This window comes from Vanessa atalanta, chromosome 9 (genome assembly GCF_905147765.1).
Source record: "Vanessa atalanta chromosome 9, ilVanAtal1.2, whole genome shotgun sequence".
Taxonomy (NCBI): domain Eukaryota; kingdom Metazoa; phylum Arthropoda; class Insecta; order Lepidoptera; family Nymphalidae; genus Vanessa; species Vanessa atalanta.
Window position 1 is genome coordinate 10,835,935 of NC_061879.1, and position 122,239 is coordinate 10,958,173.

General features: G+C 31.5%; 4 protein-coding genes across 4 annotated transcripts; 3 read left to right on the forward strand and 1 right to left on the reverse strand.

Moving 5' to 3' along the window:
* Positions 1-36,447: 36,447 nt before the first annotated feature.
* Positions 36,448-95,915, forward strand: LOC125066439. The gene is made up of 8 exons (XM_047674509.1): positions 36,448-36,556; positions 62,910-63,115; positions 68,019-68,154; positions 69,867-70,000; positions 73,530-73,649; positions 82,178-82,343; positions 95,154-95,389; positions 95,754-95,915. The coding sequence occupies exons 1-8, from the start codon at positions 36,493-36,495 to the stop codon at positions 95,913-95,915; spliced, it is 1,224 nt and encodes a 407-aa protein (XP_047530465.1). The 5' UTR covers positions 36,448-36,492.
* A 2,431-nt stretch (positions 95,916-98,346) lies between these two features.
* On the forward strand, positions 98,347-100,617 carry LOC125066206 (hydrolethalus syndrome protein 1 homolog). The gene is made up of 4 exons (XM_047674184.1): positions 98,347-98,664; positions 98,995-99,324; positions 99,610-99,791; positions 100,466-100,617. The coding sequence occupies exons 1-4, from the start codon at positions 98,538-98,540 to the stop codon at positions 100,517-100,519; spliced, it is 693 nt and encodes a 230-aa protein (XP_047530140.1). The 5' UTR covers positions 98,347-98,537; the 3' UTR covers positions 100,520-100,617.
* LOC125066205 (39S ribosomal protein L4, mitochondrial) lies at positions 100,604-102,029 on the reverse strand. Its single transcript, XM_047674182.1, has 2 exons — positions 101,257-102,029; positions 100,604-100,861 (listed from the first exon to the last, which is right to left on the reverse strand). The coding sequence occupies exons 1-2, from the start codon at positions 101,904-101,906 to the stop codon at positions 100,645-100,647; spliced, it is 867 nt and encodes a 288-aa protein (XP_047530138.1). The 5' UTR covers positions 101,907-102,029; the 3' UTR covers positions 100,604-100,644.
* Positions 102,030-104,200: 2,171 nt separating this feature from the next.
* LOC125066204 (aminoacylase-1-like) lies at positions 104,201-119,161 on the forward strand. The gene is made up of 9 exons (XM_047674181.1): positions 104,201-104,546; positions 110,767-110,936; positions 111,945-112,116; positions 113,391-113,537; positions 114,002-114,072; positions 114,764-114,880; positions 116,672-116,767; positions 117,138-117,271; positions 118,817-119,161. Exons 1-9 carry the CDS (start codon positions 104,459-104,461, stop codon positions 119,019-119,021), a joined length of 1,200 nt encoding a protein of 399 aa, XP_047530137.1. The 5' UTR covers positions 104,201-104,458; the 3' UTR covers positions 119,022-119,161.
* The last annotated feature ends 3,078 nt before the right edge of the window (positions 119,162-122,239 follow it).

A 122,239-nucleotide genomic window follows, 5' to 3' on the forward strand; every position in this document is an offset into this window, starting at 1 on the left:
ATTCAAAAATACTTTTATTTTGAGCAGAACATCTAGTGAATACGATTATGTTACACAAAACACGTTTGACTACCATTCACACACAGATTTAATATTTGCCTAAATATAGAGATTTTTATTCAAATGATACAGAAAATATCATACAAAAAACTGGTATGATATTTTTATACTATTTCAAATACGACTCTATACTCAGTAAGAGAAAAAAAAACAAACTTTAGTAAACAAAGTATACTAAACACTCTGTTTATCCTACAACATGGAAAAACAAATGACTAAATCATGTTACAGCCCTTTTTTTCAGTTAACACAATTTATTCAAAGTATTTGTTTGCATATATTATACAAAAAGACATAATACCAAAAGGCTTCTCTCCCAGTCAACCATAGAATGGACAAAGAATTATAAAGCTAAAATAAAAACATATTTTTTTTTTTTCTTTAATTGAGGACTTTTATATTTTTTTTCCAGTATTTTCTGTATTGGGGACTTGGCTCAAATCATCTCTCTTCCCAGTTAAATAAATTATTTTATTTTCTTCCTTTAATAGATCAAAACATGTTTTTTATAATAATTTGTAGATGAAATCATAAATATAACAATCAGCTTAACAATCACCTTGTGGGATATTTGTATTCATTACATTACAATTGTATTAATGAATATGTTCAATTTTTTTCTCCTTGAGAATTTACCAATAAAAATTGATTCTCGATCTAACTTATTCGACTACGTATAATTTCAAGTTAACCATAATATCTGTAGATATTATTGTATATCCAAAGAAACTTGTAGTATGCATCTATGTATGTTGTCTATTAAAACGTTTTTAAATAGTCCAAGTTGATCGCATTAATTTTTACAAGAGTCAATCAGATTAAGCAGTCGTTCTTGCTTACCAAACCTCAGGCTGGCTAATTTACTTGGTACGTATACAGAAATTACCTTTTTTATTGTATTATATACAAACTTAATAACTTTTTAATGTATATCTTTAACTTTCTTAACCAAATTGACCATAGTCCATGAACTATTTGCAATATCTCAATAGACGGCAATCCGACACCACAGAGATACAAACATAGGACCACAACGACTTTACATGATTTCCGAGTTACGAGTGTAACTACTGAAACTCCTCAACCTCGGGCAGCTACTGAGATATTCTTACCAGGTGAACCAGGTTACCTGTGGTCGTCGTAAGCCAATTCACAACTGGAGATAGAAGTCTTCCAGTCTTCCAAGATGCGCCAAAGATTCTTTTCTTGTTCTTACCACTGATAACTAGTATAAATATATTTATCAGCACAAAAAGGCCTCTAATTTATCTGATAAAATATTATTTGCAAAAGCACTTCTAGGGCAGAAACCTAAGCTCTATCAAATACTCTTAACCCGTCCCGACATTTCGCCAGTAAAATAAGGATTATCTCGCGCTTTATGTACCCAAGTAAGTACTAATATTGTAAAAAGGAAAGTTTAGTGTGTTTGATTTTTTCTGGTTTCGCGCAAAAGCTACTATTTATTGATATATTGCTCAATATGCCGACGATACGTTGACGTGTATGACGAATGAGCTTTATTAAAAAAAACTTTTTTTACTGACGAGGGGTACTTTCTGCATAAGCATTCAATATATTGGTTTTTTTGATTAAATATGAACCAAAAACGATATACAAGCTAAAATAATATTGATGTTTCATTAAATTATGAATTTATTTTAGCGTAAAACTGGTAAAAAACACAGTTTGTATTAATTTATTTGATTGTTTTTTTTAAGCGGAATATATTTTTTATAAGTAATTATCAAAATCAAAATTAAAGTAGATTCTATCAAGAAGAACCGATAAGAGAATCAGCAGTTACAATGACAGGTAGGATAACTGATGATAAATTTTCACCATCGATCATAGACACTGGTGCTGTAAATATTAGCCAATCTTGATAGCTAAGATGCAAATAATATGTCGCTTGTGCCTGTAGTTACACTGGCTCACTCATCCTTCGAATCGAAACAAAACAATGCTTAGTATTGCTAAGTTTGGGTGTAAAATATCTGTATAAGATTTTAAATTAACATGGTTATTTTTATTACTAACAGTATTTAAAACGGGATATTTACCATGTTTTTTATTTTTATTTGGTGGAACTCGATATTTCGACATTATCTACGAATGTCTTGTTCACGAGACTGACGTTGGCGGGTAGATGTTGACGGCATTAAAAGTCCATATCGGACTACCTCCTTTCTCGTACGTTTGCTGCGTAAACACAAAAACAAAACAACAAACATAACAACAAACACGGGATCGAGTTTTTATTGATCTATATTAAATGTATAATATATATAGGTATTTGTGGGCTATCCCTAATAGATAGACATACACCATAACGGATTTTTTTGAAGATCTTATTAAGGTGTACAAAACTGTAGTTCATTGTTTTGATCTATCTCTTAAGGTTCAGCCAGCGTTTGCATAGTAACAGAAAAAAAAATGTTTATTTACGACATCACTTCAGAAACCTCTAAAATTGTCAGTGTTTTTATGCATGTATCAGACATATAAACCTTCCGATGGAACCAATCTATCTATTAAAAAACACCGCATCAAAATCCGTTGTGTAATTTTAAAGATCTAAGCATACATAGGGACAGCTAGGCTTTGTTTTATACTATGTAATGGTGATGATATAGACATAATACTGATCCTATTTCTTCTGTTCACTGTTCACTGTTTCTTCTGTATACTGGTAGACGCTAGTACTGCACCGTAAATGTCCGATAAATCTCGTGGTCTAAGATGTTATATCTCTTGGGCCTAAAATTATACGATGTGTAAATGTGTGTGGTGTGTTTATTGTGTGTGTGTGTGTGTTTTCTAATCATTTCTTAGTAAGTGTTAGTGTCAACGCCAATACCGACATCGGTATCGTTTCATATTACTTTTCTTTATATTATGTATGTAATCTCAAAGACATATATTATGACAACATTATTTGTCATGATGTGATGGAAAGTATGACGTCATGATAAATATTTGTGAACTATATTCGCGTGTGAATAAACACGTAATGTATACGTAACGTTAGATCGTAAAAATAATATATTTTTTCTCTAATCTATATGAAACTAACAGATACCCTGATAAGGTTATCAGGGTATCTGTTAGTTGTTATCGCTGAGGTCAGCGATCCTTAAAAATTAATTGGTTAATTAAAATAATTAGTTCGCTGATAATTTTTGCAATAAAAATACTACATTTATTTAACATTATTATTTCAGCCTTTATTTTTTATTTGATAAATGACGGACATCCATTCAGACGTTTATCCTTTATTTAACCTTTTTCCGTTAACATTTTTTAAAAGGCTCTATTAAATATATTTTGCTTGAAACAGAAGATGAAATACTTATTTCCATATACATTACATAAAAAATTGCGAACTTCTATACAAACTTTCATCATAATATTATGTTGTAACAGTGGAAAAACTTGCAAGTAAATAAACTTGAACGTTATTCAGGGATGTACATTTTCAGATTTGTATTATTTTATCCTTCATAGCTCCATGTAGTACCATGGATTATTTATTATTTATAAAAAAAAAGAAAAATAAATTTTAATACATTTAATCAGTAATATAATTTGCTATAAATCAAGATTATTTTAACATAAGTCAATAGAGCCCTGCCAGACTGAGGCATGCATAAAATCTTAAGACTGATTACCGCCAGCAGAGACGCTTGAGAATTACATGTCATTTTCATGTGATTGGTGGCAAACGAGCAGGAGGCTCATCTGATGGAAAGTGACTTCCACCGCCCATGAACATCTGCAACACTGGGTGGCTGGCAGGTACGTTGCGTCGCAAGTCTTTTTATCAAAGGTATCCTGAGTAGAATTAGAATTCGACAAATGTTTTTGATACTTTGTGATTTCAACATAATTTTTAAGTTGAAACTCAGTACATATAAGTTTTGTTGTATTTTTCGTTGCAGATTCAGCGCTTTTGAACTAAATGTGTTGTAACAATTAATCAAATCAAATTCGTTCATTTGATATAGAAGAATTCCACTTACTTATTGATTGTCAAATTAAACACTACCACCATTACGGAAAAGAAAATACCGTGACCTGAGAAGAACCGACAAAAGAAACAGCAAGTCTATATTTTTACCAATTTTATTATTTATTCTAGTTGTCGCCCGCGGCTTCACTCACGTTTTAGTGGTAGCCTATATCATTTCTTGGAGTTCAAGTTTCGTTCGTATCAAATTTCATCAAATTCGGTTCATTGGTTTGGTAGTGAAAGAGCCACAGACGGATAGACAGACAGAGTTACTTTCGCATTTATAATATTAAGTATAAATGAAACGAAAAAGCCAGGAGGCGTTCGTTTCATTCCCATATGCTATCAACCATAAATTCACCAGTTGTATAAAATTGACAAACCTTTGACACGCGAGCGTTATTTTTTTTTTAAATATATCTACAGAGGCATTTTGGACGCTTTCTGGGATTTTGTAGAACCGTATACATTACCCCACAGAGAAGAGAGACTGAGACAGAAGAGTTACTGACTCTATCCATTCGACTAACAGGAGTAACAAGTTTGTGTTCGTTTCTTGTACCAATGCTATGAGTATCACATTTTCTCATAAAATCATTAATATTTTTCCGTACATACGTATAACATTACAGAATATATGTATATTGAGAAGCAACAGTTAATATCTTGATTTCTTTAAATTCATATCTCAATGATTCTTTAGGTCCTAGGATAATAATTTTCTGGTCACACAATGGAAGTCGCCATTGTGAAGATGTTATTTATGATATGATGAAAATATCCCCTTACAGACAAGCGACCGTCAATACCAAAGAACCCTCGTGCGGATGTATTAAATTAAAGCAATTTATAAATCTAGTTCCCTCACCCTTCAAACAAGCCCGCAATGTGTATTATGAAGATTTTTGGTTTATCGGTAATATTAACAAAAGTAATGTCTTGGCACAAAATGTTATATTCAAAGGACCATAATAGTTATATGACATATACACATACAATAGGACATTCGCAGGCCGATTATAAATTAGCAATTTCGGAAGAAATATATGTTGGTTTTTAGTGAGTATTCCGGTGTACTCTAGCGCGCCCAAGGCACCAGCAAGTCCCATATATCAGACCCCTTTCCCCTAACACTTCAAGTTAGGAAAAGGTCATACGATTTTCCAGCGAAATTAAAAAGGTATGTCAATTTAATAGTATAAAATTATATATAAATCATTAAATTACGTATGAAACAAAAACGATTTCTTAATTCGAACAAATAATCCCAAATCAATCTTCAGATATAATTGTATACATAAAATAAAAGTAAATACTAAAACGAAAATTCAAGATGGTCTTATATAAGGAACACGTGGATCTTAACGGACGAATACGGGTCAATTCCGGTCAAGCACCACTGTGTACTCATTTTGTTCAGTTTGTGTTTATAAGTTATCTCGTGTGTGGCAGTTACGGAAGACATCGTGAGGAAATCGGCACGTGTACGATGATATGGCGTGAGATGTTTTCATTTCATCAACCTTTGAAATTAGTTCAAAATCTTGGACTGTGACTTATTTTATTTGGTTATATGTTGAATTCAACACCATATATTTTTCAAATGTTGCATACGTGTTTTTATTTATAGAGTCTAACATTAAATGTGTCGTTTCCTGTTTTTACAGGACTGCACAAAAATAAATACAATGTTATCAGGATTCATGTGTGTATATATTTATTTATTCTAACATAACAGATTTGGTTGTACATCATTAGAACCCTTATATATTGTGTATCATATATCTTCAATATATTAAAAAAAAAATTTAAACGTTTACTAACATACTGCAGAAACAGGCTATTCGTGCAATTTATGACCTGGATAAGGAAATAAAAGTTTTGACTGTCGCTTAATAATACAAGGATCAAATATAAACTAGCTAGTCCTGTTACCCGGTGACACAGTTAGTAATTCTTTCTTGGGGCATTGTATACGCTTTCACAACAGGATCTTAGAGAAGATACCCTAGTAATGAAACGATCGCCTTCAGAATGCTTCAAAAATAAATAATTTACGATAGCAATCAAGCTGATATATTTATTCCGAAGCGGTAGTAGAGTGTTGTACAATCAATAAGAAAGTATAATACTTCTATGTTAAATAAAGATATTTGATAGTTTAAATTCAAAATTTGTGAGAGTTGTGCCTTATATTGATATCAAGAAAAGTAACGGCATATGTTTTAGCAAGGTAATTATTTCTCTTTGAGATATTCATGAATTCTGAGAATCAATCATAATCTGTACAATGGTATTACAGTCAATAATATACTTGTTAAATGTAACATACGCGTAGGAAATCTGTATAGATTAGTATATGAGCAATACATGTATATCACATTACGTATCCACCACATCTACATGAACTTCAAAGATACTTGAAATAATTTTGTAGTACATTAAGTACATCAAATTTCATAGAGAATTATACTTTTATAGTAAAACGTGAAGAATACTTGGTGGTAGGGCTTTGTGCAAGTCTGGGTAGGTACCAACCACTTATCAGATATTCTGTCGCCAAGCAGCAATACTTGGTATTGTTGGGGTCCGGTTTGAAGGGTGTGAGAGCCAGTGTATTTATATATTAATATTTCTAACAGCGCCAATTTCTGTGGGCTATTGCTACCATTTGCTAGTCCGCTCACGTATATGATAAAAAAACAAAACAATCAACAATGATCTGTATCCACCGCGTACGGTTTATGTTACTGTGGTCGGTAATCCCTACCGTTATCGTGTGCTCATACCGACTTATCGGTTGTCGTTCTAGCAGATTGCACTGTAAAATGACCTCATAATCATATATTTACCATCTGACCCAATTCTAACTGTTTCTTATATTATATTCGATGAAAAAAAAATTGTGTCGACTAAGAATGCCTTTTATTTTAGACCTAACTCAACCGTCACAAAATTCGCGCTAAGATAACATTCATGATAGTTGATCATTTATAAATTGTCTTGGATTAACTTTTTTTATGTTTAAACGATGATTGCGGGTTCTGAACTGAATTTTCATGTGCTTAACTTGTGTATATCAGTGTACATCTCGTGCTCGGCGATGAAGGAAAAAATCGTGAGGAAACCTGCATATATGATTTTGACGGAATTCTTCCACATGTATATCCACCAACCCGCATTGGATACGCTCAAAACCTTCTATTCAAAGGAATATGGCTTAGCCCCGCAGTGGGAGATTTACAAGCTGTAGAATTACCATTGAATGTAATGTTAGAACTTAATACGGCTAATTTCTGTTCTCTTTATTATGTAAGTGGTATAGGCAGCTATTATCTTTAATTGTTATATAAGTGCCCGGAATAAGGCTGTGCATAAATATTAAGATAGTTGTCTATCGCTACGTTCGTTTATAAATCTACATTGTATTATTTATGTGTGTTAATTATTACACTGGGACTTTTTTTAACTTAATAACCTGAATCTGAAGATTATTTCAACAATCTAACTTTGTTATATTATTATAAGTTCAAAATCTTCTGCTTAAGAATAGAGACCTAAAAGAACACTACTAAGTTTTCTTATATAATTTATCTTCTTAAATAATAATTATCAGTAATGTTTTATTCAATACGCAGGTAAAAATGTGTATCCGAGAATCAATTTTCCCGCCATGGCGAGTATCTGTCAATGTTTTTTTTTTACCAGATTAAAAAAATAATTTTATAATTCTTAAGAGACAGATAGTTGTCAGTTATATACAGATAATAATAATTCATATAATATTGATTACAAGATGTGCCCGCGACTTCGTGCGCGTTTGAATTTTACAAAAATAGTTATTGTTGAGTTCGCAGATTTAATATAACTTATTAATTCTCTATTAGGAGGCTTTTGTGACATTAAGTCATTGGTAGGAGGCAGCCGACGTGACGGCGGAGTGATGGTGTGCGCTAGGACTGCGCATGGTACTGGACAGTATTTGGACATTGCAGCGTGACTTTATTATTATTTTATGAATAATTCTAAAATAAAAATAGAATAAGCTACTCCTTATTACATCATCTATCGGCCAGTGAAAGTCCTGTCACATTCGGTCCAGCCATTCCAGAGATTAGCCGGAACAAACAGACAAATTTAATAAATGTTAATTTGGTATACCGTGCATACATGCATATGCAGGTAGTAAAAAGCGGTTATTTTAATATTACAAAGAGACTCCAATTTTATTATATGTGACGGCGTAATCTTCTACAAAGGTGATCTCTCGCCTTTATATGTAGAGGTATAAATAGATAAAGTACTACATTATAATTGAATCACACATATCAGAATATGCTGTTGTGACATGCTCCAAATTAAATTCTTAATTATTTATCATTGGCTTGCCTTTTTCTTTTCTATATTGAGGTCCAAGCTGTATATTCTGACGCTACAAGAAAACGAATTTGGCAGACTTAAAAGTGTAGTCAAGCAGCAGCTTCTGAAGCTAGCCCTTCAAATCCTAGCATGTTTTTGGTTTTTCGCCACCATTGTTAATATTGATGGATGCGTACCTTTAATATAAAAATTGTATTAATCAGATCTTACGACACGCACGAATACAGATCGAATACAGATCAGGGGCTTTATCCTACTCTGTCTGAAACGACCGGCAATTTATTTTTATGTTATATATGTTATGTTATATGTAAGCAAGTAGCATCAAAGTAATATCGGCGTTCCATATCCAGTGCCAATTGACAGTTACGCCGAGCTACCCTTTATTGAACGCCCCACCCCACCGGCCTTTTTCCTTTTGCGTTTTTTCTATCGCTCACGCACACTTATTTATCGAAACTGTTAAATGTGATATCACTAAAGATTAATTTTAAAGGACTCATCCTCTAAAAGCCTGATGTGACGAATACACTGGTTTGCCGAAATGCAAATTCTAGGGGAAATTCTGTAAGTTCTTTAGTCATCGTTCTACAGTCAAAGTTTTTAGATCAATGAAATTTTGATTCTTATTGTTAGTTTTGTGTTCTGTCATTTAAAATCCCATTTATCAATTATTATTTTTATGTAATAAAAAGGCGGTGGGATAAATAGAGCAACTGACTGTATGTGATTACCACCGCCTAAAGACTTACTGCTGTAAGAAATATTGAACATTCCTTACATCACACCATACGCCTTGAGAGCTAAGACTTTATATCTCTTCTGCCTGCAGTTACTCTTTAAACCGGATCACAATATTACTAAGTATTGCTGTTTAGCGGTAGAATATCTAATGATCAAGATAAATACGTATCATGTTTCATAATAAACTACATTTATTATATTATTTGTATGAACATTACATTCGCTGGCAAGAAAGTCTAGAAAAGTCGATATTAAACTGCGAAGCGCAGTCAACTATATGACGAAATTATATAATATTAAAACCTTCTTCGAAACACACATTTTTTGGTTTTATGTATCTTAGCTTTTTTTTCAGACAAGATTTAAAAAAAAAAAAATGTCTCTATACTTAGTTATAGTTACAGATTTGTAAAATACTTAATCAAACATGTAAATTGAAAAACGTGTTGCGCTCAAAATTTTGAAGGAAATAACGACGTGAAGTTCATGATATCGAAAGATGTTGAATAGTAAAACATTTTTGCTAATTGAAAGGGCATATAGAATACTAATTGGATACGCGGAGAACTGTTGCATCAGAACGTAATCAACTTAAAAGCACCGCGCGCCGCGAGAACGCCGATCCCTCTAAAACATCCATATTATCAACAGTGCTCGTGTAAGTGTAGAGTTAGTAAAGTTAGTCAATAGACAATTCTTTATCTGTGAAAATATATTTAGTAAATAATAAAGTGTTTACGAATTATAAAAATAAACGTTTAAAACAAAATAACTGCGTTTGCCCTTATTTAGGTATATATAATATACTAGCAATACCGGGCAAATTAAATGACCCGGTACTTATATAACATAATATATACATATATAAGTTACATATAAGCGAAATACCACTCATCAGAGAATCTCTTAAAGTATATTATTTTAAATTTAACATAGTTATATATATAATATTTTATTTATTAGCAACCTCGCTTTGACTTGACTAAGATGTTAAGCGAGCTTGATCATTATGATATATTTTATCTTCACTAAAATTATCAATGCAAAAGTAACTCTGTCTGTTTGTCTGTTACACTTTCGTAGGCATAACACTGAATCAAATTTGATAAAATTTAGCATGGAGCAAGCTTGAACTCCAAGGAAATTATTTACTGACTACGGTTATTTTATTAACTTCACTCTAGCAGAGACTATTAACATTCGTACAAAATGCAAATTATATAAAATCAGATGCACGCTTACATATCCCACTACTAAATTAATATTATGTAATATAAGACCACTTGAAATAAACTACAGTTACTGCAATTTGTAACAATAATTACGTACGTAACTACTGCTTTATGTGTTCGGTAATTTTTTCTCGCTAACAAGGAGATTGTAAACTACCGAATGATAAATCTATTTTTCGTCTGTGTTAACAAGAAAAAACATTCATATTGGAAAATTTGCATTTGAAACAAATATTCACGTTGAGCGTTCTACTATTCCTTTTATTGCTGGTAAAGAATAAATCACTTATATCGTTTTCAGAGTTCCATAACGTTACGAAACGTTAACAACCAAGCAACAAAACCTTTATAGTAGAATCAATCTCACTCGTCAAAAGAGATTAAAACTTCGTGATCCCATAGAACTGATCACAGATTTATGACATAAATAAGCAAAGTATTATTTTGGACGTTCATTTTGAGACATAATTGAGAATCAATTTTTCAAGATACATATATGTATCCATCCCATTGGTTACACGACTAGTAATAAAATAAATAGGCTATTATATATAATTTTTATATTTATATATATATACGGCATACAAAAGATTTATATATCAAAGGCAGCTGACTGACTGATTAATGAACGCTCAGATTAAACTAAGAGACAAAGAGACTCCAAATGTGGAGGAAAATCGTTTCTCAATGAAGACTAGCACAGAAAAATTATGTTCTGAAATATTATTTATAGCATCGCTGCACTACCTAATCCCTCCAACCAATCGCCCCATTAAAAAATATATAAATTTTGGACAACATCACAGACATTACTCTGATCCCAATGTAAAAAGCTAAAGCACTTGTGTTATAGAAAATCAAAAATAACGACGGTACCACAAGCATCCAGACCCAAGACAACATATAAAACTAATGAACTTTTACTCCATCGACTCGGCCGGGAATCGAACCCGGGACCTCGGAGTGGCGTACCCATGAAAACCGGTGTACAACTACTCGACCACGGAGTCCGTCAATAGTGTTATTTACTTAAGCACATCCAGGAAAATAAATATCATAGTTTACATTTATGAAATAAAACCAAACAGCACTTAAAACGCTATTTTGATATATATATTGTTATCGGCACCGGCGAAACCGCCCGAAGTATTTTCTACTTAAGCATAAGACTTATGACTTGCCAAAATAGCTTCAGCCATCATCAATTCTTACAATGACGAATAATTTATTCCTTCCCAAATTCATGAGCCGTGAAGAATAGGCCAACAAGGACTACATATAAAGTAGGACATTCATCGCTATGTAATATATATATTACAGTATATATCTTTACATATAGGTATATATAATAATAACAGAATGACAGAAAGCTGCAATACTGAACACATGTAAAATAGTTCGTAAATTTATGCAGTCGGATAAAGATAGAATTACACTGCCAAAAGATCACACTAATTAAAATTTTAGATTAGGACCCAGATGATGCTCACTCGAGTTCGGTCCGTGATCATTAGTAACCGGTGTACACCGAGATTTGCAAAATTTAAACAAAATAATAATGATAATAATAAATGGGTCACCCATACCGCAATATACGGAATATTTTGAAAACTTGTTGCTAATAAAAAAAAAAGAATTAAAGAATGGCTAACGGACTTTGATTTAAAGGAAACTGAACAGTTGTTGACTATTATAATTCAAAGAGCTGAAATAAAGCTTAAATAATTGTTGCATATATACACATATTACTAAACCCTCTCATAGCACGCAACATAATACATAAATACACATATACAGATACACACTTACACATACTTTATTATTATTTTTACTATTATTTTTTCATTTACTTTTATAACAAGAAACAAATTTATAACCTAACATCTGGGAAGGAACTGATTTCCAAAACACAGCGAAAGCTAATTCGGAATTCAGGGCTCACATCAAAAAATGTAAGCAAAACTTGTGTAAACAAATAAATAAATACTTTAAAATCGTGTGGTTCCCACAGAGTGTAAAAGAACCGCCTCATATGTACTAGTGAACAGAAATGTCGTAAGAGCCGACTAAGGTAATTTTACTAAGCGAATTTATAAATTGAAAATATATAACCGGCACATGAAACCGTATGTTCGCGAAACCGGCAATGAATTATTTTCATTTCGTACAATTTACAGACTTACTTGGTTGTACCCACCCATTAGATATTCTACCACTAAACAGCATTACTTAGTATTATCCTGTTCCAGTTTTAAGTTGATTGAGCAAGTGTAACTACAGACACAAGGGACATAACATCTTACTTTCCAAGCTTGGTTGCGAATTGGTCATGTAAGGAATGGTTCATGTTTCTTACAGCGCCAATGTCTATGGGCGTTGGTGACCACTTACCATCAGCTGTCCGATTTGCCCATCCTTATAATTATATCATTAAAATATAAAAAAGCGAATTGAATGTACGACCTTAACAAAATATTTTTTATTACTTGATTTGACTTAAGAAATATTTCATTACTTGCTGAAAAGGCATACAAAACAGGGTGAATCCAAAAATAGTTGAAATATGAAAAAAATCTGATCAGAATCAAAGTACGAACACCTAATATTACGTACGCACATCATAACAACACACAAACACATCTGGCAAGACTATCTACTAATGGTAGATAGTCAATATTAAAAATCCTAATTTAAATGACATAGAAAGACAAAAGCGAGCATACTCCATGCGAGTAAAATTAATACAAAGTTACCCCTCTATCAAACCCATTAAAGTTGCGTCGCAAAAGCAATAACTACTAAATTTCAAGTCAATCGGATCTATGGTTTCGGAAATCTCGATATATGAGTGAGTCAGTGTAATTTCGCTTCTAAATGTATTGTGTTAAATATTTTATACATTATACAGCGTTATATTTAAGTTTTGTTCAAATTCAAAAATATTTTGTATTACAGAACACCTACTTAAAAGTTCTCTCGTATTCAAAATGTGAACTATTAGCCTGCCTATGACGTTCGTAATATGAATGAATGCTATTCATGAAGTCTCAATATTTTTTTTACATTACATTACATTAGCAGCATGTAAATTTCCCACTGCTGGGCTAAGGCCTCCACTCCCTTTGAGGAGAAGTTTTGGAGCATATTCAACCACGCTGCTCCAATGCGGGTTAGTGAAATATACATGTGGCAGAATTTCGTTAGTAGTTTGTAAGCCTCGAAAACATAGTGTGGTTCTCTCTTTAGAGTGTGCCGTTGAAGTATCCTGTGTATAATATCAAAAGTACTGGATAGTTTGCTTATACGGCCCTATTTTTTGGAAGTTCTTTTACGCGGATTACTGTAGAGTGAATGATTGAATTTGTCACGTAAGGGAAAAGGGAAAATTATTTTTTAATGTCGGTGGGCGGACGATCAAATGGGCCACCTGATGGTAAGTGGTCACCACCGCCCATAGACAATGGCGTTGTAAGAAATATTAGCCATTCCTTACATCATCTTGGTAACTAAAATGATACGTCCCTTGTGCCTGTAGTTACACTGGCTCACTCACCTTCAAACCGGAACACAACAATACTGAGTACTGCTATTTGGCGGTAGAATATCTGATGAGTGAGTGGTTAGGTACCACCCACTCATTAGACCAAATCAACCAAATCAACTTGACGATATTTTACCGATAAATATTTAGATGTTTTTTTTTTTTAATTGACATATTTTTATCATTTATGAACCGATTAAAAAAAATAAACGCTATATGTTACCCCAAGGTTACTACATTACACCAGTTAAAACCGTATTCAAATCTGTTAAGACGTTTCTACGAACAAACAAAAACAAACAGACAAAAATTCAAATAATCATAATTATGTGATGTAATAGATAAAGATTTTAGTTTATTATATTAATTAATTATAATATTTCATTATGATCAATTTAATTGTCTAACTTTCCTAACCGAGTTCTATGACACGTCAAAAACTTTCCTTGCTACTAATTAATGTCAGGCGTTTGTACAGTTTAGTGAATTCTGATTTAAACAACAATTCGTGTAACCTATTAGGGCTTGAATATATTATCAAGGTAACTTCGTACGTACGTGCTAAAGGAAAACAAAACAAGTCTCTTACAATTAATGTATATCATTTCATTAATAACATTAATTAATCGTCTACTGTAATTAGAAAACGATCTAAATAAGTAATTATTAGGGTTAGTATTTATTGTTAAATCTTGCGTTTACTAAAAACTACATTATTTATATGTCATGATGACAGTGACAGCACTTGTCAATTCAAAAGTTCTTGCTTATTTTAAAAAGGATTTGCTTATTTTTGCTATTCTTCTCCATTGCACGTGACATTGGCGAAATAATCTGTGCCCTCTTGGCAAAAAAAAAGTATTTTGCTATAAATAATACGTTATCTGTGAAGGTATTTTCTCCGATTCATTTTTAATCCTTATTCATATAAATCCGACAGTACCATCATTCATTTAAAATAGATAGTCTATCACACTATACCGTTTAATAAAAATAATTTAGAAAATATAATTTCCAAATTATGGGCACCCAAAAAATTGTAACAATAAAATGTTAATTTAATTGCCGTGTCCTATTCTGATCTATTTCTCAATAAAATTATGATTCGAACAATTTTTTTATATTTATAATTATATTTTCTAATTGATATCACACTTATTTACGATATAAGCAGCAAACAAATAGATATAGTTACTTTCACATATCATATTAGTATATAATAAGTGAAAGTAACTCTTTATCTTTTTTCTATACTAATAGATTATATAAACTATTTTTTTTTTAATTCACATGGGATTTTAATTTAATATTTTGTCATTTTCTTTAATAAAAAAATTCTTAAGAGTCTTCAATTTATTATTGTGTCATTTATTTAATAAATAATATAGTATGACGAAACAAACTTCGTTCATGTAAATGGAGCGTGCTATATAGAGACGAACTAAGGACAGATTTTCGTCTTTGTGATATATCATAATTTATCTATATGATATTTATCTTTATTAAATTTGCCAAACGCCACGCATAAAACGTATAAATAAATTCTGTTATCATCACAAAGTTAAACTAAGAGTAAAAAATATTTATTCAATATGGAAGATCTACACTTGCTTATTGTTTGACAAAAATCTAAACGGCGAAATTAACTCTGGGTTTTTTTCTGTTTTAAATGTCCTACTTTCCAATTATAGTTTTCATACAATAATACAAAATATATTTCCGTTATTTGAGATATCCTGGATGCGATCATCTCATTCCCAAGGTGTGCAATAAACTAAGAAGTCTTTAGTTTTTTTAATATCCTTTAGCGTAGACACGTATTTTAACGATTTTTTACAATTGCATATTCCTCAAGGTCTTCTGGGCGCTTGTTGTAAATACTTATAGTTCCACATAAGAGTGTTCAATAGCTGTGTAATTGGGTAATTGAAATTAAAAATTAATGCGTATTTCTATTGTTAACAGCATAATCAGACCAACTGATCTTTTTAAGCTGTGGTGATATTTTTTTTAAAAGAAGGACCAGTACTTGTTCTTACCACTGGTCCTTCTCGGCAGTGGTTACTCATGTGCTCGGCGGTTAGAGGTAATATCGTGAAGAATATGTGTTGAATGAAACTACGTATTGAGTATGTGGAATAATCTCCATATCGTCCTCTCGACAGCAGATCTTTGCCAAGCGGAGGAATATTAAGGTTTTATTTTACATTTCTATTTCATTTTACGTATGATTCCTTAATTGGCATAGAAACCATAAACTCACGACCAAATAATGTTCGTTGTAAATATTTTTTGCATTGTGAGCAGTGTTACTTTTAAATGTATTATTTTTGTCTTTGTGAATACTTTTTCATTGAATTAAATATTACATTTACTGGATAGACATTTACAAATCTAAATTTATGTTATTTGAAATTTTTTAACGGAATCGCGCCAAGCCCAGCCAGTTTATCTAGAACTAATTACAGCTTACCGTACACCGACCGAGAAATTCTTTAAATACTTCCATTCAAACATATTTAATACACGAACTACTTCTCGATTTTTATTTACTTTGGTAAAGATTATATTATATTTGAAAAGAAGAACTGAAATTTAAAATAAAGCGTTATTTAATAATTACAATGATTTCTTGTATTATCTGTTAAACGACATTAAATCCTTTTTGGAGATTTTAAAATATTTATAATTTTAATTCCTGAAAACAAAAGGATTGATGCTTACGTAGAGTGTAATTATAGGTTGTTTTTTTTTAACTTAAAACTTATATTAATTGCTTAAACGGAGACCTAAAAAAATACAACTAAGACGGTTAGCTGCCATTTTCAAGTGACGCTTATGTTCCGAGTTTATCCTAAGCAAAAAAATTATGTTTAGATTTAAGAAATTCACTTTTGTTTTTATTTAATTCGTAACCATATGTTTCTTTATCACAAAATTCGAGCACCGCGCATTGGCGCCTTGTAAAGTCTTTGACCATCAGTGACGCGCCCCCTCAGTGGCACCCGGTGCTTAAGACGGGGCTGAGAGCGTTATTACGTCATTTTTTAACTTCAATCATAAAATAATAGACTTCCAAAAATATTTTTCAACCATAAATTATTTTGTAATTTTAACATTTCTGCAGCAACTGTAACACGAACAGAGAAAAACGACTGAAAACAAAAATATCGTCTCTAAAACTGTGCAGAGTTTCAAAACCGATCAGTCACGGCTGTGCCAGTTCTATGCGTTATTAGTGAGCGATACGTGACAAAATAGCGTTTTTTTAAATGTCTTTTAGTTACAGACATTTTCACATTAAAATTCTCATATAACCAGACTTTATGTATATGTATACGTAATAATTAAATAGTAACATCATGTAAATCCCACCTCTAGGATAAGGTCTTCTCTTACTTAGAGGTTATTCCACCACGCTGGTCCAATGCGTGTTGGTAGATATAAATGTGGCAGAATTTCGTTGAAATTGAACACCTACAGGTCTCCTCACAATGTTTTCCTTAACCGTCAAGAACGAAATGAATTATATTCTGCACTGGAATACCTCATCTCGTCGTCAAACTCATCGTTTAAAATGCACGCGTTTAAACACATGGCAATCTCGGCTCAGTATTTTTATAAATACTATCTATTTTTTCATTTAAATATTTATAGCCATATAAATAATTTACATTAATAGAATTAGGTACTTAGCATGTTAACTTGAGCTTTAATAACTAATATTCTGTTAAACTATTACCGGATTCATATGTTTTAAAATATTCACTTCATGTAATAATAGCCTTTTCAAACAAACATTCTTTGATTATTGATTGATTTTATGAATTTTCATAAAATATGTCATTTCAATGTTAACTTTGTTCAGCTTAACACAATTAAAAATTTACGAAAAAGATTGTATTTAATATATAATTATAATTTAACCTTTTTCGTCATGTAATGTGTGATCCTAAGATCCTAAAATTGGAATGTATAAACTTGTTTAAAACTTTAATAATTAAAAAAAAAAAAAACATTACAAACTTTGTTGTACTTTATTCAAGAAAATTAAGACTTTGTTTTCTTCAACTCTTTGCGTAAAACCAATTGATCCTATTTAACCAGGTCTCTTTTTAATTTGTTCCACTTTATATATGTACCTTCGTCGATTATCCGACACGCTGGAATATGGAATATCGTCACGTACCATCTCCGCAATTCTACGAAATTTATATGGTGTCTTAATAAAGTGCGGCCTAGAATGTCTGACGCCCATATCAATAAGAGAACGTAGCATCTAATGAAATTCCTTTTAAAATTCTCCGGATATCAGCTGGGTAAGTCGTCATGACATTTTATTTTATACCTCACCTAACATAAAGTTATTTATTATTATTATCGTTAAATATTAGGAACTTCATGATTCAAAAAGTTTTCTTCAAAAAATATCTTATTTTTTTTTTTAATTAACATGGTAGTCTAATATGTTGATTATGTGAATTACAGCCGAAGGTTATAGCTTGGTGGTTTCAAAGAAACCTTTGAGGTTTTTTCTGATTTTAAGGTTTAATCGGCCAAAGTAAAACTAACTGCAGTTATTACTGCTCCAGTTGAATTCAAACTCAAACTCAAATTCCTTAATTCAACACAGAAGCATTACACTTTCTTATTGATGGTCAAATTAAACTCCACCACCGGTTCGGAAAAAGGAACACCCTGACCTGAGGAGAACCGGCGAAAGAAACTCAGCGGGTCTTTTTTTTGTCAAATTAATTACATACATAATTGTATATGAATAGAAACAGCCATGAGGCGATCGTTTCATTCCCAAGGTGTGCTATCAAACATAAATTCACTAATTGTATAGTGACTTTAGCACACAAGCGTTTCTTAACAATTTTTTTTTTTAATTTGGCAACAAAAGCATTTTGAACGCTTTCTGGGATCCTGTTGTAGAAGCGTATACATTGCCCCACAAAAGAGTTACTGACTCTATGCAGTCGAGTAACAGGAGTAACAAGATTGTGTTTGTTCGTTGTACGAATGTTATGAGAATCACATTTTTTTCATAAAAACATTAATATTTTTCCGTACATACAAAACATTACAGAATAAATATTGAGAAGTAACAGTTAATATCTTAATTTCTTTAAATTTATACCTTAATGATTCCTTGGCTCCTAGGTTATAGATTGCGCGAATAGCCCTCTTCTGCAGCACAAATATAGTATGGATAGCGGCTGCGTTGCCCCAAAGCATAATACCGTAGGACATTATACTGTGAAAGTAACTGAAATAAACTAAGCGAGCCGTATCAACATTGGTAAATAATCTAATTTTTTTGACCGCAAATGTCGCAGAACTCAGTCTACCCGCCAATCCGTTTATATGGGGGAGCCACTGTAACTTGGCATCAAAAGTAAGGCCAAGAAGTAAGGCTCGATTCCCCATTGATAAATATGATTGTGTAAATATGTTAATATTATTTTAAAACAATTAAAGCAATGCCCCATTTTAAGCAATTACTAATATTCCAATTAAGCTTAAAGTTTGTGCTAGGATTGGGGACATCAATAGCTTAAGAACAGGGTCAGGATCGAACCTGCGACTTTTTACGTCACTAGACGGCCAGTCAATCATTGCGATAGTACATTTATTTAATACATATTATATATTTTTACATTAAAATTAATGAGCAAAAGTGGCATAAGTCTTGTAGCAGTATATGTAATTTCTATGCAGGGGTAAAATTTTCCATAATGTAAATTGAAGATTTTTTTCAGTGGCAATATCCAAATGTATATTCAATTTATCTTAAGGGATTTTTTATTAAAGGATTCGTTTGGAACGCTGCGTCACAAGAATTTAAACGAAACATTAATATATTTGTTGCTGTTAGTCATATATTTATTCCGAGTTACTTGAATATTCTTACCAAAAAGGCAAGTGCAAATCGTAGTAGTAAGAAAAAGGCAATGGCAACACAAGTTTTCAATTTAAATAAATATTATGTATAAAGTTTAATAAATGTTTTAAAATTAATTATATTTTTATATTATATTAGAATTTCTTGAATAAATTTGTTATTAACTTCTTTACACAAGCGTGAAGCTTTTAAAGATTCGCTCATTAAATACTAAAGCATTAATGCTTGAAGATCAAAACATGATTATTAAAAAAATAATTAAAACAGAAGAAAATAATATAATATACTTGTAATGTAAAAAAAAAACTATCAAAAAAAAAAATACAAAAAAATTTAATTAAATGTGAAAAAAATATAAATAAATGAATAAAATCCTTTATATTATCATGACACTTATTCCAGAAAATCAACAGGATTTATATTTTTAGATTTTGTGAATGTGTACAGAATTTACGTGGCATTCGGCAAATGCGAGGCTTGGATGATAAAGGATTCATCGTATTCGATGCACAGTATTATAGACGATAGCTTTAATCCTAGCTCCAAAGCGCTTTAGTACTGACAAATTTCAAGAGGCTTCATTAAAAGTGTCTATTAGTACGTGGAGGTAGAATTGGAATATAAAGAACATGAGAGTGAAAAGAATATTTTATACGGGAGTCAGAAAGGGACTTCAAACCCCAGGTCGGGCCGATAAAAAAGTTATTGGGTTTTTCTATCGAAAAATTCATAGTCCGGAGTCTTACATTGATATCATGTAATAACTAGGTTTCACGTAGGTTTTATTTGCGTTTTGATTTATTGTCGAGCCATTATAAAAATCTATCTCAAAAATCCAATACAAATCTAAAAGATTTATTATCATCGGACATACAAACCAAAATGAACCTTGCTTATTATACTCAAAGCCGAGTTTCATTTGTTCTATTGAATTTCACAAATCGCCTTATAAATATATTTCAAACTTGCGGAAGTTGATAGTTTTGTTTTATTTTAGAAATATAGTTTTTTCAATGCAATCGCACATTGCGTCAACAATTCTACCGATATTATTCGTTTATTTAGTTAATAATTATAAATTAATATAATCCGATAATCAAGCGCACCGCGTTTTCTCAATGGCATTATCAATATAAAATCAGATATCAATGACAAATTATTTAATTATTTGTAATATACTTCATATATACTGTAATATATAATATATAAGTAGATGTACTTTTTTATATGATTGGTGGCAAACGAGCAGGAGGCTCACCTGATGGAAAGTGACATCTTCAACACCGGAGGCTTGCAGATGCGTTGCCGGCCTTTAAGGAAGGAGTACGCTCTTTTCTTGAAGGTTCCCACGTTGTATTGGTTCCGAAAAACCGCCGGCGAAAGCTGGTTCCAGAGACTTAAGAATCGCGCTGTTGTGGATTTGTTGTTGCTATCTAAAATCATCTTATCAATAATGTAATATATTGAATTTATTTCGACTTTTAATTTTTTATATGTGTTTTACTTTGGTGACAGTTGTTTCATGGCAATATTAAAGTTCAGCAGTGCGATTCTGTGTGAATCCGCTTCGTATCTCATTCGTGAATTGTTTACAACAGACTTATGGTGATACGCCATTTTGATACGTGTAGCTTATAAAGTTTATATTTATTATAGTCAATTTCTCATATCACTTTATGTCAATTTACGTTCGTATTCTGGAGTGAATTTCGAGTTTCTTACAGAAAAGCTCAACAGATCAAAACGAATCGAAAATACAAATGTCGCCACGGTCTTTAAGTTACAGCTCTTCACATTTGTAACATTAAAAAAGGTAGTAAATTATTCGCTTATGTCTGCCATTGAGAGTAATGGTCAATATCATCCTGAAAACAAAGAAAATTTGTGTAGATATCCTGGGCTCTGCATCATCAGACGTAGTTGTGATAATATAAAAAATAAGCAGCAGGAAGCCATTAGCTCATAGTTCTAGTTGCGTCATTCGATCCTTTATAACTTTCGAAATACGATTAAAAAATAACAAACTTTGCTCACCGTCATGAGCTACAGACGGCGAGTACAGAAATTATTATTTCCATGATTTTTAAACGTAGAATTTTACAAATGGTTGACGTTTGGAATATCATTTTTGAAGTACTGTAAATTAACAACGATTTTCGTCGTTTCCAGAAGTCATGTCAGAATGACAATCAGCATCAGACGTGACCAAATGTAATAAGATTCTTTTTTTACAAATTCAAAGTACTCTAAACCAACATTGAAGCAATACCTAGGCAGGAGGCCCTAATATTAGTTACTATTATCAATATTAATAATGTCTGTCACAGGAGCAAATCAGATAGAAATTTTTCTCGCAAGGATCCAAGCCTTAAAAGCTGTACGGCACAAAATGTAATTCATATTTAGTGAATGTTTCCAATATTAAATAATATACTGAACTAAGTCTTATAGTCCTACAGTCATGTCACAGTTATTATCAATGAGTAACCAACCGACTTCAAATAAGAGTATAGCTTGCATCGCAATACGAAATGTTCAGTAATGAGTATTGTACATGTTACAGTAAAAGCTCGAACTACGGTAAATATTAAGATGCTCCAGTAAAACCTAAGATTTACCGATTATGAATGGTAAATGTCCATAAAACTTTGGTTGCTTGTTTCGAACTTTTACCATCATTCACTTGGTAAATCTTAGGATTTACATGTTAGGTTAGGTTAGGTTGGAATGGTAAAAGTCCGAAAAAGTCGTCCCTTTATTATAAATACTTACATTTACCAACTCATGTCGATAAATCTTAGGTTTTACTGGAAAATCTTAAGATTTACCTTAGTTCGAGCTTTTACAGTAACATATGTCAACCAAAACATATAATTACCAGTATTAATTTACAAAAAAGGCAAAAATAAAAGCAAATGCACTAAAAAGTACAAAAGACTAATCTGGTCTGCTTAGAACCTAATTATATGTATTACCGAGAAATACACAGATTAATGAGATGAATAATAATTTAATTATCTAATTACGGGAAGTACAATCAAAGTCATTTAATCGGCTTATCGTTTTTAATACATTCCAAGAAATATACATTTCGCTAAAAGAACTCGTGCTAGGATGCCACGCTTAGGGAAATTTAGTGTAGGACACCCAGTATTGAGGTGGTTGGACGATTTAAAAAGGTGGCAGGTACGTTATAGATGCAGGCTGCCCCAGATCGGGATGGTTGGTGATCTGTGGAGGAGGCTTTTGTTCAGCAGTGGAACTACGTCAACCGTTCATCAAACATAATCACTGAAGAGTCCGGAGTTTGTGGTGAACATTCCTTATATGTTATTATTGTTATGTAAACTTGATAAGGTCAATACATGACAATATTGTTATTCAAATTTTAATTTATTAATTTTATTGAATCCGTTTACAGAACACGGCAAAGGATAGGCATTTGACGACCCCCGTGGTCGAGTAGTGTGTACAGCGGTTTTCATGGGTACGCCACTCCGAGGTCGATTCCGGCCGAGTCGATTTAAAAAAAAGTTCATTAGTTATCATAGGGATCAGAGTAATATATGTGATGCTGTCCAATATTTGTTAATTTATTTAAATGTCAACACCTTAAGGTAACTGACATTAGTTTAAAATCCGTAACCCTTGTCATTAAAGGTTAAATCGGTTCACTAGAACTAAAAATCTTATCTGTAATTGTCACATTAGTATAGGGAATATTTAATATTTACCATTTAACCTTGAGAACTAAGAGGTTTCTGTAATTACACTGGCTAGCTCTTGTTTATTAGATGTTTTTGCGCGAATAAATTCATTCACTAATGTAAGAAAAGGACGGCGATATGTTCATAGTGTACAGCAGTGCGTAAGATGATCTGTGCCAGCTACGGAATCGACGCGAATGCGGCCGACATCGTGGCGCCACTCACCCTTCAACGAACGGTTCCTTTCAGCGGGTGAAGCGCTTTAGATTTCGATATACATTCCCAGCTAGCTCAATAATAGATCCCATAACATAATACATAACTTATTTTCTTAAAATAAAGCAAGATATTTATTTAGTAATTGTTATGTGAATATTTAATAAGAAACGAAAATAAATAATAAATTAACACATTACAATGAGACCTGATATTCTGTACGAAATTAGTTCGAATGACGCGCGTTAGTTCGAATGTTTGGAACCGACTTACATTTTTACATTATTTCAATATTGGAATAATTATTTGTTCTTGCAGAATGTTTCAACGAGAGATGATATTTAAATTATATATTTCAAAAACCATTTTACAAACTCTAGAGAATCAGTGGCTTATATTTTTTTTAACTCTAAACATCACTGTAAGTCGAGACGGCTCAGAGGTGAAAACACACGTGCATCGCGTCGTTTGCGGGTTAACGCAAGATTTTTAATGTGTTTAATTTTTATTTATGATAAAACTAATGATTTTTTTGAATATACGCTATTCTCAGAGTACCTGTGTAATTGAACAAACAATATTGTTTATTAATATTATTTGGAATTTATTATTTTTTATCTAAGACTGTTTTTCACAAAAGTGAAAAACATAGACGAAACTAAACTAAAACAGTAATAAAAATTCTTCGTTTTTATTATTATGAATATTTTTTTTATAGATTAAATTAAATATAATTAATGTAACTACCTATAATATACGTATACTAATGCATGTATTGTTTTTTTTTTACCTTATAGATAGGCGAACGTGCAAATGTGTATGAGTAGGTATGGTATGAGTGAAAGACATTAGCAATGGCTGTAAAAAATATTAACCATTTTTCACATCCTTCATATGTTACGTCGATTGCACCTGGCGTTTGACTGGCTCACTAACCCTTTAACCAGTAACACACCAATTATTACTAATATCGACGCAAATAAATGTATTATTCCATTAATAATTCTCCATTCCACCAATAAGATTTAATAATAATTCTAAAATCTTATTGATAGTCAGAGTACTTTTACTTTATACCGGGTCGGAAAATAAAATACTCTGACCCGAGAACTCGTGAAAGAAACTCAGCGAGATGTTTTTATGTTGTTTTTTAATTGCTTACAATTCTCGATATAACAAAGAAATAGCCAGGAGGCAATCGTTTCATCCATTAACTTGCTAATTGTGTTATAACCTTTTGTACACTAACGTTACACTAAATTCTTTTTTCATTTGTTTATACAGACGGAGGCTTTACAGTTGGGTAATAAGAGGGACGAGTTTTGGAACGTTTCTATTACCAAAGTTATGTGTGTCACATTTTCTAGCAAAAACTTTAATATTCTTCCGCATTATTCTTTATGTATTGAGAAGCAACAGTCAATAATTTATTTACTTTAAATTGATGCATTTGTGATTATGGGTATCGGGTAATTTACCTCAAAGCATAATGCTGTAAGACATTAAAATAACGAAATATAATATGACTGCAATGAAACATAATAAAAAATATTATTGCTTTAAAACCCAAACCGAGGCCCAGTGGTTAGAATGCGTGCATCTTAACCGATGATTTCGGGTTCAAACCCAGGCAGGCACCACTGAATTTTCATGTGCTTAATGTGTGTCTGATTGCGTCGTGGTGGAATATGCTCCAAACCTTCTCCTCAAAGGGAGAGGAGGCCTTTATCCCAGCAGTGGGAAAATTTACAGGCTGTTAATACTAATGCTAAAACCCAAACATATATAAATAAATGAAATGCTGCTAGCATTCTTGCCACAATTCCACGCGGTCAGGATTTGTACAGTAACTGTTTTTAATTCATATTTTTATATATATTTAAGCACTTAATGTTATAAATTCTTATAATAACATATATACTAATATTATAATAACGAAAGTGACTTTGTTACCTCATGCTTAAACTGTTAAACAAAATTCTAAACAAAATTACATAAAAAAAAATAGTTTGAGACCCAGTAAAGGACATAAGCTACTCTCATCTCAAACCAACAAACAATTAGTTTTATTGATAAAGACATGAAAATTAAATTATATTTAATATTTTAATCTGGTCACACCATAAATATAATTTGCTAACAATATGATAGGAATATTTTATGGATATAAATATTTAATTCTATTTGATTAATAGCGAATTAATTTAGATGACATATAGATTACTACAAGAGAAGTCTGAGATGAACTTCCAAACATATCGTTACCTATAATTGATTTAACTAATAATCAATATATATATATAAATATGTCTGTACAAAACAAACAGAGAGAGCTACTTGTTATTTAAAAATATTTTATCCAATTAATACTGAATCGTAAAGCGAAAAGTTGCAGCGACTATTCCATTCCATACTTTCCACAGAAAGCGCTTGATTTGCTTTAATATAACATTTGTTCGGTATTGTTTGCTCTGTATGGAGAGGTCATTGCCTCTATCGTGCTGCGTTGTCTAGACTCGTGTTCACTGATATACTCGCTTTGTTTGCCAACTGATTCAGATTCCTCGATTTCCTGTATTATTAGTCAAAACAAAATATACTTTATTCAAGGAGGCTCTTACAAAACTTGGTTCGCACTAGAAAAAAACCAGCAATAAATTAATTATTTATTCTTTTAATCCCTTTAAATAAATAAGGTATGACAATTAAAATTATTTATCCGGTATAAAAATCAACGAGTACTAACCTCAATATTTATATAATCCATACAATCTTTGTACTAAGCAATACACCTAATTCATATTTTTTTTATAAACGTAACATTTTAATTAAATAATAACACATTTCTTCTTCTTTGAATTGGATCTTTGTGCAAGCCCGTCTGGGTAGGCACCACCCACTCATCAAATATACCACCAAAAAGTATACTTAGTATTATTGTGTTCCGGTTTAAGGAGTGAGTGAGGCGGCAAGTTTCAGGCACAAGGAAGCTAGTCACCCTTGTCACACACATCTTAGTCTACATCTTCCCAAGGTAGATAGCGCATTGGATAAGGAATATTTACAAATCATCAGGTTAAAGTATCATCATAAAAAAGTTGGCAAATCTAAAACTATTTATATACCTATTTATATTACAGAAACTAATATGAAAAAAGAAGTACTGACCTTGAGGAGGCAGAAACATGATGTTACAACTTTATCCTTAATCCGTATTTATGTTTTCCCTGTATCTTCTCAAAATCACAATAATCGTTGATGATATATATACATATATATATAGGTGTATATTTACTGTGACGTCATTCTGTGTATTCCTACTTTGTGATCACCTCGAAGCGGATGATATAAAAAGGGCCTTTAATTTTGACCCATTGTCAGACGTTACATGAATAGACAAGTGTTGGATTACTTTATTTAGATGTAACGATTTCACTAAGTCGATCTTTTTTTATATAATAATCTTTAAGTGCGAAATTCATTCAATCGAAAGTTTATATGATCCAATGGAATCATATTTCGTCATCCGTATAAATTATTTAACCTAATTTAATTGAAAATATATTTTACAAAATCTAACGCTAAAGCAATTCTCTACTACTCTACTCTACAACTCGAAAATATAAACAAAAAATCAGAAATCTTAGCGGAACTGCTTTAAAGTACCTAGATCTCACAAAAAAACGTGTTAGTTCACTATCAGGCAATATTTTGTATCAATTTGAATAATGTCAGCCGAGGCTTTTCTCCACAAAGACTAATCAACTGTGCAAGACATTTTAGTGCATAAGCTTGTAAAGCAAACCCAAGCGTACTCTCTATTCCTTTCCTCTCATGATCTAATGGAAAAGCAAATCTGACACGACCGGAAAGCAACAATATTTGTTCTTTTACTGAGCTAACATAGTGAGGGAACTGGTGAACAAAATTACTTCATGTTTTTTTTTTCATATGGCGGATAGAATTAAAATCTATCTTTTTTATAAAACTAATAAAAGAATGTGCATTAAATCCACCATCAATAGACTGTAAAAAAATAAAATAGCCAAACGATTTGCAAATACTTGCCTCCAAGGCCGATCATATAAATTTAATGAAATTTGTTTGACAACTTTGTTATTTAAATCTTAGAAAACAGTAACTACTGAGTTTGTTGACGGTTCTTCTACATTTCAAGACAGTGGTAACTTTACATTTAAAACAAATTCTGAGAGATTACGATTTAAAAAATTAAAAGCCTAGTCAAATCAAGTATATTTATATTTAGAATCCGTTTTTTATTTTTTGTTTAAAAACGTGTATGCACATGTGCGATGAAACTATCATTTCATTAAATTCAATGCGGAAAATGTAGCAGTTTTTTTTATGTATTCATACAAAAATGCCTTTTGAACATAGATTTCCAAATAAACTCAACAAGTCAGTTCAACAAAGAAAATCGATGAGGCAGACATCAAGGACAAAAATGATTATCAAATAATATTATTGTTACTACAAGTATATAAAACCGGATATTTACCATGTTTGTTATTTTTATATGGTGGAGCTCGATATTTCGACATTATCTACGAATGTTTTGTTCACGAGATTATATAAATAGATATTCCGTTTTAAATACTTGTAGTTATAAAAATAACCATGTTAATTAAAAATCTTATATTATTGTTACTGGTACATTTACATATTATAATTATTCGATAGTATCGGTCAATTATACATCTGAGTATATTTATTTTTATTTTATCAGTTCTTATTGTTGTTTTTAGTATCTTAAGCATCATTTGATTGGTAACAATTATTCTTTTATAAAAATCCAAAGAAATCAAAAGATAATAATAAAACATTGAGCGTGATGTTACGTTAAGCGATATTACTCGCTTACGTTAAATAAATTCTACGACTATTTTATTTGTTTGTATATTTTATATTGTAGTAACAATAACATATGTGTATGGGTGTGTGTGTGTGTGTGTTTTGTATCCCGGCGCCGATATTGGTTCTGATTATAATCCGGTTGTTGCTTCCCTTAGCTGTAACCTGAAAATTCTAAAACCTTTTCTTTTGTCCAAATAAAGATTTATTTGGTCCAAATAAAGACGTAGAAGACATGGACTAAATTAAAGAAAAATCTTGTAAATAATTGGTAAAACAATCCTCCAATCGTTGAAATCTGAAACAAAAAATCACTAGATCACATAAAAGGTTTAAGACTTGATGGAACAGCGTAAGGCACACGAAAAAATTGACAATCAACAATACAAAACCATACACGAGAAAATCTAAGCTACATACACTCTTGTTTGGATTTTCTCGTCGAATTTGAAACGAAAGAAAAATGGATAGCTGGACAATTTATTGCGATAGAAGAGCTTGACGTCAGATATGATTCTTTCAATATCCATAAGAATATCATAAAAATAACTAGTACTTTTAAGTCCCGAAACATATTACCAGATGATCAAGGAAATCTTGCCAAAACAATTGAAGACGAACTGAATATTTGGTAACAATACAAAAAAACATGATTCCATGACGTTAGACTGCTCTAGAATCAAGCTTATATAGAAGTAAATTAACTGGAGCACCTATTAGTAAAATAAATATTTAATAAAATTTCCAAGTCAAGAGAATCTGTAGGCGGAGATGAATTACCTGTAATAAAACCATAACGCTTTCTGTAAGCTTGAGTCACTAGTATGCAATAAAAAGCTGAACATCCAGCTACGAGCGAGATTAGCATGCTGTTATGTTTTCTCCATTATCTTATAAGGCGTTAAAGCATGGATCCTCGCATAAACGAGCTGTAAAAATATTGAAGCCTTCAAAATATGGATATACAGAAGAATGTTAAGGATATCCTGTAGAGTCAAAGTAGAAAACATAACCTTGCTAGATCGGGTTAAGAAAAAAGCAGAAGTTTAATGCGTTGTTAAGAAAATACTGCTTGAATATCTCGGCTATATAATAAGAAACCGAATATATGAGCCACTACAACTCATCACACCGAGGAAGATTCAAGGAAAACGTAGTGTTAGTCGAAGTAGGTTCTCTTGACTAAATAAGCTACGGCGATAGTATGAAAACCCGTTCATTATTTAGAAACGTGGATGATCGCTGACATTTCCTAATGGTCCTTAAGAAACTTGGGCCCAAGTTTAACCTATCGAATTTAGTAACAATTATATAATTATGTGCATTATATATATAATGAGCATCATGCATGCTTTACATGTATAGTGAGCGCTTTTCGGAATTTTATTCATTGCATTATATTTTCAATAATTCTTCATGTATTCAACCCATTCAATATCGGGACTACGTACCGTTCGTTATTTTTTGACTTACCGTAAGTATAAATTGAAACACTTGCCATAGTAAAATCCATTTTGTGTTTTTGAAGAAGTATATATAGCTAGCTAGCTTGCAATGATAGAAGTTTTTTATTTGATATTAAAATTACATTAGGAACAGTTGTTCAAATATCATTATGAAACGGTTTCTGGGTGATTATTTTGTAAAGCAATATGTATGTACGTTGGTAGATATTATTGGTCATACAGATTTATATTTAAAGGGGGAATCGTGTTACGATACTGGATTTGTTTATAAAGATTATTTTATGCTAATACTTCGAAAATCGAAAGATAAAAATCAGAGCTTCGTTCATTATATTTTTTCTGATATGTCTAATAAACTTATGTTAACAAACAAAATAATTTGTATTCGATATAACAGCATTAGCAGCCCGTAAATTTCCCACTGCTGGGCTAAAGACCTCCTCTCTCTTGAGGTAAAGGTCTGTAGCATATTCCACCATGGTGCTCCAATGCGGGTTGGTGGAATACACATGTGGCAGAATTTCGTTGAAATTAGACACATGCAGGTTTACTCACGATGTTTTCCTTCAACGCCGAGCACGAGATGAATTATAAACACAAATTAAGCACATGAAAATTCAGTGGTGCCTGCCTTTGGTTTGAACCCGAAATCATCGGTTAAGATGAACGTTCTAACCACTGAGCCATCTCGACTCCTTTCGATATAACGTACGTCAGCTATTCTGATATCAGCTATTTTGACTTTTATTTAATAAAAAAAAGGAATTATAGAGTTTTTGAAAATATATTATTGTAATCATATTTACGTAACATTTTATATAAACTAGTCGGGTATAAAGTTGATTATATATTTCATTTTGGGAAACTATCGGCATTCAACGCAGAACGTCTTTAATTATCGACGATCAAGCCGATCTGCTTAATCCTTTGCCTTTCGCGTAGAGATGTTGGATCACTCTGCATCTTCTACCGCATTTTTTACGGGAAATGTTCCGAGGAATTGCTTGGATAAATCCCGGCTGCTGAATTTCACCTTCGGACATCTCGTCAGATTTCCAAGGTCCATCCACGTCACCTGTACGTCAAATGTACGAAAATCCACAAAAGCCCGATTTTAAGGCAATTTCTGCCTCGCACAGCCACCCCGCGCAATAAAACTATGATTACTAAAATAATGACTGTAAATGCCTGTTTAAATTAAGAATATTTTTATTTTGATTATATGTTTTAATTGGATGGTATTATTAAGAAATGTTTCGACCCACAGTAACATTAATAAAATTATTTCATATTTAAATAGAAAACCATGTTGATCGTGACTTTTTAACGACGCAAAAGGAGAGAGGTTTAACGTGTCTGAGTATCTGTCTGTGGTATCGCAGCTCCGAAACGGATGAACCGCTTTTCGTTTAGTTTTTTCGTCATGTCATAGATAATTTAATCCCGAGTGTTCTTAGCCATGTTTCATGAAAAATTTTTCATTCATTAGATCGCTAATGCGTAACCAACCTTGGGAACTAAGGTGTTATGTCCCTTGTTCCTATAGTGACACTGTCTCGCTCACCTTTCAAACCGGAACACAACAATACTGAGTACTGCTGTTTGGCGCTAGAATATCTGATGAGTGGATGGTATCTACCTAGGCGGGCTTGCACAAAGCTCTACCACCAAGTAAAGTTCTGAAAGTATTTTTTTCAATGGGTGGGCAAAACCAAAACTGGCAAAATGAGATAAGTGTTTAATACAGGTAATCCGATGTAATTAATAAAGCACAGCTTGACTACTTTTTGTTAAACTTATATGAAATATTTGTTAAATTTGTTAAATGACACACAAAGGCCTTTATAACAATTCTACTTGAATTGAATATGTTTTCGTTTCATTTGTACCTCATGAATTTTTTAAATTCTTTCAACGATATTTTTTTAGTAAAGGAATTCGATTTAAAACCTTCGGCTGATGAAACTTCAAATAAGAGAGAATAGCATATCGATAACATAGATAATGCTGTCTATAGATATAGATGTGGTACAGACTGGACACCCCCTCCCGCTGATTCGATTTACCTCACCCACCGGGATTTCCATAGAGACACTGTTTTTAAGTAAAAGCGATATGCTTGAGAACGCAATATATCAAGTAACAGGAGTGATTCTTGGAAGAGATGTTCCATGTAATCATCGAAAAGTTAAGGATTACAACTTCCTTCATAAATGTTCGTAAATATAATAAACTACATGGAAACCCAGTTTCGCTCGGGTGAAATAAATAAAACAAAACAAATACGGGATATCATTTACTTTTCATATATCTTTTTTACAAACGTTATGATTATTAAACATCTATATTTTCTATTTAAGGTGAAAACTAACAACAATTATTCTTTACGCAGCTTTCTGAACGCACCCGTAACCGTCAAACATGGCCGCCTGTTGAACTATCATGTTATTTTCATGGATTTAATATAGAAATATCTCGAATTTTGCGTAAATATATGTTGTCGACTTAAAATCATTATATTTTAACGATTTTCAATTGTGAATAGTTTTCGATCGGGTTCATCGGAGACCTGTAAGAAGTTATTAATATAGATGGTACGATGATCGTACGATGGTTTTTACCCTAAAATAGTAGTAAATGCTTGATCAGACTCTTATTATTCTGCTGTTATCTAAGCCCGCCAGATCTTATTATCGGATATAAAACAATTTAAAAAACATTGGTCATCACCGTACAGACGGTTGCAATAAAATATTTTCTGATTAAATAAAAACAATTAATTAACATAAATTTCATATTATTAAGAATTCATATATATAATACTAACCTTATTACTGCTGGACCTGCAGTGATATTTAGTAAGAATTCACATCGTCTCTCAGTCGGGAATTTTTTACAATTACCGTGGTACGCCATTTTGGAACTTGTGTCCTATTATTTTTTTTATTATTATAGTCAATATAGCATATCATATTCTGTAATTATATTAATTCTTACAGAATAACTCTATATGGAAAAACTGATGTACGTATTGTATTTTTAGAATTAGCAGCCCGTAAATGTCCCACTGCTGGGATAAAGGCCTCCTCTCCTTTGAGGAGAAGGTTTGGAGCATATTCCACCACGCTGCTCAAATGCGGGTTAACGTATTGTATATAGGTATATATTGATGAGATATTATAATTTAAAAATTCGAGTGATATATTGTGACACTTATTTCAATTCACTCACACATTGATATTTTTTGTAAACACAACGCTACCGTTCACGTACACAAGCCTACGCTTGTGATTTATCTTACGAAACGGTCGTTTCAAACATGTATTTTATCAAGAGAGTTCGTGGTTTGCTTAATGCGTAAAACATGAAAATATTCCGTAATTGTATTTTTTTATACATCTAGCTTTGTCAAATTCCATGGAATTTTACGATTTTTTTTTTAATGTTTACAGACCATTAAATACTACTAATACTAAGCCTTATTATAGTCAAAAGGAAAACAGAAATGCTTAAAATTGAATAAATATATTAAAAATTGGTATTACAATTAAAGATTTTATTAGTGAGCCAAAAATTTGAAAACAATTTTTAGATATTTATTACTAAGAAAAGAACGTACATAATCTTATTTTTCATTATCAACTTCACTGAGATATTTCACCTGCTTTAAATGTTAGTACTTCGCCACGCGTACCATGACATTACATAGCTTATAAAACCAATACTTTTCCAATAAACGCGACATCTAACATAAAGATTTTTCCAAATCGATTAATGAATCAGGATATACATACATACATATAAATATACTCTAGCTTTATGTAATAGTACAGATAAAAATCATTTATATATATATTAGAAGCAATTCATTGTTAAGGTTTTATATAAGAATTAAAGATTTGTATCAGAGCTTCGACGCTATAGTAGCTAGATATAAGGTTACAGATACCGAGATTCTGGTTTCAAACCCCAGGTCGGAGCGATAAAAAGTTCTCAGTAACAACACAAACTTTGTAAGTATCAAACTTACATACATACGTATACTCCCGTGCACACTCCCCATCGGATTATGAGTGCGAAGGAATACAAAGTGCAATTATCTTATGCACTATAGTATTTCCTGCGTATTTGGATGGTTTCCCTTGAGATTGCCGTCTTGACCAAAATGGATTAGATTTGAATTAATACTTTAACCGTAAAAATTTGAAAGGATTTGTTGTTCTAAATAAACAATACTTCCTCTCAAACTTTTTACCAAAACTATTGCCTTACTTTAAGACGTTTTTCAAGATTCAATCAAACTAACACGATATATGTATGTATATATATATGTATGATCGTATTTTTGTCATCGTGTGGCAATCGCACTTGGACCCGGTCGATCGAATAAAGTTAAAGATTAGGAGGGTGCATCACGGCCCTCTAAATCAACATTCCGCAGAATTCATCCTTATTGAATCTGTACATCACGACACTAAATTCATTAAGCTAAATGTATAACTATAGATAAAATTAGCTAGAAAAAATAAAAAATGAGTCACTAATCGAGACACACAACTTGTAAATTAATGTCTAAAATAATTTATGTATATAATTTATTCTTATAAGAGACTGGTAGAGACCAGTAAAAATAAAAACAACATAATTACTACTAAAGTATAGGTAGGGTTATTTAAAAGATACATAAAAACAATAATGAAAATAAAAATAGATTTATTTAAGTACTTTTGAAACGTCATTTTACAGAACCACATCAAACGTAAAGCTAACATCGGTTCGGAATAAAAATGCTACCTAGAAGCACCGACACGAAACTCAATAGTTAATACGTAAAATACTTTTAAATATCTGATTTGTACGCATGCGTTTCATTGGGAACCTGGAGACTAGCTGGCGTCCCAATTCCCCAATCCACCCCATTGTAATCGCACTTAAAATCAAATATCTAGCAAAGAATACCAGAACAGATCTTTAATGGTTTCTTGGTTCTGGTTTACTTCAAGTTACATAGTCAGTTAAATCTTCACATAAGTAAGTTAAGCATTATAAAAAAGTTAAAAATACAACAGTATTTCCAAAAAAGTGTCTAGTTATAAATTAAACTTCTTATTTATCGAATAATCTTTGGACCATTTGAAAAGACATAGTAATTATAGTTAGATCAAATTTATTTTTAATATGTATATGCACATTAATGTTGTAAATTAAAGCTTCTAGTACTATGGCTTCACGCGCTAAATTAAGGTTCCACATAAATCGTATATATATATATATAATTTCATTGGTTCCTGGTCACCAGTGCCTTTAAATGTCGACGCCGTAAGAAATTTTAACCATACCTTACATTGCCAAATCGCCATCAACCTTGGGAGCTAAAATTTTATGTCCTTTGTGCCCTTAGTTATCCTGTCTTTAGTTATCAAGCTTGGCAACAGAATATTTGATAAATTTCAAACAACCAATATGAAAACATCGAAAGACCCTAATAAAAGTGTCTACAAGTAACAAGTAAGTAACTTCTAATAAGAATCTAATTTAAAATGGAGGAATAAAATCATTTGATAAGTCGTGGTGCGATAAACAAAAAAAATACTAAAAGTAAACAAAGACAAATATCAGCATACCCGATTCTTATATTAATATTTTTATACTACGAGCCCTTATTCGTCCACTGCTGGACATACGCCTTTTTCAAATTACGCTAAGCCCGATTTTCGACTCCTATCTTACAACCCCAACTATTTCGAAGACGCTGTCGCTCCCCTAGCCTGGCCTCACTTATATTTGCCAAAACGCAGTCACCTCTCAAGAACTCGTCTACCCAACATTTTATCTGTTCTACGGCAAATTTGTTAATCCACAGCCACTTGTTACTTATCTAGTTAATTATCTAGGTTATATCAATACATTTCGTTCTCATAATTATTGTTACAAATATACACAAAACAAAATGTTTCGATTACAAATTAAATTTATATTTAAATTATTATTTTGAAAAGTTATTGAATATATTATAACATTCAGTACTTTATAATTTAATTAATTAATCTTGTTCAGTATTGAGAATACACATATTACTTGCAAAGTTAAGACACAGCGCCTCCAGCGTTATGAGTCACGATTGCTCTGTCGGGCGCACCGTGGATCTCAGTCTATCGCTAACTGTCGTTACAGCGCCCGCTTGCTACGGTTGCTACGGTTGCTACGAACTACGTCACGCATCCGAAACATTTTTGTTTTACGTTTTTTATCCATAGTTAATAATTTATGTATCTTATTAAGTGGAAATATTAGTTATCAGTGGTGTGGAGTGATTGAATATATTCATTTATAAAAAGTTATATATCTATAAAAATGAGTTCCAAAAAATTACAACTCTTTATGGAGTTATTGCTGCCAGCACTGTTTCTATTACAAGGTATTTATATCCTATACATATTTTAGTTTTCTTTAATTTATTAACCTACTAATTCAGAAAATGTTTTATGATTATGCTATAAATAAACCGTCAACTTATAAAAGTATTCATTTCAATTAATAATTCACTCGTAATTTTTTCGTTTCCATTTCTGAATTTTTTGTTCGAAAATTGTTGTTTAACATCACGATTCAATGTTGTTAAATAGAGTTGTTAAACGAGTTCTAAGCCCAAAAGAACGCAAAGCTTTCATTTGCAAATTGAGGAATGTTGCTATGTTGTCTTCTACTAAAAATACATACAGATCAAACTTGTATTTTATAATAATGTTTATAAAGGAGATTTCACTTAAATTGACTTTATTTACTGTATTAATAATTTTCGAATATATAATTTAATTTGAGCCGTAATTGTCCACTGATTGTGAGTTTGCCCGAAGATCATGAGTTCAAACTGTGGCTAACTACCGCGACTTTTTACCTACTTAATTAATTTCGTAAGCGATAAATGAAAACGTTACAAGGAAACCTGTACATCTTGAATGACATGATTGCCAACCAATCCGCACTGAAGTAGCATGCTAAAGTAAGCTTTCAAGTATTCACCTACAGAGGCGAGAAAGGCTTAGCACAACAACGAGAAATATAAAAATTGATTTTTTTTAATTTATTCATCTTTTTATTATGAACTATAGAACAACGTATAAAATTACAATTATAATGTAGTTTAAATATCATCCAAAAAGAACAATGGCTGACATTATTTGTCCAAGACTTCCGCGAACTACGCGGTTTAACTGGTGAATTGATATCATTAAATAAAAAAAAAATCAATGATTTCTACTTTTAAAATAAATCATAAAAATTCAATGTATTCCTGGAATGCAAAAACGTTATGCAATACAATGAATAAAAATAAATATTTACTGATGTAAACTAAATAATATTCTCGTGCATATTCGTTTGTTATATCAGACCGTCAGAAGATAACATCGTTGTCAATATATTCATTGAAGCATTTTTGCGGAAATAAATAAGATAACGATAATAAATATGTATAATAAATAAATACGTATGAATATCGCCAAGGCGATCAATCTCAAAGGCTAGTCGACCACATATTATATAAATAATGTACACGTATAATCGCAAACAGAAGTACAATATTCCCACATACTAATCCTGTATTTCTGGGCTAGATACTCGAAATCTCGAGCTAGCTTCTATCAACGTACAGTAATAACATATAAAGCAATAAATACATAATACGATATATCATATGAATATAGAGCGGAAGATATATTATTATAATAAATTATTTAATAATATAATAATTAATAATAAATATTGTACAACATCACATACATTACTCTGATCCCAATGTAAGTAGCTAAAGCACTTGTGTTATGGTAAATCAAAAGTAACGACGGTACCACATACACCCAGACCCAAGACAACATAGAAAACTAATGAACTTTTTCTACATCGACTCGGCCGGGAATCGAACCCGGGACCTCGGAGTGGCGTACCCATGATAACCGGTGTACACACTACTCGACCATGGAGGTCGTCGAGTATTGAATTATTTATTAAAGGGATCAAGAGATTAAATTAAGTCTTGTGAAATGACTATTCAAGTATAATTTACTACGTGGTAGACGTAGTAGGTGGTAGGACGATTGACTTTGTGAAATCCCGTCTAGGTCGGTAGTACCTACTTATCATACATCCTATCAACAAACAGTAATACATATTAGTGTTCACAAAGGTTAGTTCCCAAAATCGGTTGAGCAACCGTGATATGAGAAATAGTTAATAGTTCTTACAATACCAATGTCAATGGGCAGTGGTGACAACATATCATCAGATGACTCACTGACAGTCTGCCTACCTATTTTATATATAATAAAAATAATATTAGCAAGAAAAGGAATAAGAAATATTTCCATGCAACAAATTAGTATAAAAATCGAGTTCCTATACTCGAAAAGCGTTTTGTCAACGACAATACAATATCTTTAATACTTCTACTAACTAGATTTAATTTATTAAAGCGCTTTTAGCATCATGCTGTATAAAGCTCAAATGAGAATATTTTCTAAATAATAAATTGCTTAAAATGGAGCCTTGCAATAGTCCTTACTTGCACAATCATATTTCATGTGATTTGTTAAATATTATTAGGTCCCTACATATGAAATTGGCGTTTTGTTCGGGAGCAAAATAAAGTCAATTTCTTTTTGTATAATATATTTAATTAATTTAATTATGTATCACCGTTGTTATCTATGCACTTTTGCCATCTCATAGCTAGTTCATTGATGCCTTTAAAAAAACCATGGGGGCGAGAATCAATAAACTCTTTGCAAGTGGTTTGAACTGCCGCATCGTAGTTGAATTTTTTTCCTCGTAATAAATTGTCCAAATTCCGGAAAAATGGTAATCTGTTGGAGCTAGGTCCGGGGAGTACGGTAAATATCGCAGACATTCCAATTGTAGCTTACCTAACTTAGTGGTTGTTTGTTGTGCAGTTTGTGGTCTTGCGTTATCGTGAAGTAACATTGGCCTAGAGCGATTGACAAATCTTGGCTGTTTAGCAGCTAGTTCTTCCTACATGGTTTGCAGTTGCTCATAATATATATCTGCCATAATCACTTAAAGAGTCGAGATGGCCCAGTGGTTAGAACGCGTGCATCTTAACCGATGATTTCGGGTTCAAACCCAGGCAGGCACCACTGAAATTTCATGTGCTTAATTTGTGTTTATAATTCATCTCGTGCTCGGCGGTGAAGGAAAACATCGTGAAGAAACCTGCATGTGTCTAATTTCAACGAAATTCTGCCACATGCCAACCCGCATTGGAGCAGCGTGGTGGAACATGCTCCAAACCTTCTCCTCGAAGGAGAGGACGCCTTTATCCCAGCAGTGGGACATTTACGGGCTGCTAATGCTAAAAAAAAAATAATCCCTTGGCCATATTTTAGAAAGCTGTAGTGAACGACACCGGTGCTGGTCCACCAAACACTTACAAGTTTTTCTGAGTCAATTTTCGTTTAGGGCAATATTTGGTTGAGTCTCCGGGGTTCATCCATCGCGACGAGCGCTTCCGATTATCATACGGTATCCACTTTTCATCACAAGTTATTATTTGATTTAAAATCACTTCTTTATTGTGTCGGTTGAGATAAGTAACATAGCAGTCGACGCGTGTTTGCAAAATCGATTCACTAAATTCATGAGGTACCAATCGTTCAAGTTTTTTGACTTTCCCGATTTGCTTTAAGTGGATTAATACAGTTTCATAACATACCCCGAAGCCTACAGCTACCTCTGAACTGCTTTGTGATGGATACTCTTCCACAATAGCCTTTAATTCTTCATTTTCCACTTCATCTCCAGCCGTCCTAGGATTGGTTCTAAAGGTCGAAATACCAAGAATGAAAACATTAAAACCAAAAACGTACCGTGCTTTCTTTTGCGACACCAGCGTCGTAAACATCATTAATTCTTCGAGCTGTCTCTGCAGCACTGGTGACACGGTAGAACTCGTATTCGTAAATATACCGGTATTTCATGTATTCCATTGTGCGGTAATAAGCGACGCCAAAGAAAAAAAATGAACCACCAAAGAGGAGATATTTCAGATCCAAGTGCTCAGTAAGACAAAACGCTAATTTCATATGGAAGTACCTAATATTTAAGCAATCAATAAGCAGTTCGCAAGTTCATTACTTCGTAAGTTTACTTGTAGCGTTGTCCCGAATCCATTCTAATTCGCCCTCGGTGAAGGATCTGTTTTACAAATCAGTAATGAAAACTTTGCCAGCAAAATAGCGAACATTATACGAAAAATATATCAAAAGCTCAAATTACAGAAAAAAATACGAATCAAGAAAATATTCAACTCCTGCTTACCAGCTATTATTTTTCATCTAATAAATGTGGTTATATATTTAAGTATGATTATTAAAGATGATTATATAAAGCGTTCATAACGCAATGGCTTACGGGCGATGTAAAATAGTCGCAGAATCGATCCTAACCCCTTGGACTATTGTCGTCCACTAGCACAAGCTTTAAGCGTAATAGGTTTATTAGTCATTTCTGAAAATGAGGCATTGCTACTATTCCATCTTTAAAAAAAAATCATTATGACACTAGATTTAGCGATGTTCAAAGGTTAATCGTGGTCGCAGGTCACCTTGTGCTAAAAGCAGCTTACTTAACAATAAATTTTAGGGTATTAGGGTCAGGTTTATTATTTAACGGCTGCTTTTGGTAAAGTGGCAAGTGAATATTTAATAAGAATCGTAAAGTACATTGTACAAATCAATCGTCTTTGTTCATATTGTAAAAAAAAAAAATATATATAAAAACGCTTATAATTATGTTTTGTCAAACATCAATACAAATATATATGTGTACAGTTACTCAGATTACACTGTACATATTATAAAACTATATGTAATATCAGTAAAAATATAAAATAAAGGTTTAATAATTTTTTTGGCCAGAGGAGAATTTCGATTCAATTGAGATATGCTGCTAGCATTCTTATCACCTTTCCACGCGGTCGTGATTTATACAGTAACCTTTTTTATTTTTATTTATAAATATACGTACATAGTTAAGGCCATGGTGTCAATAATTCTTAAGTAAATAAATAACGTTTTGAAGTTTAACGCTTCTCTAATGAATAAAGGTTAATGTGGCGATCTTCACTTGTCACTCGAAATAGTTTCATAATTAAATACAATAATTATGCAAAGAAATCAGTCGATGTTTATCCTTTGCAAAATTACAAGCCTACCTCTGCTATAAAAAAACGCTGAATTGGACATATAATTCAGATCGAAGTCTGAACGATTTTATGTTTAGCGACACTGGTAGACTTGTTTGTACCTTCTTGTATTGGGATGTTTATCGCTCTTCCAATTTGTTCTGTAGTATTGATTGAGTTTTTGTCTTTAAGCTCCAGAACGCAATGTAATTTAATGTCGCTAACTCTTGTTTCCTTATCGACTTCATCGAAATGTCTGTATCTATTTACAGTCACTCTGTCTTTGAAGAAAGTTAAAATGACCTTTTTTTGTCCCGTATTTTTCTGTTGACTTAATCTTTAAAAAAAAGACAAGAGACTTCTCAACTTCTTGAAAATTTTCCTCAGTTCCATACTAACTTTTTGCGAAATCACTTCCGTCGCTCTTTTCCTTATACCCAATCAATAGCCAATCAAATCAAATCTGCAATTTCTTCACTGTAAGTTGTAATACCAGGTTTCCAAATCGGATAAATGCAATGACCACGATCTCAAATTATCCTATTGGTTTCTACCTGCCTAATAAAATTAGCTCATAATTTTTTTAATATAATATATTTTTATTTTGTCCTTTGTCGACCTCCGCGGTCGAGTAGTGTGTACACCGGTTTTCACATTTCTGAGGTCCCGGGTTCGATTCCCAGCCGAGTCGATGTAGAAAAAGTTCATTATTTTTCTATGTTGTCTTGGGTCTGGGTGTCTGTGGTACCGTCGTTGCTTCTGATTTCCATAACACAAAGTGCTTTAGCTAATATATATAACTTACATTGGGATCAGAGTAATGTATGTGATGTTGTCCAATATTTATATTTATTTATTATTTATTTATTTATTTCTAAGCAATACACAAGTAACGGTCCCATTTCGTGTTACCAAACACTTTACAATTTTTATAATTCATTAACTACAATTGCACCCTTTGTATTTTTAACAGAGAACGAGTCAACAGCTGTTATTAAGTTTATCGTAGATTGTATAAAATAACTTAATGACTTAAATGAAGCGTGTGAAATGGCCTAGCAATTTCGGAATGGGATATAATTTCCCAGGCTTCCTACCGTGAATGGTATTGTAGTAAATGCAATTTACAGAATTTTTCAATATAATTTTGCGATTATTTTTAGGTTACTCTTTAGAGGGGTTTTACCGTCTTGTTGTCTGAAATTCGTTCTACGTCATCGTAATTTAAGGAAATTATTTACATATAAATTATGTTCTCAATAACATTACTTTACTTTACTTTAAGAGGCAATCAGGCTGCAAGTACTTATTAGTCATATAAAGCAACATAACAAAGTATTTAAATTAGTCAACAATTACTTAGAACCAAATTATTGGGAAAAATGTATTATTTCATAAATTTGACGACGGTAATTTTATAAAAATAAAAAGCTTAAACTACTAAATAAATCAGAAGAAATAAAAATTGAACGTTTTAAACAAAATAAAAGAGTATGATTCTTTAGACTCACAAAAATTAGCAGAAAATGAAGGCTGAGATATGACAAAAAATATCTTTAAATTGTTGACGGAATCGAATGAAACATCGTCAATACTAATATTGACGATTTTATGTATTTGACGAATAACTAGAGTTACCTTAAAATAACTAGCTGTATCCTTAGAAATATTATAAAATCGAAAGTAAAAAAAATAGCCGAAATATAATTAATAATATTAGGAATAAGCAACACGATATTCTAAGGATGGGTTATATGTAGTCCAACAACTTGCACGCCAAGCCATTACAACGAACCAAGCCAGAACACTCACAAGTGTACTAAAAATTTTGTAGGTACCCTAGAACTATCCAAAAATATTGCAACACTCTACTAAATGACCAAATGAAATCAACATATTATATATTCAAGTAGGCCTTATAGAAGCAACAAGAAGAACCGGCAATAAACTCACTAGTTACTCTTTTCCAACATTTTAACTACAGATAATGACAGAAATGTGCCATCAAAATTTATATCCTGCCTAGAAATCAACAAAAACACTTTCCACATGTGTCACACCATGTGTGTGAAAAGACCCTAATCTAAAAATTATTAGAAACTTACGATTTACACGACACAGTAAATATGAGCACGTGGTAACAACGACATCGAAGGGCCTTAAATTAAATACAACGAACGAGGTTTATTTGGGCTGAAAACAAAACTAACAACAACACACACACGTAAAAAATACACAACATTATAATATATTTAGGCACTCGAGATGTAGTACATGGAAACGCATTATTATCGAGGGTCCCCAGATTACTAACTCATAAATACAAGTTAGTAAATAAACTTTTATATACGAAAGAGGAAAATAAAAAATACAGTCACAGACAAAAATAAAATTAATGTCACGTACAAAAGGCGATCTAAGATCGCGATCTCTTCCAGAAAACCTTTCGATAAAGAATTGATAAAGCGAGTCTATAGTATTTGGTAACATTATTGAATCAATTTAATTAATAGTATATTTTTATGATATACATCGATGTATCATTATTTTGTTTTAATTTTAAATATTATTAATGTAGTGTTCCGTTTTTTGTTAGTTAAAATATGAAATTATTGCCTCCAGGCTGTTTCAAATAACTTAAATATAATTATCATTGTACATGCAAAATGGTAAAAAAAAAATATATATATCCCGCTGAGTTTCTTTCGCCGGTTCTTCTCAGGTACGAGGTACTACATTCCGAACCGGTGGTAGATTTTTGACTATCAATAAGCAAGCACTTCTATATTGAATAAAGATTTTTGACTTTGACTATAATGTAACGCCTGTAGTAGTGTACTCGTATCACACTGTACAAAAAATTGTTTCATACTATTACTTAATTATTTTTTTTTAATATGCTGGGTGTTTCGAAAATCTATATATAAATTGAATAAATAATATAAAAATAACTAAGCCTATAAATTTCCTACTGCTGGACAAAGGTATACTTTCCTATCGAGGAGAAAGTTTGTAAAATATTCCATCACACTATTAAAAAAAACGGCAGATTTTGATCCGTCTCTTGCAGTTTTTTTGACAGGATATTTTCGAATACGAGACTATTGTAAGCACAGAGTATTATAAACACCTGAAAACTTGTTTAAGATTCCCATGTTCTAGCGTTTCGGCAATCTCGTCATACGTTAAAACTTTTATTCGTTACCTGAAAATTATATATAATATAATACTATCGACCCGCTCCGGGAGAACATTTTATTAATTAAGATTATTAGAAAAAATATATTTCAAAAAAGTTCTATGGCAATTATTTATCAAGCCACGCGTTTTTCATCGAACAGTTTTATGTTTGGTTGCATGTGATATCATCTTTTGTATTCATTCAATATTATCAGAAAGATAACTCAATTGTAAGACAATTTTAACTGTCCAAGTTTGCTAACATATTTAACTGAATAAGAATTAAGAATGAATTAGAGGAATTGGCTTTACAAACAGACTGAAATTAATACTGTGGAATTTTCTGTAGTTTTTAAACGTTTCTTTTCCTACAATTTCTTAGTGCATTGTTTTGAAGTACTTCCTAAGGTTTAGTGTTAGTGATGTAATCGTACGAAAACAGTTTTTTGGATAAAACACCGCCATACTTCAGCCATTATGTACAAAATATTCATTAGTTATATTTACAAACCCTCCTCGATCTTCGTTCTTCCTATCAGTGGAAACTGCATCAAAATCCGTTGAGTGGTGTAGAAGAAGAAACGGTAGATAGAAATAAAAGAGCAACTTGTGTTATCCTATTTATAAATTATATATGTTCGCGCCTACGACAGCTAATTTATCTGTATTTATAATACAGATCATTGATTTAATTTTAAATAGCTTTATTTTCTATATAATCAACCTTTTTTTACAACATTTTTATAAAAAAAGAATGTGTCAAAGAGAGTGTGTTGTTTTCCTTCTTTTGTTTTTTTTCACTTACTTATAAGCCATCTTATTAACTAACGATACAAGCTGTACTAGATTACAAGAAGATATTATACTAGTTTTTGAAGCAATTTTGTTTTATTGAGTTCGGTATCGGACTCCAGTGTCTAAGTAATAGACAATATATATTTGATATCTTAAAAAAGATTGACTTTATTTTTTTATATTTATTTCTAGGAAGATTCTCAATGAACGGTATATTCTGGATTATATTTATTTTTGACATTTAGAGCACGCATTATACGAACAGACAAATAACAATCAAATCTATAAATAAATAATAAAATATATTAAAACAACTGACTAAAATATAGCGCTTAACATGAAGCGACTAACAGGATGAATTTGGAATGTATAAATATAAATGTATGGTAATTCATCAAACCTGATGTTAGAAATATGGAACTTGTTTTTTTTTTTGCTTTTGTTAATGCATTAATGACAGTTGCTTTTTTGAAAATTCATCTAAACGGGGGAAATTTCGGATGATATTTTTCTATGGAAAATTATCGAATTGGTTCTGTATATGAGTCTTCCAAGAGCCTTTATGATAATACATCATTTAAGGGGTTTATGATTGTGGATCGTCAGTGTGAACGTCAGTTTTTATATTGAAAATAAGAACATCGTGTTTAGCTTGATTATGAGTAAAGATAATTCAATTAAAACAGATCTTTTATATCACGCAAAAGAGTGGGACTGGATATAGCTAGTGTGAAAGTTCTTTATAAGTAGTTGGGTTAGAAATATCAAAATCGGTATATATGGTTAATTTTTGCCTAAAAAAAAATTCATATTATTTTTGAGGATTCAGGATGAGTGACAAATACGGAAAATGGTATACACGCAACGTATGTAATGAAAAATTCTTATACTTGGTGCGTTTCTTTATAATGTTTCTGGTAGAATATCCTATCGGATACTGGGGTAGTTAAATAATAATCAACATAAAAATTAACACGTAGTAGGTATTAATATCGCTTAAAACCATATATTATTATTTCGTACATAATGAGGAATAGTTAATTGAGAGAAATTTCCATCGGAGCGTAGAGTACTGTCATACAAGTCTTTGATTACAACCGCTGTTTCAGGTAGTGATTTTATTTGGTTCCTATTTGGGTTAAATAGCAGATATATAGTAGAGAACGCAAGGTATGTGAATAATCCTGCAAAAGCGGATTGGACGCCACTTAATTTTGTTTCGAAATTCAGAAACGTAGTCAGTTTTGGTCATGTCCAAGAACGTTACTCGAGTTTATTTAATTGTTCTCTCGGCGGAATTTTGATACCTCGGCTGCCCTCGTCCTATGGCAGATGCCAATCCCTATTTTCTGTAAATCATGACAAATTGAATAATTTGAAGAATCAAAACAGGTATTTTTAAGTTGTACTTTCAACACGTTTTAAGATTTTAAATGTTGACTTATTTTTGGATTCACTGTTGGAACAACTACTATAAGAGAACTCACCAAGTTTCTCCGCCCTCTAAATTTTGCCACCCCAGGCCTGGGCCTATTCGGCCTATTGGGAAATCCGCCCTTTGTTAACCTTTTAAAGTTAGGATAACTGGTGTCCGCATAATCAAAGATAGGTAAAATAATAGTTTGTACTGACGCAATCTTGGGAATCGGTAGAAGATTATGTAATCTGCGAGAACTGAATCCATTCCTAGAATTATGTCACTCAAATACTTACTTAAGCATAGTTTGTTAAGGTACATTTACAATCGAAATACTTTATAATTAAGTATTTTAATGTTAGAATTACTGATATGTTTTACAAAATGAATTATTTTTTCTGGATTCAATGTCAGGTTTTCTTTAAGACAAAAAAAAAGAATGATATAAAGATAGTATGTAATAGTTTTCCAAGAATTCCATGAATAATTGTATTAAAACCTTTTTAGGTTAAACGACTAAATCCTCTGCCTTTTTTCTCTCGCTGGAAAAACACCTTACGTGTTTTCCCCACATTTAGTGGGGGGGAGTATGTGGGACTCGCCGGTTTCCAGAACGCCTAGTGCGTCCTAGCACACAGGAATACCCACTAAAAAATCTGCGGTACCCTCTCCGTCTTTTCGGCGGGAAAGACCTGACTAATCAAATTTTCTGCCTTGATCAAAGTCTTGAATTCATGATATTTGTAGTAAAATTACATATTCTGTAGATTTCGATAAACGAAAACACGAATTTTACACGGTGTACATCCTAAAATAGTATATAAGCTTCTTAAGGGAGAAGAGATTAAATTTCATGAAGATTCAATTCATATGAAATATGTAGGTGTAGTTTCCAAATTCGTGATATTGACATCATGGAAATAGAGATGTTTACATGATATGATATGACTAGACTGAGCCGTTTTCATCGATACTGTTTAAGTACTACGCCTGGGTTGAGAATATAAATATTCCTATTATCTTAATTAAAAATAAAACTATACACATCACACACTGTAAATGAAACTATCTGTTGACATAAGAAAATTTAGTACGCTATTTAAATAGAAAAACCTCGGATCTAAAAACGTATAACTACATTTAATGTACACATATTTAAACATTACGGAATATTTACACTTTATTGCAGGAAACCACACTATCTACGTACTAATATTTATTTTAAAATTTACAACAAAATTCAAATTATTTTATTATGATAATAAATATAAAACAAAATTCATTCAAATTTCATTCAAATTTCATAACAAAGCAAAAATGTATGTATTTTAATTCAATGTAATATTCACTAAAACTTCAGCTTAATGCTGCGTTTGTATATTTGCTTAGTGTACAACTAGCTACCACGCGCTTTTTTACTCGCTTTAAACGTTAGTTCTTCACCATCGACGTACCTTATATAATGTCATATATTTAATAAAATGGATAATTAATTTTATTAAATAAGAAAGAAGATTATTAAATCATTACGAAATACTTTTTCTACTGGTAGATCTTGAGATTATTAATTGTATTCAAATAACCAAAAAATCCTGCATTTATAATGTTAATATTTGATCAACCATAAAGCGTGGGATCATAAGGCCACCCGTTGATTCTTAACAAATAATAACGAATATTAGGGTAGCCTTTATATAAAATACAAATTTATTAATATAGATAATCTGTTTGACGTTTCTGTGCAAATAATTCAACCACTTATCAAATTAAGTGAACTCATAACCTAATACCCAATAATTGCCATCGGATAACTGATATTTAATTGAATTTCCCTTAATCTATATACAAACGATATTATCCACTGATAATGCGGGACTTACTATTGTATATAATATTGTTGTTAATATTTCATCAACAATTTCATGAATTATTACTCTCAAGATATTCTATTTAAGGTCTTTGACAGATAGGCTTATTAGAAGTTAACTAAATCTTTAATTTAACAAACACGATGTTATGTATTTTGTTTTATATCAAATAGGTACTACATACTAAATGACAAAACGATATCTACGTATAAAACAAAGTCACTTCCCGCCGTCTGTACGCTTAGATCTTTTAAACTACGCAACCGATTTTAATTTATTGCTTTTCAAAAGTGAGGTTTATATATTTTTATGTTTTTATAATTTTATATATGAAAACAATCTATAAGGCTTAATTCCACACGAGTGATACTTCGTGAACTTCTTACTAATTAAACGATATCATTCAAAATAAATAAGTTTTTCATCCGTCACTCACGTGATAGCTGCTAAACGCATCTGTATGAGACTATGACCAATCTATACGGAATCGTCCGTTTTAGCCATATATTTTTTTATCCGTTGATATTTCCTCTTTTTTATTAAATGCTCTTATATTTTTTGATATCAAATCTTAAACGCATATATCTTTGATTGACCCAAGGGAGTCCAGCTAAGTCAAATCAAAGTCAAAAATAGACGATAATGCGAAAAAATCCATAACTTTATTAAATTTAACACGTCGTATGGTTTCAAGTCTACGTTCTGATATGTTTGTCTTAGGTAGGCCCCTAAGTAGTGTTAGCCCAAGGCCCCCTAAACTTACGGTCCAGCACTGGTTACCTGGTTCCTTAAAATCATTTGTAAGTCCAACACTATCACAATTATTTCAGTAAAACCTACCTAGTATATATATTTATTAAATTAACAACATTTGACATCGAATTGACGCAATGTCATTGGTCGAAAGGTTAAATAATCTAAGATATTTATTATTAATTTTCGATTAAATACGGTTTTGATCGTCGACGAACCCGTCGATCGGAAATTAGAAAGTAAAATTAAAGGAAATATAACTAGTTAAGTGGAATATTGTTGTATTAAAAATAAATGCATATGCTATTAGCAAATCGCATAAAATACGTATACGTAAATCTAAGGTTTGTAGTACCTAACGCCTACCAGTTTCAACCGCGTGAGGAGCAGTCACGCGGTCGAAACAGCGGATGGAATCTAGTATATCAAAGATGTCTACCTACTACACCGTCTGATACCATAACTTTGCAAGGAATGTGACAAAATATATTCTTTGTACAAATTATAAAAATTGGAAAATCTTTGTACAATATTCTTTGAAAAGTATATTAGTACAATACATTAGCAGCCTGTAAATTTCCCACTGCTGGGCTAAGGTCTCCTCTCCCTTTGAGGAGAAGGTTAGGTTAGGTTAGCATATTCCACCACGCTGCTCCAATGGGGGTTGGTGAAAAGTATAAGATTGACCAATATCGTCGCGAGTCATGCATGAAGTGTCAATAATTTTCGGTGATAATATTTTGCCGGTGCTGTTATGTTATAGATTTTTTCTTTTACAACCGAGATAACAGTTATCATAAGGATGATACATGGATGGTACGTTCACTAAAACTGTTATACACTGGTAGTAGCAGTGCGTGTCATGATCGTTTTCGTACCTAATACGTTCATAGCGCGATAATCATGCTTCTTAATATATATTCTGTAATGTTATGGATGTTATGGACGGAAATATATTAATGATTTCATGAGAAAATGTGATATTTATAGCATTGGTACAAGGAACAAACATAAACTTGTTACTTCCGTTATTCGACTGCATAGAATCAGTAACTCTTTTGTGGTTCTACAACAGAATCCCAGAAGGCATTAAAAATGCCTGTGTTTCCAAATTAATCAAACGATCATCTCCTGGCTATTTCTTTTCATATTGAATATATGTTAATAATAAAATTGACACAAAAAAGACCAGCTTAGTTTCTTTCGCGGGTTCCTCTCAGGCAGGGCAGGGACAAGTTTCTTTTTCGAAACCGTGGTCGTGTTAAATTTTACTATCAAATAGTAGCAGAATTCGTTTATAATGACTCCGCCTATATTGACCAACCGTTTATTGTGACGTACTTTCACTATGAAGTTTGGTTTTCATATAAAATTATTTGTAAAAAAGTAAATAATTAAATTATAGTTAAATAAAAAAAAGGATATAATTACTCCTCTAATAGAGACAGTTCGCTTATTATGACTCATTTTTAATAAATTATGTCCGATTATAATGACCGACATGATTCTTTACACCATCGGTAATGTTCGTTGATTCCTGACGACGTTCGGCACCTTTTGTTCATTTTTGTTTTTAGTCTGAGTAAGTAATTGTCACTCGAAGATCACGCATCACATACGGGGAAAAAGAAGTCGAGGAAGAACCATTACCTTCCGCAGAAGAGGCATTAAAGGCTGTAGATTTGTTCATAGCGATATTGAAAATGATAATTTGACCATGGCCATGTCTTCTATTCACAATAGTATTAGAGACTGTTATTACAAAAAAATTAAAAAACCTAAAGCGGACAAAAATTACAAATTACTTACATTAAAAAAATGAAAAACATAGTACCTGAATATATGTATTGTATGTACTTATTACGTGCAATTTTTATTTGGTTTTAATATACCTACTATGTTTCTCTATTAAAATACATATACACAAATACATGCATATATATATAAACGAAGAGTTGGGTATAAATTCGTTATCAGACATATTTATTTCCAAAAATATAAGTCTCGTCGTTTTTGCTCGTATTTTTTCTTAATGTTCAATCAATCCTGACACTTTTCGATTCTTTTCTTTTTAACGTCATATTGACGTTGCCAGCATCTACGATAAAAATAAGTAAATCTTAATTAAACTTTTTGATGCATCGACATATATATATTTTTTCTTCACAAAAAACTTTGTATGACGTCCGGTTATTATGGTGTGTTTGGCGATTCCATTCGATGTCATTATAAACGGATTCCACTGTATATTGAATAAAGGATTTTGAGATTTAGTTTGAGTTTAAATAGTATGAAACGATGTCATAGGCAAATTCCTTAATTGCATTACTTATACTAACGCAATAAACTCACTTTCCTTAAACGTAGAACGTAATTGATAAATCCAATAAATGAGTTACAGTATTAAGTTCGGATAAAACTATAGTTTAGTGGAGTTGTAGGGAGTTTGTACAGATTTTGTTCAATGTGACTTTGAGCTGACACTAAATCTGGCGACGTACTAAACTATAATAGTCAAACCGAATACAATTAATTATGCAGTCTTTTCGTTTTTTAGTAATTATTATTAAAATAAACTGAATGGGTTCGCAATACCCACAATAACTGAAACGATCTTGTCTTTGGTGAGTGTAGTAGTGGAGCGGACGACGGTGGTCACCCCATCCACAACCGTGTGAAGGTTGTGTTCTCGGCAGTTCCAATACTCTGCCCTGTTACCAACCGTCGGACTTTGTGCTCGGCATTGATCTTGAGGTCCTGAAATTTCACGCCCTTTTCGGCGCGCTACAAGGCCGGGGCATGCGTGACACCCTTCTGTTCCGCATCCGGCTGTAGCGTTACCACCACTACAGCTGTAAGAGGGGAGATCAGCTTGGGCTTGGTCACTTGAGGTGCCTCAGATATTTTAGGCGAAACTTGAGTGGTTGTTTAACAACAAAACCAATCGTGAAAGGATAACAAAGTCAATTTACAAGCCAAACTCAATACTATATCGCGACAGAGAAACAAAACCCAATAAACAAGCGAGGGTAATTGTAAAAAACTTCCGAGAAACATTGACAAAACAATTTAACTCTGACACGACCGCACGGTACGACGGGTCGAGCACAATCACTCGGGCTCACTCACCGCAACACAACAATACTAAAATAATATTATTGAAAGCCGGTAGAATATTTTATGACTGATGAGTGTATAACCTACCCAGGCGGGCTTGCACAAAGACGTATCACCGAATAACCTATTCATTATATAAAACTTTAAACTAAGATTGAAATATTCTTTACTGTGTTAAAAATCTTAATTAAGCTTTTCAGAAGCGATAGCTCTCACCGATTATTTAAGTAGGCAAAGATACTTAACCACAAGTTTTCCCAGTTTCATACTATAGATAAAAACTTTTAAGTCTTAAAAAAATTATGAGCTAAAATCTAAAATAAACCTAAAATTATTGATTACCTTCTCAAGGCAAACTTGGTTACGTAACTAGAATCAATTCAGTCACAGTATTTACTTGAAATAGTACGTGCTTACATCATAAACAATCCAATTTGATGAAGGGGATTGACCTGGTGAACCCCAATAACGTTACATTAAAATTAACTTCATTTTGAATATAAGGATCATTTTAAGAGATGTCTGACTGATCAACAGTTTAACACCGGGAATGATAACTGCCTTGTTCGAGGGATTGTAATTATTCATAACTAATTAGGTAACTAATTAAGAACTAACCATCAAGAAACAAAAGGGAAACTACGTAATATTTGACAGTGATACGTCTAACATTAGCATTAGCATTTTTTTTTCTACGTCTAACAACTTGTGATAACTATTATCTGATGATAACTTACTGTCTAACAAATACGCACGCACATCACAAACCGGTGGGTCTAACAGAGTGATATTTTGTATAGGAATTCCTCATGGAGCTTAGGATACACTATAAAAGGATTTTTCAAAATTCAACTCTTGAGAGGAATAAATTGCGAATCAAAGTTTGCATGGATGTTTGTCTCTTTTGAAATAAAGAACGATGACAATCGATGTTATGGCATTTATTATGTTCATGAATAAAAGACAATTACTATGTTAATAAATGTTACAATATTCTTTGTGTTAAAGTTTTCGCTTCCCACACTTAGCGGGACACGTCGTACAATAATGTATATAGGTCATGTAATTATAGGCTTTTGCTGATATTACCTACATTTTCAAATTAATTACATAGAAGTCCTCTGGCTGGATTTTTCTCAGGTTATTAGTTTCTAAAGGAGGTTTAACAAAATGTAATTTTCTCCTAAACCGTATTGACCAAAGACGAATTAAATCTTTAGCAATATATTTAAAAAAATAACACGTTTCCTGGAGGTTGGCTTAAAAGCATTCAGTTCATTATTTTCCACGGAACAATTTAAGGCTTAAGTTAAACTCGGTCGAACAAATCTGGAACTAATTACCTGACCGATCTACATTCGTCTGCGATGTGGGGTCCCACTGAATGTAGGAAAACAAACTCGATCTACTATTTGATAAGTTTAATATAGACTATACGTGACACGTGACGTAACATTAAAAATAACGTGGGTTTAATTAAAACTTTGACTCACAAGAAATAAATGAATAAAGCAACTTCATACGTTCCTCTACATCCACCAATCCACTTGGTAGTAGTAGCTGAAAGAATTTTGTGCCAGCTCGTCTAAGATTGGTATCTTTGTACAAGCTTACACAAATATTGCTCCAATGATGACCCGCTGTAGCAGGACAAACAACAACTCCAGCTGACCCTCTAAGAACAGGAGATGTCTAGAATAACGGGTGATTAATTATTAAAAGAAAGGGATGACAATGAACAACAGTTTTTGCAGATTATAAATAAGAACAAAGATTTTTTACAATTTAAATGAATCGTTTACGTGCTAAAGGATATTACGAATCTAATGAGTTTTTATTTGATTGCAAATATTGGGAATGAGATGATTGCCTCCAGGCCGTTTCAAATAACGAAAATGTATTTAATTTTATTTTATGAAAACAATAATAGTTATGACATTTAAAAAAAAACCCCGCTGAGTTATTTTTACCGGTTCTTCTCAGGTCCGAGGTATATATTTCCAAGCTGGTGATAGATCTATGACTACCAATAAGGGTAACACTTCTATATTGAATAAAGATTTATACTTAACAAGCGACCCATCCTGGTTTCGCATGGGTACAAAATAGTAATAAAATGATATGATATAAATATGACAACGACAAATGGCGACAATCTCTGTATAGACACGAGGAGGAAAGATAAACTAATAACACCTAGTTTCCGACTTCGCAAAGTTAATATATCCTTCCTGGGGCACGGTATTCTTTTCTATAATAAGATTTTACATCTATTTTTAATTTGGTCTATTAAAAAATTTAAAACTAATGCAAAAAATAATTTTTGATGATTATATTAAAGATACAAAGCGTGGACTTAGTATTTATTAATTTCCAAGCAGGATATATAAAAAGATAATTGTATTTTAATGACATACTTTGTCATTAAAATAGTGGAAAAGAATAACTACTGAATTTCTTGTCGGTTCTTCTAGGTAGAATCTACTTTCCGAACCGGTGGTAGCTTTACGTTTAATTCAACACACAACATGACGACTCAAAAATGCTTTTATAAGTCTACTTGAATATAGAATATTTTGACTACATTTATTTTATCCAATGATTTTTTTAAATTAGGTCATTATTTCCGAAAATTACCGGTTATTACCGAAATTAGTTAATTATTATTAAATTACAAATTTTACATATTTTTATCAGTATAAACAAAATACTAAGGAAAGGTCTAAAATGAACTGGTAATACTGGAGGATAAACTTCCATTAAGCTCATACCTAATATCTAAACTAACAACGAATATGGTATTCAAAATACCCGCAATTGTTATTTTCAAGGTCAAATCGAGGAAAATATGTTTTTATGCTTTTATATTATATTCGATAAATATGTTTTCCACGAAGTTGTAGGTAATAAATAGATAGTAATTTTTGTTCAATACATTTTTACCGATAATAATATCGAAATTGTTGGGATTTGGTGAAATATACACATTTTGGAGCATTTTACTTTCCCAGACATTACTGGATGTTTCTTCTTCTTTTATGCCTAGAAATTGTTTCGGAAAATCTTTATCTTAGATTAGTTATTACAATAAACAAGAAAAACGTTAATGACTTATTTCCAAAGTTTGTAACTATTATTAGCCTATCTTAGTTAAAATGTAATTTTAACTTTATATTTTTAATATTTAAATATCGGTTTGGCTCGTGATTTCGTATAGTTAGCTAGGATCCACCTTATTCTTTTAGAGCGAATAACCTTGTTCTTTTAGAGCGTCATTATAAGTTCAATAGACTTTAGAGGAGTCAAATAAAACCAGGTTTATTTTTATATACGTTTTTAATATGAATATTATGTTCAATTAATTTGAATTATTATAATCGGTCGGTAATATGAGATATCGGGCACATTTCCTTTAACACCTCTTACGAGTAGCTGAAGGATGTCGCTATTTCCCATCTTTATATATTGAACTGATTTTGAAATAATACGGGGATGAGGTTGAATTGGACCCGCGCATGGGAGCAATCTTATAGAGCACCAACACTTTGTTAAATAATATATGAAGAGGAAATAAAATCCAGCAGGTATCACAGCCGTAGCTTAATTGTATAGAAAACTAATAGTCTTATTAATAAAATAGCACAGTAATAACTGCGGTATTTAAATCGACGATTAGACTTATCAATAAGTCTATAAACCAGACCGTGGTCCAGTGGGTTTTACAGTCATAGCAGTGGTGTTTATAAAGTAGCCAATGTCACAACAATCATGATAAAAATAAGGATCAAAGTCCAAACCAACAAAAAAACATAAATAGTAGTCATAGCTTAAATCTGTAACCAATGTATTAAACCCTGGATTATCATAGCATTAAATCCTAGTACATCCGTATTTGTAATTAGATATTTTTATATCTTATATATTTAATTTCATTGTCATATTTTATTCGAGGTAAACCTCGACCTTTTTTATATATAAAATATGATGTCTCATTGAGAACATTAAATCATATGACGGCCTACCATACCGTCGTTTGTAATAATAATTTGTATTATTTAAAGGTACGAAACACTTAACCATTATAATTATGTTTTGCCATGCATCCACCCTTGAGTTCAGAGAGAGAGTAGGAACTACACCGACATACGGATATGCGCCACTATTCTAGAATAATCACCCACAGCTAGCAGCCTCGCAGCATCACCCGCCCAGCTGCAACGCCTGGTATCATTTCTATTTATGTAATTGATATGCGTAATGGCTCTCGGCCGTGTGACAGCGCCATCGATCCTCGCGGCCAAACACCCTACCAACCGGATACCTGGTACCGATATCTCTGAACTGAGATGCCGAGCATCGTGCCCCTATATGTGCGCCGCGATGATTATGACATTCGGCATGGTGTAACCTGAAATCTCTAGAATTTTCTATGGAAAAAAGCTGACGTCGAGATTTTTATTCAAAAGTGACAAGTCTTTTACTTCACCAATACACGAACATTTCATTGAATACACGCATTTTTACTAAAAATGTACATATATAAAAAAGTATGTTTAATATAACGTCATTATTTTTATTATTATCCTTTTTTAATCCATGTATACATTTACCATGTACAACTTACTCGTGAATGTATCTGTACGTATGTTGTTATGTTTCTATGTATGTGTTTGTATGTATACTCTCCAAAATAAATGTACCAAATTTGATTAAATTTTAATATGTGCTTAATCGGGTCCACTAACGGCTTATATTGAATCCGGTAGGTGGAGCTGCGACAGGATTACAATATATATATTAAAATAATAATAATTAATTCTCACGTATAATACTAATCTGTTACAAGTTGACCTTGAACATGGAATATGCGAGTATTTTGTCTATCATATTAGTTATAACCGCGTCGAAATATATAAATATATATCAAAATTTACCAAATACCAAAATTTATATGAATATGAGGTATGAGATAACGGAAGTACACCCAAACTGGTTTGAAGCATAGGACGACCGTCAACATAATTTTTTTAGAAAATCCAAGTATTATGAAATAACGGTACACGAATGTTACGAGAATTAAAAATAAAAGAAGTATATTCTGACATGAAAAAATTACTAAGTTTACTAGCGAAAGTAAAGTAAGTAGCTCTATATTATAATATTCATTAAAAAGCAAGACACGACTTCCTGAAAAATCTTAACTTCGTATTTACGACTGTAGAAATCATAAGCATCGGAGAAAACAAGAAAATCAAACGAAGTGAAGCGCGAAGCTCAAGGTCGAGTAGATAGAGAAGCATAACGGCAAACATTGCCTAAGAAAAATAAGATCTTAAGTCAAAAAAAAAGTAAAACACCTTATCAAGTACAAATCCAATATTGGTGTTGAAAATTTTCATTATTAAAATCCCTTTAAAAGGATGTACGTTATCAAAAACTTAAATATACTATAATAGTCTGTTAAAGATTAAAAATCAGTACCGTGAGCCCGAAAGCGCATATAAAGCACACTCAAAGCTTTCGCGATTTAATGTGAGTAGGGAAACGTAAATAAAAAGTTTTATGTTAATTTCATCAAAAAGGAAAAATGAATATGTTTGAGCTAAAATTTTAAAAATAATATTTTAAGTAAGACTATTATATACAGTCATATTTCACGAGTTTAATCCACACCGCTTTACTGCGGATTGGTGAATAAACATGAGACTTTCGACTCGTATGAGTTTTTACTGTGTGAATTTGAACTTTCCTTACTATGTTTTCTTTATTATTTTTATGACAGAACACGAGATTAATTAAACATATAACAAAATAAGCACATTAATTGTGCTTGGTGGTGTTCAGTGGTGCTTAGACGAATTTGACGACGCGATCATTCAGTTAAGATCCACCCTATTTAGTAGAATATCATGGTTTCAATGTTATTTGTATACAAATTATTTATTTCTTACCTCAATAAATAGCACAAATACAAGGTTTCTTCAAATTTGAACTATTATTAAACTTAAAACGATAATTTCACTGGGAAGATATACATACAATTTTTTTCTTCAAAAATCACCAACAAATATGCTTAAAAATTTCTAAGTTAATCTTTTTGTTTCGTTCAAGACTTGAATTGGATTCTTAGTAACTTACCGGGAAACAATAAGTCTCAATGGATATAAAATAATATGTTGACCATAGTTAGTTAGTTTGTTTGTTGTAACGTTGGCTACAGAAGTATACAAAATTGGAACAAGCAATTTAAATCCAAAACTCATTGAGCACCTCCAATCAAAAGATTTACGCCATTAAAGATCATGCAACATAGATTAAGTGGATTTAGTTTCTGAATAATTGAAGTTTGCTTGAATGTTTAACCACAACCTGACCACAGATAAACTCATATAAATCGGGGTGAACATCTGAACTGGTGTCATGTTATGGAACTTCACGAAAAGCGTTTCCATGTTAGCACTTACATAAAGTTTGCGCCAACGCGTCGTTACGTCATTCGATACAATTACCAAATACCGCAATATACGATGCCACATTTGAAACCGATATTTCTAATGAGAACCGAAATAACATGCCTATGTCACCGCTGAAGACGTAATGAAACAAAACAGGCTCAGAACTGTATATCTTCTCTTAATAAATATTCATGATTGCTTTTGTTGTTGTCTGACAATTTGATCGAACAGCGTTCGTTTCACTGACATATAACCGCAAAATACTTCTTCACTATAGTGACTTTCCATCTGTTGAGCCACCTGGCTTTTGTATCCTTTGCCATAAAAAAAAAATTAGAATTTTTAAACAATCGTGTATCCGAATTATGCAGAAGCGTGATTTGTCATTCGAATGTTGAGTGAAAAGTTGACATGTTACGTTACAAATGGCCTAGGTGTCACAATAAATAATATCGTTACGAAGTTGTGGGTAAAACAATAAGAAGTGATTTATTACAGTACGGAAGATACAGTAATTGAATTAAAAAAATCGCTTATTACCCGTTACTTAGTCGTTACCACAGAATTTCCTAAAGTTGCGAGTATCTTGCATGCATGCATAATTTTTTTATATGTTGGCAACGTATATATACAGTAGTAACATTACTTCTGCTTAACAAAAGGTAAGTGAGCCAGCGCGATGACGATGTCGCCTTGACCGATTTCGGCACCAATTTCTATGAGCGGTGGCAATAAACCTAAGGCACAATTACCAGTCCGCCTACAATTTTAAAAATAATAAAAAAATACATCGCATAATTTTTTTATATGTTGGCAACGGACCATCCGTTGTTCTGAGTGTATCTGTCATTTAGTGCTTTAATAATATATAATAGATGCCTATATGGCCGTAGCCAGAAATTAATTTTAAAGGGTGTCGAGTAATAACTTTATATTAAAATAAGCATAAATTAAGAAAAAAAAATTGTACATAAATACAATTTCAATTCAAAGATAACTAACGACGTAGATAATGAGTTCGTTACGATGAATTTTCTTCAAAGCCAATACAGTTAGTCTTGACTTTTCTCTACTCTTCCCAAAAATTTTTTCGGTCTCCTCAACGAGGATAAGCACGCCCTAGTGAATAGGGGACGTTGCTACGTTACACTTTTCCAGAGCTTTAGTGGTAGTGGTTTAGTAGGCCATTGCGCAGTAACCATTTTTGATCACTTCGCTTGCCACACTATAAACTTTCCTTCGAAATTTATAACATCACGGAGAATATGACTGTAGAATTAGACTGTGCTATGCTGGTTACGGGTACTGGCTCTAAACTTCTGTGGCATCAGTAATGATATAGATTTTCGTTATTTTTATGACTAATAATATGGTCAGTAACCGGAATAAATGAAGCGCGTCTGTTATATTCCTCGGGAGTGTCAACAGCTACGTTGCTTGGGTGTTGTTGGCGCCCCACTCTCTGTAAGGAACACCAAGACATTTATTTGCTTTGCTTGAGAAAAATTCACTTATAAAGTAATAAAAGTAAGAAAGTAAATATCGACTTGATCACATGCTGTTGCGAGATTACATCCCACACCTTTTAAATTAGTAAAATGATTGATCATTACTGAAAAATATCATCAATCAAATTGTTGGGTATGTTCAGATTGATGAGAAAAACTTCGTAGGGAATCATGGCCAGCAATTGGTTAGCCGCTTGCGAATTCACCCTCTTTATCTTTTCAAACATTCGCTACAGACAAAATAATATTATCAAATGTATCATACTTTATGGCTTTATACCCATCGAGTATCGCACATTGCTATTAATGCCTTGTGTCCGGAATCTAGCAAAAATCTTTTGATTAATTCTGACAGTATAATCGAACAATGCCAATGCTTAAAAAAATACCGACACAAGTTATAGAACCTAAGCCGTTAAACAGGCTCCGTATTTTGCAGTATCCGTGTTCGTGGATATTTTCTTCTTAATACAGCTATGATGGTATATCAGCAATACACCATAATAGCCTTAGCCTTAATCTCGAAATGAACCCTCATCACCTGTGGAAAGGATGGAATGAAAAGAGTTTAATGATTATTTTTATTCATTAACAATATATTACCCTCTTTTTCACTGGTACCAAAAAATAGGAAAACCCAATATTGTATAATAAATCCGAAAAAGATTCGGTAAACTAATTAGATGTAAATAACTGTACGACTTTCTGTTGCTCACTACAGTTTATGTATTAAATTCATAAAATTGTTCAATTATTCATTCATTAAAATTTTACGACCTATTATCCTTGTATTATTATATTATAATAAAAAAATGAATAAAATTTCTACCTGAATTGACATTTTCGACTTACTTGAAATCAATGTAATTATATACTAATTCTATGATTTATTCACGAATAAAAAGAGAACGGAATAGTTGCTTCTGAAAATACATTTACTAGTACAAATGATTGCTTATAAATTCTACAGCAAAATTTAACGTTTTGCTTTTCATTGGGATAACTGGTCCTTTTAATCTTCGTAGCTAGTTACTACGCAAATTATCACGCTCTGCATAATTATAAATTTTCTTAGTAACATATACATGAGCGATAAAATTCAATTTAACAATTAAATCAGTGTATATTAGTTAGAATAACATAAAATTTGTATACTAGTTAATTACGTATGTCAGCAGCGTAGGTTCCAAAAAATAAAATTACTGTAATAATTTTATTATTACTAAAATTACAATAATTAATTTAAATAGGTATATATATGACAATTTTTCGATGTGAGAATCAAAAGTGACATTAAAATAAAATTTTTACTCAATTTAAATTCACACAGAATTACCAAAATTTAATGTCATCAATTTCACTGAACACATTTCATCACTTGAATCACGCCACTGCAGATAACTTAATCACCAGATCCACGACGCGTGGGAATGTAAGAAGATCAATTCTTTTTTCCTAGGGAAGCAGATATTTAGTTTAAACAGAATTCGTTCAAAGTTTAAAATTACGATGAGTCAAGTGAATACATTTCATTATGATAAATACAAAAACATAACTTTAGTAGGTACGTAATTAAAATAAAAAAATACATACATCTAGTGATATTTCAACACAGGAACATAGCGGTTTGTATGGTCTAATGACTGAAAAACCGTGAACGTTGTAAGATAATATGTAGTGGGCATATTTAGTATCAGCATTGCACCCCCGTGCGAAGCCTGGGCGGATCGGTAGTTAAAAATAAACCGTACCGTATTGAAAATACTTCGACTTTTTTGTAAAGTTCACCAACGCGAAACCTCTGCAAGGCCGTTTTATTATAAATGCTATTATAAACAGCTTTAAAAACGGTCCATACTTGTTCTTCGAATTAATTTATTAAATTTATTGTTTTTTTATGATATAATTATATATAGATTAGAAGAAAGAAGATAGAAGAAATTTAATCATACCTTACATCACCAATGCACCACCAAACTTGGGAGCTAAGATGTTATTATCTTTTTGACGACCTCCGTGGTCGAGTAGTATATACACCGGTTTTCACGGGTATACCACTCCGACGTCCCGAGTTCGATTCCCGGCTGAGTCGATGTAGAAAAAATCATTAGTTTTCTATGTTGTCTGGGGTCTGGGTGTTTGTGGTACCGTCGTTACTTCTGATTTTCCATAACACAAGTGCTTTAGCTACTTACATTGGGATCAGAGAAATGAATGTGATGTTGTTCAATATTTATATTTTATCTTGTGCCTGTAGTTACACTAGCTCACTCACCCACCAAACTGGAACACAATAACACTAAGTATTGCTAGTTGGCTGTAGAATATGTGAGTGTTACCTATCCAGGTGGGCTTGCACAAATCCTACCACCAATTATTATGGATCTCAGAAATTAATTATTATTAACAGTTCCAACTTCCTGACAAATTAATAAATAAAAAATATATGTTATAATTTTTTTTGTTTTATCTTTGTTTTAGGGACGTTGTGTCTTCGGAACGTGTACATGGTTATACCTGAAGCAGTTGAGCGAGGAAAGACAGCGGTCATTAAGTGTATGTACGACTTAGAGAACGAAGAATTATACCAAGTGAAATGGTACCGAGGCGATCGAGAATTCTGTCGGTATTCGCCTAAAGATGTTCCACCGCTCAAAATATTTCCCATACGTGGAATAGAGGTCGATGTAAGTGTTCAATACATAATATATTATTAATATTTTCAACAATTTACTTATTATTCAAAAGCACACGTAGATAATTTACAAGCAAATAGAGCAATTAGCGATATTTATTCGTAAGTAGACTAGCACGTTGCATCAGACGTAGTGGTTCAACGTAATACTGATTGATAAGGTATGTGTTTGCCAACATTGCGGAAGCTTGTTAAGGAAATTATAGAAGATTTTAATGCACATAGTATAGTGAATAAAAAGAGGTGATGTATTACTATTGTTATTGTAAACAATACAAAATTTAATCTGTTAGACAAACAGTAATTTCAATATTCACTTTCATAAGTGACAAGAGTCAGTGTAACAAGAGTCACAAGAGATAGTGGCGCGTTATCGACGTAGGGAATCATTAATATTTCTTAGGCGCCATATTTGCACGTCCGTCTACTTATTAAATAAATAAACGATCAGCTATCAAATCACGTACAGTATATAAAGTAACTAATAATAATATAACTCAAATTCAGTCACTCAGTGATTTTTTTGATTGATTTTCCCCAAAGATCAGCGAAAAAGCACGTCTCTCAAATTACAAGTATAAATACGAAAATCACATAAAACGGTATCACAGAATATTTTACAATCGTTACAATCTCTCGCCATATTCTTATTTTAGGCATTTCTAATTCAATACTAAATTCAGTTGGTTTAATTGAAACTATTTTAAAATAATTATTAAAAAAATGTATATAAATTTTTATCTAATATTATAACGCACTCATATCGATGTCAAAATAATAACTAATTGGATTTACGTGTAGGTTAATCTGTTTATATGTAATGAATAAACATAATCACCTATATAAAGGGATTAAAACAAACAACAGTAGAAATTTAATCATCAAAACGATAAACTGTAATTATTGATTATTAGTTTATTTTTAAATGAAATGCATCATTTGAAATGTCAGTGGAACGTTTGATTAGTAATTATTTAATCCTCTAGACCAATTTGCACTTATTATAAGTGCCAACTGCACAAACTGGCAAATGCCAACAGACAATGGCATTCTCTATTCTAACAATCGAATGGGGAGTTTATGTTTAGTAGTTCAATAAATGTTGACAACTTTCACCGGGCTACTACTGAATATTCTCGAATATTACAACCCAATAATTATATTGGCAAATGGTTTAAACCTAAAACCTTTGGCTCTACGTCATTAGCTTGCTACTAGACCAACGAGGCAGTCATTAGGCGACTATTAGTAATAGGGTAATATCGTGTCGTAAGTATTGTTTACAAAATTAAAACAGCACAATCAATCACCCGACAACTCATAAAACAGCACGATCTCTGTTTACAAAGCGACATATCAACGTCTATACAAATGCTTACAGAGGTGCTTGATAAAAGATGATGTTACGCAGTACACAGATTCTGCCAACTAAGGAATCTCTGGGAACCATACCTTCCGTGAGTTTCTAGCGACTTGCTAATACCTTAAAGTTGAATATTGTATAGTTTTAAGTGTAACAAATCAGTACATGAATTTCATCCAATTCTGTCACATGTATTCATTTTATAATTAAGTTTTAACTTCTGTTTATATTCAATTTAATTTTGAAATAAATTTTAATTATTTTCAAAAAGTCTAATTGAAGCTCCCGAAACTTGAATAGATTCAATGAACCTATCAATCATTATGTAATTATAAGATATTTGTTGTTATTTAATAATACTAGATTTAAAAAGAGTGTTATACCGTATGTCTTTTGATATTCGAATTAGTAGATAATAAATTCTGCTTAAAGCCCGTTATATACATATATGTATGTACATTGTACATATCTGTTAATTGCATAATTAAGATTTTTAATCTTTGTTGTTTTTACACTATTACTTATGTAGGGAAGTTATTAAAATTTCTAATAACTACTGTTTGACCGTGATGAGATGTTACCTACTAATACGGACTTGCACAAAGCCGTACCCAGTGATTTGAGCACAAGCAGAACATTAAGACACATTTCTAATCACGACTTTACGTACCGTGAAATCATTATTAGGCTTACTGTCGTATTCAGTCACATTTAACGGGTACTTAAACGTAAAAAGGTCCTTAGTATATATTTTATATGTCAAACCTATTTTATCAGCACTTTAAGTAAGTAAGTGTTAAATGTTCTCTAAGTGAGAACTCACTCACTGGTGTGAGATAGTACTTCAATTGCTTACATTTTTATTTCAATCGTTTTTACGTACTTATAAAATAATATTAGTATTGATAAACTAATACAATTCCTGCTTTTTATATTTTCTATTCACGTAGGGCTGTCGAGCTGTTACTGCATACTAAAGGAGGTCGTAACGTCATTGAATTAAAATAGCAGACCTTTTTACCTATAAGCGTGTCTCCGCGGATATGTTATCCAAACCTTTTCTTTATCCTTTTATAATTTGAATTGACTTTACAGCAGACTTAACAATATAATTAAACTTATTAGAGTCTAATATTCTTATATCAATTCTAACGCTCACATTATAACCTCCTTTTTAAAACAATATTTGTAAGATTAAACTATTAATATAACTTCGAAATGTTGGTTATTTAAAATACAATACAAATAATTTATTCGAACGTATAACCGTCTCTTTTTATCTCATTAAAAATAGTTACTGTATGAATCATGACCACGTGGAATGGTGGCAAGAATGCTAGCGGCATTTCCTCTTTGAATCGCAATAACGATCTGAATCCAAATGTTTGACACTTGAACGAGCCGATTGGATAAGACTGGAGAAAGGAGGTAAATTGCTTCACCTTAAGTTTTACTAAGAATGGCTTAGATCAAATCTTCAGTTGGAAATTAAACAAGACAAATCCGGTTTAGGTAGAGAATTAAATGGGTATTATTTAAGTCGGTCAACCAAGTCTAATCTGAAGGGCAGAATTTGACGAGTAAGCAACCTTCTTCTATTTTAAGCTACAAAATCTTACCCTAAACCCATTCATTTTTCTTTATTAATGTATTGTTTATGGCTGAAGCCCCAGAGAGATATAATAGTATACTTTGACTTCCTGATTCCTTGGTTTTAGATACAATTCCCGTATACCAAAATTTTAGATCTTTGTGTCGGAAAATTTTTAAAGCAGCCCGTCTATAATTTAAAAGCGATTATGCTTTTAAACTCTTTTTGATTGTGTCGGATTTATCATCGGACTATGAGACTGAGGGAACTGAGAGTTTCACTTATGTTTGCACGTATATTTTTGCTCCATAATATATCCTCCAGATGGCTATTCTCCTTTGGTAATGACCAGCTTGGCCGAAATTAGCCAGTGATCCGTTTTTAAATTGAAAAAATAAAATAAATAGTAAGTATTAGGGCCACAATAAATGTGAAAGTCTCTTAAAGGACACATGATCCTGGACGGGTTACTATATAAGTGTTGCGATTAGGCGACTACGTGCAAGGACGATATGGCTATGGAGCCAATTTAAAACGAACGCTTCTATAGTTCTTAAATGAAAAAGGAGATAGAATATTTTTTATTTGATTCGTTCGGATACTTTAATTATTTTTTCTTTAATTATATACATTAAGGCCTTAATTAAATAAGAATACAATTTTAAAATAGTTACTATACAAATCAAAAACGCGTGTAATGGCGGCAATAGTGCTAGCAGCATTTCGTCGTTGCTTCTTTAATCAATTAGAAGAATAATAAGCAGTAAAACAAAAGCGTACACGTGACGATATTGAAGAAACAATATAAAATTTGACTTATAATAATACTATTTATTTATTGTAATCCTAATCAGAAGAGCCGAGATGGCCCAAAGGTTAGAACGCGTGCATCTTAACCGATGATTGCGGCTTCAAACCCAGGCAAGCGCCACCGAATTTCCATGTGCTTAATTGGTGTTTATAATACATCTCATGCTCGGCGTAGAAGGAAAACATCGTGAGGAAACCTGCATGTGTCTAATTTCAACGTAATTCTGCCACATGTGTAATCCGCCAACCCACATTGGAGCAGCGTGGTGGAATATGCTCCAAACCTTCTCCTCAAAGGGAGAGGTGGCCTTAACCCAGTGGGAAATTTACAGGCTTCTAATGTATGTATGTATGTAATCCTAATCTAATTTTGAGGAGAGTTCGTGCTAACTTCATGATATATAAAATGACATTATGTTATTGGGCTTTTAATTAAATTAAAATCAAATGAACTTTATTTAAGTAAGCTCTTACAAGTTTAATTAAACGTAATGCGGATTTATATTTGCCTTGTTATCAAACGTAACCTTCGTAAAATTAACGCTCGGTACGCTAGAGGCGGGACAAATATTTAGGATTACAAAAATAATTTAAATTTTAACGAAAGTATATCATTGTTCTTGATTGTTGAACTTGGTTGCCAGTGTATGTGGTCAGGTATCACCATCACACATTATCACAAAGTTTAGCACCAAGTAGTTATACTTAATGTACTTGTGTTCCGAGTTGATGGGTAAGACTTTGTTCCCGAAATTAACGCATTGGTGCTGTAATAAATATCAATATCCCTTACAGAGACAATATATATTGGAGGAGGTATTAGATATTTATTATTTTGTATCAAGCATTTTTGTCCGTATACAACTTATTAATCCAATACTCTACCGACAATCATTTCATTGTATAACTGTTTTCCGGATTAAAGGTTGAGTGAGCCCGTGTAATTAAAAAAAAAGCATCTTAGACTAGCTATAATGTCTATGGTCGTAACTGCGTATACGCTTGTCTGCCTTATTAAAAAAGACGAATAATTTAAAAAAAAATGTACCAAATTTACCCATAATATCAACCAAATTCGATACTTAGCGCCAGAATTATATTACTGATATTAATTATGAATTATTTGTGCAGCGTGAAGCTAGCGATTGGGAGAAGGTTACAATAAAGGCTGTAACGAATACAGCAAATGGACGATACACTTGCGAAGTGTCAGCAGATGCACCTTCGTTTATAACATCTCAAATGCAAGGAATGATGTACGTGGTTGGTAAGTGGTTTGCTATATTAGAATAACAATGTATTTGCAACAAATTTAGTAATAGTTGCTGCTATTATAAACGCTTGTATTGCTTGAAAAGTTTTTTGTCTATGTACGAGTTATGATTCTTAAGTTTTATTTAAATTTAGAATAATTTTGTATATGAAACTAACACTTTATATTTCTTATAACAGAGTGCGCCGTATGTATTAGTCCATTGAAATGTTACATTTTTTAGACACCTACCGTGTTTCTCAGAGGACGCAATTTTATTTTAGGGATGTTGGGGGATCGAGAAAAGCTTAACCCCAAGTTTGTGGGGTTGCAAGCTTTGTCGCGCGGCTGCCATCTTAAAAAAAGATGATGCAAACGCCTTTTTCACTATGTCTATGTAACTACTGAAAATTTGTAAAGACATAATTCCCAACGCATAAAAACGACATAAAACGCAAGGTTAAATGTAACTTTTCAATAGACTATATAGTAATTATTCAATTTGACGAGCGATCAAGTAACATGCCGACTTATAGTTAAATTCTTAAGTTTTAAAACAAAAGGCAGATTTTGTATTCGCTTTTGTCGCTTCACTGTATTGTTCAACGCGTTCCACATGCCTTTTACATTATTATATTGCTTATAATAGCTATCATAATGAAGACGATTATGATATTCATATTCACATATCAGATATAAGATACAATATATGATTATTAGGACATGATAACAAATACTAAATTCAGAGTGAGATCTTGATTGATTTTATAATTTAAAGAGCATACAAAGTTACACCTTACATTTTCCCCTTAATAATTAAAATTTTCAAAAAAACAATCTCAACAGCGTCCTCGTCGTGAAAAAAGTACTATAGTTAATTTTCAATCGTACCAATTGGAGATCTACTGAAGAGTCGAACAGTGTTATTTCACGTATTATTATTTCTAATCGTTCTCTCTAACCACAATTATACTATGGGAAAAAGGCAGTTCGCAAGAGTAATTATTGAATTTATATATTAATACGCGTTTTAATGCGATATCTTGTAATTATATGCCCGGATATACAGGTCTGAAGACCCTGGGGCCAACAAATAATGTAGACCCCTAATTATATTCCAAATAAATAGAACTAATTAATTTCTTATAGATAATAAATATTTTAACTAAACTCGTCTTTAAAGGAAATCAATCGATAGTAAAATACAACAATTAAATTGTATTTCACTTTTAGTTTACGGTTAATTTATTAGTTTACTCTAAAAAAATATCTAAGATCAATGTCAATATAATTGGATAAAACGAAAATTTTCATTTTTTTTATTTTGTTACTCAGACAGTTCAAATAGTGACGCGTTTTAAGCGAATCCATATCGAACGATATAACTACACGAAGTGATTATTTAAGCGATTATTTGCACATAGTCAACAAAGAGGATAAAAAACCTACGAGCGCTTTTGACGCAAAGCATATTTTAAAATTTTACCGATTGCAAATGCTTAAATAACATGAGTTTTTATTTTACTAAATAAGTAGTTTATATTACTATATTACATATAATATTTTTTTAAAGGGTAGTCAACGCATACGAATTGAAACAAGGTGTACAAAAACTGAATTTGTCGCGTGTATCATTTTAATTAATCGAGTGTCACATGTTATTTATCGTAATAATAAAAGTAATGGACACAAAATATGTCAAAGCTTAATCATAATTTTGTTTACAGATTTACCCCAAGATTATCCCGAGTTGAATGGACTTAAAAATTATTACAAGCCGGGTATGAAACTAAAGGTTGAATGCATCAGTCGCAATTCGCTGCCACCAGCTAACATATCATTTTTCATCAACGATGAAAGAGTAGGTTAACAACTATTTCATTATTATAAAACTAATTTAAACCTAAACATATATTTAATATAAATACCTACACACTCTCACCCGACACTCTCACACAAACACGATTTTTTTGCGAGAATATTTATGGATTAAATATGGAGAAATATAATTTACATGCAGACAAGACATACATTCGAAAATGATATTTAAGTTTATATACAATAATGTTACAAATATGTTTCATTAAATACAATTACTTATATCAAAACGTATACCTATACTTATGTATGCACATATATAACTTATTTCTCATACAAAATTTATCTCAATTTTTTTATATACAACCTTGAAGAAAATTGAAAATTTATCTTTGCGTATGAACAAAGATGATATCGACATTATTTTAGTATGTTTTTCGATGTGATTAACAATTAATAAGTAGCTTAAACTGAAACTTTCAAATGTGTGTGATAAAGATTAATTTTCAATTTTTAGTATGTTAAAAATATTTTTTGTAATTATGTTTTAATAGTAACTAAGGAGCTCCTTTCTCATCGATTCCGTTGCATGCAAGCTGAGAAAATATATTTGAAATGTATTCGCGTTGCCCCCTATTCAGGACCCTTTAACTGCAAAAATCGTTGTTACTAAGTGGTCTTCTTCTTCCTTTATGGAGCAAAGTTGTTTATAGTGGTAAACAACATTTTTATTTATGTTGAGTTATAATTTTTGGCATATATCATAATCTGAGAAATACATATCATTACGTAATAATTAGAATTCAAGAGTCGTATCTCTTGTCCCGCCTACATATCTACAACAAAGACAACTGTATAAGAACGTCACGCATTCGCAAATCTTAACACACACACACACACAACTATATTCATTTATTGCAAATAGACACAATGGAAAGCAGCTAGGGAAAAGAAGCAGTTTTTTAAAATGCTATCGATATTTTTTGTTTTTCTCCTTTATTAAAAAAATAAATTCTAAATTTAAATCATATTATGTAATAAAACATCAAATAAAATTATAAATACTCATTAAGTGAAATGTATAGATTTTTAATTTTTTCATAAATTATTATTTTAATTATTACAGGTATTAACTAACGACTTTTTATTTATATTAGAAATACGGAAGTAATTTTAAATCGGTTCATACCACTACGCATCACTATAAAATAATATATTAAGGATATTAATGGGTTGAATCGGTATTTTTACAATTTTATGTAACTCATGCCGTAGCTGCGAATCGACTTAGTGAAGTACGCAGTGCAATTGACCGTCAGTTTGACCGCATGTGACACTTGCCGCTTACCGAAAGCATTTCCTCTAATATCTTTACAACATATTTTCTTCTTTCTCTTTAATGAAATTGTCATTTAAACGATCAGCTAATTTAATCGTATTCGATCAGCTCCAGTAAGAAAATGAAGTAAGTTAATTAATCAGCAAGTAATGTCGGGCAGCCCTAAAATTAAATTTAATTAAGCAATCAGCGGGTAAGGATTGTGTTTAACTTTGTTCATCAAAAAATATGGAACCTAACAAATTTATCATCATTCCAAACCGTATGTATAATTCTGCTGACCGAATAATATATAAGAATTGGTTTTTTATTCAAACATAAACATTATCAAGCCTACCAAATTGGTATATATTTTCTGATAATGCTTGATTAAATTTCTGAGCACAAATTTCTATTGGAATTATTATACGGCCGAAAAAACATATTATGTCATCAAAGCAAATGTTTAAAAAATTACTTACCTACTTAATATTTCATGTGTTCATACGCAACGCATCTGAAACCTCGGGGCACAGCTAGTGAAAAATAGTCTACGACGCTTATAAGTTTTATTTGTGGATCAACTAATTAAAAAGAGAATTAAAATGTTTAAAATAGGTTACTAGTAAACGTATTTACAGTGCGGCCGCCTCATCTATTATGTTAAAAGAGGTCTCAAATTAACTGGTTGGTTTTACCACGATTTTGTGTTTTCAACTCATGAGCTAACCGAGCGGCCTGAAGTAATTACAATGTAATGGATTCCATTATTACTACAATTTACTTCTATAATAAAATACTTCTAACCCATATAATAAATTAAATCGCAAAATAAAAAAAGGTTTACTTATCAAAATATAGATGATAAAAATGCAGAGTTATCATTTATTGGTTTTCATGCAGGATAAATAATAATCTCCATTAGAACCTTTAAAGAAGTCAATGATAAATATGGGACAGTCGTTTGCGCTCCCAAGTAGAATAAACAGGTTTTTCTTTCGTAAGCTTTAAAATATATTTCTACTGGATTTTATTCTTCCACAAGAATATCTCGTACCTTTTCTCGTACAATTGCGATTGAGCAGATGAATGGGAAATATTAATTGATCATTATCATAACAGCGCAGATTTATTTCGCTATTTTTTTTATTGGCTTACTAACTAACTTTCTTACACTGCCATATTTGGGTTAAACCAGTATAACTTTAAATTGGAATTATGTTGTTTAAATAAAAACCTCGACAGTTCTTGGTCCATCACGATGTTATTAGACTTATTTGCCAAAATTATTCCCTTATGATCTTTCGCGGTCGCTAGGAGGTGGAGGCAACTGTTTACACTGTAAAACCTTTTTATGATAATTTGATAAGTTTTGTTTACGCACTTTTCGAATATCGTTTTCGTCGTCGGTTCCCCCATATGTGCGACTTTTTACTTCAGGTCCTCGATTCGCTTTGTTAGCTTTTGAGTTATGATTAGCGGATACAACTTAAATTTAAGTCACAAACGAGGTCGATTTTATTAAGGACCACTATTTCACTTGGTATTACTTTGTGCAATATCGTCTGGGTAGGTTATAATAATCCACATAATCTTCTTTCGCCTAAAGCAATATTTAGTAATATACACAACGCACAAGGGACTAAAATCTTAGTACCCAAAGTTGGTGGCACATTTTCTATATATGAAATGTTTTAATGTAACTTTACTGTTTTTTATGTTCCTATGTTTTTATCTTTTTTCTGAACATCTTTTACTTTAATATATTTATAACGTTTTATACAAATTCTTGAAGTTGCGTAATTAGATGTATCATTTTATCCTACGTTTACTTCTTGTTTTTTTGTGATAATATGCTGAGAATTGATTGTTTTTACATCTTTTAAATGTTTTATTTTTTATAACTGTATGTCCTCCACATATAAACAATATACAATAAATAATTAATAATTCTTACAGTGAGGATATCTGTCTTGTGGTGGTGGTGGTGACAACCAATAAATTAATAATAAATATCAGTGGAGTCATTTGTCATCAATCTACTTATGTTATAAAAAAATGTATCTTAGAAATATGCTCATTTAGATTCCCACTATATTGAAAATAATATAACATTAAAATTGCGAACTTGAAATATTTACAAATAATGTAATTTCGTCTAGATCAAACTACCGAAACAACTCGTTCCTATTTTTACCTAGACCACATTAGCATCACAACTCGTATCCGTTTTTAATGGAGTTTTATTTTTTAGGCTCACTCGAAGCATGTATGGCACAAAGTATCTGGTGGCACGAATGGCAGCCTATGGACCGCCTACAGCACTATACAGTTCGTCGTGCAAAACCACCACTTCATAAACGACAAATTAAGGGTAAGTAATAATTTTTTTTTATGCATAATAATGTTAAATAGGTAAATCATTGTTGACCACATAACATTAATTTGACATAAAGTTGATTTAGCAGCTATAAGGCCGCAGATTCAAAGGTCCTGGGTTATAAGTTATTAGGCTCACTTGCCTAAATAAAACACCAAGCACCTTAAGTAATAAGTAAGAAACTAATTGGAAAATATATACTTATATATTAAAGTCTTTACGTCACTGACAAAACTGATTTTTCAATTAACAATATCACATTAAGATTTATTTATCATTTAATACAGTTCAACGACGAATAATTATATATACATAAAAAAATCTGATATAATTAATCGGGTTTGATCAATTATCTGGTACGGAGAAGTCTCTTTAAAATACAAAGGCATAATACTAACTTTATTAATACAACGATTCTCAGACGTTCTACTGATTGGTCTGTGCTTCAATGGTTTCTTCGTAAAGTGAAGAATCAATAATTAACTATTTAATAATAATAATAGTTTAAAATTTAATATTTACAATTTTTTATAGTTTAAGACGAATACCACGTCCCACCATACTATGTATTTTTATGACACAATTAAACTAATTTCGTAAGGAAAAGAATAATTCCTAATTTTTGATAATTCTACAATTAAATGATTTACTTTTATACCTCGTTTATGTTGGTGAAGATCCAATAGTCACTGATGTTTTGCGATCACAAAGGTTTTACTGGGTAAAAGTACAACATAACGCGGTACCTCCCTAAAGGATCGAGGGTAATATTCAAAGATTTCCCCAGCGAAAATAAAATTCACTAGTTTATTCGGCTGCAAATTTTGAGGACCCGGGATTGAATGAACATTATCGATATTTTCTAACAAAAAAATATCAATGAACTAACTTTAAAACAGAATAGTTAGAAGTAGTAATTTACCACTTCTATACGATATGCTTTAAACCTTGTAAAGCCTCTCAAAACATTTTTTAATCTAACAAATAGAAGTTCTTATAATACCCGTACAACGAACCAGATCAAATAACCAATTAAAACTATGATCCTCCAATACCTCTAAACATTTGAGAAAGAAATAAAAATGGTTTAAGCAACATTCAACATGTAAAAGTTTCATTATGTATTTAAAAAAATTACCAGCACCACAAAATATAAAATATACATATATATAGATATTACATTTAAACAGAGAATTATTTATATCGAGGATTATGAGTATATAAAAATCATAATAAAAAAAATATATATTCTACTAAAATATGTATATTAAAGTCACTATTACGTAGGATGATTATAGAGCGGCCGCGCTAATATTTCTCGGGAAAACGTCAACGAGAACCGGAACTAAACTTGCGTCTGAAATCGTCTTTGTAAAGTTAAGTAAAGACCGGGGCTAACTCAAAATGATCCAATTGAACTCTAATAAGACTCATGTTATAATATTGATTGTTAAGAAAGCCTCTATTTGTCATATTTGCTCATTTGAAACACTCCCCTTGCCACAGCCATTATTGGAATACTTGTCATCGACATTAGGAACGTCGTTCAGTTCCGACGCCAATCGGAAGGTAAAGCCAAATTGGCCCCACACGGAGTACTGTTCTCATGACTTGGCCAGTACCAGCTTCATTCATTTAACCGCATTCAAAGTAGAGCGGTTCGAATTGTCGACTATCAAGGTCTTTCCTTGTCTTACAATTTATATCCGGTTTTTCCGAACCGATACGACTTGCGAACCTTCAATAAAAGAGCGTACTAATTCCTTAAAGGCCGGCAACGCACCTGCAAGCACCCCGGTGTCGCAGATGTCCATGGGCGGTGGTAATCACTTTCCATCAGGTGAGCCTCCTGCTCGTTTGCCCCCTATAACATAAAAAAAATATATCTATTGACATATAATCTAATATCATTTTAAAATTTGTAAAAACAATACGCAAATTGAGAAATAGACACAATAGACGTAAGTATACGAAACAAATATTAAACAATAGGAGCAAAATTACACTTTTAACAATTCTTATTTGTATACACCGAATGAAATGATTCAATTTCTATTAAGTTAAAGCAAAATGAGACTTATCGCGTAGTAAGTATTTACAAAAACAATAATTTAAAAATTGGATGGTCTATCAGAAGCAGCTTTAAAAATCCTTTTTTATACAGTCGGCCCAAATTAAGAAAGTAAGCACATAAATAATAAATATGTAAATATATTAATTAGGTTCTGTAGTTCCAGAGTTTACTTATAAACAAACTCACAATATTCGCTATATATCTTTATAATATTAGGAAAGGTATCTTTCTTCTTGAAAACTGCTGAATGTTTTGATAGATTGCTATGACCATAAGACGCGGAAACATCCTGAGTTGCTTATAGACTATACATTTTTTGAATGCCTTTTTATTTGATACCCAGCTAAGCTAGCAGGAAATTACTAGTATTAGTATATGCTGGTTGTTAGTCTTTTCAAACATTAATAATCACTATTCCACTTTTAAACAAAGAAATGTTTTAAGAAATTCAGTGTGTTGATTCGCTAATACACAGCAGGCTTAAATCTAACTTAGATCACGAAGCTTAAGCTCAATGATCTGTTTATGGTTCAATAAACAATATTTTTATGTTTAATTAATTACACATGCTTAACAATCGATTGTGGACATACTAAAACAAATTATAAAACATATCTAATGATTTCGTAGGAGTTTAAAGCATTCGTGTTGATTCAATATAATGTTAGGTTAATATATTTTAATTTGAAACGATCGACTATTATGTCAATAAAATATTGATTAAGCCTACTAATCACTGAAATACTTTATAATAACTAAGACAATACTGTAAATGAACCCTTTTATTAAGTGTTGTCGTAAAAGTAAATAAATAAATCATCGTAGATGATTGCATTGTTGAATTTCATGGATAAATAGTAAGTTTAATTGTATTTAATTAACATACTTGTGAATTTATGTATTATTTGGAAGTAGGGCTTTGTGCAAGTCCCACTCATAATTATATTCTACCGCCAAGCTGTAATAGCATTGTTGTGTTCCGGTTTGAAATGTGAGTGAGTCAGTGTGTACAGGTATGAGGCACACATCTTACAAGGTTGATGGCGCATTGATTATATAAGAAATAGTTTAAATTTCATATAACGCCTATAATGTCTACGAGCAGTGGTGACTACTTACCAACAGGTACCCTGTTTGACCGTCCACCTACTAATGCGTTTAAAAAACCATTAATATTAACAAAAATTACAATCATCTCACAATAGCCTTATAAAAAATAAGATCTCATGTAAACTAAGACGACGTAAGCTTAAAACCAAGAAACATCGTTCAGTAAACATATAAATATTTGTGTATATCCCTAAAAATTAATATTGAATCAAATTGTTAAGAGTTGGAAATGTATATATGCCACCTGATGTTCACCATCGCCACAATACAATACAAAGGTCTGTGTGACGGTTGAGTATGTGATCAGTGTTACCTACCCAGACGAGCTTGTAAAATAGCCTACCATAAATTTAATAATTCAAAATAATAAATATTAATTTATAATTTTAGTTTTCAAACTGTGATATGTTAATGAAAAATATAACTAAAGTTATACGTTACATTATATTTTAATACGTATTGTTGTTTGTATAAAAAATATAAATATATTTATTCCATGAATAATATAATAGAGCCCCAATAAAGTTATTTACAATTGTGTATAGCAATTACCTTTTGGGAATTCCAATAAAAGTTTCATGATACTCGTTCTCTAATTGCTTTGTTTATGCTTTACAGTTTTATTTTTCGTCGAGAGGTTTATTTATTATTAAAATTTATTAATTAACAGGTTAATATGAATTTCATAGGAATTTAATAACAACTTACAAGTGAGATACATCTGGAATTCGTTAATGTTTTCATGCGGCTATTTGTGCAAAGGTTTGCACGTTTTTTATACGGTTTATTTTCCCTAATTATCCTAGGTTTTTAATCTAGGTTAGACAATCTTAAAAGTTCTAATTGGCATCTCATCACGAACTTTACATTTGAAACTGGTAAGATACATAGTCATCGTTATAAGTTAAACGAAGTAAAAATAAATAAGTTTGATGTTCTCATTAAAATTTTAATAATTAATTTTATCCAAATTATGACTAGTTTTCGAAATATATGAAAATGATATTATAAGTATAAAAGCTTTTGAACCTTTAAAGATTATGCCTAGTAATCTTGAGTTTTTCATTATCAATAACCAAATACAATCCTTTACCTAAAAACACTTTAGCTTAATATTTTCTTATATCTACTAATAAAAATTATAATTCTATACTTTATTCAAGAACATTTATGCCCTGATATTAATAAAAAAAAAAACTAGATATTTGAATAGTATACCTTTCCATTGTTATCATTTTAATTCGACAAATATCGACCCCACGATAAAAACGTTTTTGAGGTTACTAACCTTTTTTACCGAAAAGTTGAATATAGTCGAGAAATATTAAAAATTAATTCTCCCTTAAATTTAAAATGACGGCTAACACACTGGCGCAATTCGGTCGCCCCTTTAAATTAGGACTTACATTGATATTCCGCGGCGGGTGCGGCTCATAACACTGTTTCCCTGATATGAGACGGGGTCAGCATGTCAACGCAAGTAGTGTCCCGCACTAGTGTCCGCGATCCCAGGGAACTACTGGCTTTATGACTTGACATTATCACGACTTTCTCGCTGGTCAATAAAAGCAGGAAGTAAAGTAAGTTTACGAAATATACTAATTAAATAATATGAATTTGACATATATTTAATTTAAGAAAGAGTTTCTCGACTAATCTTTTTGGTAGAATACATATTTCGAACCGATGTCAGCCGTTAAATTTAATTTACCTTCTAACATGACATATCATAAGTGCTAAATAAGAACCCACTCGAATAACAAAGGCTTGAGGGAATTTGTTCATTAATAAATCAGTCCACCCGAGCCTTGCTCTCTAATATAAATTACTTAAATTAGGTATCTTAATTAGTAGCACAACAACATAAACCTGCTATAACTTTTATTAATTAATTTTAATATTTCTAAACGATTGCCACAATAATAATTTACCTTTAATAGTAAATATTTTCACTTTTAAATAATAAAATACTCGGTAATAATTTAATTAATACCATACATAATTGGATCATATTATATTATTAAAACCAATGTATTAATTCTGGTTAATTTATCCCATATAGTGAATTCACGGCTATCATAATCGGCTTCAACTTTTTTATATTTTGGTAAAAAATATCAAGGTTACTGTATAAAGCTGTTTTCTGTGGCACAAAGGAAGTCTTCCAAATACAACTGGGAGCTGGTGTAATAATAGTTATATGGAATTTTACACCCGGCCAAGATGGCCTTTTACACAGATTAGAAAGAACGCGGGATCGTTTTAAAAGACATGTTTCAATCGTTGTTCAGATCAGAGGGGATGAGCATGGTCTTATGTCCAACTCCCCCGTTATGCCGGCTATCATACTCCCTCGGGTTGGTTAAATGATAAAAAGCGTGGAGTTAATACTTTTAACTTTCACACAGCATACATCATATAAATTTAATAATATATAACTAACATAACTTTGTATTTCAGACATTGGAAAAGTTAACTGTACCGAGTTTCTTGCCGTTTCTTCTAGGTAGAATTTACATTCTGTTGCTTTACGTTTAATACAATTCTGAAAATGACTAATCAAAAATACTTGTAAACGCCATCTTGAACATAATATATTTTAATTTTGATTTTGAACCGTTACTCGTTACTGAAATAAAAATATGTACTGGAAATCGAAGCAGCATTAATGACGATAAGAAATAAAGCCCTGCTTTAAATATTGATACCCAATTATAGGCCCAAAACTTTACTACTTTGTCAGGTACAGCTTACAATCCATATCAACGACACAATTATAATGTTTCCTTCGAACTAGTCTAGTTGAGTCAAGTCCAACTAGTTTGAAGTTTATGAAATGTAGTTCGTTATACTATTAAGTAGTTTGATTTATTTACCAATTCTTGATTGTGCTTATTTTTTCGGTTGCTTCATTCTCGTATACGATTTGTTTTCGGTCTACGAAAATAATAAACTGTTTTCGGGTACCAATTTGATTTAAGTGGCTCCCTGTAAGCAGAATCCATAGAGTTTTTATCCAATATGCGATCCAGTGGCACCCGAACATCTATAAAGTATTTTTCCTTTCTAAGTTTTATGTTGAGACTTTGGTGCTTACTTCCCACTGACGCAAGAAAAACGATTACTAAAAAGTCATTTAAGTAAAAGGTTAAAAGACTTCTACTCAAGCTGGGACGTCTATTACTAAGCTATATTAATATCTGGCGACCCGCCCACCTTCAAATCGCTATTCATTCATCAAGAAAATAATCTATATATATAAAAGCGGAATCCCTACCACTCACAGATTAATGATGAAACCTTAGAAACTATAACACCTACAAACTTAAAAAGATGACAGGTACATAGATTCCTTATCGGATGTAGACATCCGCTAAGGACGGATTTTACGTAAGTCCACCCATAAGGGGGTAAAACGGAAGTAGAAAGTTTGTGTTTTATAAATTTCGCGCGGGTAAAGCTGCAGGTTCAGCTAGTATGATATAAAAATAATTTATACCCTTTTTTGTACACAGGAATAATGAAGCTTTATACAAGTAGAAAAAAATAAAGTGAATTATTCGTTCCGGAGATAACGCCCTGCATACAAACAAACAAATTTTACCAATTCATAATATTAGTTTAGATTGAGAAGACGTTTTTATTGTCTTTCCGAACTGAAAAAAAAAACAATATAAAGAAAATTTGTATTACATGATGCAGCGCGATTCGGAAAAAGTTTTAATATGTTACCTATATATAGCAAACAACCCCCTTAGGGCTGGAGTTTCGCAAATCTTTAGGAGATGTCTACGCCCTATAAGTAACCTACATGCCAAATTTCAAGTTTGTAGGTGTTATAGAATATAGGTGGTATAGTATATATATAGAAGATTATTAATAGCTATGATTATCAAACGACAACAAGTTAATTTGAGCCAATACTAAAATTAATTTCCTTGCTTGTTTCTTATCCCATATCAAGTATAACGATTATGATTAAATATGAACCGCAATTTAACGTTACCTCTGTGAACTCACGGAGTTTTCGGCGAAGCTTATTAAACTTTTGCTCATTTAACTATACGCAAGTAATAGGTGAGATTTCATAGAGAGATTGGTTAAAGTTTATGTAACGAAAGATATCTATCTATACATAGATAGAATTACATGATGGATGATAAATAAATAGATAGAACAAAAAAGATATATAAGTATATTTTTTTAAAGACAAAGAGTGAAAAAAGGATGATAACAGTATGCGTGCTTGTAATTAAACGTACCGATTTAACTCTATTTCTATCGTCTAAGAATAAAATGATGATGGGGCTTTGTACAAGCCCGTCTACCCAGCAGCAGCAGCAGCGATACTTAGAATTGTTGCGATCCGGTTTGTAGGGTGATGCAGCCATACATAACATCTGGCGACAAAAATTTACGTCGCCAATGTATATGGTCATCGGTTACCACTTACCATCTGGTGGCCTATAATGGGTCTAGGTGGGTCCGCACACCTGTCCCATAAAATCAATAAATACATAAAATAAATAAATAGTGCGTTAAATTCTTTGTTTTTTGTTTTCTTTTTTTTTTGTTTTTCTTTTATAATATGTAGTTATTGTGTTTGTAAACGACGATAGCATAGGCCAATAATCTTAAAATTTTAAAATTGTATAATATATTTTAGTTTCAACTTAATTTAAACTTTATTTTACATGTTGACACCATACACTGTGAATGTTATGTACACTTGTAATCGATGTACATCAGAAGTTGATTTTCTTTTTTTGGATGTTGTGTAAACCATCAATTAATATGTATATTGTTAGTGTACCTATTAAATAAAAAAAAAAAAAATAAACTATAAAATGAGTCCAGAAATATCAGAAATTGGATGAGAACCAATATGAATAAATTCAGTTATTACATGCTAACTATTTAAAGCACAGCTATGTTTTACATCACCTAATAGGGAATACCAGCTAGCCGATATAGCACAGTGGTTTCGATAGCGGATTCAAACCAAGATAAACACGACATGTTAAGCACGTTTTCGTTACTTATTTCGTGTTTAGAAGTGAATATATAGGGTTAAAATCTACTACATGTGTAACCGCCAACCCTCAGAGCGATATCGTGGATTAAGCTCCAAAACCTTCTTTGCCTCGTGACTTTTACTTTTATTCGGCAACATTATGTATTCGTGCAAGGTAAAACAGTATCTGTTCATTTAAAACTGTAACTCAGACTTAAATGAAAGTGCAATTATGTTATAAATTCAAAAAAAAAAAACTTATTTATCCTGTTTATATAAAAATAACCATTTAATTAAATTATTAATGAGAGTTCCTTTCCACAGATCCGATGTACAGCTTTCATCTATTCAATATATTCTAAGAGTCACGAGAAAGTCACCACCCGAATAAGAGTTAGGACGACGACGCCACCAGAGCTGGTGACCAGACAGAGGATTGTTCATCGCAAAGACCACAATCGTGTTTCCGGATTGTCTGTAGCTAGTAGTGGTAAGATATTATTATTTTTTTAAATATATATTAATTATATATTGTTAATGATATCGTATAGATATGGTGTACATGTGTGATATTTCAAATGTGTGCGTTGATTTAACTTTGTGTTTGTAATTTTAAGTGCGCGTTCATAACGATTCGGTTAGAAATTCCAGTAGTGTCGTATGCTGAACGTATACAAAACAAAATATATAATAGATTTTATTTTTGATTTACTTGGTGGTAGGCCTTTGTGCAAGCCCGTCTGGGTAGGTACCACCGTCCTATCAGTATTTCTACCGCCAAACTATAGTACTTAGTATTGTTGTGTTCCCGTTTCAAGGATGAGTAAGCCAATAACTACAGGCACAAGGGACATAACATCTTAGTACCCAAGGTTGGTGGTGCATTGGTGATGTAAGTAATGATACTTTAAACCTCATATCATATGTCTATGGGCAGTGGCGACCACTTACCATCAGTTGGCCCACATGCTCGTTCACCATATCGCACATATAAAAACCTCTTTGTAATCTACTATTTAATTATATTTTTAATTAAATCGAATACTACTTTTTCGTAATCGAATAACCTTTAGGACTGCTACCTAATTAGCTATTAAATATATCGGACAAGACGATACAAGATAAAGAAATTAGTACGAATTAAAAATAATTTTAATTTTCATTTTCATTTATAATGAAACGTTTTATGAAATCTTATTAATATTGCGCATCTAAAAGAAGATTAAAGATCACTTTAGCTTGACCTTTTGTTGACCTTTAAAGTTATCTTATGCAATTATTGTTTTGTTTATTTACTATATGTATACATTTTTATTCAATAAGCTTTTACAGTACTTATTTCTAGTAATCTTTAAGCTGTACCATCGAAAGTCGCTAATTACTCTTTTCATTAAATTAAATAATACAAACAAATAACAAACAAAATTGAGTTCACTGTACAGGGCTTTTTACCTTTTCCCTGTTGCCTTGAATTTAAATGTGTATTTTTATTTATTCGATAACTCGTGAATTTTTACATTACAATAAGTTGTCGGGAATTAAACAATTCTTACAATTTTGTTCCGCAACACTCTTTTCCTGGGATCAATATTGTTCGAATTTTCTCTTAAGATAATTTCGTGCAAATGCAAAGCGCAGGACGCATTTTCTTCCTTATGCCACAACAGAGAAAATTGCGAGAACATCGTCGCAGTTAGAGAACTGCTTAATGAAAACTTACCGTTTGAACGTGTCAGACTGACCCACTACTCAATTTCTGATCCTAATTAGACTAGGGTATAAAGCGGGTAGAACTATAAAACGCATCTACTAATATAGTAATATCACTATATATTACATATAAAACAAATTCTCCTCCAGCGCATCTATCTGTCTGTTTGTATTTGCCAAATGCGATAAACTCAAAAAATATGAAACAGATTTTCATACGGTTTTTACCAAAAGATGAAATGACTGATGAGAAAAGTTTTCTGTAAATTGACGTAAATATGACGAATTTTAACTGGCATGTGCCGCGTAGATTGCATTTTTTTTTAGATTGTATGTTCAATATAAATATTATTTGTAGACATTTTTTTTGTAATTCCTTACTGATATAATGTACTCAAAACAGAATATACCTACATAAATCTTATACCGGATGAAGCAGTGCGTTTCCAAGAAGGTTTTATTATATAATATTGTTATGAAAGTAGCTGCGCTTCGCTGTTTCAGACTTTCAATTTGGAATATTGACGTGACAGGCGTAAATTTCTTGGTCTTGTATGGACATATATATTCTACATCAAAATGAAAACCGGCTTTGCTTGGGTAGAATAAATAAAACTAAACAAATGCGGTTTATTGTATTTTAATCAATAGTTTTTTGTGGATAAGTTTCCATTGAGTTTACCGTACCCCTTCACGAAATTATTATTTGGAGCACACTTTCAACTTCAACGTTAACTTACCATCCACCAACCAATATAGGAGCAGCGAGGTGGAACAAACTCCAACAAATCTCCTCAAGAGGAGATTTAGCATTTTACTTAGTCACTTTTTTAGTTTGAAGTACTAAAAACTTATATTAAAATATTAAAAATTTACCTTTTTATGTTCACTAAAGTTTTCTTCTATTTCCAGATGCATGGAGTTTTGCGGGGATTGCATATAGGGAATTATTAATAATTACACTAATGACATTACTAGCATATGTATTAAATTAATTTCCGTATACCTTAGTTAGGAATTTACTATCTGATCATTATATATTATAGTAATTGAATAAGTAATTAATTTTGTAATTTATTAATATATGAATATCTGTTATTATTGTGTGTTAGTATTTATATATATTGTGAAATTTATTTTTAATTAGAGTCTAAGCTTTGACTATCTCGTTAGTCAACGTATAGATACCGGTTATTGAACCCTAGGTCAAACTAAAAATCAGTTTTGGTTTAGACATTCTTAGTAGTAGTCTTAAGTTCAGAGATATTTCCAGTCCCGTGCCTCAAAAACTACATAAAACCTACTAGCCTTCTAAAGTAAAGATCCTGAAGTCTGTATTTTATCGCGAATTTCTCTACGGTCTATCTTATCTTATTACAAGAGGACCTAATCGAGGACTAATATATCTGCTGCTCGAAATGCAGGACCGGACCATAAGTTTAGGAGGCCCTGGGCTAACACTACGTAGGGGCCCACCTACGACATACCTGAACGTAGACTTGAATTAAATTAATTGAATGTGTTTGATTAATAACAGGACTCGCAGGGCTGCATACTATACGATTTGTTTAATTTAATAAAATTATGGATTCTTTCGCATTATCGTCTATTGACTTGACTTAGCTGGGGCCCCCTTGGTAGATCCGGCCCTGTCAAAATGGACGCTAAAATATATATCTTCGTAATTTTAACATCACAAGTGAAATAACAATATTCTTAATGGACAAATATATATAACATATAATATTAAGGATAGAAACAGTTGTGGATAAGTTATCGATATTTGTTTTAAAAACAAGCAATATCTATTTGGAGAGCAATCATATTCCCACCATACAACAGGCGTCGGGAATCGATCTTGGAACTTGTACAACGTTATGCCGAAAATATCTTACACTGTTATTAAAAAATTGCACAGATATTTCATGTGATGTTACTATTTCTTTTTTTTTTCACGAATGTATTACGATAGAGGTTTTGTCTTTTTTTATTCGGATTGCATACTATTATAACGTTATAAGTGTGTTTTTATTGTTAAAGGGCTCCAAATTTTTTTTAAAGAAATATGGTTCTCAATTTGATTTATCCTTATTAGCTTGTAGTTTTTTTTTTTCGTTTAGATACTGTATCTACTCTACTCCGGTATACCACGTACACTCTTTGGTCTCATTTAAATTTGACAAAAAAATACCACCGTCTAAAATTACGAGATGATATTTTTATTGGCTCTAATTTTATTTATAATATATTTTCTCTCGGTCAGTGCCTCATTATATGTTCGGATGTTTATTTGTAAAAAAAAATTATGTGATTTTTTTTTACGAGGCGTCATCACAGTTCTTAAATTATTTTTTCTATATTTAGTGTTAAATTTTAAATAAATATTTACTAGAAATATTGTGATTATACTATATTTTGATCAGCTAGTAATAAATATAAAATAAATGATGTATTACTGAATATGGAGTCTGGTGTTTATGACTGAAAAAAAAAAATATATTTGTATCGTTGTATGTTAGTAGTTGTGCCAACCCGAATTTATGTATTTCATTAAATGAAATACACTTATTAAACTATTAATGTATCTAGTTTGATAAGTGATTGACTTTTACGCTTCACTTTACGATTCTCACTTTATTCCATTTACGTATAATGATTTAAAAATTTACTTGTTAAATCTCTTCGAGTCGAATTAAGTATATATTTTAATATAGATTTTATTTCTTAACAAGTATGACGCGCTGCAAATCCAAACATTATTATTAATAATATACCGTAACTACCTTCAGAAAATAAATATAGATGTGTATATATAAATTATTTAACACATTTACGAATAAATTTGATAGAATATCAGCAATTTTATTAATAATATATTTAAAAAAAAATTGTTGTTCGAATTTCAAATTTTTTAAATTCTATTTCCACCCAATAAAGGAATTTCGTTACTAGCACGTGTTCTAAATTCAAATTATTTTATTCAATATTGCAACATTACACTTACCTATTGATTGTTAAAGTAAAAACTATTAGCGGATTAAAAATAAACCATCTATTGTCAGGATCGTTTTAAAATATTTAAAATAAGCTAGAGGCGATAATTTCATTTCCACTATAAAGTTAAAAATTCCCTATCATATTATTTACATAGTTTAAGTTTTATTTATTAACGTGCAGTACATTCCGTTAAAGTTAAAATATTGTATATACATACATAGCTACATACTAAACGTTACTAACAATTTTTGTTTATATTTAATAATTTTTAATTATTAAAAACCTTTATGTTTAGAAAATGTATTTCATTGTTCAGCCATTATTTTAAATTATACTTTCAATAAATTTATTACACCTGTTAGTAATTTTGCAAACATAAATTGTATATACGCCGTTTGAAGAAAAACCCAATCTCTCGTGTAAATAATCCCAACTAATACCTAAAATCATAAAATGCGAGAAAGTTTGTTTGTTGGTAAAGCTTTCACGTCTTTAACTACTCAACTGACCATCAATAAATATAGTATATTAGGGGTACAGGTGGACAATTCTACTAACTTATATCGGTAATGGTAAGTTGTCGAGTCTATTCCGACCTAACATGAACAATTCTTTACAAAAGTTAACCTCTGCTTAATCGTGACTGAGGACCAATACTCATTTATATTGGTGACGATGGTTTAAACGATTCCGATTATATTTCGATCCAACTTTGACCGCAACTGGATAATTGCGTTTGTAGAATATTTGCTCTGCTGAACAGCAATGATTTCGTTATAGCGTTCATTATAGCGGTATAGCTAATACTTGCCTCCACCGACAACCCTTCCCACGCGTTCGGATACTTGTACTACTACTATATTTATATTTATATTTTGTTATATATTAAATACAAACATCTTTAATGCATATTAAAAACTTATTATTTGTTTGATACATATATATGTAAATAGGTAATGATAAGTGGTATCAGTTTACGAGCCTGCTCTTTGAAAATCCTATAAAAATGGAGCAAAATATAACTCATTTTAAGAGTATATGTATATGTTGTTTACTAGTATAATATATTTGACAGTGTAATAAACATTATATGTAATTCTGTATACTTGAATAAATTTTATTTGTGAATATAAATTATAATGTTAATCATTTTAAACTTTAATTTAATTGTACTCATTATATATTAAGGCTTTAACTATCCTAACTAGATGTAATAGAAAATATTGTTGTAAATGAAGATGAAATATCAAATATAAAAAATAAAAAACGAACGCAACATGTTTTATTTTTATACATTAAATATACAATTACTGTTTATCTGTGTCTATAACTATGTCTGTATGTCTGTTACTGTTAATCAAATTCGATGAAATTTGTTACAAAGCTAGCTTGAACTGTAATGAAGAATATATACTTTCATACAGACATATTTTTTTCATACCGAACACCTGAAAATTAACCCCTAAAATGCGTGAAAGTTAAAATACTAAAACCCATATACGAAAAACTTCAAAGCGAACGCTGTGAGTGTGTGTGTACTTTCAAATAGATTGGCAGTAACATCACCAGTGGATGCTGCAATCAACAAAGAGCCACTCTCAATGTTAATGTTTTTCGCGGTCGCAAAGTCGCGACAGCGACGCGCTTAACAAAACAATAAATTGCGAAATGCCATTGAATTAAAATAGAATACTTTCGGTAGAATACTTTCGGTAGTGTGAGCCGAGATGGCCCAGTGGCTAGAACGCGTGCATCTTAACCGATGATTTCGGGTTCAAACCCAGGCAGGCACCATTGAAATTTCATGTGCTTAAATTGTGTTTATAATTCATCTCGTGCTCGGCGGTGAAGGAAAACATCGTGAGGAAACCTGCATGTGTCTAATTTCAACGAAATTCTGCTACATGTGTATTCCGCCAACCCGCATTGGAGCAGCGTGGTGGAATATACTCCAAACCTTCTCCTCAAAGGGAGAGGAGGCCTTTATCCCAGCAGTGGGACATTTACGGGCTGCTAATGCTAATGCTACTTTCGGTAGTGAAAAATAAATAATGAAATACGATAAAAATTTAAATGTATTTAGAAGTATACTTAAATATTCTGTTTTTGAATAATAATAGTAAATTATTGTTTTATTATATTAAAATTAAAAGTCGTAATTTTTAAGCTATAGGTATATCACCAGTGACCTAAAACACGAGTCGCCATGGTGTGACGTTTAAGTGAGGTTAAAACTGTCTGTGAAAAGTAATTGTAGGTTATGTTACCATCAACTTTATCTATACGTATACAGGAAAAAGGGCAAATAATTATTAGATTTTAATAAGAAGGTTTTACAAACATTGAAATAAGCCTCATATAATACAATCGACTCTTAGTTGACAAGGATCTCGTTTTGCGAGTACCAACTAAACATTCCATATTCCAATATCATCTGGAACTTTGATAAACAACTTTTTTGGAGTTTCAATGTTAGTATTTGTACAACTAGATACTACACACCAACGATAGCTTTTGTAATTCATTATTTTCCCATAAAACAACAAATATACGAACAGTTAACGTTGAAGGAGTGCCGCTCGTATTTACACGTCCGTTGTTTTCTTCAATGTGACGTCACCAAAACGACTGACAGCGTTTTTGCGGGAACAAAAAAGGTTTAAAATTTAATTTAATGGCAACAAGCGTGTTTAAAACGACGAAATATATTTTTGTGGCTTTTTATTAGGAAAGTCAACATTTTGAAGTACTTTTTCAGGCATAGTAAAATACCCTATTGTTAAGTAAAGTTAACAATAAAATATTGTGACACATGCTAGCGACAGACAAAAGCAATTTATATTTTATAATTTCTAACAGGTTGGCAGACTCGCAAATGGGCCACCTAATGGTGAATGGTCGCTGCCCATAAACATTAGCACTAAGAAATATTGAACCATCACTTACATTAGCAAACGCCAAGTTTCCGACTCCGCAAAGTCCATAAATCATTCTTGGGGCAAGGTATCCGTTTTTATAATAAAATTCCGCAGACATTTTTAACTTTGCCGTTTGATAGATTTAAGTCATTTGTAAAAAATACATTGGTAAAGAAGGCATATTATTCGATACAAGATTATATAGATGATAAAAAAGCGTGGAGTTAATGCTTGTTGACTTCCAGGCAAGAGGCATAACATACATATATAATTGTATTTAACTAACATGACTGTATTTTTAGATGTTGAAAAAGAGTAACTACAAGTTTCTTGCCGGTTCATCTCGGTAGAATCTACATTCCAAACCGCTGGTAGCTTTACTTTTAATTGTTAGTTTTGATTTTTTTGAATGCAACCAACCTTAGAAACTGAGCGACGGCTCCTATGCGGCTATGCTTCCTGCGTGTAGTTACAGGCTTACTAACTTTTTAAGAGGGAATTCAACAATAGGAAGTGTTACTGACTGGCGGTAGGATATATAATATGTATTACCTCCCAGAAGCACAATGCCCTAACACCATGTGGTATAATAGAGATAAGACAACTTACATTATGGTAACTCCGTCTTCCACATCCAGTCCGGTCCCTTCGTTCCATAAGTCCATCTGGTTGAGAGGCGTCCTACACTGCGTTTACTCATCCTGTTGTTTCCTCGATGTTTCCTCTTTAGGACTCGTCAGCTCGATTTTTCACGACTTTAGTTTTTTGTTTCCTTATTCTTTGATAATTTTTGATAATTGCTTCAAATTTTTTTTATACATAGTTTATGAATGGTCAAAGATATATTTTTATTAAAAATACGTATGTTAATAGTATGGTAGTGACTGTTCCACGTGATATATTTAATTTTGGGCTAAATAGGGGGACATAGTCGCCAAAATCGAAATGAATAGAAACGCTGATCCGAGGCGATGATTAATGAGATAAAGACTCCGCTTTTGCCCAGTGTTGTGTGCTGCATTTAAAATTACCCCATTCTTAAATAATTTATTTATGGCATTTTTTGGCCTTTAATTTTTTTTGTTATCAAAAATAATTTAACTGAAAACATAACTGTCTGACATTACAAATATCAAGAGAATAAAATAACAAAGTAGGTACTTTACTCACTTTCAGATAAATGCTAAAATATGCAACATTTAAAAAATCCAGCAACAAACAAAGAATTTTACATAAATAAGCGAGTTTTTAGCGCGTTATAACAAATAATAAGCCCTTCGGCTTTATTAAAATATTAGTATAACTTTTTTTTTTTACTTTTAAATATTCATACTTTTCTTAAAAGCTGTGTCTTACTATGTTACAGTTCAGTATCGAAACTAGACACTTACAAGATACTTTTAGCAAAAATACAATAATTCCTAATAGAAGCGCGTTAGGTCTTTCATATTATTAAGGTATTAATAACACACGTGGTGCATGTATGCGTGTTGGTAAACTTGTAACACGAAGTTTCCAACTCCGCAAAGTTAATACATCCTTCCTGGCCATGGTATTCATTTCTATAATAAGATTCCGCTAGGTAGCAGAACACCTATTTTAAACTTTGCCTTTTAATAAACTTACCTCTAGTGTTAAATAAAACAATAGTTGATAAGGATTATTACGTACATCAATAATATCTATACGAAAAGGCCCTAAAATTCATATTTGCTGATTATGTTGACTTTATGTTTTTAAGGACTACTGCTTTTCTTGCTCTTTTTTTTTCTTGGTCTTCTATATACGTCCTAACCTTTTTTTTGACCTTTACATACAATTTCTTGTAACATATTGATTTCAATGATTAAATAAGAGTAAATAAGAAAATCGGTTTTAATAAAACACCCGTTACTGTACATATGTGAACGATTAATAAAATTAATAAACAATTGAAATGCATCAAATAAACAAAATCAGATAAACGGCAATATACATAAAAAATATTAATTATTTGTTAAATAAATAAGAGCGGACTTTCTATTTCTTTATTATTTTATTATATTTTAAGGTTATAAGACAATAAAAGATTATATATGAAAGACAAATATTTATTTAGCCATTGTAATAGCTGTAGTAATCGTAATATTGTATCAATTAATAATTACAATAAAACCAATTACCCTAATCAAAATCAAAATATACTTTATTCAAGTAGGCTTTTACAAGCACTTTTGAATCGTCATTTAACAAACTATTTAAAGTAAAGCTACCACCGGTTCGGAATGTAGATTCTACCGAGAAGAACCGGCAAGACACTCAGTAGTTACTCTTTTTCAATAACCAAAAATACAGTCATGTTAGTTAAATACAATTATTCTAACTTTGTATATATAATACTTACTTTGTATATCGATAATTGCAAAAACACAATTCATATGTTCATCAATAATTTAACAAAAATATATCACAAAATTATATCGTACCTTAAATGTTAGCAGCAACTTGCTGGTCCAGGATCAAAGTGAAAAGTAAAGTCAAAAAGTGTTCTGTACTGTTTTTTTTTTGTATCTTGTTTGAAGTAGTGCTGTTGGCATTATTGGCCTTTACAGCGTCACCGGACGTTCGGGCGAGTGCTAGACTCAGCCCTAAAGTTGAGCGCTGAGCTCGAGGTTGACGTTCGTCCTGAGGGTGTCTCCTATGAGATCGCACCTCAGCTCAGAACGTAGTCGGTGGGGTGTTTTGTACCGAGCTTCCATCACTCATATACGCCTCACTACAAATCATGTGACTCACAATATTGAACAGAAAAGTACCCTCTTTTTTAATATCAATGTTATCAACATAATTCAAAAATAACTTAAATTAAATTATTATTATTACAGAATTGATTAAAACATACAATACATAGTGTAAGCCTTGTTTGTAATTGTCTAATTATTTATTTATTTCTTACTTAATCTGACACGCGCGTACCAAGCTCGGCTCTCAATCGTCCCGTCCACGGCAACGGGCCGACCGTTTAGAAATCCGTTCGCTGTAGAGGCTACTTAATTTAAATAAATAAAATTTAATTTTAGTTAAGTCACATCGTGTTATTTGACAATGTAATATTATTTTGTAACTTAGATTTTAAATAACATTTAAAACGTAAGTAAAAATAACATTTGACTCTGATGCTGTGGAAAACGTATACAATTTCATAAAAACGATCCCAATAAATGTGGGTCTTAATTTTTAAATAGATAATTTTTATAAAATATTTAAAACAATAAATTCTTAACTTAGCATTTTAATTTATATTCATCTACAAACGAAAATAATACGTAATGTAACTTCAAATAGGTATGAGATGATGAAACAGTTTTAGAAATACAAAAATGCATAATGGGTATATACCATTGTATATAGTCAATCAAATTGGTGTGATATCAAGATTCGTTTTATATAGAAATATTTATCAAAAAAAACTCTCCCTTTAAATAAATAAATATAAACAAGTACAATAGCGTATCATGCAGTGGGTAAAATAAGATGGGGTCGTCATGTTTCGAACCCTCCTAAGCAATAGATCATCGGAGGGACTGGGGAGGAAAGCAGTTTTCGGTACAGTTACAAAGAAAATTTAAGAATTTTTTCTTATGATTAAAGACAATCTATATAAAAAAGTTAAGTGACCCAATGTATAGAACACGTGATATTCCACCAAACTTTTTGGGGTTAAGATTTTTATACTTATTTTTTTATAATAAATCTCATAATCAGTGATGAAGGAAGACGTAAGGGAACTCTGTGTTGGATGAAAATCTGCCACATGGGCACCAAATAAACTGCAATAGCAAAATACAATTGGGATGTTACAATCCTTTAACTAATATGCACATAGTAGAACAGTATTGAATATCCAACTATGCAAAAAAAAACTAAGAAAAGTAGTTAAATATATAACATGCAGATCAGATGCAGTTCTGAAATAGTTTGAGAGTACAGTGTCTAGATTAAGACTATATCAGCTCCTATTTTTGGCTTGGAATTCATATCTAGTTCAGGACCAGTCACAGTGGCAACAGCTATAAATTTTCTCTTTTGATTCGTCGTAAACTAAAAAAAATTGATGTTTTTGAATAATGTTGCAAATTTTTTAAATCATAAAATATATATAAGATTTCACTAAAGTTCAGTATTGAATAATTATTTACTTAAAATTAATTGTGTATTTTGTATAGATATTTATGTTTGTAAATATCATTATATGATATATACACTAAAGGCTATACAAATACTAATAAATCTGCATAATTTAATTGCGTACGCATTATAATATTTATGAATAAACTAATTAAAAGTTTCATAAAAATATTTTTCTTGTTAACTGTACATTTATTTTAGGACCCTCTCTAGTTTTATAAAATGAACCATTATAAACATTTACTTTTATCTTTGATCGTAAAAAGTTCCTGATTCAAATTCTAGTTTCAAAAGATATGCATTAATAAAGTGTATTTTATTAACGATGAAAAAAGTTTTTATGTTAAAAATTAAAATTGCCACTTCATTCGCGCGCATTTAATTATAGTGTATACACAACACGTGACGAATGCCCTATTTTTTCATCCTTGTTGCAATCTTATGAGTGGATCGTTTTCTAGGTTATACAAAATCTTGCACTCTAATTTTAAAAACATAATAAAAAGGAGAAATAACAAAAAAAAATTAAATTAAAGAAGATATCGGTTGAAATACACATGACAAGTAAAAATAAATAACAGTTTGCATAATGTTGTCTTAGATTTTCGCGATTATTACACATTGAAATAAAACTAGTTTTTAACGGATTTAATCGCGTATATTAATTATTTTTAACATCCCGACGTTTCGAGCACTTTGCAGTGTTTGCAGTCTGCCCGTGACCACGAACACTGCAAAGTGCTCGAAACGTCGGGATGTTAAAAATAATTAATATACGCGATTAAATCCGTTAAAAACTAGTTTTATTTCAACAGTTTGCATTGTGAGAAGTTTATTTATCTCGACTTTTAATAAGTAGGAACCTATTGGCTTTAAGCATATCTATTATAAATAATTATCAAAGTCTGCAAATATTCGATAACCAGTACAGCGTGTTATAAAAGAAAATAAGCCGAATTCAATTTTATATTTTCGTCTTCGAGCGACTTTTTTTTTGTCGTTATTTGCCAGCAGTTCATTACTCATGAAGCCTTAAATCTATGATATTTTCATTTAAGCTTTAATATTGTAAAATTTGGCTCTCTCATATGTTCCTAGTTAGGATAAATTAGGTATTGCGTGCGACTAGGTTATTGGAACACTGAAATCAACAGGAATTAAAACGCCTAATATACTCGTTAATTATGTTCCTAGTCGCTAACATTATATAATAATATTCGTGGCGGCTAAACCAATGTTACCTAAATGGGAACTTTACTGCATACAATATAGCCCATAAACGATATATTATGTTTGATCAAATTAGTTTACGGATTAGCTCGCTGTTTACATATTGTCATCTCCGTCGCGTACTAAATAACATGTGTTACAATGAACATAATATGTATATTATACTTAGCCATATTTTCTAAATATAAAATTTATATTTATACAAATATGGATATAAATGTTATATTATATTAACACAAAAGGTGTCCTACAAATTATCTGACCGATATTTGTTCCAGCGCACTCGGGTACGCGACCCCGGGTCTTCGAATCACCATTATCACACCTTCATCCATTCCGTGGAAGTGGTGTCCCATCCCCCTATTTCCTTCTCCTCTTTCCTGACCCTCAAGAGAGGGGGAACCTCTCTTTCTACCTCCTTCATGGCTCTATATCCTTACATCGCCTTAAATTTGCGACAAGTGGGCAAGGGCTATCCAATAAATCCCGTAACATCGGACAGGTTTACCAGCTAGTAAAAACAGTGTAGCCGTAATGCTTTCTGAGGAGCTTATTAATTGAGAGTGTTACGACAAACTTAATCAGCACCATTGTCCACGGCGGCTTTGAATATGGTCGCCGCAATGCAGAGAGAGCATATATTCTAAAAACCTAATTTGCGTCTGATCTGGCCATCGTGAACACGTTCTTCCAAATATGCTCAGCACCTTATCACGAAGGTTCCATTCAACTCAAATTGACTATCTATTGACCAGAAGGTATCATATCGGCAAGGTGACTAACTGCAAAGTCATTCCAGGTGAAAACCTGACTGCCCAACATGTCATGGATTATATAGTAGCCACGAAAAAGAAACTAGCCAAAAAACGCAAACCTAGAATCAAGTGATGGTTGCTGATATGACCAATGCGGAAGGACTTCCTGGCAGAGGTTCAGAGGCAGAATTACCTATTAACTCGCACCGAAACTACCCAGGAGTTCTGGGATCGAGTCCAGTCGGTGATTACCGTAACGGAAAAGCAAGTTCTTGGCATTTCTAAGGGAGGGCCAGTCATCGACTTGAAAAAAGAAGACCATGTTTAAAGAGTGGTAGTAAACCAATTCTCCTGAAGATAGAGACGAGTACAATGCAGCCAAACGTACTGGCCGAAGAGCTGTAGCCTTAGCGATAACTTATCACCATTATTGCTTTAAATAATAACCATAATTGCTTTAAAAAGAAACCGATTTGATAAAAAAAAGTATTGGCTTTGAACGTTAATTATTGGAAACTGTTGGTAAGTTTTAAATAAATTCGCTTCGATCGCTGAGTGAAAGAAGTTGTGTTAGCTTTTTTCAAAATAAACTCTTTAATAACTGAAAATAATTTGAATATTTCAATAGTATTTACAAATGAATACTACAATTTTTTATGTTTTTATATTTTTCGATTTCGAAAAGCAACCAATTCATTTATAAAATATCCACACCATTCATAAAAAAGATACTCATTTTATAATAAAAATTGCATTTCCATTAGAGTTGGGATAAAATTACGAAGTGTTTAGATATGGTATATACCTATTCCACGACCACGCTGAATCTGTACCGAGGACGGCCATCAAAGGGGGCCAAGTAAGGTTAGGTGAGTGGGCCAGTTTGTTATAATATACTCAAATCTTCTTTGAATTTTTCTAACAAATTTAAAACTTAGTTATAACTTTAAAAAAAAAATCGTGCGTTTATATACATATACGTCTCGGGCAACTAGCTAATTAGTCATTAAATTAACAGCCTTGTCTTTTTAAGCGACGAAGTTCAATAAACACGTTGAATGACATTCAGTCAACAGATCTTCCGTTCGTATATAATATTAGGTACCTACTTTGCTTTAGAATATAGACACACTTAAAATATAGAAATGTGCTGAAAGTTAATATATACAATTTTATTTAATAATAATTGTTCCAACTTGTCCCTATATAGTACTATATTATAGTATTCTTTAATGGTTGTTTTTTTTTTAATACTCATGACACAGTAGAGCCGGTATCAATTTAATAAAAAATATAATTATTAAATATAATTTACGTTCGGCGACAATATCGAGTGATGTAGGTGTTTTTAATCCCCTTAATTATCTGTTTATCACCCTTATTATACATACCCGTGGTGTTGGATTTATTCTTTACACACCTTTGAAATTTATATATATTAAAAATGAATCATCAAAATTGGTTGCCAATCAAATATATTAATACCACAAAAAGTGAGGCATAATTATTGACAACCAAGTTATTTTTTCATGTCTTCCCTAATTTTAAATTTGTTGATTTGTTCAATCGGAATATCTTCTTGTATATTAAGACTAGTTTTGAGAGTGGTACATACATTAAAAGCCAGCTAAGGTCGTGAACGATAAAATCAGCAATTTGGTTATCCGGAGATAAACCGGGGCTACCAACATAGCTAGCATGATTAGTCAAACTGAAATGGCACCAACGTACATCGAAGGACCAATAACCGTTGGAACAGAAGAATCATAGAGTGGATACCACTGATTGCAGATGCACCGATGACCTAAAGAAAGGCGAGACACAATTGGATGCGGAAGGCGGAGAACCTCGGAAAGTCTATGTCCAGCTGTGTATTACGCTAATAGGTATAACATACGTATTTTTATATAATAAAATAAATCATTGACTTTTCACGAACTATATCATTTATTTAAAAAAAAATGTAAACTTTCTTCATTCAATGCGAAGACAAAATTAAGAACAAGTAAAAAAAAAATTAGTAAAATTATTTAATTTTTTTATTAATTATATCCAGTATTTTAAGAGCGCTTATTTGATTTGCCGCTTCTCTCATGTCTCGATGTCATTTTTTAACCGTATGTTTGTGTAACTACTGCTACACAACTACTATAGTCAAGCCAATCGATATAAAGCATCGTGATACTATTACATTATTTATTCCTTATGTATATATTTGTATGGTTTTTATTTTTAATTCTATAGAAAATAAAATGACATACGAATCATAATAAATAACTGAAATAATTATAATATATTTATAAAGGGAGTCCAGATCCCAAAATGTATAATATGATTGGATACAAAAAACTTAAATATTTTTTTTTTTTTAGTTTTGGCTTTAACTTAAATATAATCTGGACGAGAACTAAAACTAAAGATTTCCAAAAGTAATAAAAACGTCATCCACATTTCACTGTCTAGCGTCTTCGTACAACGGCAACACTGCTTTTTTAGTATATTATAGGTAATTCGAAGTTACGAAATAATCAGAAATATTTATATGTATACGATTTGAATCAGGCCAAAAAATATGTCTTATTTATGTGTATAGTATAATAAGTACTTTTTGTAATAGTATAAAATAACTAATAAGTTTACTCTAATGGCAGCCCTGCAAGTTACAGTTTAAAAGCTTAGACCAAAGACTATATCTATATACTAGTATAATAATAGACTACTCGGTTTTGACTTTTGACATTTCGATTCGTAGTTCGTTAATTTGAATTCGTATATAGATTTATTTAGTATTACAAATAGTATTAATTATTGTAGTTTATATTCAAGTTCTTAAGTTCAGAAACATAGTGTTAAGTTTTCCTTGTGTATGAAAAAAATAAGACTTTTATGTACTGACAATCTTTTGCAATGGAGCAAGATACAGATGACTATTGTGATATTACTTCACAATTAGATGCAAGGGAAATATTGAGGTATTTAAATAACTTAGGGATACGTAATATTAATGGAGAAGTTCTAAAATATTTCATAACTGGTAAGTATCACATATGAAAAATAGTCGTTTATTACTTCAGTCAGATCAGTGTTTTGATTTCTCAAAAGATGCACTACAAAATAATTCTCAGTGCAATTGCAATATAAATTACATATATATTAGTTTAAATGATGTCTCAGACATTATAGAGTCAAAAATGAGAATAAAACTTTTATTATTCTATGCAAATATATAAATTTATAGCTACTATTATTCTTTCTTGTCAGTTTTTTGTAAAATGCACAATAAATTTAATTAATTAAATATATGAACATTTTAACTTTAAGTGATAAAAATAATATATGATTTAGATATATATTTCGATTTTAGATCTCAAAAAGCTCATAAAATATGATCTTCAACACACAAGTGAAGACCACAGTGAAAAAACACACAGAACTGAAAGTGTTGGCATAGAGAGGTTGCACAGTGCAAGTACATTTTCATCTAGAACTAGGTCCAAAGCTCCCTTTGCAAGTTGCCCTAAAGAGTGTCAAAGACCTAGGAGAGTAACAAACTTGCGTAACATACATTCCGCACCTAACATTGGTCACCAGTTAGAAGAAATCAAAACTTCCAGAAGATCATGTTCATGTGTAAGAATTGAAAAAAAGATTGAAATACCTAAAGGAACACCTAAAACAACCGTTAGTAGTAATTGTGAGTAAACAAGACATTTTCTTTAAAATATTAATTTTTTCTTTAAAATATTAAAATGGCAGAAGAAAGCATATAGTATTGATACCAAGCTCGCTTTATTAAACTCTATATAAATTTGGTATATAATGTGTGCTTATTTGATATTGTTGAATGAATTTGAATACTCATTTAACAAAAATCAAATTTTAAGTCACTACAAATTATACTGTGTATTATTATATTGTTTTCACAAATTAAAAAAAAAGATAACAAAATAATTTAGATAACCCAATGATAAATTTTCAGTGATTAAAGTTCCCAAGCAGCAAATTAAAAAAAAATGTGATCCTGTTTCACTATATCACTATTACATGTCACTATGGGAAAAGTACAAACCAAATGTGCCAGGAGAAAATAATTGGGCTGATCTAAGATGGAACATCCGTCAGAAAATGGTGGGAAATTCTTCGTCACAAACTTCAAACAAAGTAAGATTATTTTTGTTGTTAACACTGTCGTGAATGTGTGTGCAATATAAAAAATTAATAAAGTCAATTCAATAACAAAAATAACACCTATTAACTGAGAACTGAACTGGCGAATGAAATGCAGTTTGTTTTTTTTAATGTTTTATTTTACAATAATTTTAAATAATTGTTTTCATACCACACGGATTAACTATTTGTGTTGTATATCAATTAACTTTATTAGAAGATATATATAAATAGATACATTGAATATCTCAGCATAAGTATAAAATAAAGTCACTTATCACTGTCTCTATGGTCAGATCTTAATTTTATTTTATAGATAGGGCGGTCAAATTGGCTACCTGATAGCAAAAGGTGACAACTTCATCACCAATGTATCACCAACCTGGGAACTAAGATTTTACGAACCTTCTTTCTGTAGTACTGGCTCACTAACTCTACAAACCAAAACAAAATATATGATGGCACCTACCTAGACTGGGCTTTCACAAAGCCCTTCAACCAATTCTTTTAAACATATAAATATATTATTTCAGTAACTCTATCAGATTTGTATTTGTGGATTTTTCATAAAAATTATGCAAAAGTTATTTATAGTAATTTAATAAACAGTACCAATATATAATTAATGTGTACTCTATATTACTAACCTTTAAATAATATCTTTGCAGGTACAAGGGAAACAGGACACATTTAAAAGAAAAAAAACCCCATGTGATATTTAATATAATGATAATAGCATAAAATGATGTTCCTATAAAATCAATAATTAATTATATTTTTATAATTGTGGAAAATGGTAATAAAAGATGATGAGATCTTTCTAATTTATTTAATTTTAAACTCTACTTTACACTTGATTTAATTTGAACTTGGCTTGTTGTGGCATCGTATTTGAATGAAGATGTTGTAATATCTTTTCTTCAATTCTCTCTGCTGCAGTCTGAGTGATGATAAGGGTGTCATGCTTCAGCATAGAATATACATTGAGTCCATAAAATGGTATTATATTGACATGAGGCAGGTTTTCTGTAGCCACTGTTATGTTCCGAGGCGCATAATCATTACTGAAAAAAAAAAACAATTATTATTGATACTATTCATTCTTAAGTTAAAATATATCAATTCAAATTGAATACATATCTTATTATTTAGTAAAAATAAAAATACAACTAAAGTATTTGTTTAATTTAAAGGAATTGTTGTTTGTTTAAAGGAATTGGAAAGAAGTGTTTGTAAAAATTTCCTATTTGTTATGATTCCTCACTAAATTTTGAAAGGTGCTATTAACTTTTAGTTTACTTAGAACAAAATTGCCATTTAAATTTGGTTGAACTTTTAAACCGCATATAAGATAATGTTAATTTTTTTTTATGCAATACATTTTAACAGTAACAAAATATTGAATAAATGTTATGAAAACTAAGATCTACAGTAAAGTTTAACTAAGTACTGAACTTACTCATCAACGATAAGTACTGAAGGGCCCCAATTCCTTTTCTCTATTAATTCAGCCAAATATTCTGGGTCCTCAGTCGGTAACTCTAGATTCCTTACAACATGTAAGTCATCTTGGGCAAATTTTGCAGATAATGTTGATGTCAAACCGTGTATACGTAAATGAAACGGAAGCATAAAAAAATGTGTTTTGCCCGATCGTGGTCCGTGAACAATACCCCCACCTCTCCATAATGGAGACCTAATAGATCCATGACGTGCTCGACCCAATCCTTTCTGTGGCCATGGTTTTCTTCCGCCACCATTTACTTCAGCCCTCGTCTTCGTATGAGCCCATGACACCCATCGAAATTTCCTTTGCCATATCACATTCCTGTGAATGATATCTATTCGTGGTAAAACAGCATAGACCAAAGGATGTAGTTCAAAAAGACCGAGTTTTTTTTCGTCAATAGAATCTAAATTTTCGATCCATACTTCTCGTGGTTTGGTGAATTGAGGTGGAAACTTCCACTCTTTCTGTGATACGTTTAAATCACTATTACTGTGACTATTTATACTAGAAACTTCAGTAGATCCTGATGAGATCAACCGTATCTGTGAGACAGTTGATATATTCAGTTTTCTTATAGCATTTATAAGAGAAAAACTCATTGTGAATAAAGTAAAATTATGTTGTATTATATGTTATTTTAAAACATTACAAATACAATATTAACAATGTTAGGAACTATTCATATTTAGTTTTTAGGTTATTTCGTTTGCACAACAGTGAAAAGTCCCATAGACAAAAGTAGTCTTTATTACAGATAAAAAAATATCCATTAAAGTCAATTGTAGTTTTTTTAGTTTATAATTTTTAATTAATGCGAAATAATATAAATTGCGACTCGATGACATAAGATTAAAAATTTAACCTTAATTTTAAAAACCTACGAAACAATTTTTTCCGCTCATCATTTTTAGTATCTAGTTAAGGTACTTACATACACCTTAACAAAATGGTTAAAATCATTTTGCACTTTGTCAGAAATAATATTTCATTTTGTTACACAGCATTGTTTGACAAAAAAAAAAAAAACAAGTACAATATTACAAATAACCGTACCAGGCTTTATCAACGAAAGAGTCAGGTCACTAGTTGCATGAAATATATTCTAAAAATCTTGCTACACTTACAAAAATAAATGTTTCAGCTTAAACAGTATATCTTGCCTAGGGATTTCAGGTGGGCCACCAGTCAGGTTATCCACCACGGTTTTCTCAATAAAAAGGGCTCATGCTACCATCGACTTTACTGCTCTTATTGAAAGCCATTGAATTAGTTGTGACGATGGCAAAAGAACAAAAAGTATGGTTCCCTGGAAACAGGCCCTAATAATGGGTGGTACATACATTGACACACTGACACTCATGTTAATCAAATTAATGTTAAAGACTGATTGCGAACAAAACTAAAGTGAACAAACGACGCTAATTTTAAAATCTATATTTCTTATTTCAAAATTTGACGTTGATTCGTTTACCGTTGAAATACTTGGCCCTAGGAGTAATAGTGTAGAAACATTGATTAAAAGTCACATCGTTTAAAAACGCATCAATACACATCGTCTGAACTTCTTCGCTAATGACAGGGATATTGGTTTATTTATTTTTTTCATTCATTCTTATTGGCCAGTTGATATTTGAGACATCTGAAAATTCTGCATGCTCTCAACCAAGATTTTAATAAATAGACGTAATATGACTTCGAATCAACGAAAAATTTATAAATTTATATTTCTATTCTATTAAAAAACAAACCTTCGGCACCGATCAATGTCTGTGGTTCGGGCGGACATTAATTATTAGTAATAATAGTTGTTGTTTAACCCAACATGACATTTTAACAATCCATGATTTAATTTGACACGATTTCACTATTATGAAGTATGTATAATTAATTTTCATATTTCTGATTACAGTAAGTTAGATATAGCTAAAGCTGACAGTGGATCTGAAATAGATAAATTTATTATCAATAAATTGTCATTTTTTCGGATCTTGTTTGTCATTATTCTTTATTTTTGTACCTAAATATGGCAAAAGTCTACACAAATCATCAATAGTACATATAACGTATAGTATATATATACGAAATAAAAAATGGTATTTTTTAAGAATAACTGTTGCGTTTTAAAAGTATTTTACGGAATAATAATAATAATATTTTTTATCACTAAATTCCCACTCGCCGCTCACATACACTCCCGAAACATGCCGTTCCGGATTTCAAACGGAATGGAATGTTATTTCTATTCGATGTGTATTACCTTCGCAAGTTTAAACTCCTAGTTCCACACGCTCTCTTTATGGACGTTCCAATTCTTGTTTGTACGGCAATAAGGTACATAATATTTAACGAATTTCATTGTGTTCCTCATTTTATAATGGTTATATGTATATACATAACGTTAAATAATAATAAAATATTGTAGGTATTATTACTAACGTCCGTTAAAATGTTTATTAAAATAAACAAACTCGTTTAACTGTAGATAACAGTTATATTGACACATAAATATTAAATACTGACCATGCCAACCTACTTTACCGCAAGCCATGGCGAGTTTTAATTAATCGTTTTGAATTAGGTAGGTATCGCCTTTTTACATCCCTTTATTTAAAATATTATGAATAAGGTTTTGGGTGCCCATCAAGTAAGCGGGTACCTTTTCTAAAAACTTTTTTTTACAATAAAATCATCAAATATTCATTTCTTAAAAGTTTTTTTTTCACAATAAAATCATCAAATATTCAAAATAATACTTTATTTTAGAGATCTATAAATAACACGACAACGTCAGATTCATAACTACATTTTACAGAGTCAATGTAGGTATATCATTTTTTTAAATACCTATTGGTGAAATGTTACTTAAATACATGAAATAGAAACAAATCAAAGTCGTGCCTCGTACTTTAATTAATGGAAAATTTAAAGAGAATAATAACCCTTATTTATTTTCTTTTATAGAGTATTTGCTTGAGTTTTATCTTATTTATCTTATATTGCGGCGCATACTCTGCAGCGGCACTCAGTCAGTCCGATGTTTTCCCACTTTTGATAGCATACGTTGAATCGGTGTCAGTAATTGAACACGTTAACACAAGACGGCGTGCTACTCTCCAAATAACATAACAATATTTAATCTTAATAATAAATAATGTCAGACGACTATAAAAATAATCCTTCAATATCGAATTTTGTAGAATATCTGCAAATAGCCAGCGTTCAACCAAACATCATCTATGGTGAGTAAAATATTTCTCTAATTATAGTCGGCCGTTTGTAACTACAAACTTACAAAGTTGTGTACTTATTTGTTTTCGTATTAAGACTAAAGATCTACAATAGTCAAACAAGTTTACATTTTACATTAAAAGGTGCATTAGGTTGAAACAAACTAAGTTTTGTAAATCAAAGAATATGTTTATATACCTCATTGATGCAATTCTTTAAAATTGTGTTTAAATCCAATTAAATAATCTCCAAAAATAGGGTGTGATATACCTTTGTAATTACCTATGTTTCAAAATGTAAGTTTGTCGGATAATTTATTTTTGTTTCAACGATAAACTTCCTGACCTTGAATTACTACAACAATGACCAATTGACGCGTCGAACGGGAACAGTCAAGAACATTTTTATTTACTCGAAGTTCGAACGATGTAATTGAAGTATCGCCTCTTTATTTTTTAATCTTAAACGAGATGTCAAAAATATTAGAGATATCAGTATAGTTATATAATTAAAATAAAAAATTATATACTTAATTATACAGATTTTTTTTTGTTAGATGCAATAAATTTTTTCACGTTTTAGTAAATATATTTCTTTAATAAAAGTCATTTAAATTTTTTATTAAGCATATTTTTTGTGTATAGATATAATGTTTAAGAAAGCTGTTTTAACCACTGTATATTCAAAGTCAAATAAAAAATATAGAATATGATAATATATTTTAATTAATATATGTTTTTATATCGAAAAATAGATGATTGAAATGTCAGGTAAACACCAAAAATACTAATGCGAATTAAAGGTAATTTCCATTTGCGGAAAACATTTCAATGTTTAATTTAGATTAGGGTTCATTACTGTGTCAAATTATCAACCCTAAAGTTATAACAAACTGCCAGCAAATAAGCATAACAAGAATTCATTGATGATAATAATATTATAATACTTAATACGGTAAATTGTACGTCAAACGAATTTATATGCTACCACCCGGGGTATTACCTAAATAGAATAAATGCTAAATCGGTTAAAGCTGTGTAGCCGTATTAAATAAGCAAACATAAATAAAAAAATCATACGCGTCAAACACTTTCGGCGAAATCTTCGTCGAAAAGTCGGTTAAAGTAATCCGACCGATCGTAAACAAAAGCGTTCGATGAATTAGTGGGTAAGCTTTATTTACTATTTTTTGTGCGAACATTTGTTGCATACGCTCACCGTATGTCAAAAATGTTGCCACCGAACTTTTCCCTTAATTAAGAAAAATACCGTAAATTCTCACTGTATTTTTCATTATTAAGGGACAGATAAATAACACATTTATATGGCTGAATATAACAATAGAATCCATCGAGTGACAGTCAGTGACAAATATAAAATAATAGGTAAGATATAACGCAGACAATATAATGAAAATAATTTAATATTATTTAATTATAAGTAATTAACTATCATGATTAAAAGAACTTACTCAGTTTAATTCATATATATATTTTATTAAGTAAATAAAATGTTATTTAATTAAATCAAAATCAAACTATATTCATATTATATAAGTGCATATGTGTTTATTATAGACATAAGCACACAGAGTAGAAAACAAACAAAAAAAAATAAGAAATATTGATCCACAGCCGAAAAATTAATGTTCAACGTTATTCAGCACAAAGCAAAATAATTATCTTCATGAATGACATTTAACCATCAAAAAATTTTTATTTTTTTTATTGTTGTAGTGGAATAGGCGTTTGTCTTCCATCTCACCTGATGGAAAGTGTAGATGAAGACGAAGGTGGTACACGCCCATCCAAAAATAATACATAATTCTAATAATACCAATATACCCAAACGTCATTCACATTTCAGGATATTTTTTATGCTTTTATTGCGCTGGTACTAGCACCGGTTTCGTGAGATTATGTGTTCGAATTAACATTAAAAAATATAAAATACAAGTACTTTTTGGAATGTTTATGTTAAATGAATTATAACTAAATACTTATTTTTTGGAATGTTATTTCTTTTTTCTCACATTTCATTAAGAGATAAAAATATTTATGCAAACAATATGCAAAACATAGGTGTCGTTTAAAAACTTTTTCTCTTATCGTAATTTATTTTAAAACAGGTCTATAGTAAATGGTAATTTATATTAACAGAAAATGTTTGAAATTTTAATACCTATTACCTATTTATATCGATAAGTTTCCAAATTATGTGACAAATGAGTAATCGTAAAGTATTTATTTAATATAAAATAATATTTATAGGTTATTTTTTTAATTAACTTTTCACCAAACGTTCTAACTAATAATTACCAACAAACTAAACTTTAAGGAATTTTGATCGCTTCGTAATAATTGTTTAAATTAATAAAACAATATTGGGGCGAGTTCGAATGGTTTTATGTTTTGCCCATTCTAATGACTTTTTAAATAATATAATATTTGTATTTGGGATTTATTTATTAACTCAGGAATAATTGTTATGTGTAGGTTTAAATATTAATAACTGGTTGGATTAGTGGCGAAACATTTTAAAGTATCTGCTAATATTATTTAAAAAATAAAATCAAACATTTTCCCTTCAATATTCTGAGTACTTGCAGACCGTAACTCTGATCTCCGTCGAGTTGGGTACTTGTAGCCTTCAAATAAATAATGTACTAGTATTAAGTTGAGGTACTACAATAGCTAGAACACTTGAACCTTCCTTGTAGTTCAAAAAATAAACCTTCTGAGAACCTGCATTTGTTGGTTGAATTTCTGCTACAAGTATATTTCGTATTGAAGCAGAGTGGTGAAATAGATTCCAAGCCTTCTCCTTAATTAGAGAAGAGACTTAGCTCTTAACAGTGGCAGATATCGGCTGTTTCTGTTAGCTTGAAGTTGATAACTTGAGACATTTATCACTGAAACCATAACCGTAATTGAAGTAGCTGACGACAAGCTTTGTTCCGTACATCTATATATTATATATATAGAAGCGAAATACCACTCATTAATCACAAGTTTGAAATTTGACAGGTAGGTTTCTTATAGGGTTTAGACATCTACTAAGAACGAATTTTACGAAACTCCATTTATGGGATAAAACGGCAGTTGAAAGTTTGTGATTTATACATTTCACAAATAAATTACTTATTTATTTAACTTGAAATGTCATGAATTGGTCATAAAATGCCTATATAATAAAAGTTAAAGTTCAGGGTAAAAGGTAAATTATACTTCTCCTGGAACCCAAATCATGATCTTAAAACACTAGACAGAAATACTATAATGATCTGAGGATATGCCAGCCTTGTATCCGACAAGGAATGTACGCAATCAATCTCAATTGAGTAACGAGGATCACGCGTTATTTTCCACTTATCCACTTTCGTAAGGCGGTATCAATGAATATATAGACCTATAAAGTTGTTATACTAATTACGCGCCCCGATTCCGCTCAGTTATATAAATAACTACATTTTAGCATTAGCAGCCTGTAAATTTCCCACTGCTAGGCAAAGGCCTCCTCTCCCTTTGAGGAGAAGGTTTGGAGCATATTCCACCACGCTGCTCCAATGTGGGTTGGTGAAATACACATGTGGCAGAATTTCGTTGAAATTAAACACATGCAGGTTTCCTTACGATGTTTTCCTTTACCAGCGAGCACGAGATGATTTATAAACACAAATTAAGCACATGAAATTTCAGTGGTGCCTGCCTGGGTTTGAACCCGAAATCATCGGTTAAGATGCACGCGTTCTAATCACTGGGCCATCTCGACTCTCCATATATAAATAACTACATGTGATATTTAGAACTAACTGCATGTGACATATTTTGACCTTTCCTTACCGAATCTTCTAGACGTCTGTTATACTACTCGTAAATATCAAAATCAAAAAAATATAAATTTGAACCGATATGTTTTGTTTTACTATTGACAAATAAACTATGTTTTATCGTTTTTAATAAACAGAAGAAAAAAAGATTTTAATTGACACTTTTTCTTAAGCAAATTTTTGAAGTTGCATTTTTGACTTATTTTGAAAAATATCTAAAAAACGTAATAACTCAAAATGGTTCACTTTTGCATAATGCATATGGGGATTAAAATTATCGGAAATAGTCACCTCTATTAGCTCTTAACGGGAATACGTCGAATTACCAATAACCCTGTATAGCTTGTAACAATATATAGTCATTACAACAAGAGGATAAAAGCCAAATAAACAACATTTGGCCGCAAATTGGCGCGATATAATTGGTCGAGAGCTTGATTGATCTGATGATGAATGTAAGGATTAACAAAGAACTCATGTTATTTTTTTTTTTCATTTTAATTTAACATCAACATCATTCAAAGTAATTCCTGTGACTTAAGTATATGCTATGGATTATCACATTGGCTGTATCAAAATTTGTAACGAATACTTGAGAAATATAAAATCCACTTTATCAAGCTAGAATTTGTAGTTTACGATTTAAATAAAAACGTCCTGACATGGACAAATTAAAGATAAGATACACCGAAGACACGGAAAATATATCAGAGATATTATTATATATATTAAGCAAATTCAAGATTTGCAAGTTTTTGCTTTAAAATTGCACCTGGGCATCTATTCTACCAACATTAAGGGATATAATACGTTCCCCATTCTATTCCGATCCAACTTCAACTATTCCAAATAAAAATAAAACTCAGCTTTATCGTAACTGACGCTTATTAAATACTTACTTTGAAGAATATATTTTATACTTATTATAAAAATGGGATTTATATGTCATCCAGAAAGATCCCCCGTGAAGTATTTGGTTTTTCAAGCAGGTTTGCAGGAAAAGTCTTTATAAGTCCAAATAAAATTCACTTCATTATAAAACTTACAATCGATTTCAATATAATTAGGTATAGGCTATGAATATCACTATTAATAATATTTTGTACCTTATTAATAGTGATATTCACATTCACGAGCATGTGAAACAAGCACACAACAGTTGCGTAATCTTGTTTGAATGACGTTATCCTCAATTTCGGCGTTACGTCTCGCCTGAACCTCTTTATTTAAATTGTTCATATAATTCTTGATGCGCCGCCATATGTATAAAAGGCAATATGCTTACTGCTGAATCATCAACTTCGTCCACTCGACTCGTTCAAAAATGTTATACTTTCAACAAACCCAGACAGAAATAAAATATGAAGATAAAGTTTTTCATTTGGCAAATGTAACGAGTTAAGCAACATTTTTTTAACAGACAATAAACTATGTCTTCTCTGCGACAAAGCATAGCGCGAGTCTGGGTCAGCGAGAATTCTTGGATGGAAATTAAAGAAATCCCTCCTTACAGCTTTTAATTACCTGCAGGAAAATTTTCGAACATCTATGTTTCTTCATTCAAAGTTATTTAAAGTCTATAGATCTGCAACTATTATCACCATATTTAAATCGAATATTTCACCATATGGGAATAAACTTTATTTACAGCAAAAAGTAGAAACTTACAAATTCCATACTAAATATTAACTGTGCTCCATAATCAACTAATTGAAGCAAGAATTATTAATACCTGAAGGATTGTTGTTATCAATTCAAACAAAGGACGCAACTCCCCCATCAAAATTTTGTACTGTAAATATCGCAAAGGCATCCTTTAATATAGCAGGGATTACTTTAAGATAAATTTATTTCTCGAAACAACAGTAAATAATTTATTATTTTGTTTTGAATATCAACGAAGTAACAAAATTGAATCGTACTCAGGACGTCCTCCTGGCTGTTTTTTGCCACGGCTGCCATTGTTATTCAAGATTGGCCAATTGCGCAGAATATATTTCGGCGGCACAAAACACGCCTAAACATTTGTTCACGCGTATTTCACTACATGCAATGATTATTAATATTACGTAATTCGTTTAAAACTCCTCATCGTTTAATAAATTGTTTAGTCTCACGAAGACGAATAGACATTCGCTTAAGATAAAATAAATGAAACGTATCATATTTCTAAGATATCATCATTACCTATACCTAGGTTTATTTATAGGTTAGCAGAGATATTAACATCGGACCGAATTAAATAAGTTACCGAAATCTTTTTACAGACACCATTTATGGATTTTATTTTCAAAAAAAATCAAATTAGAATTCTTCAAAGTTTATCCATAGTTTGATTAATGTGAACATTTTAATTGAAAAAGTGTTATCAGGCTATTTATTGATAAAGAACATTTTTTCAGACGATTGTGTTCATTTCCTCAAAAGGCAAAGTGATGATATTGGTCTCGAATTCAAGATATATGAACCAGTAGAAAAGAAACCGATTGTGGTTCTGACATGGCCAGGTCAGGATACGTCACTTCCGGCGATCTTGTTGAACTCGCATATGGACGTTGTACCTGTATTTGAAGTAAGTATTTTTCTCTAATATTATTAATCCAGCAATTTTGGTATACAGACAATTTTATTTCGTGTATTTTGGAACCGGCTTATTTATAAGGTTTCGTTTTTGAGTTTATCTCTATAGATATGTTTCTAATGATTTATTAAAGCCGAGCGAAACTCAGCCACGTTAAGTTTAACATATGAATTGGATATACTTTGAAGCAAATGGTATAACTCTATGAAATCATTGTTCTCACGAAACTAAATACATAACAATATTAATTTACGCGGGCTGCGAGATATCAATATCATTTAGGTAATTGTATTATTAGGTATTGTCTTCGAAACTGATTATACACATAGTAATGTTCTTTGTAATCGGCGTATGTAAGCTTCGATGTATAATGCTCTTAGTTAATACTATATTAAATACTGGCTGTACTTATTCTGTTATATGTGGTTCTTTGAGTTTCCTGACAATGCTAAATATAACTCATATTGGTGTTCTTCGAAAATTACTGATAATGGAAATTATTTAGTGTATTGAATTAGAATATGTAGATTTTCGCTGTGGATGTTAGTAAATAAAAAAAAATTCTTTTTTACAAGTTCTTATCGGTACAATTATTCTCGTAAGTTTACAAACTGGAATAAAGTACATACTTTTTTGGTTACCTACTATTTATATTTATGTTAATACCGGTAAAATAATGAAATCCTAATTATCTTTTAACTAAAAGAAACCCGCTGACTTTCTTTCGCCGGTTCTTCTCAAGTCAGGTTAATTATTTTTCCGAGTCGGTGGTAGTGCTTAATTTGACAATCAATAAGTAAGTGTAATGCTTCTATATCGAATAAAGGATTTGGTTTTGATTTGATTTTATCTGTACACCACCAAACCAAACATATAACAATAACTTACCTACTACCTACTCACCTAGTGGCAAATATACAGTATCCTAGTAAAGATTAGTAAGTTTTTACTAATTTAAAAGAAAATAATTTGATATAGAGCAGATATATATTGTTATAGAACAGTTGGACTTACCCACCGTTTAGCGGACACATTGACAAGGATGGAAAAATATACGCCCGAGGCTCTCAAGATATGAAGTGTGTCGGTATTCAATATTTGGAAGCTGTACGTAAATTGAAATCGGCGGGAATCAAATTGAAACGAACTCTGCATATTTCTTTTGTTCCGGGTAAGAATTCTACAATTCGTAAAATTAATTTAGCTATTGTGAGATTATAAAACCAAACCGGGATGGAGCGATATAAGATATATATATATAAGATATATTTTCAACGAACAGCAACGTACACAAAAAGAAACATAAAACCATCTTAATTAAATGAATTGTAAATAAAACCACTGTTCAAAATTTATTGGACACAGCCTTTCAGATTTTCAGTCGAGTAACCTAAACAAATACTGGCAACACAGTGTTTAATTTGCATACCTAATATATACTTATACTAAAAACAACAACCATGATGAAATTATGTATTCCTTTCAAACGTATTGTAATGCCTGTTAATATTTAGTCAGTATTTTCGTGTCATAAATAAAGTCACTGAAGATGTTTAAGTATAAAGTAAATGAATTGAATTTGAAAACAAACATTTAAAAAAAACTTAATCTATGAAATAAAGGCAAAACAAGTTATAATAGATTAATTTAAAAAGAGTACGAGCTATGTAACGGCGTTATTCTTAATAATAATGTATTATATAAATAATGTAAGTTATTTAATCCACTATATACATTTATAAATAAATATATGTTCTTGTCGAGCCATGATAGAATGTGATGATTTTAATCCTGATTAAAGTAATTTTAATCAACCCAAAAATCACAGAAGAAAAATTGTACAATAAATTAAAAGGATTCTATCTATTTTGTATCGCTCGACAATAAGTTATTTACATACTCTTGGGAAAAACATTTTAATGTGATCTTACACCAGATAACCTAACCTCCGTGGTCGAGTAGTGTGTACACCGGTTTTCATGGGTACACCACTCCGAGGTCCCAGGTTCGATTCCCGGTCAAGTCGACGTAGAAAAATTTCATTAGTTTTCTATGTTGTGTTGGGTCTGGGTGTTTGTGGTACCGTTGTTACTTCTGATTTTCCATAACACAAGTGCTTTAGCTACTTACATTGGGATCAGAGTAATGTATGTGATGTTGTCCAATATTTATTATTATTTATTTATTAAGCAGGTTCAGATAGTTTCAAATAAATTTAAAATTTTAAATAAAATAGTTATAAAATTATATTTTGATACTTTTTGCGTACAGTGTTTACAAAATTTGACAACAACACATACGGAAAATAAATTCGTATTCGCTTTTTATGCTTTACTATAATTTTCTCTGAGCTCCATTTCCCTTGCGTCTCCTGAGATTATTCTATATATAATCTACAACTTTTCTAAAAGTGTTTGTAGCATAAAATGATTTATTTGAATACAGATGAAGAAATCGGAGGACACGATGGAATGGAGAAATTCGTTCTAACAGATAGCTTTAAAGCACTAAATATAGGATTCGCATTAGATGAAGGCATGGCAAATCCGGGCGAAGAATTCATCGTCTTTAATGGTGAACGTAATATCTGGCGTAAGTGTTGTAAATCATCAATTTAAAAAAATTGAGTTGTTCATAACGCGCCACTTACATGGCAAGAACTTTCCCATGTATGACTTCCACTTACATCTGACACGCTGGTTTACTCACGGCGTTTCTTCACCGACCACGCGATAATATACAAGTTACTTAAAAATTATTTGACACACTCTCGAATTTCCTCCTCCTGACTGATTTCGGCGGCCAATCTCAAGGAGACTAGACAACACATACAGTGCACAAGAATGTGCGCAAAAATAGACGCACTCTCTATACCTTCATTCTTATAATCCGATGGGACAGTCCGACTCGATCGCAAATAATCAGACGCAAGACTTTCAGACCTTAGAAGTCTGCGCTTAGGATCCAAGTGTTCTCTTTACTCCTTATCGTTTAATTTGTGTCATTGGCAAATTTAGTATTTCGTTCTTTATAATCTGAATCCAATTTTTTTTCAGAAATCCATGTTATATGCACGGGTCAACCAGGTCATGGATCTCTTTTATTGCCAAATAATTCTGGCGAAAAGGTACAGATCATTAATGAAATATTCAACAAGGTGGCGGGTCTAAATAATTAGGGACAAAGATAGCCTCATATGTGTGTTATGATTTCCCTGATGTTTAGTTGTTCCCTGCAGATATATATCTATTAAGTAATGAATAAATACAATGCACTAAAACACATTATATTAGGACAAAGTTAAAAACAAGCCCGAAGATATTTTACTTTATTTTTTATTGATAACTAAGACAAAGAATTCATTTATAAAACTATAATTAACGTACAGTTCTAGTTCCATTAAAATATATCAATTATATCTGTATGTTTCGAAAATAATGACTTAAGTAAGTATGTATAATTAATTGAAATATATTCACGGCTATATAATGCGAGACTTTACTTTACAAGCAATAAAACTTTAAATATTTTATAAATTTGGCAAAATATAAAATTAAAAAGTAATAAACTTTTCAATGGTGAAACCCACTCATCGAAACCAACACTGACCTAATTATAAATGTAGATACTTCTATATATAGAGAATAGCAGACTAATAATGACAATAATTAAAATCAATGATCACTGTGATGATACGAATGATAAATAATTAAATTGTTTCCGAACTCTCGCAAAGAGAATTAGTTAATTTTAAACACGATTCTGATTGCTTTTTTGTTTGTTTATTATAATGCGGCGTCTGATTATTTTATTTACAGCTGAGATACATTATAAATAAATTTATGGATATGAGAGAAGAGCAGAAAACGATTCTGGAAAACAATCCGAAATTGACTATTGGAGATGTTACTACGATAAATTTGACGCAAGTTTTCGTAAGTAAAATTTATATCTATACTTACTACTACTTAAGCTTATTCTAATGGCAGGAAACTATAATACTTTGACATTGTCTTAACATGGTATAGATTGATCGAGATTTTAAATAAATCAACGATATCTTTAAAACGTAATTTGAACGTCAGATTATGTCGGAACTTTGGGAGTATAATTATAGTGATTGACAAGGCTATCTGTTCTGATATTGACATTCCTTTTATACAAAGTCCTGATCGATAGATAATAGCATCAATTTAATTGTGATATTTGTAACAAAATTTCGCCTAACTTGAGGAAAAGTTTTCGGAGATTTTCCACCACGCTGCTGCAATGGTACACGTGTGACAGATTTTCATAAGACACATGTAGAATTCCTCAGGATATTTTCTTTCACAGGCAAGCACGAGATGATTTACTATTAATGAACAATAACAAAATCACACAAATTAAGCCGTGTTAACTCAGAGCTACCTACTTAATAATTGGTTATCCACGTATTTTTGCCACTGGGTCCTTAATAATATTTCGCTTTTATGCTGAAATATTAAAAAAAAGACGATAAGAGAGATGAAGATATCATTGGTATTCATTTTATTAAAGATACGTCAATCTGGATTCAAATGATTGACATATTCTTCTTTAGATTACTTAAACAGTTACTCAACATAATACTATCTATAAACTTTTATACCCACATCTTTGTTTTTACATTCTTTAACTTATTTACATTCTTTATATATTTTCCAAAAGTTTGTGACCTTTGCCCTTTTCATTGCTGTGTGTTACGGCTTTAGCCATAAATTGTTTAGACTCAAGGGATCGATTATTTAGAGAATGATGTGTCTTCTACTTCTGGGTACAGATCCATCTGGTCACGACATATTTACCCGCCAAATGTCTATCATTAGTATTGTATACTGCCTTGAAAGGTCAGTGACCTAGCATAATATCGCAGTTTCTAGCGTTGGTGGCAAATGGGTAAGAAATTGTGAATAAAATATTTCTTACGGCAATGTCTATGAGCATTGGCGACAATTTACCATCAGACATCACATTTTCACGTCCGCCTTCCTTTACAATTATGACAGAAGTAGAAAAATCTGTGTTAAAATAAACACGTAACTATTCAGCAACGTCTATAAGAAAGGCTGAAAGAACTTATGTCAAAACAAAGTCTATGTACATACGAGTATAGACTCTAGAAGGCACGCCCCTCCTTGTTAAATTTGATTTTATTTTAATGAAGATGTGTGCGTGAGAGGATTAATACAAGTGAAGGAAGCAAAAACAAATAAAAATTACGCTGTATACTATACTTGACTTGACTTGTTTTTAAGTTTTATTTGTAATATAGAAAAATTTGTAATTCTTTCCTTATTTATGAAAGTATTAGCATTTTCTCTTATCATGTCGATAATAATAAAACTATCCGACTAGGTCTCCCGCGAAACTTCGCGATTATTCAAAAGATTTTTTAGGAATTTCGATACATATGACAGGTTTTGTTTTGATTTTATTTTTATATTTATTTTAATATGAAACCTTTTTTAAATGAAATTTTTAGCGTTACTTAGTATACATTAGTTCAGTTAGAATTGGAGTTTGTCAATGACAATTTACTTTAATTTAGTTTACGTTTTTCATTTTTTTTTTTCTTATACAGCCGTAGTCCCGCTCTCTAACCGGCCAGTAACTTTTTCCCGCCCTCTAAAATTAATCAAGAATCATTTTTATTTTTCTGTACATTAAGCCATAACCGATTAATAGACACAAAATAAATTCTTAAGGGTGGAGTGCAGTCCAACGTTATTCCCGAAAAATTGACCGCTGTCTTCGATTGTCGTTTAGCTGTTACTATTGACCAAGAAGCATTCGAAAACACTGTAAGTATAATTTATTTACTTTTACATAATTAGGTGCATTCATAAAAATATAGTTTTTTAATAAAAATTAACTTCGCACCTGTTAGAAGGTACGAGTCGAATCTTGTAACTGAATTATAAAATATTTCTCATCTAACCAATTCAGCTAAAATATTGTAAAAAAAAATCCATATCATCTGAAATATCTAATTAATTTTATTCACTACATATATAGATAGATAACTTCCTAAGCGAGTACTAGTTACCAATAGTTTATATATATAAATTGTCCTCTTTATACTTTGACATTGCCAAGAGATTACTCGATCTTACACGTGTCACTCATTTAGTACCGCGTATCGTTATCATCAGCAAATATTTATGTTATCAGGTAAAACAATGGTGTAAGGAGGCCGGTGAAGGCGTAACGTACGAGTTCGAACAAAAAAATCCGAACGTTGAGTGCACGAAGACGGATGACAGCAATCCATACTGGGTTGCGTTTAAATCGGCTTGTGATCAAATGTACGTAGTAGAAAATTAAAGAATTAATCAAATATTTTACAAACATCATTGCTTATAAAAAAAGGCATTAAATGTCCCACTTCTTGGTTGTCTCCTCTTCTTCTCGGGGTGAAGTATTGGAGCTTATTTCATGCGTGTTGGTAGATCACATATAGATTTCCGACTGATGCAAGTTTCGTCACGATGTTTTCCTTCACCGCCGAGCATGAGATGAATTATCAATACAATTACGCAAATAAATATTCAGTGGTCCGTTCCAGGATTAGAACTCATTTTCGTTTAAGATTCAGTGTTCCAGCTACTTAGTTATTGGCTATTGAAAGATTTTATCATCATCTTCATTCGACCTAGCATAGGTCTAACACACAACAGACTATCCCGAAATAAGCTAAATCTACCGGTTATCCATTAAAAAAAAACAAAGTCATAAATGTAACAAAATATGTTTTTGATAAATTTTAGTTCATATTATTTATGTCTAATTAATACGCTGGGCGTAAGTGACTTAGTAGTTCCTAGAAACACTGCTAAGATCTTATATAAACACGTTCAATTTTAATCAAAGCTTCTACGGACTAGTAAGTTGAAACATACATACATATTTACCGGTCTTGTGCATATCACGAGTTGATATTTGTTAACAGCGATCTGTATGATTTCGAAAAGAATCTGAATATTATTAATCGTTCTTTTTTTGCTTATGACATTTACACGCTACCTGTATTTAAAATAGTTTTTATTAGGAAACATTTTCATGAAAACTCCGTTAATATTTTTTTCATCCCCATTGCCTCGCTCCCATTATTGGAAACTATCTAGCGTACCAGCTATTTCTGATAATTTTAATCGTCGGTTGGTAATAAAGTAAAACTATATCGTGCACTTTTATGATAAATTCCGGTGCTGTAAAACTTTTGAGCATGCGAGGCGATGTTCAACTCGTACGCTTGTACGACCCCATTCAAATTCTGCTCATTTTTTCCCGCTACATATAGCGAAAAATTCCTGGGAAAATTAAAAACTCTTTAATGCTTTATTACTTATTCAGAAACTTAATATTTCCTCTCTGTTCGATTTTTATTTTTTTATCATCGAAACAACAATTTTTAATAAGGTGCGATGTTTCATATCTGTAATTTTTTCAGATGAGAACGCGATTATTATAACTTTGCACCCATAGTTGGTAAACTTTGTTCAAATGTGTAGAATTTATAATAAAAAAGTAGTCTTTTCTTAAAACTTTGTTATACGTACTCTATCTAATTTACTAATCATATTACCTTAATTGGTACAGAAGTTTACGTTTATTACTTAAACATAAGACTTAAAATCACTACACAATATGCAAACAGTCTGTGAAGTTATAAACGCTTGAAAAATCTACGATTTCTCACGACAATAATTACAATGCAGACGGATGGTGAATAGCGGACTTTTCATTGGCTTCTAGTAATCCCCTTGGGTTTGGACCCAACCTGTTTATAAGTCGTTTTTTAAACTTAAATTAGTCTTCATTAAGCTTCTTCAACTGTATTTTTTTTTCAGGGATCTTAAGTTGAACATTCGTATTTTCCCTGGTGGTACTGATAGCAGATACGTTCGTCGTGTCGGCGTCCCCGCTATTGGATTTTCGCCGATGAACAACACGCCCATCCTTCTACACGACCACGACGAATATATTAGCGCGGATATATTCTTAAGAGGGATAGATATCTACGTTAATCTGATTACCGCAGTCGCAAACGTTTAGAGCTGTAATATATAATGTTACTATATGACCATCATTATTATTATTATTAAGTAAGTATTCGTCGTTAATTGATGTATAAACCTGTAATCGCCATCTAGATTAAAATCAATTTGTTGTTTTATATATTTTAATTTTGTTTTAATTGTCATTGTAAATAACAATGGCACAGTTATTATTATATTTATTTTTTATTCAATTGAAATGATTGTTTTATTTATTGAATTTTATTTATACTTTTGTATATGTCGCGTAGTGATGAGAACTTGATTTTTATTAAATCACTAGCGACCCGCCCCGACAACGGGTGCTATTATTAATAAAGAAATTGTTATCATTTAAACACTTAAGCCCAGGGCCCAGTGGATTCTAGGACCCCAGCTCAAGTCAAGTCAAAGTCAAAAATAGAGGATAATGCGAAAGAATCCATAACTTTATAAAATTAAACAGATCGTATCGTATTATAAAGACGATCGATTTGCAGTTCTGCGAGTCCTGCAATTAATCAAACCCATTCAATTAATTTGATTAAAGTCTACGTTAAGATATGTCGTAGGTGGGCCCCTAAGTAGCCCAGGGCCCCCTAAACTTACGGTCCGGCGCTGTCTATACTAATATTATAAATGCGAAAGTAATTCTGCCTGTTATCTTCACGCTTAAACCGTTGAACCCATTTAGATGAAATATGGTCTAGAGATAATTTGAGTCCTTGGAAGAACATCGGCTACATTTTTAATTCACCTTTCGAGGAGGTATAATGGGGGTGTGGAGGTTTGTGTGCTAGAGGTAAGCCTTTATAAATTTCGCGCGGATAAAGCCACCCGTTCAGCTAGTACTTAGTAGATTTTGCTCTAATTGACAATAATCGTACAATCTTAAGTGCGGCTAATCTATAGAATTTTAATTGAAGGAATGTGGTCATTGCATCTTCTTTATCTTCAACATCTTATCAAATCCTCCAAAGTGTATTTTATGCAGAATAAAAAATATGTTTGTTGTAATTATGTTTTGTATATTAAAAAATAAATGTCAGTATAGCACTGCAATCCTCATACACAGCTGGGCAGATTTTGATAAAAAATGATGTTTTTGAGTTGACCTGGATGGTTTCGAACGCACTTTGATGGCGCTGCGATTGAGTTCCAAGATTACTTAACAAAAAAGAAAATTATATTAAAGTAAGTACACATCTTATTTTACTAAATAAATATAACAACGCAAACATGCTGTAATATATATTCATTAACATTCGCAGGCGAAACGACCGGTATGTTAATTAAATAAAAATGTACATAGATAAAGTTTCCCACAATCATCCCATAGGGATTACTTCTGGCAATTATTTCTTCCTTACCACTTTGCATGATTTATAATTATTTGTTGTTAAATAAATGAAAAATAAAACTTATTAAAAGAAAATACCGACTTAATAGTTTTTTTTATTATTTTGTTTATGTAATTGATTTCAAATATATTATAATAAACTATAAATATATATATTTCTCGGTAAAACGTTGACGAAAACCGGTACAAACTTGTGTCTCAAATCGAGTCTTCGTTAAATAAAGTCTCGGACTGGGGCAGGCTAAACCTAGTCCACTTTAACCCCAAAAAGACGCAAATTTGTGCGTTAACCGATAAAAATCACCATTTGTCGCGTCTCCTCTTTCTGAGAACATTCCGATAGCCGCCACAGCTAGTATCGAAATAATTGGCGTTGATGTTTCGAGCCTCCTCCAGTACCGCGGTCAATTGGAAGGTAAAGCCAAACTACCAGCAAGGCAAGACAGTATTTCACGTCGGCGCAAATTCGGCCTCACATGGAGTACTGCTCTCACCTCTGGCCGGGTGCTCTAAAGTAAGAGTTCCTTCCATTTGACCGTATCCAATGCAGAACGCCTCGAATTATCGACGATGAAGCGCTTTCCGATCTGCTTGATCCTTTGGCTTTGTGTAGAGATGTTGGATAACTCTGCATCTTCTACCAAATACTTCACGGGGAATTAATCCCTGCTGCTACCCCCTATAACAAAATAAACACCCTTAATAATTAAGGGAGTTTTCTATTTTGAATGAATGATCTTATAAAACGATCGATAAATCAACGAAGCCAATTCTTAGTAATTTACAAAAAAAAACTTGAGAAAAAATAAAATGAGATTACATTTTAAATTAACAATAAACTTAATGTAACTGATGCTATAATATTTCTACGAATCACTTTAGATTCGGGGTTCTAAGTGAACTGTTATTTTAATCCCAAAGTCCCAAATAGCGTAGAGCGTAGATTAGGTAGTAATACTTTTTTGTTTTCTGTCCCGTCGACAACGCGTATGCCAAACTCCGTGACAAAACCCACATGTAGCAGGATTAAATGTTACAGATGTCCAGTGGTAGTTGAGCGGGTTCGAACCCGCAACCTTCGCTTTTTTTCAATTCTTTTTAAATTCACGTTTAAAGTAAAACATATCAAACTCACATTAATCTTTTATCAACTGCTTGAGGTTATTTGTTGCATTTTGTATATCTCATGGTGTCTAAATTTTAAAAGTTTTATATTAAAAGTATAACACATAGGTAACATTGCCTTGAAATTGCCAGGAAGAACTTCTGCGATAAAGAATATTTATAGGTTTAACAGTAGGTATACAATTTGTAGCATAATATATATTTTGCTACACAAAAATTCTTCTTTTTCTTCTTCTTTACGAGTTTACCATTAAGTCCATTTTTACTTACGGAAATCTTCCATTTTGATTCCCGGTGTATTCTCTAATCTGACACCTTGAAAACAATATAAAAAATATTGACTTCTTTATAGTCGCTTTTTATTATCTTATTAATTGGATACAATGTTTTTATTTTCAAAAGGTAATTCGTCTCGGTTGAATTTCATTAAAATTTTACAAAATTATCAAAAAGAGGTGGAATTTCAAATTCTACACCGTCCTATTTTTATGACGTAGTTAACTAAAAAGTACAATATCCGAGTTTCCGTTTCCGCAAAGTTAACTCATCCTTCCTCGGGAGAGGTGTTCGCTTCTGTAATAAAATTCCTCAAATACTTTTAGCTTTGCTTATCCATAAATTTAAATATTATTTGAAATTTAAAAAGGCGTTTTAGTCGATAAAGTATTTAACGACTAAAAACAATTAAACGATTTAAAAAAAAACATTTAGCATTGGTAGATGTGTTTGAAAAATAAATAACAGTTACAATT

Bases quoted from the DNA above. Each gene is read 5' to 3' on its own strand.
- LOC125066439 (XM_047674509.1), top strand. From the start codon at position 36,493: ATGAGTTCCAAAAAATTACAACTCTTTATGGAGTTATTGCTGCCAGCA. The intron at 63,116-68,018 runs GTAAGTGTTCAA...TTATTTGTGCAG, and splicing joins TACGTGGAATAGAGGTCGAT to CGTGAAGCTAGCGATTGGGA. The intron at 68,155-69,866 runs GTAAGTGGTTTG...TTTTGTTTACAG, and splicing joins AGGAATGATGTACGTGGTTG to ATTTACCCCAAGATTATCCC.
- LOC125066204 (XM_047674181.1), top strand. From the start codon at position 104,459: ATGTCAGACGACTATAAAAATAATCCTTCAATATCGAATTTTGTAGAA. The intron at 104,547-110,766 runs GTGAGTAAAATA...ACATTTTTTCAG, and splicing joins TCAACCAAACATCATCTATG to ACGATTGTGTTCATTTCCTC. The intron at 114,073-114,763 runs GTACAGATCATT...TTTTATTTACAG, and splicing joins CAAATAATTCTGGCGAAAAG to CTGAGATACATTATAAATAA.
- LOC125066205 (XM_047674182.1), bottom strand. From the start codon at position 101,906: ATGAGTTTTTCTCTTATAAATGCTATAAGAAAACTGAATATATCAACT. The intron at 100,862-101,256 runs GTAAGTTCAGTA...TTTTTTTTTCAG, and splicing joins TCAGTACTTATCGTTGATGA to TAATGATTATGCGCCTCGGA.
- LOC125066206 (XM_047674184.1), top strand. From the start codon at position 98,538: ATGGAGCAAGATACAGATGACTATTGTGATATTACTTCACAATTAGAT. The intron at 98,665-98,994 runs GTAAGTATCACA...TTTCGATTTTAG, and splicing joins TCTAAAATATTTCATAACTG to ATCTCAAAAAGCTCATAAAA. The intron at 99,325-99,609 runs GTGAGTAAACAA...ATAAATTTTCAG, and splicing joins AACAACCGTTAGTAGTAATT to TGATTAAAGTTCCCAAGCAG.